General features: G+C 40.0%; 5 protein-coding genes across 5 annotated transcripts; 3 read left to right on the top strand and 2 right to left on the bottom strand.

The window, feature by feature from the left end:
* Nucleotides 1-16,874: 16,874 nt before the first annotated feature.
* On the top strand, nt 16,875-27,347 carry LOC131677131 (phytanoyl-CoA dioxygenase domain-containing protein 1). The gene is made up of 3 exons (XM_058956755.1): nt 16,875-17,159; nt 25,902-26,455; nt 26,518-27,347. Exons 1-3 carry the CDS (start codon nt 17,136-17,138, stop codon nt 26,798-26,800), a joined length of 861 nt encoding a protein of 286 aa, XP_058812738.1. The 5' UTR covers nt 16,875-17,135; the 3' UTR covers nt 26,801-27,347.
* Nucleotides 27,348-40,715: 13,368 nt separating this feature from the next.
* LOC131694489 (omega-amidase NIT2-like) lies at nt 40,716-41,552 on the bottom strand. The gene has a single exon (XM_058983024.1). It carries the CDS (start codon nt 41,550-41,552, stop codon nt 40,716-40,718), a length of 837 nt encoding a protein of 278 aa, XP_058839007.1.
* Nucleotides 41,553-43,896: 2,344 nt separating this feature from the next.
* LOC131677134 (omega-amidase NIT2-like) lies at nt 43,897-45,081 on the bottom strand. The gene is made up of 2 exons (XM_058956758.1): nt 44,567-45,081; nt 43,897-44,505 (listed from the first exon to the last, which is right to left on the bottom strand). The coding sequence occupies exons 1-2, from the start codon at nt 44,903-44,905 to the stop codon at nt 44,014-44,016; spliced, it is 831 nt and encodes a 276-aa protein (XP_058812741.1). The 5' UTR covers nt 44,906-45,081; the 3' UTR covers nt 43,897-44,013.
* A 210-nt stretch (nt 45,082-45,291) lies between these two features.
* On the top strand, nt 45,292-46,572 carry LOC131677133 (omega-amidase NIT2-like). The gene is made up of 2 exons (XM_058956757.1): nt 45,292-45,895; nt 45,954-46,572. The coding sequence occupies exons 1-2, from the start codon at nt 45,548-45,550 to the stop codon at nt 46,452-46,454; spliced, it is 849 nt and encodes a 282-aa protein (XP_058812740.1). The 5' UTR covers nt 45,292-45,547; the 3' UTR covers nt 46,455-46,572.
* Nucleotides 46,573-52,131: 5,559 nt separating this feature from the next.
* LOC131677132 (omega-amidase NIT2-like) lies at nt 52,132-53,355 on the top strand. The gene is made up of 2 exons (XM_058956756.1): nt 52,132-52,345; nt 52,405-53,355. Exons 1-2 carry the CDS (start codon nt 52,327-52,329, stop codon nt 53,235-53,237), a joined length of 852 nt encoding a protein of 283 aa, XP_058812739.1. The 5' UTR covers nt 52,132-52,326; the 3' UTR covers nt 53,238-53,355.
* The last annotated feature ends 47,685 nt before the right edge of the window (nt 53,356-101,040 follow it).

The following is a 101,040-nucleotide window of genomic DNA, read 5'->3' as shown; positions in this document are numbered from 1 at the left end:
CAGGATAAAAAAAACGGAAATAGACAACATGCAAACTCTGCATATTTCTGTTTCTCAGTGCGCACCAAGAAACCCTCTAAGAACGGTTGGTTTCAAAATCGGCCAATGAAGGACGTTCGTTGGACCAATTTGGATAACGTCCAAATAACCGTTCAACGAACGTCCATCGTTGGACCCGTGTTGAACGATTATGAAACAATTTTTTGGACCTCTCAGTGGGAACGAAAACATGCAGAGCCTGCACATACTAGGGCACTCAAGTTAGAGTGTGCCCACGAGGAAGAAGAAAACACATTACGTATCCCGTATAAATAAATACCATTCCAGAAATCTTCGGAACCATTTCCAAACTATTCGTATAATGCTCACCATATTGGGAATACTACTGATATATTTCACCATTATAATTGAACTGTTATACTACCATACCCATTTTAGTTACCATTTCCAATACCTTCCCTGTATCCTATGTTGGAGATTTGTATACTACATTGTCCTTTGGCGCCAGAGGTTAATATTGCTCTGGTGGGCTTTGTTATTCGTATATCTGTTTACCCTGCTCCAAAAATCCGTAGTTTAAGATGGTCAAAAATCCTCTTCTAACAATATTACGGAGATAGCTCAATTGGATAAAGTGTCAGTCCGCTTAGCCTCAACGAAGCATTCTTCAGAAGATGGCGAGAGCAAAATAGTATTTCATCAATCGATAGAATTGGAATGTGAAGTGGAAAATATTTTTTTCTCCAGTTAATATTTTATCCATCGCTAAACCTAAAATATGCATGCCACCATAATCTGTATGGTTCTTGAATGGTATGTTGTCAAAATGTATATGGAAAACAGCACATTTTGGAATGGTGACTGTTCTTAACAACCCGTTGTTTGTATGGTCGAGCATGGAAAAACGACACTGGTTATGTTCGATATTATACCAGGCAATGGTTAATCTATTGTTGAACGAACCATATTGAAAATGGTTTTAAAACGATTGATGCAATGGTTGGCATATGGTACACATTTATGCGGGATCCAAACGAGCATGAAATTTGACGTATTTCTATTGCGAATATGTCAAATTTCGTGCTCGTTTGGATACGTCATGTGTTTTCTTCTTCCTAACTAGAGTGCTCTAGCACATACCTGACTCCCAAGACGGATGCAGTTGCGCACATTTTTTTTTTTCTATGTGTGAGTGCGGTTATCATTTTTCTTCGATGAAGCCTAAAAAACAAGATATGAAGAAGAAAAGCATACAAAATAATAAAAGCATGGAATGTAGAAAAGCACAAATAAATGATGTAGTGGGCTTTTCTGTTGATATAAGTTTTGTTTCGGCCCGATCATATAATAATTTTTATCGATAGTTTCGAGATAAAAAGTGCCCCTAAGACTTCGAATCGGAAGATCCGAGGTGAAACTCGGGCTTTTCTCTCGTTTCATCGTGCGCTATGAATCAGGATGTTCGTCCGGATGTTTATGTTTACTTCCAGAGGCCCGAGCGGCCATGCTTAATTCTGTTTCCACCTTTCTTTCTCTTCATTTTGCCTGACTCCCGTCGCCCACACTCCGCCACGACTCCCATGCACCTCCTAGAATACACCGCTAGTAAGCACTCAATAAGTGAATAGTCCGATTACGCCTAAAGTTTGTGATATTATAGAGTCAGGGATGCCAACGGTACCGATAAACTACATTTTTTCGGTATATTTACATTTGCACAAGCCGTACAGCCCGCTACAGCGACGCATCAACACAGCTCTTGCCAGAATGGTAGCCAAACAGAGTACTTTTTCTCGTAGAGCAGTAGAATACATTTTTGTTTTGCTGCTGTACTCCGACTGCTCGGTGAGAGTGTGGCGTAGTAAAGTTTGTTCTCTCGCTTTGTACATTTTTCTCTGCATAGTCAAAGGGAGAGGCCCGCACACGAAAGCGTTGATGCCGGCTGTGGCGTAAATGAGCCGCATTCATTGTCGTCATTTTTGAATAAAAATATTAAAAAGATTGAAAATATTTAAAAATGTAGAATAAGGAAAGAGAAGCTGTACCGCTCGCGTCTGGTGGCTGTACTGGGGACAGTAGTTTTTTGTCATGTTACTGCTTTGCACACAGGCAGCCGTACAGCGCTGGGCGTTCTGCGCTAGCGAATGACAGCAGCATCGAGAGAGAAATGAGAATGTAGGCAGAAAAATTACAGCCGCAGAAAAGGTAGGCATTTTGCATCCTTGTATAGAGTACCTACAGAGGAATGAGCAACACTGCCTAAAATGATGCCATCTTCTTAGTTCCTCTTGTCGGCCGATCTCACGAACACTAATGGAGTTTCTTGGTTCGAATCGGTAGATCCGAGATGAAGCTCGGCCTTTTCTCACTTTTTATCGTGCGCCAAAGAATCAGGATGCTCGTTCGGATGTTTAAGTTTACTTCAAGGTCCCCGGACGCCATGCTAAATTTTGCAAATATAAAAACTAATACACCCAAAAGTGTCAAATGTTCCCACCTTTCTTTCTCTTCATCTTGAATCTCACTTGCTTTCGCCGTTTTTGTTTATTGTTTTCCACCAGATTGTGATGTAGTATTTGTGTCATGTGACGTATATGTACATGAACCGTAGAAAAGTTCATGCTTCTGCGGAGAAGAGAAACCACAATGCCCGACTGTCCGACGATTCTTTGGTACACTTTTCCAGCGAAAAACGCTTTAAAAAACTTATTCACGGTGGACGTTCACCAGAAATTATTTCAAAACATTAATTTGTAGACCATATGCTACCAAACTACACATACAACAATGCTTGTCAACGGTTTTGTGCGCATATTATTTCAATATGCAAACATAAAAAACACCTTTTATATTATGTACACCAATAAGTAAGCATGATACTTTGAATTACATGAATCAACGAATTAGCTAACATCTTTTTGATTCATGACATTAATCAAATAAACCGATACAGTAAATTTTATCCAATGATCAATCAATCGATCTAAGAAGATGTCAATTGGGTCATTAAGCTATATATAGTTTTCCGTTTTATTCGATAAATTTTAGGTCCAATATACATAAAATAAAATTATTCAAAAAAAATCGTTATAATACGTAAAAACGATTTTTTTCGTTTTTTAAAATAAATCTTATGTAAATTTGGCAACCATACATAGGAAAACTGCGGTTGTTTACATCTGGGCTATCAAGCCAACAGCCAAAATGAAAAAAAACTATATGCATTGAATAGTGTTTATGTCAAATAAAAATAACCCTGTGGGAAAACCGGGAAAACTTGTATTCATTTTTTTTCTGACAGGGCATCATTTGTCGTGAAATTCGATATGTCAAATGCTTCTGATAGTGTCAAATCCAGATTGTCAACATTTATTTTAAATTTAAATTTTGTTTTCACGTTTCCTGAGTTGGAAAAAAACAGTGCTGCGATCACGAAAATTAGCTTTATCGATGTATGTAATAAAAAAAGATATTTTTTTCTCATTTAATGACACAATTATTTGTTTGAATCTTGAGAGATGTAAGGTTAGAAATGTTTTTCGAACAGAGAGTTAAGGACATTATACATGCGAGCCACAACAAAGCTCCTACGCCACACAGGCCCCTCTCCCCTGCCTAGCCATGTATCTGACATGAGCAAATATAAAAATATGTTTTTCAACACACTAACCTTGCTGGTGTGCCACGAAACTACTACTTAAGGAAGCTAGAATATTTTCCTATGCAATCAATCCGAGTTTTTGACGGAATTCCATCTGTAGCTCCTGTTTTGTGCGAAAATATAACCCCTCTTCACTTGGGGTTCCTTTCGAAACACTCTTTTTCTCGTTTTCATTGCACTTTTTCAAATGCACTTTTTTCACACACCACTGCAAAAATACTCGCGAAAATTTAATCGTTTACTAACAAAACCTCAAATTTTCTGCCAATGTACAGATGACCAAAGGAAAATGTTCGGAAACTCTCATTTGTGCGTTTGAATTTTCACTTCAGATTTCAGTTTTTCCTAATGTAAACAAGCGAGTCGGTGCCTAGCAACGTGGCTTCCACATATCTTCACCTTAAAGCAAGCTCGCGAATGTTTATGCATTTTAGAAATTGTTTTAAGCTGAATATTGGATTCTGATAACGATTTTTGCCTTTCTCATATAGAAAGGTTATGCAATCACTCTGAAAAACGTCAACCTAATCCCGGCCCGGAGGGCCGAGTGTCATATCCCATTCGACTCAGTTCGTCGAGATCGGAAAAAGTCTGTATGTGTGTGTGTATGTATGTATGTGTGTGTGTGTATGTGTGTGTGTGTGTATGTATGTGCGTATGTGTCAAATAATGTCACTCATTTTTCTCAGAGATGGCTGGACCGATTTGCCCAAACTTAGTCTCAAATGAAAGGTGCAACCTTCCCATCGGCTGCTATTGAATTTTGGATCGATCGGAATTCTGGTTCCGGAATTACGGGTTTCAGAGTGCGGCCACACAGAAATTTCTCATATAAACTATAGGAAAAATTAAAAACTGAATTTTTATTTTTGATGCTAAATGTGTTCAAGGTGCATGAAACGTCGAGATTTGATGTAAACTCGAAAAAAAAATTTGACTACGATTCACTTTTTTGGATTTTGGCACATTTTTGCCTTTCTCATATAGAAAGGTTATGCAATCACTCTGAAAAACGTCAACCTAATCCCGGCCCGGAGGGCCGAGTGTCATATCCCATTCGACTCAGTTCGTCGAGATCGGAAAAAGTCTGTATGTGTGTGTGTATGTATGTATGTGTGTGTGTATGTGTGTGTGTGTGTATGTATGTGCGTATGTGTCAAATAATGTCACTCATTTTTCTCAGAGATGGCTGGACCGATTTGCCCAAACTTAGTCTCAAATGAAAGGTGCAACCTTCCCATCGGCTGCTATTGAATTTTGGATCGATCGGAATTCTGGTTCCGGAATTACGGGTTTCAGAGTGCGGCCACACAGAAATTTCTCATATAAACTATAGGAAAAATTAAAAACTGAATTTTTATTTTTGATGCTAAATGTGTTCAAGGTGCATGAAACGTCGAGATTTGATGTAAACTCGAAAAAAAAATTTGACTACGATTCACTTTTTTGGATTTTGGCACATTTTTGCCTTTCTCATATAGAAAGGTTATGCAATCACTCTGAAAAACGTCAACCTAATCCCGGCTGATGGTTTACGGAGAGGGGTTACACCCCCCTCTACTGTTCGCGCCCCTCCTTTAAAAATCTCCTTAAATCACCCCTCAGACCACCACCCCATCCAGCCCTCATACCCCTCCCTTTCAACCCCATCATCTTTAAACCACCACTATATCACAAAGCATACCAATTTAAGCTGGGAAGTCGTTCGTTCATGGGACTTTCGCCCTCCTCACATACCCACCCCCGCATGACAAAATGAGTTAGCAAGCAGATAACATTGATCTAATGCTGATTAGGCTAATGAAGTATGATATTTTTTGTTTCAAGTGTTTCACCGTCGACACGTAGCTCATCAAGTTCGTGGCTGGCATGCCATTGTGTAAAGGTGCAAAGTGTACTAAGAATGTAATGGACATTTCCACAATTATGTTGAACATAAAAAGCCTCCGTGCCATAGTTTAGAGAAATGAGAAAGGCACAATTGCACCTCTAGGTGGATTAAAACAGGTTTTTTATTGAGCTACTAGCTAGCCTACTATTTAAATGCGCGACAATCCATTACGTAGAGTGCATAACAAAAATTAAAGATTCCCAACCCTAAGACATATTGACTATTCACTAGTATACCCAACGCGGTCACTTGCAGCACGCTGTCTCATTTAAATGATGGAAGTACTGTGCTAGTCGCTGAATAACTCAGCTGTATAATTCAACCTTCCTGCACATTCTATCTCGCAAACCAGTTTTCGGGGCATTTCTTACTAAGCATTCGTAGTCATAAAAACGCTCGAATGTGGTAATATTTTGCACGAGCGCAACATCCTCGCAAAACTTCTTCCTCGTCTATAGACGCTTTTGCGCAACGTCATTCTGCACCACAAACCTCATGCAACGCAGAAGCTGAATGATGGCAACCGTCGAGTTCAGTGTGTGTTTGTGTGGATGTTTGCTCAGTGGAAGAAGGTTTTCGCTGCAATTTGTTTGTATGATTGAGCAACTCGTCGCTGAAGACCCTCGCTGAGTTGGCAAAATTAAGGAAGATAGTTGCTCGTAATGGGATTTCAAATTAATGAAAAATCATCCTTCAAGGATGCAACCCGGTTTCGTTAGATCTCGTGCTATAAAATTTTAAGATTTATGGAGCAAATGTGGTATCAAAAGTAGGGTACCCCAACACCGGTAGCTGTGCGCAATCGTTGCAGATTGCGAGTATGCTCGAACACATTTTTATAGGTAAACCCCAATAACTTCGTTCAGTAATATCAGTTTGTTATCAATTTGATTCCACAATCGGGACAACCCTACCCATCGTTCGAAACCTTGCGCAATCATCCAAGTCATCTGATTCTAAAAAAAAAAACTTCCATCGCCAAGCAGTTGAAGATGAAGAGGTCAATTGTTGAAGATAGAGCCTTTGCTATGTAGACTTGTGTCCTACATTTTTACTCGTTGTATGACTAAAATGGTACCCTGCAGATCGGGCGTAACTTCTGCTGCTGCTGCTGTTGCGGTCAATGGGTGGGTGAAGAGTACCACCGGATGAAGGCAATTTCAGCCAACGGTTTCCGCTGCCGTAGAATTATGGTCGGCAGACTTGGTGAAAAAATTGGCATCTTGCTCGCTTTGGATGGAAGAAAATGAAAATCAAAACAGAGAGTGCATAGTTGCTGCAAAAAAATAAGATCATTGTCTCATGCGAACGAATTCATTACGCTGCGAAGATTAGCAGTCTTTCCTGTAGTTATAGTTTCAAACTGATAAAATGTTTCATGGGAAGCGGAAAACTCGGGGCTTTTCTAGTTCAATTGCGTGACCATGATTTGTTTGCACAATTATCATATTATATGTATTGTCTCAAACGGATTTTTCTACTACCTAGCTCCAATTACGTCCAATTAGCAAGGTGAATTGAAACATCTCAGACAAAGCCAGTCATGCCATCCGACAATCGATGCAACGGTAGCTGGCAGAACTATCACAGGAACCACACTAGACGAGTCCAATTTGCATTGAATGGGCGCCCAGTTAAATCCCCCCTCCCCCATCATCTGCCGACCCAGAATTTCTCAAACATCAGAACACAAAACAGTTTATGCAATCGCTCTGCTCTCCCCCACAGGCCTATAATGCAACACATCTAATTTAAATATCATTAGGTATCGCATCATCTCACATCAGCAACCGAACCGAGCAGGGGCTGGCCAGCTTGTCTGAATCTTCTGCCCGTTGATCTTTAATAGGTGCGCGACAAGCCACCTATCACGATCTTCCCGCGAGGTGAGATAGGTACAACCCCCGTACCTACCTATATGATCCGATGGCGGTGACGACTAGGCTAGACAACATTCTATTTGCCCCATAGCCACGCCAGGTTTGCCTAGGCTTTGAAGCCTCGAATCGTGGAAGTAACTGCACCGTCACTGTTTCTGTCAGTTAAGTAAGCGGCGGAAGAGCTTTGAATGCCTGGCGGTCAGGTCATGACCATGATCTATAAGCAGCGGCATAGAAGGGAGCTGCCGGGCCGCAGTTTACCTACCAACACCAACAATGAGCGGTGCGATATTCGAGTTGGGCAAAATGGTCAAAGCAAATGCAGCGGTGGAGATGATTAGCTTCAGTTTAAGTGGTTTGAGGTTCGGCATGGTTGAGTTGCAACTTATTAATAAATTCGAAATGATCTTGCAATAAAATTGAAAGACTTCAGCACAGAACTCGATCTACTGCAGTGTTCTCAAAACTGAATTTTCAGGGCGTTATATCAGTATTGAATTGATGTGGATGAAGGAAAAACAGCGGGTCTAGTTATGTACAGTATGCACACTAGGCTCGATGGTGGATCCAAGACATGTTGTCTTGAATTAAATATATTTGGAACAACATGAGATATTGCTTAAAGCTGTTCTCAACTCCCATTCGACAGTTTTCGCGACTCCACCCGCGTTGCGGCTTGGTAAGGCCAAACTGTTGTCGATTGGGGTCAATTGTGGTTGTTTGACGCATTCTTGATCACTTCATCAGCCTTTCGGCTAAAAATCGGCACACAGCCTCAATGGATTATAAGAATTGCATATTCAGGTGCAATGAAAGTATTCTTTTCATTATCGTTTCAGATAGCAGGATATTGTCGCAGGTCGGGAACTAAATGGATGAAAGGTCGAACCAGTTCATGGATCAAGCGAGGCTCCGTGTTAGCTTCAGAAAACTCGTGAGCAGAAGGCTTCGTAATTGCCAAAATCAACGGCGTCGTACATGAAAGCTGTTACGCACCTACAAGGTGGATGAAGCAGTTTAGCCTAATGTTGGAACAGTTAACCGAGCAGTTTAGCGGCCGTAAACCGGTAGTCATTGGTGGTGACTTCAATACCTGGGCTGTGAAGTGGAACAAAAAAGTAACCAACACAGGAAGATATATTCTGCAGGATGCACTAGTGAATTTAGACGTATGATAGTGCAATGAAGGTTCCGTTAGCACATTTCGGAGAGACGGGAGGGAGACCATCATCGACGTCACATTCTGGAGTCCTTAACTGACGGCGTACATGGACTGGAGAAGTATGCGCACAGCATCCATCAGGCGATTCGCTACCACATCGGCCAAGGAACGCTGCTGCAGCACGGAGAAGGCGAGCGAAAGTGGAAGATATTTTCGTTGGGGCACTTCGGCTGGGCAGCAAAGCCGAGAACATTAATGCGGCTGACCTAGGGAGGGCTTGTGACGCCACAATGTAGTGGAAACTGGAGCCACGCAGTAGATGTCCAGTTTCCGGTCTGGATGGAATACCAAACATGGCGCTGAAAGATGTAATTTTGGAATATCAAAACATATTCAGGATGGTACTGCAGAAGTATTTAGATGGTGGCAACTTCCCCGACATGTAGAAGGTACAGAAGCTGTTGATGCTATTAATGCCAGGGAAGGCCGGGCGATCCCGCCTCGTGTAGGTCAATATCTCTGCTGGGTGTACTTAGGAAACTAGGAAAACTAATGAACGACCGGTTGAGCTTCAACAACCACGTCGAGGAGCAGGATCCAAGAAGCAACACGAGACATCTGCTACCTAGTGTATCGTAATCGAAACTGTGATATATGGTTCCGGCCTGTGGTGTAGCGCTGAAAACCAAGCGGAACCGCGAAAAGCCGTTCCGGCTGATAGTCCTGCGAGTCGCGAGCACATACAGAATAATATCGTTGGAGCTAGTATGCGTTATCGCCGGGATGATCCACATCTGCATCACCCTGGTGGATAATATCGAAGGCTACAATCGGAAAAGTACCAGAAACGTGAAGAAGTTGGTGATTATCGATTTGATGGCGAGGTGGCCGCAGGAATGGGACTATTTGGAAAAAGAAAGATAGAAGTGAACTTCCACCTGACACAGCTCCACGGTTACATCAGGAAGTATCTTTATCGGTTCAGGCACGCAACGCTATCGTTGTACCCGGCGTGTGAGAACATCGAGGATACACTGGATCACGTGGTCTTCGAATTCCAAGGTACGACGCGATACGCAGTGAGGTGATTGAACCGGGATGACCAGATAATGTTGCTCACAAAACGATAAGTGATGTAATCTCGTGGAACGCGGTCTCCATCAGCGTAAGCAAGATCCACTGTCGGAAACTAGACTGAGTAGATCGCGACAAGACACCTCCAGTCGCGGATTCATGATAACTTCTCTCGCCAGGGAATTCTCCGTCGGAGTAAGCTAGGTCCATTCTCGAAGACCAGAACGAGTAGCTCGCGATCAATTCAAGAGCATAACACAGAAAGTGGTTCTAAATGGTTCAGGAAGGGAACCAAAGGGCCTAAGAGAGTTTCTGTGTGATAGGGCACCGAATAGTGATCCAAAGAGTCCAATAAATTGCAGTGCTGAATGGCACAAGGGCACAGATGGCTTCTGGAGTTTGCCGCCCACACTCTCCTCGTAGGAGAAGAGCACTAATTCTCTAGCCACCGCTAGCTTTCTTTCAGTCATACAGAAATTGCCACATTGCGTGGATGGTCGAAAAAAGGTAGTGTTTCGAGGAGTGCTGTTACCCTACGGAAGCAATTAACTACTAAATAGATGGATTAGAGTGTGTTCGAAGCACATAAAAACCTCTCCCCGAAGTATTGCCGTAAGGTAGTACTGGGAAGGAATCAGGTTACGTGCAAGAGTAGTTGTTGTAATTGAGTAATTGAGAGACTGCCCAAACCCGTTCCACGTGTTGTTGGTTTTTTATACATTTTGATCCCATTCATTCATTCATTCAAGGTGTTTTTGTATATTTTTTCATCCTGATTACAGCATACTGGCCATGGTAAACGATAACGGAAGGACATGAACCACGAATTGAACGGGCGACTTTGGGCTGATAGTCGTACTGTTCTGCTTCCTGAGTAAGGAAGGGTACGTTCGAAGCTCGTCACCAGACTCGGTGGTTTTAGGTTCAGCTGTAACATTCCTGATTAACGCCGATCCTGCTCTGGACTCGGTCCCCATGAGGGATCGTGTTCAACCCTCGGTTAACCTCACTGCTTGCATAGATGACCAATGGACGTCATACAGCGAGTTGAGAATTGGTACCCACCAGCACGTAGACATCCAAAAAACAAATGTGATTGGAGAGGTACGCGGAGCCAAGGAAGACGCGATTGCGTTTGCAAGGAGTGGTAAGCTGCAAAGATCACCGGTAGCCACAGCGCGTACCAGCTTGGTACAGAGTGAGCTACGAGAAAACCAACTTAAGATGGGATTACTGAATCGAGTGTTCACCCCGAGACCAGGTGGTGACACCACCCTGAATCACTCACATCTTGGGAAGTCGTACTTGACGGAGGTAAGGAAAAGGATCGAAGAGCTCTATGAGTTCGCGAAGGACAAGCACAATGTACACACCAAGTTGAAGCAGTCTTAAATCGACCGTAACAGCTGTTGCACGCGAGCAGAAGGCGCTCTTGATGAGAGCTGTATCAGTCGAAAAAGCTCTGGTAGATAGCGGCAGAACACGCACCGGTAGAAACTGAGGTGACACCGAAGAGTCACCACAATCCTCGTTCGGAGAGAAGAGCAAGGGACACGCCGAGGGAGGACAAGAAAAAGCAAAAGAGCAGGTTGGAGGGCACCAGCGACCAGAGGAACGTGGGGAAAGACCGTGGCGGGAGCATCGTGGGAAGTCTGCAGGCGAAGCGAAAGGAACGGAAACAAAAGGAAGAAAAGAAGAAGGAACAAGAGAAGAATGAAAAACGCAGGGCTCTCGAGAGAGGTACAAGGGCAATGCACTGATCATCGAAGCGAACGATAAGAAGTCCTGCGCCGTTCTTCTCAAGAAAGTGTGAGAGGGCCCAGAGCTTAAGAAGTTGGGAGAAAATATTGTTAAAACAAGGCGCACTCAGAAAGAGGAGATGATCTTAGAGTTAAAGTGAGAGCCCTGTTGCAGGACGCCAAAGTCGAGTGTAAGGGTCTAGACGAGATAACGCGTAGAAGAACTGAACTGAACGAGCACTGCATCTTAGATGTACCAGCGACGATCCGGATTAGAAAATCGCATGGAGGCCCTCAAACGGCGGCGATTCGATTACCGGTGGTCGTTTCTAATAAACTGGCGGAGACAGGCAAGGAGGCAAGTCGGATAGTCGGTGTGCTCGCCGCTCCACGAGTTACCAAACACTTGGATCTCGGACATCAGGCGAGGAACTGCAAGGGCCCGGACAGGTCTGCACTGTGTATAAAAGGCAGAGGAAAGGGGCTAGTTGACTGCACGAAGCAACCGTGGTGCATGATCTGCCCTGCCTACAAAAAAGCGAAGGCAGGCCGACAATGATGCAGATAACCCAGCTAAATCTCAATTGTTGCGACCGTGCACAGCAACTGTTGTGGCAGTCGACAACAGACGAAGTGCGACGTTGCAATTATTACAGAGCCGTATCATGTTCCTTCCGATAACGGTAACTGGGTGGTGGATAGTGTAGGGATGGCAGCAATCTAAGTGATTGGCAGTTTTCCTGCCCAAGAGGTGGTGGATAGCACACGCGAACGGCTTCATGATCGCCAGAATTAACGACGTATTCACATGGCTATTATGCTCCCTCACGGTGAACACCAGAGCAGTACAAACGGTTGCTGGACGCACTAACCGACTTGTTAGTCGAACGAACGGTTGGTATAGGAGACTTTAACGCTTGGGCCTTGGAATGGGGTAGCAGGCTGACCAACGCAAGAGGTTACAGCTTGTTGGAAGTCCTGGCGAAGCTGGATGCAAGACTGTGTAACGAAAGTTCCGATAGCACATTCCGTAAAGACGAGAAATCCATCATCGACATAACATTCTGCAGTCCATCGCTGATGGATAACATGAATTGGTGAGTTCGTGTACACACCTAGCGGCCACCAAGCGATCCACTACACCATATCGGTTCGCGGTATTGTATTGTAACGCGGAGAGTGATGACTGACGAGCGGAAGTGGAACATAAAGGACTTTGAAATGAACCTTTTTGTGCTGTCAGCTTCACTCCAATTTCGAATGCCGATGAGTTATCGGAAGCAGTAGCGAGGGCACGCGAGATAGTGCTAAGCAAGTCCATCTGCTACAAGGAGTTGTGCAGAGAAGTAAAAGCTGGCCCCTGGGGTAGTGCTTACCGTTTCGTATTGGCCAGGATCAAGGGTCCAACGACGCCAGTCGAAATGTGCACTAACAAAATGAATATAACCTTAGAGGGTTTTCTCCCGAATCACGACCTAACCGCATGGCCACCTACGTCGTACGTCAATGTAGACGGTGTAAATGTTGTTGATAATCGAGTCTCCAATGACATCCTTATAGTGGCAAAAGGGCTGAAAACGAAATCTCCCGGACCGAATGGTAACCCCAACGTGGCACTGAAGACCACGATACTGGCGTGTCCGGACATGTTGGAGATGGTACTACAGAAATGCCTGGACGATGGCTACTTCCTGGATGGATAGAAGATCAAAAAGCTGGTGTTGCTGCCAAAACCATGGAAGCCACCAGGAGATATAGCATCGTATCAGTCTAAATGCTTGCTAGATACTCTTGGTAAACTTTTTAACAGGGTCATCCTCAACAGGCTGACGAACTACGCTGAAAGTGGTAACGTACTATCGCAGAGGCAGTTCGGGTTCCGGAAAGGGATCTCAACGGTGGACACCATCCGCACAGTCGTCGCGTTGAAGCGAAAGAGAAGGGAATCGACGTGAAGAACGCGTTCAACGGCGCCGACTGGGTGGCGATTGTACAGAATGCGGGTTGTCTGCACACAGAAAAAAAATGTTGGTAAAAATAAGAGTTTTTCACTCTTAGCAAAAAACAACCAACGCATACTCTTAGTTTAAAAATAAAACTTTTGTTTTGAGTACTATTCTTCATATGATCAAAAGGAAAACTTTTACTTTGATTATTATTCTTGATTAATTTAAAAGTTTTTCTTTCAACCTAATAGTTGGCGTTGGTTGTTTTTTGCTAAGAGCGGAATACTCTTACTTTTACCAATATTTTTTTTCTGTGTGTGTGAAAAGCTCAGAAAAGTTACTTTCAGAATCGAGTACTGTTCTACGAATCGAATATGGGGCAGAGGTCAATTAGGGTCACGACGGGAATACCTCAGGGCTCCATGCTTAGCTCAACGCTCTGTAATATAATGTACAATGGAGTGTTAACACTGGAACTGTCCAGGGAAGCTGAGATCGTCGGCTTTTCAGATGACGTTGTTCTAACGATAACCGGTGAAACTCTTGAGGAGGTAGAGATATTGACGGCAGAGTCAATAGGCATCGTGGAAACCTGCATGTCTGATGTCAAGTTGCAGTTGGTTCACCACAAGACGAAGGTAGTGCTGGTCGGCGTGCCATGATCAGCGTCTGGGGACAATCCGTCCCATCGATGCATGCGCTGAAACACCTTGGTGTGATGGTCGACGATCGGTTAAACTATAACGGCCATGTCGACTATGTATGTGAGAAGAAATTCCGCCACGGTGAAACTCTCTGCCGGTGTAGATTAGGTCTACCGCTGGGGATCAGTTGAGTAGTACGCGACGTAGCACTTGGTTCGGGTCGTCGAAGCGTCAGTGAACTGGACGTCATGCTTCACCGGAATCGCCAGACCGACCTCGACACCCTACCGGGTACCGCGAGGCAGGCTGGATCCACCGCTGGGGATTAGAGCGAGAAGATCGCGTCGAATAGCTATCAGTGGGTTGTTGTGGCGCTAGCTAACCGGAAGTTACGCTCCATTCGAAATCTCTGGACAGACATCAGCACCTACTGGCTGGCTCGTTGAGTAGGCTATGTCCACCGCCGAGGACTAAATTGATCAGATTGGGACGAAGCGGGGAGCTAAATGGCTCACTGAAACGAGCATCGGCATCGGGAGAAATCTACCACCGGGGAATTCTAAGTAGGGTAGGTTCACCGCGTGGACTATCCAACTATATTGCAACACAAATGGGGGCTAACTGACTCACTAAACAGATTTCGGTATCGAGAGAAATTCCGAGGCCGAAGAACTCTCCGTCGGAGTAGGTTGGTGCACCGCAGGATAATATTCAACTAGATCTCGATAAAGCTGCCATCTAATGACACAAGGAAGCGGCTATCGTTGTCAGGATAAATTCCTCCGCGGGGAGCTTGCAGCCGAGTAAATTCGCTTCCGAGTAGATCGTGATAAAGCTGGGAACTGAATGACTCATGAGAATATAAACTAAATGGCTCATGGAATCAGCATCTAAACGGCTCACTGGGACGAGAGCTAAATAACGACGTAATAAATGGAGACAAGAGAAGAGTCGAGAGTTGTTTGATCCGGATTATTATGGCATACTACTGCCTGGACATTTTTAGCACTTTTTAACATAACAAGTTCTTCATATCATCGTGATGCCTAAGTCAGTTTTGCATTAGGCGACGATACTTGTATTATTATTGTTTGGAGCGAAACTGAGTCAGGCTCTAAATCCAACTTCAATAAAAAGACTGACAACGGTGGGGGTAGCAACCTGACTGAATGTCGAAATCAAGCAAAAACGGTATCAGTCACATCTGATACCTGCTGTTATCTCTGGTTTAGCTGATGAGGTACCACATTTCTGCTTCAGCCGTCCGTTTCAGGTCACATGCTGTTTAGAGCCGCTCGTAACATAGTGGAAGTCGCGTCTTCTAGTTTCACTGTCAAAATAAGATCGATGATCTGTAATTCGATTTTTCCTAAAAGCTATTCATTCTCCAGCCGGTAATGCGGCGAGGAGGGATACGAATGGTATTATGAGGGGAAAATGACCGCAAGATATGCAATGTTTCCTACCGTGATATTATTTTACATACCACTTTATGGCCGTCAATCTACTGTGTCTTTGGAACCATCATTTTTTGGGAAGAAATGCGTTCATTAGCAGAAACACTGTTTCAGCGAATCAGAACTATTGATAAAAAAAATCTATTTTTGATTAGTATATTGATGGTGTAAGGAAGGCCCCCCAACATTTTTTTTAACTTGCAGAGGCATTATAAATTAATTTCAATTTTATATTAGTTTCTAACTCCAAATCATTCCAAACCAAATTTGTACACCAAAACTGAATTTCATTAAATAAGGTTATTACGTATAACGAACAGTACAATGTTCATTTCATAATCGAAATTTAAGGCCCAAGCCATTTTTTCTGGATCCACGCTTTGTGTACGGACAAGTTGAAAATATTAATTTTGTGGACTTGAGATTGACATATTGAAACTGTTTTGTCAATATTTTTGCTGGCAATATTCTTGTCTCGTTTACTAACTGCTCGATGATTCGGCGGTCACCCTATAAATGAGGGAACTCACGAGTGCAGTGCTGATTTACGCAGTCACTCCTAATCAGCGTTAACTTATTCAAACAGCCGTGTTTCGAATGACTGCTCATGTAACTTGCAATCTTTTCTCTATTACCATTAGTTTACATACAATTTTACCCCTCGATCAGCATACTAATACATTTTGCCGATTAATCACTGAAAAAGTTTAATTACATATTTGCAGATCATTGTGCGCACTGCGCAATACAGAACTCTCACCTTCGAAAACGTATTATTTTACAGTGATTACCACCGGCGCAACCAATTCACTTACGCATTAGCGGCAATGATTGACAAGATTTACGCCGTAGGCGCCAAAATCCAATCGAATTTAGTCGAACAAACTGTTAGACATCGAACGCTTTTCAGTATAGACAGACTACCATTAGACGAAGTGTAGATCGCCAGCGGCACTTTCCAAACAGCGTGATCTTGAACGTTGCAAACGTAAATAAACAGCCACTCATCGATCAGGCATGTGCGAGAGTGAGAAACGATCTTTCCTATCTCTTCGAGAGCGCCTCTTTCAATGCAACACAAATCAAAGAGAGCGAGTGACTCACGAAAATCAATGTGCGCGGTTCACTTATTTTGTTAACGTGTTGTATGGTGCTTTTGTTATTGATTTTTTTTAACGATACGACCTGTTAATCAAGTTTAAAGTTTTTGTATTTCCCATAATCCCGAATTTCCCGTAGTGAACCACCCAATTGTTTGGATGTTTACGCACTACTAAAACTGTTGGTAGCCGTTCAATGTAGGACCATCAACGGCACTATTGGCATCACTGGATCTTTTAGCCTCTCTCCGCTCTAGCGGAGCAACAGAACACGCAAGTTCCCCCAAGGTTGGCCATGGTATAATAACGATCGACTAAGCGTACATTGCGGTCAGTTTGCAAACAGAATTTCGAAGCGTTCGGTCGTAGCGCGTGGTTCCACGTATAGTATTATTTCGCTGGTGATTTACCGTGTTCCGTATTCTGCTGAAGATAAGAGGGAGAAAGTTCAAGTTCAGTTGATAAGTGGCTCATTATCGGTCTCTGCTGTTAAACTGAGATAATCGTTCGACTGGTCGGTTGTAAATTGAGACCGTTTTCATTTTCACAAGTCAACTTTCTGGATCGTTCCGTTCGCAGCGATGAGGAACCTTCTGATCGATCAGGTAAGCCAGGCGTCGAGCTCATCTGCATATTTTTAGCATGCTGCGATCATGGATGTGCAATTTTGACAGTGTCAGTTCTCGGGAAGAACGCTCAGCTGTTGCCTGCTGCGTATTTTGCGTTGTGAATTTTGCTTTCAGCGAGTTGTCCGAAATGCGACGGGGGCTTGTAAGTCGAGAGCAATACTTGCGGAAAATTTAGTGGGTGAGAAAACATTTCCTCATTTTCCACCGGACCGGTGTGATCTGCGTTGCGTTTGCTGTTTTTGTTGTTGCTGATGTTGTTGACGCCGTTTTTAGCTTGGCAATTTGTTTCTAATTATAGAAACGATCTTTTTGGCAGAACTCATTCGGATCTGTGTGAAGTTTTGCATACCTTGAATATTGACCGCGTACCTGTTGGGAATTGCGCTTCGTGTAGTTGCTTAACCGAGTAAAGGTTCTATGACGCTATCGTAATGGATACAAGGTCGTTCGTAGATCTAGCTTGAAAAAATGTACTTTTTTTTCTTTTTTTTTTCTAACATGAATCAGCCTTCCTATTTGCTTAACTGTTAGCGATGAATTGAAAGGCAATAGTCTCAGTAATTAGCCTTACTTGTTGTAAACAAATCTTGCCTAAATCAAAAGTTATAGCTATTCAAAACGTTGTTGTACATATTAACATGAGTGAGGATGAAAATATGTAGTTTAACTGCGTTATGAAGCTGAATTTCTTTTCGATATTTGGGCATTCGAGATTTTTGACATTGAAATGTCTGGGGATTCTACAATTTAAAAAAAAAATCTGTGTAACTGTAGCTTAGGCTTACGGAGGCCATCTATCTTGAGTCACAGACTAACAGACACAACACTTTAAAACCAAGATTCGCGCGCTTTAACGGTCATTTTAAATATATTTATAGTTGGGACTGTGGCCACATTTGAAAGTATGACGCCACTGTCATATGAACAAGCATATGGGGGATAGCCCACTAGTGAAAAATTGCTTCCAAACCTGAGGGGTAACCCACCAGTAAATGAGTGTTTGGGACCGTGAATAAAAGGTGGAGCTAGTGTTCTGTTAGTCTGTGCTTGAGTATCGTCGTTTTCGCAATGCAGTATTGATATTCAACGCGTTAGCCCAAGCTGAATTTTTCGTTTTGTAGAACAACTTAAATCACGTCATTGAAGGTGATAACGATAGAATGAAGTTTTCCGTGTATATAGAAAATGACTGTATAGAGGTAAGACTACATGACTTATCACTGCATACCCCTTCTAAGCTAATTCCAGGGTGCATGTCGTAATACGGAGAAGTAGAATCCGATGCAACTGATACTTGGGGCAATTTCTTCCCGGGCATTTCTAACGGTGTTCTTGTGATGAAGATGCGTGGCGAAAAATCTATTACCTCCTACTTGACTGTAAAACTCTCAACTCAGGGAGCTATAATTGAACACACTATGTACCCATGAGGGGCGAACTCCTACGTGCAAGAAACTGTAACCAGACAGCTCACCATGGACAACCTTGCGCGGAAGATGTAGAGAAGAATGCATGTTAACCGATTGGCAACGCATCTACGGCAAACCAACCTGAAATGTTTTCAGTACCTATCCCTGAATCACCATATTTGTGGTAGCTATTCAGACCTTAATGACAACCGCAAAAGGCGCATCCAGCACCCCAAAATCAACTGTAAGCAACTTCGATGAAGAAGTCAATAACAACGTCGATGGATTTACACTGGTAACTTGAAAGTGCAAGAAACAGGGAAGAACATCAGATCGCGAGCCTCAAGACAGCTTTAATGATGATGAACATGACAGGAGAGAATAGAATGAATTAAATCCCTCATGATGCAGTAGGCGAGTAAACAAATGTTTCCCCGCCGCGATAAAGGTCTCCGAGATCCAACGGATAACATTATTTTTTACACCTTGTCATCATATCAATGATCCACGGCTCCGTTGAGCTACTGCTATGAGCTGTGTCAAAAAAATTAATTAAAAAAAATATTATTTATACACCAGCCGATTCTGAGGGGCTTTTTTTAAAAATTGGTAATAATTTAAAATCTGTGCTGACGGTACAGGAAGAGATTTTCGGCAGTGTTGGCATAAACACGTATACATTTCAAACGAATACCAACGTTGCCATATATACCGATTTATCGTATTTATACCGATTTTTTCATTCTTCACCAATATACCGATGAAGAGACTAAAATACCTTTTTTTTTAATTTATTACGATAAATACCGATTTTCAATATAACATTTCAAATAGATCATGAGTTGTTGGTGTATCTTTTGAAAAGTGCCCTCTCCTACAGACTCTTCAGACACAGACTACCCGGAGGTGCTGCATGGTGTTCTGATAGTGTTTGAAATGGGTACAACCCATGAAAACACTATCACCATGGTCCAGCACATCCTAAACCATGTAAAACCCATATTCTGGCGTATTTATGGATTTTTGAAACCATTTTATGGGATTCTGATGGTTGTAAAATTTGCAGCCAGCCTGTCAACCAAATGAACATGAAGGCTGAAGTTGAGAGTTGTCCCCACAAGTAGCCGGACGCATCTACACACGACGCGAGGCATAAGCTCCTGCAGAGCAACTACTACGCGGTGCTGCTTTAGGATAATGGAAGTAGCTTGAAAAGTATAGTTATCGGCCGTATTTCAAACTCTGCCGAATCGGAACTCACTATTTGAGTTCCAGTTTACAGGAATATACAAAAATTGGAACATTCCTCAAGACAAGAGGTATGGATAAGGTGTGATATGCCACCGGCAAAGCCATTGAAGGTGGATTGCCACCATTCGACGCAGTAGCTAGGATGAGCTTGGAAACTTAAATCCGCTAGCGGTGAACTGACTGTAATGACTCTTCGAGCCACGGTAAATGACAGGGTAGATGTGAATGTTTCGACTGGACGTTGTGGAATCTAGGGTAGGTTTCGGCAATGCAGTCATAGCCCTGAAGAAGGCCCAAACCAAGGGTCGAAACGTCGACGAAGATAACAAACAATCGACACAATTCGTAAATGGCAGGAATTGCTGAAGCTGGTAAATCTATCCAAACCTGGAGAAAGTGGTGTAAAACCCGTAAGCCCGGAAATCGTCTCCAAAAACCAGAGTCTCTGCGTCAACCCTTTCGCATATCAAGTTTCGCGTTGCTGACTCCTGCTATTAAATAATACTATTGTTGGTCAGATTATTTTGTTAACCCTTTCATGCCCACTTTTTTCTAGTGCGTGTAGGGTTTCAAAACTATTTTTTCTTGAAAATGGTGGGATCAAGAAACTCGAAAAACCTTTTTTCATAAAGGTAGGTGCTTCCCTTGCAGTGCTAGAAGCTGCTCAATTTTTACCTTCCAATGCTCGCTACAATTCTCCTAGAATATTTACAATAGTCCAACTCCGTGGAAAACGTAGCCAAAAATAGTCTAAATTGATAAGTTTTATCAGTTTTCACTAATATTGCAACCTAACGAAGTTGTATGAAAAAATCATTTTCTGTCGTCAACGTAAACTGTCCCTGGCAGCACTGCTCCACCGGAGTTCAAATGGACTATTTGCAATAACTTCAGTTCTAGAGCTGATCCTTGTAACTGTTAATACTCAAATGAAAGCCAATAGTGACATTTATTAGGCTTACTTGGTTTTGTGAGCAAATCTTGCCTCAATCAGAAGTTATAGCTGTTTAAAATCGTTGTTGTCCACAAACAACATGGGCATGAATGGGTTAAATAAACGAATGAATTAATAAACTGAAACGTTGGATTTGAATGTTTCGTGTTCCAATTGTCAGTGAGTGATACTAACTTGCTGACTATATATCCAAACTAACACCAAATTGCAATTCAGGTAATAGGGATCTTTAGGGGTGTGCGGGTTAAGGCATATTCTGATGCAGATTAGTACCGTGAGTTAATATCTCAGTCCTTTTTCAATTTTTTGGCCCGAAACTATTGAAAAAAACATTTTTTAGTTTGTTTCCTTTTAGGACAATAACACATCCAAACCCATGCGACTTGCACGACCCTATAGGTTGCCTTATCAGATCTACCATAGTTTGCAGATGAAACTTGAGATGGCAGGTTGCTAGCGGATTGACAAAGTACCAGATCATGCTGTGTGGGGTGCTGTCCCGGTTAACAATGAGGCGAACGAGATATTTGCAGATACGTCATTTAGTAGGACAACTGTCAGTTTGCTGGTTGAGTTTAATTTGGTTTTTTTAAATTTAAAAATCATAAAAGAATAATTAAGGTTTAAGAATGATATGAGTGTACTCGTAAGGACACCCGCTACCAATACATATGAAAAACTGGCACAATTTTTCCAAATTAAAGATCCCTATTATAGAATGTGTCGCAACTTGCCTAAAAAGGAATTGCATACACAAATTTGTATCTTCTCAGATAGCCAAGCAATCCCTAATGCACTTAAATCCTTTACATGTACATCCAAACTGGTTTGGGAATGCATTCAATTACTTTAACAACTTGCCATGTAAAACAAAGTGAATCTGGGCGCCTGGGTTGAGGGAAATGAGAAAGCGGATCAACTCGCAAGGTTAGGCTCTTTGAAGCAATTCATTGGACCAGAAACATTCTGTAGTATATCTGGCTGTTCTCTGAAAGAATAACTAAAAATTGGCACAGAAATATGGTGCAATCCATAAACGATTCATAACACCAGATAATAAAGTAGCTCAAACACTTCTCAACTTATCTAAGAAAGATTTCAGTACTTATACTGGGTTAATTATTGGACATTGTGGTAGCAATAATCACATGAAGATAATTGGGATTTGTAAGTAGTGGTTTGCCACTACTCGGGTTCTTATTTGCCCGGCGGACCCTTCTTATCAGGGCGGCCTAGGTGCCTCTACAGAATTTCGGATTTTCGATACACAACAAAAAAGATAAACAAAAAAAAATCAATAAGTTAACCGACTTTATTTCTTCTCTACTACACTGTGCACTGCTGCATCTCGTTGATCTGCTGCTACCGTTGGCGGAAAGACGGGCGGTTTATACCGACCAACCGGAATTACAAAGGCCGAATTCTCCCGGAATGTCGTCGGCTGCTTTGTTGGAACCTACCTAGCGACGTTGGAGAATTATCGCCGGATCGACTTAGTCGCCGCAAGCGATCCCGGAAGTCACCGCAGTGCACCTCCCAAGAAGAATCTTTGTCCGCCGCCCTACTTCGTTCCCCTTGGCGATTAACTGTGAAGGAGAGCTAGGCTCGTTCGACTGATCCGCCACACTGAGAACGGTCGGTGTTTTGATTCCTTCTCGTTTAGCCGGAGAAGCGAGAGCACTCCTTAGCGATCCCCTTATGGCGAATCAACACTTTCGGCGGTATAACTTGCCGTCGCACGCGCGCACTCTACCTCACTGGCACTAGTGGCGGGAAACAGTCCCGAAAAAGGATCGATTATTCTGGGTGTCTGTTCACTGCCGTGGTTCGTCACTCTCTAGCCAAAACTCGATGGCCGCCTTCCGCACTCGACCATCACAAACACAATCCGTCTCACCGGATAGCTGTCAACTATAAGCAGCCTAACCAGCGCGCACGTATTTTTGCAAGAGGAGAGCAGTAACCTAGCTAAACCCTATGCTAATTATACACAGATGTCAAACAAAAATTACTACACCTACTACTATCTGCTCAAACAAAACCGTTCACAAACGTGAAAATGAGCAAAAATTTACAACTAAATGTGAACGGTATCGAACAGCGGTGAGCATAAAATTATGTAAACAAATACACTCTACAGCGAATGTACGCAAAAATAGGTATAAATGTGCTAAATTGATACCCTGGCGGGTTACAGATTGAAGCCCCCCACGTGTCGCTTTTGCAATAGATATCGACTATCTTTGGAACATTTATTGTGACATTATCCTGCACTATTCACAAAAAGGAACAAATTCTTCGGATTGGGACTAACTGTACCATCGAGAATCTGGTCAATCTCTCCTAAACAGGTAGTGAATTTCATACGATTTATAATATCTGATTGGGAAATGCTAAAAATCCAGTAACAGCGGTTACTCAAATAGTATCTAGCTGAGATGGTAAACAAATATTAAACAGGGGATATTCCACGATAGATAAAAACTGGTCGCAGTGGTTAATGTACCCAACAAAGGAAAAACACCAAATTGGTGTCAGTTAGACACTAAATCCGAACAGTTCACACAAAATATGTGAACGCCTAAAGCAACTGGCTGGTACCGAGTGATGTCTTGGTTACCCAAGCACAGAAGCTCTGTGGTGACATTTACTACGAGTGGAATACGAAACATTCAAATCCAACTTTTCTAAGTTAGGTCTTGTTCCCTCATAAACAATTTGGTTCCTTTGGGAAAAAATATATGTTGCATAAAAAACTGAAACGTTAGAGGATTTTCATAGGATAGAGTTTTCAGTACGTGTCATGCATTCATCTGACAAAAAGTGGTTTGTTAAAACAAAACGACGCCTCTAATTTATTTTATATAAAAGAAACATCAACATTTTCCTCGTGGCACGTACATTCGCGTCCCAATTTCGTCAAATATTTTCCGCCATAATTCAACATCGGAAACATTTTGCGTGTTATCCATTAAATTTACACCCACTCTCGGCTGTTAGTTTGCTCTAATATCAAAGTGCGGATCCCTCCTCGCGCGTGCTAATTCCACGGGCTGAGCATCAGTGAAATTTTACACACGACCCGAAAAACGGCCGACTTTCCCGCGCCGGCTGAAATGCCTACAACATACCCGTTGTTCCCATTTCGAGGCGAACTTGCCTTTTCCCTTCTCACCGCATAGCAATTCACACCCAGGTGCACCGGGTAGCAATACTAATTGATTGCGAAGCAATTATTATGCTATTTACGACTACAGCACGTTTCCTTATTTGTACAAAAATTACCACTGACCGAACCGTGACCAAACTGTAACGATGGCTGACAGACAATTGAACCTCTCACCGAGTGAGTTATACCTAGAGATCTTCCGTGTGCCGGTACCCCACGGGTAAGGTTGATAAAGCAGTCGGAATTTTATGGCGCCGCCCATCGGCCTGCTGTTTAAGCTGACTCAGTTTCAAAAACTGGTACTAATTTGAAATTACAATTAGGTGACTGACTAAGTGACTGATGGCGTCAAAGAATCGGTCGGCTGAACCTGAAGCCCGACGGCTGACCTCCCGCGCAGCAGCGGTTTCCTTTTAGGGAAACCTGTTTCAATTTGTATAGGTATATAGTCGGTATATAGTTGGTATAGGGAATCAAACTTGAAACGATGTGGATGTGATTGAAAGTTGATGGATGTACCAAAACACAGCAGGGTAGCGTTGTAGGCATCCCCGGGCAGACTAGAAGAATAGGAAGATACTAGAAGAACTTTGGTGCAAATAGGGAAAAAGTGGTCCTATTTTTTATAGCCGTATATAGGACCCCCCCCCCCGCGCACTATTAAATTAAATGATGTTTAGGTGCTCAAACTGGTATTGACCTTGTAAATTGTACATGTACATCCTGTGGTGATCTGGCTTTGAAATGTACATTCCGTCGTCTGAGCATGTACTTGAGTTTGTGCGGTCAGGTCAGAAGGGATTGGTTGGGGCTGCTGCATTCTCACCACAAAACACTGTTGAGAACATCGGAGAAAGAGTGCCGAACCAAATCCTGGGCACCACCGCGGCGTTTCAGTAGCATCTGGCGGCGTTTACGGGTTGCAGCTGCAGTATTAGTTGAAACCTGGAAAATCCAACCAGCGACAATCGTTTTCTCTCTTGTTTAGTGCTAATCCATAAAGTAATGCGCTGTATAGCGCATCTTTGTACGAATACAGCGCACTATTTCCGACGTAATTCCATTCTTTAGAACCAGAAAAATACGATTGTCGCTGGTTGGATTTTCCAGTTTTCAACTGCAACCAGAATAGAACAATTCCAAATGGCGTCCAGGATTGTCCAAATTTTTTCTAAACTATATTTCCCTCAGAGAATGCTATACCCACAATTTGCATTTTGATCTCGCACCATACACAAGTCTAGCAAAATTTTCTATAGTCAAAAAAGTCTCCATATTCCTTTAGTCTCACGCTATGCGCTTCTACCGGTCGCGACCCGTGCATTCGGTGTTTTGTGTGTGGGCAACGAATGATGCAACCGCCGGTGAAAATGCGCACCACAAACGCCGGTTTATTGCACAACAACGAGACATGCTCTAAAAATAGTCCCTTTGGACAAGGTGGCTCCTTTTAGAGGCAAAGATCATTGGCGAGCTGAGTGAGATCAGCCGCGGCGGCATACCGCTCGGAGAGAGATCTACCCCCCACCCCCCCCCCCCCCCAGTGAGATTTCTCCGTTGAAAAGTGAGCGGGACCGGAAAAGCGATGGGAAAGGAAAGTAAGATAATTTGTTGTGTCTGCTGGGGTGATGATTAAGACGGATAAGAATGGCTGTTGATTCATATGCGCTAAACAAAGCGTTTCATTCTGTTGTTTCGGGGGATATATGACAGACAGCGCTAATTTGGCAAATCAGAGAAAGAGAATCGGCATTTGCGGAATGCCGGAATGTGCACTTTGGTCATAACGTCAATGCCCGCTTTGAACTTGAAATATGCCCAACAGCTGTTCCGATTGATGAGTTTCTTTTAAATTTTATTGAACGCTCTGAACTATTTTTTTTTCATTTCGAGTTAGACTATAATTTCAACCACTCTATTTCCTATATTTATAGATCGTAGACGATGGCTATGCGGTGATAGACGACTTTCTAACCCCGGAGGAGGTCTCCGAGCTGTTGGAAGCGGGACAATCCCTTCACAAAGATGCCCCCAAAGAGGAGCGAAGAGTTTTCAGTACTATTAATTCCAAATCAGCCCAAAGCAAAGACCGGTATTTCATCGAAAGTGGTGACAAAATTCGATACTTTTTCGAAGAAGGTGCTGTCGACGAGAACGGCGACCTTCTGGTGGATCCCTCGGTCGCACTGAATAAAGTGGGTCACGCGCTGCACACAGATCATCCGGTATTTTCGGAGGTCACGTTCTCAAATCGGGTAAAGGAAGTATGCTGGCAGTTGGGCTTCAGGAAGCCAGCGGTAGCGCAAAGTATGTACATCTTCAAGAACCCTGGAGTTGGCAGTGAAGTTAAATCACACCAGGATGCCACTTATCTGTACTCGGAACCCAGCTCTACCATCGGTTTCTGGATACCGCTGGAGGATGCAACGCAGCAAAATGGCTGCCTGCAGTTCATAAAAGGTTCTCATCGGAGTGGCGTACACAGAAGGTAGCCTTACAATATTAATGTCCTCATTTTCAAATGGTTGAACTCTAATTCGCCACCAACAGGTACATTCGTAACCCGGACCAAACTTCGGAAGAGCTGCTAATCTACGATCGACCGGCTCCTCTCTACCCACAGTCCAATTTCGTTCCGGCACCGGTGAAGGCAGGCTCCCTAGTTCTAATCCACAGCCAAGCGGTGCACCGGAGCGATGCGAACAGATCGAACCATAGCCGGCATGCGTACACTTTCCACGTGATCGAAACGGAAAATTGCGACTACTCCAAAGATAACTGGCTGCAACCGGCCGCGGATCGACCGTTTCCGGTACTGTTCGAACGGGATTGAGAAGCTGCAGATACGCGTGATCCGCGCTCGTCTCACAGTGTGCCATAGATGATGATTTTTTTTTTTCTGTATGTTGTAAGCGAAAAATATATATTTTTACTTAAGCTTTAAACTATTGGCCATTCAGAAATTTTCGAAAGAATCGAGTAAAACTCTATGCTATCAAAATTGACATGCAACTGCTAGAGCAGAAAGTTCGTTGAATTATTGCACATGTAATTAGTCCGCGTTACTGTCTGTGGAATTTACAACTGCTTCCGTACATCATAATGTGAAATGACCACAATGTGCATCAGTTAGCAAGCAGCGTAGATGGTTCTGGAGGAGTGCTTATCTTTTCGCCACACAGTGTCTAGTCAGATCTAGCTTATTTTATGCATCACTGAGATGGAGAAATTATAATTACCAAGTGTTGTTTCTGAGCGATTTCTTTCTTTCAGTTGAACATTAAATAAAATTATGCGTCGAGGGGAGTCACTGGACCGAATTTATGATGTTGATCCCATCGGTGGTACAGATCCGCTCGAGTATAAAACAGGAATAACAACACTGCTGTTTTTTACTAGTTCATATGGTAATATTCCTATTACAGCAGTAGAGCCTATTGTGACTCTGTTCCGCACCTCTTGGTTTTGAACCAAGCATATGAGATAATGACTATCCATTTGGCTAAAAAAGGTGTACAAGAAGAAGTTCAAGTTTATTTTTAGTAGCGCTGCGAATGTTCCAGATTTATCTGGAATCTTCCAGATTTTTCCCAACTGAACAGCGAATGTCTGTTCAAGCCAGACATTTTACCAGATTTTTCAAATTTTGCCAGATTTTTCCAGATATTTTGAATTCTACGTTACAACCCAGCGGGGATTCCATTATGCCAATTTTTTTAAAGCTTCTAGCAAAAAGTCAAATTTTTATTCTATCAGATTTTTTAAACTATAGAAGTAGTATCACACAAATTTTGGAAATCTGGGTCTTATTCGATAAATTCACTTTCTATGAAGACCAAAATGTATGCCAAATTTCGAAGACTTTGAGGTCGCTGTCAAGTGACAGATTTTGCCAGACATTTTTAGTTGAACTGCCAGATTTTCTTCGAAAAATAGTGGCAACCCTGATTCTTAGTTAGTTATGCACATATTTTATCGGAAGTATCGGCTAAATCCAAGTTTTGATTAAAATCTTGAAATATCTGGGGCCCTATTCTCACAGTCACGTCACCTAGTGACTACACCGAGGAAAAAGTGCTTAAGAATTTCATAAGTCTCGACTTATGAACCTGTACAATTTTGATTCCATTACACACTTATGCATTACATAAGCATGTATATGAATTTCATAAGTTCGCCTTATAGGATTCATACACGTGTCTTAAGATTATTATAAAAATGTTATTGTGAAAATGCCATAAGGCCAGACAAGTGACAACATTGTTGGATTTAGTTTTAGGCCGATGACAAGCTGAAGCGGAAAGCGAAGCGTTTGCGGACGCGTCCATAGTGTTTTGCCGCGTTCGCCCCGCTTTTACTATGACAGTATTACGCGTTCTACATGCACACGCCAAAGAGATAGGTCAAACGCATTCGCTTCGCTTACCGCTACCGCATCGCAAATCGCGTAAGCATGTCATCGGCCTTAGTCTGGTGCTCTGCTTCCAATTAGTAGCAAATAAATGTAAGTTATTTTTTGTTTATTGATTATTGTTTCAATTATTTATGTTATTATTTTGCAGCATCTCAATGTAGTGAAATAGCAGAAGTTTCAACCGTAGGTGTTTAGCCAATTTCGAGGAAACATCTAGCATCATAACAGGTGATTTTTTTAACTGGAGCCTTCTAAATATAAGTGTGGTTATGTTTATTTTCATCTAATTTAAGAAAATACATGTGTAGAAATGAATAAAAAATGTTTTCTTATTTATTTTTCCTATCAGGTGCATATATCACATACACGAATCTCATAATAATTCTCTTTTAAATTTATATTTTAATGCGATAATTAATATAATCATATTCGTATAAAGGTCATAAGGGGCCGTACACAAATGACGTAGCTTTTTTTCGGCGTTTTTCGATCCCTCCCTCCCCCCTCGTAGCATTTTGTCACAAAACTCTAACCTCCCCCTTGTAAATAACGTAGCATTTCTGACAACCCCCCCCCCCCTTTCCAACGCGACCGGGGAATGAAGAAAAAATATGTTTTACAATTTTTTTAAATACGTGTGTTTACAAAATTTTTGACGGATTTTATCAACATTTTGATTATAACAGCAAATTGCGAACAAAATAAACCCATTTCATGACAAATATCGCGTTAATAATTTTGTTTTGAGTTTTATATGTCATGGAACATGAACAAAAGATCTCTCAGTTCACGATGCTGCAGCTGCCCATGATTCTAAGAAGCATACATTCGATAAAATTACTAAATTTTGTTTGGTTGAATCCGAAGAGAAAACTTAATTCAGCTAACAAACTAAGTCTACTAGTTAGCAAGATTAGCTAACTAATGTAGCAGGTTAAATCCGTATACACGTAAACTTACCACATTAAAAATTTCATGAAAAGTAACTTGTGTGAATTTAAATTTATTTCTCTTGGGTCCTCCATTCCCATCATCCATCAAATTGTTTTTTTTCTAATCAATGGGTTTTAATTCTCGTAAAAAAAAATCTTAATGCTACGTCGCGCAACTTCTGACCCTACCCTCCCCCTCGTCACACTTCGTCACAAATTTAGTATACCACCCCTACCCCCCAAAATGCTACGTCATTTATGCATGGCCCCTAAGAATGTCCAAGGGAATTTCATAAGTATTTCTTATGAAATCCGTAAGTGATTTGATGGCCATTTTCCTCGTTAAACCATAAGACAAACTTATAATTTTCATATGAGATACTTGCGGCGCAAAGTCATAAGCGATTCTTATAGATTTCAATAGTTATTTTTCCTCGGTGTTGAAGAAAATTTCCTTCTAGTCACTAATGTCGTTTTCGATTGAGAACCTAGACACTAACGCAGGTTAGTTGCTTCAAACCTGGGACGGGACCTGCGGATTCGTGTTTTCTTATTCTTTCTTTTTGTTTGTTATATCTTACCTTTTCGATTCACACACACTTATACTTGGTGTAGTTCAAGAAATGACATGACTTTTTTAAAGAACAAACAAGAATTGAACTTTCAATTATTTTTTGTGAATCCATTATCATGAAGTGCAAGGTCAAAAATTGCGGTCGTAGTAAAGCGAAAAATCCGGAGATGACTTTTCACCATTTTCCGGTGAATCCCGATTTGTGAGAACAGTGGGAGAAGTTCACAAGAATTAACGATCTCGAAATTAATGAAAGCACTATCATCTCCACTATCATTATTGATCTAATGATTAATTTATTGAAATATTTGAAAAAAAGTTAGCATTTACTTAATTTCAAATAGAATACTCCCCATATTAATCACTCTGAGGACAGCCGGTTCAATCTGACATTTGCGTGCTGGATCAATTTGACACGCGTTTTTTCCGCAGGTCCCGTCCCAGCTTCAAACAAACGTTTTTAATGGAACTGAGTTGGGTTCTCGCAAAACAGCGGTAGTGCGAGCGAACCCGAAATATATTTCAGGTTGGAACCCAACTCGGTTTTCAGTTCAGTGGAGCATAACCTAGGTTCGAAACTGGCTTCAAACAAACGGTGTGACAGCATATAGTTCCGAAACTGAGTTAGTTTCTGCCTCAAGCGAAAACGACATAAGTGACGTGACTGTGAGAATAGGGTAACCAACCAATTTTGGATCCCTAGAGGAAGTGAAATTACATGAACGTCAAAAAATGTTTGCTTGCCTATGTTTTTTAATGCAATACATGCATGAGTCTGCTCCATAATTACTGTTCTTGAAAGAAAACTGGATGTTTTATACATTGACATAAACTCGAAAATGACATTTCTTCACAGCATGAATTTTTCACATTTCGGACCCTTCCACACTAATTTAGACAGTGTTCCAAGCATATTTTGGACACACAGAACGTGACTGAATATATTTTGGAAACAGTGAAGTTTTTTCTACTAAACTGACCTACTGACTTGTTCTCTTTGCAGTATATTTAATGCATGAAAGAAGAACATAAGCAAATCAGTGACTGCCAATCAAAAATGGTACATTAATCTTTATATGGAAGGCTTCTAAACTAAATTAGTTCTATCATTTTGAGAAATAGAAAAACTTTCGGCACAGAGAACAGACATCCATGATCGAACAAAAATATTTAAAAAACGTGTGTAAACATTTCAATTAATATACGAAAAACACTAGCGCTGCCACACCAACCTATCCCAACTATCCGTCAAATCGATTCTGGAACCGGTTCGAAATCCTGGATGGATTCAGCATGGAATCTAGCTCAAAGAAAACAACCGATTCCGACTCTATCGGTTGACGCATTTGAGCTGGAATTCATGCTGGAAGTCCGAATCGGTTCCGGACTAGTTTGACTGGGTAGAGGAATAACCGCTGTCAATTTTGTCGCACTCAGCCACAAAAAAAAAACATGACGACAGTAGCGCACCTGGTTTAGATATCCAAACTACCTTCGAAACCGTTAGAGATTTTACACAAGTTGAATGCTGAAGATGGACGTCTGTTCTCTGTGCTTTCGGTACAATTGGGTTACTGCAGACTAAACAAAGCAGCATTAAATGTTATGCAATAGAGTTAACAATAATATATTTCGTGTAACAATTCATCTGGAGCAGTATTATGGAGTAACATCCTCAAGTGGATGATAAATCAAGGTTCAAAGTTCGTCAGGAATCTTCTTGTATTAAATATTAATTTTTTTGTTTACGAGGTTGCTTCTTGTTATTCTTTCTAAGCTCAGTTTTTCTTTATTTCTCTTCCTTTACTTTCCTTTTTACTTCAGTTTTCGCCTTGTGGTATTCAACTGTTCGGCGCAATGTTAAAACAGCAGGACTACGTCGCTTGAATCGTGATGTTCCTATTCGTGGGAGTGTTTCAGGCGATTCTAGGAATTCAGCAAGCACACTCTTATTATCATTATTTATCTGTGATATGTCTCTTAGATTTGTCAACATTTGGCTCGTCGAATTCAACAAATTCGAACTACAATTGTTCTTCAACATGGATTTCAGAAGTCTCCTCTTTGGTCATATTATGGTCTTCAATGAAATGTTCCTCAATCGTTTGATTTTCGACATTTATTGGTTTGAACATTTTTAAATAATTTAACCAAAAAGAGCAGGCGACGAAATTTTTCACTTTTTGATTATTCTAACTCGATAAAGAAATAGCTGTCAAGAAAGAAAATCGAGGGGTGTCCAAAATAGGTTGACATCAATTTTTTAAGACATATTGTGGACACCATTTATTTAAATTTTTTAGATAAAACATTGCGAAGAAACCTTTTCAAACACGTAACATGCATAATACCAAATCAGACAAACTAATTAAATCGATAAAAAAAATTATAATTGTACATTTAAATCCTATTTGAAAATGTATCATTTCCACCGGTTCCTCTTGGCTATTGTTGAATTATGAAACGTTTTCGGTGATATTTTTGAAAGCTGTGGATTCGGTTTAATTTTAAACAATTAGAGATGAAATAGTGATATTGAAGCTTAATAGACAACCCAATGAATGTAATTGCTGCATCAAACCAAACAAATGAAGAGAAACTTGGCAGTGTAGGAGGCTAATACATTACCAGGGTCCAAAATATGTAGGGGTCCAAATTAGGTTGGTTACCCTAGGGCCTCTGGTAATTTTCCTCATTCACATAGTGAACCGATACAGGATGTAGTGGCGCCTTATCCAACCCTCAAATATGAGAGATCAATGTGGCGAATGACTGTTTCAAACTGAAAAGGGCGTGTTTCGGAAGCATGTATTTGGTTTAGTTCAACAAATACTTCTGTTTACATTTTAAATAGAAACATTGTTGAATCAAAATAAAACTTGTTAGATCTAACTGATCCCTTTGTTAAAAACCAACAGAATCTTTGTTTAATTTCAACGAAATTTCAGTTGTTCTCTCCTTTGGTTGATACAAAAGATTTGTTTTTGTTTCTTTAAACTTGTTTGTTCGGTTAAACTTATCATGATTTTGTTGTTTCAAACGAAATATTTGTTGAAACTACTGAAAAGCCAACAAATGAATTAGTTGGTAATTTCAACCAACAGTATTGATTGAATCAAACCTGAATCTCGCTAAAACATGGTTTTATCTGGAACGGAATCTCGCAGCAGTAGAACCACATTAGAACAAGGAACAATTGCGATTTTTTCGATTGCAAACGGATCCCAAACAAAAAGGTGGCGTGATCGAAGTCTTGTACATATGTTCCTGTCTTGTAAGTTTGCTGGAAACAAAAGATTTGTTTTGTTTTGCTGATTCAGACCGATAACGGAGCGACTTTCCTTTTTTAATGTTTGCATCATTAGATATTCGCAACCCTCATGCTGATTTTCGTCCTCCCATCAAACCATGCCATTTTCTCGTTGGCGTTTCTAAACACGATGGTTTTGTAACAAATTTGATTTGAGGATATAACTTTTATCTTTAAAACATTTAGTAATTTTAGTGGATTGGATAACAATACTTTCTTAAAAGCAATGCCACATAATGCTGAACATTTACGATTGACAACTCTCTTGTTCGTTTGGAATGACATTGACAGTTAAATTCTCGACAAACATATGATTACGGCCTAAAAGCCAACTGTCAAAATCCACTTTGAATGGAAATTTCGGACGAACCGTTACACGCAAATCACAAATGTTGGTAGTAAACGAAAGAGAAAAGTTTTCTCTTTCATAAACTGTTGTGAACTGTGTTCGACTAGCAACGGTTTGTCCGGAATTTCCATTCTAAGTCGATTTTGACAGTTGGCTTTTAGGCCGTAATCATATGTTTGTCGAGAGTTGGAATTCCTAAGGAAACATGGTGTCACTTTGTTATTCTAGTCTCTTTAGTGGTACTCGTCTTCTTTCTTCTTCTTGTTCTAGTTATTCACTGTCGGCCAATTTCCGCCATGAGGCGAAACAGGTGACTCCCAGAGATGATGTTTAAAGAGATGCGCGAAGACTGGAGCCAAAAGTTCCAATCGAACCCAAAACACCGGCTCCAAACTAGAGCACTCTAGTTAGAGTGTGGCCAAGAGGCCATGACGTATCCAAACGAACATGGAATTTGACGTATACACAATAGAAATGTGAGATTTTATTATAAGCGCGACAATACGAAGAGTCGCAGATTTGACAGACACAAAGCAGATTCAAGATAATCTGCATAAGGTGTATGCATGTGTGTACAATAATATTATTGGTGGCAAACACCTTGAGAACCTCAAAAAGGCTAAAAGCACTAGTTTCTATTCTCAAAACTTGGGCTTTTACGTCACTTGCAGTTTGACAAGACTAAAATTGACAAGACCATAATTTGATGTTGGAACGGTCTATCCCGGCTGGATGTTGTTGGCTCGAATCAAAACTTGTCGAAAGTAAACAAAGTTCATTTCATATCGTCAACCCGGCGCCCAGGTGGTGAAATCGTTAGAATTCTACGGGGTGCTGGAGCGTTGCCAGAAAATTTTTATTTCCAGATTAAATTTTACTAAACTTCCCAGTTAAGCTCAGCCGAAATGCTGGCTGGTTCTAATTCGTATTCCGGCTCCGGTGACACAACCGATTCTAGTTAGAATATTTAAAGGGTACTATTTCGATGCGGCTTAGCCGCATAATCGACGCCTAGGCACTGAAGCGACGCAAAGCCGCTGAGGATCCGCCGGGCGAGGTGGCCACTGGACCGCCGTCGGAAGCAAGCGAACCTGTGATCAGTGATGTCCCTATCCTCTGTGCAGTAAAGAGAAATTGAAATTACTCCCCACACTCTGGCAAGCAAAACGAGAGCGCTTCTCTTTCGCTCATATACACCACCGTATTTGATATGTGTAAGCGCACGTTGATGGCAGAGGTAAATTTTCATACACCCAACACTGGAACGATCTAGAGTGTGGAGAAGAGCTCTTAAAATTCTCTGTGGCGCGCTCAGATAAATTCGCCACCGCGCGCGCCCCAGAGTCGCTGTGGTGTATTCACTGGCGTGGTTTCACTGGCGTGTATTCACTGGCGTGTGATCTTTGGTTTGTTTTCGTCTTAGAAGCGGCAGTGCGGGCGAGATTGATTTAATTTGCACAGTTTGTTGCGTTGTGTTGTGTGGATGGCGGTGGCTTATTTCAAGCTTATATATTTTCTACTGAAGATTTCATAGTTGCTTGGTAAAGCTTGCGAGTTTATAGAGTGTTGTTACACTACCGTGGGAAACCTGAAGTATTCGAGCCTAGGGGCAAACAAGGAAAACGTTTTACGAATCAATGTATCGGCTGGTATAAACAAAGTTTTATAATGATCTGTAGTATCAGATTAATCGTATAACAGATGTAAGACGGGATTTGTATATCCACATTAGGAACGGCCTATTTTTCGTTCGACTAAATAACTCAATGGTAATTTTACTTATTTTGATTGCGAATTTGGCGACGCCAAAAAGTAAAGTGATCCATTACAAGTAATGTCCTGGTATTACACACGTTCTCGATTATTATCATACGCAGGCATTGTAATTCTCTCTCACTCACGCGAGAAGAGGCTTATCCGATGTCCAACTTTTCCGAGATAAAGTCCACATAAAACAAGATAACGTTCACGAGAATTCACATTGTTACTTGTTTTTTTCTGTAGCGCGTTATTAAAAATAATGACGTGCCAATTTAGAAGCGCTTCTATTTGCCGGTACAGTGCTTTCAAGGGGTTACAACACTGTAGATTTTTTAAAACATTTAATTTTTATTTATTGGTTGAATTTTGTTTACTGGTGCTTTAGGATGCTGAAAATGATATTCCAAAAAATGAATCGCGAAAACAATAAATAAATATTCAAAATTTTTCGCAACACCTCTTATGTATACCTCGAGTATACTGAAAACGTTAACCGTGTTTTTGTCGAAATAATTTTTTTTTGATCTGGCCGGAAATGTAACTCGAACAAATGATTTTTGATGAGCCTAAAATTTTTACAGCATGTTCACGATTACTTTCTCCAGCGATGTACGTGGGATAATTTTTTCATTGCATAATTTTTTGATAAGCAAATTTTGTGTCGATTTTTAACACATTTTCAGCGTTTTTCGACTAAAAAATGTGCATTTTCGCGAAAAATCAAGACATAGAAAAAATCTTACGTATGCTGCTTGCTGTCGTTCTAAGAAGTTTAAAAAGCTTTGGTTTTTGGCTCTGAATCAAAAATTACGGGACATAGAGTTCCGGCCGTGGACCGCTTCCAAAAAAAAACTCCCCGACGGGAAAGTGCTGCACAGCCGCCATCTTGTGACGAAATTACTCGAATAAATCATTTTTTTTTGCAATAAAGTAATGTTATATATCTCATTAACCCTCTGGAAGTCGCGCTTATGGCCCACTGAACGAGCAGCCGCTGATGCTTTAAGACGGGTTTGCTAGATTTTCAGAGCAGCGTGCACTGCCGGAAAGTTAAACAAGATCTCGATTCATCTCATTATTGCGTCAAGAAAAATTCCCGAAATATGCCTATTTTTCGTGCTCTATAGTGGTGTAACCCCTCAATAATTAGTTCTGGAATCTTTTGACGGCATTTTTCTTCTGTGCCATCATTTACATAAATTAGCTGGTTTTCTCTCGAATTTCCATGCGATGGAATAATAAGAGAGAGAATTAAAATTAAAACCTAACATGTTCAGGTACGAGTATAGCAAAGAAGTTCAAAATGGCAAATCCACCGTCTTTGCAGTACATACTAAATTGTTCCAAAGAACGTTTATCTGTTTACCGTGTTTTTATAATTTGTAAAACTTATAATATTAAGTTTATGTATCAGAGGATGTTTATGACCTCACCGAATAAAAATCTTCTTGTGTAAACCTTGAACCTATAGTTGATTTCGTGACGCGAGGATGTGCTTTTGTTTTCATTTCGATCCGCAAAAGGAATACGATCTACGTTTATCCCAAAAATTAACGTAAACTTCGTATTCTAACATATATTAATCAATTCACCTGTAAGTATATTCATGCATACACTTCGAATCGAGTACATTTCCGTCATTTTTATTCTTAGTCCAATTAGGTGATTTAAATTTTCTGATAAACAGAAATATATGATTTGATTCCTGATGAAATAAGTTTTTAAGGATATTTAGTAATATTATATTAGACAATACTAATTATCCTCAACATATTCCATTTTCTTCTCAAAATTTATCAATTTCGAATGCTCTAGTAATGCTAACAAAGTAAATACATAATAGTTCAATAGTTCCGCACTTAAGGTGTGAGTCGCATTTTAGTCATGCTTGGGTCAGCAAAAGCTAAATATTTTACGCTTTTTGGCTATTCTCGAGCGACGTAGCGATACAAAAAAATATTTCGTTCTAGTTCTAATATAATTTTTTTGAAAATCTACACTTTTACTGCATTACAACGATAGCATTAATTAGACTAATAATATAGTGCAATAAAAGCAGAATGTTGAAAGTTGTTATACGTGTCTTATGAACTGCCCTAGAATTTTAATTGCAAATATGGGAAATCATTCAACGTATCTTTGGTATGTGTGCAAAGAACTAGAATATTTGAGTGAAAATTCTGCTAAAAAATCGATGAAAAGTTCTATGGGCGATGTCAATATATTAAACGAAAGCATTTAATCCCAAAAATGATAACAAATGTTAAGATTGTTTATTAATCAATTTATGTATGTGAAACTTCTTGTACCATTACACACAGAAAAAAATGTTGGTAAAAATAAGAGTTTTTCACACTTAGCAAAAAACAACCAACGCAGTTTAAAAATAAAACTTTGGTTTTGAGTACTATTCTTCATTTGCTTAAAAGGAAAACTTTTACTTTGATTATTATTCTTGATTAATTTAAAAGTTTTACTTTCAACCTAATAGTTGGCGTTGGTTGTTTTTTGCTAAGAGCGGAACACTCTTATTTTTACAAATATTTTTTTTCTGTGTTTATCACTACCATGTATCATTAATATAGCCATTGCTAATTACGGTTCCTATGGGACATGCAACTATAGATACATTAGCTCAACTATATATAACTTTCATATTCGGTCATACAAACAACGGATTGTTAAGAACCGGCCACCATACCAGAATTTGCTTTTATCCATATACGTGTCTTATATATATATATATATATATATATATATATATATATATATATATATATATATATATATATATATATATATATATATATATATATATATATATATATATATATATATATATATATATATATATATATATATATATATATATATATATATATATATATATATATATATATATATATATATATATATTTTGACAACATACCATTCAAGCACCATTTTAATTCTGTCGATTGATGATTTTTTTTACACGATGGCTTCTGAAGAAAGCTTCGTTGACACTGAAGTAGCCTGACGCTTTATCCTATTGATCTATCGCCGTAATATTATAGAACGTAGTTTTTTATATCATGTTAATCTACAGGTTTTTGGACTCTTTGAAAATCCCTCGGAAATCCCCTGTTCGAAGATCGTGCAAGATGTTTTCATAGGGCGAACTTTTTTCTATATTTTCGTTGATATAAAAGTTCGCAAGCGATCTTTTCTTCTTCCGATATTTGCTTGAACCGAATAATGTTCCCAAACATCGGCACTCTTGAAGTTCACTGACGATTTTTTCCGTAGCGATATTTTATATCAGTGAACTTTTTATTAGAAAATCGGCGAGGAAAACATTCTGTTGTGAACATTGATATTTTGAAATTATCCCAACACTACCTTTTTGATAAAACACCTCATTCAAGAAAGTTATAATGAGGAATAATTTATCACACAAAAATCGCTTGTTTAAACTTGACGAAACACCTTACTTGTTACTTGAAAATACGAAAATTTCACAGAGATTGACAGAGATTCCGACAGATACTACCAGATGCCTAATACTTTGTTTTGCTGTTGATATTACGTGCAATGAATCCGTGCATTATAATTACGGTCTAAAATACTAACTGACGCAAAAATCTAGAATACGTATAATAAACATTGTTGCTGCTGACCCATTTATAACATCCTTTTATGGAACACAAGATTCATTGTTCATTTAAAATAAGCGTGAACACTAGTGGCCTTTTTTCTTGACCCCGAAACTGAGCCAATTTATTTCGCTCATTGACGCGCAGACTCCCGGTCCTAGCTCCTATGCTCTTGAAACATTCGCTTTCGCCTGCTGTTTAAACGATTTCCACGCAAAATAATAGACAAATAAACAAATGAATAACGGGTGTACGCTCAATTGTGATGTTGTATGTAAATTAATTATCGTCACAAGCGTATACCTAATTTTACTGAATATGTCAAGCCTGTTGACGAAATCTAAGATTTCGTTTTAAACTTGTAGGATTAAGTTATAATAAAACTATCAATACTTATAACACGAGTTTGCATATCAGGTGCCTCTGGTCATTATAAAACTCTCTATACGATGATACGTAAAAAGTTTTCCCAATTTGCTCCGAGGACCGAGTACTTTTAGTTTTGCAGGTAGTGTAACAATACTTTATAAACTCGTTCGCTTTACCAAGCAACTTGTATGAAATGTTCAGTAGAAAATAATATAAGCTTGAAATAAGCTACCACCATCCACACAACAAATGCAAATCAAATCAATCTCACTCGCAATGCCGCTTGTAAGACGAAAACAAACCAAAGATCACACGCCAGTGAATACACGCCAGTGAAACCACGCCAGTGAAACCACGCCAGTGAATACACCACAGCGACTCTGGGGCGCGCGCGGTGGTGACTTTATCTGAGCGCGCCACAGAGAATTTAAAGAGCAAGAGAGCACGGTTATCTCGCACCCAACTACCTCAACACCAGCGCACACTTGAAATCGGTCTATACAGCTCCGAAAGAAAGAGCGTTCTGCTTTTTTCTGTGGTGTGTGATCATTGTATCCTCTGTGTAGGCATCACACTTACGCGCCAGTGCATCACTAGGGTGAAATGCCATCACTGCCTGTGATCCACTCGTTTGCCCGGCTTACTCAAACATAGGGGCTATCCCTAGTTTAAGTCCGACTGATCGGACAGCACGCGCAAAAGCGATGTGGCGTAGCCACATTGGGTGGTGGACACAAAATAAAATTAAAATGAACACTCCGGATGAACCTATCGTCTATTGACCTTTCGACGAGTTATGATTCGAGTCAATAATATGGGCCCCATGATGTGTTTGACAGCTCGCAGTTTTAAGATCACTCGCACTTTGAAAGTGCGGAGTCCAAGTTAGTGGGAAGTGCGCAATACTTTCATCATTATATGTTACAATTAATTTAAAAAAACGCTAAAAAAATTATTTCCGTAATTATTATTATATTTTAACAGCCCTTAATGCATTATTCCTCGCATTCTTTTGAAATTTAACTCAATGCCTCAAATTATTCTGAATCTGCTCTATTTGCAATAATTTCAGGACATACCAACAGATCGTTCCGTACCATCTGGATTTGGTTTCGTATGCCAACGACAATATTTTTTTTTTTAAATTGGACAATCCGTAAGACGTTTATGATCAACTGATTATTTCTTCTGAAGTTACTCGGGTGTGCGCGAAATTCGCCAAAAAACGTCGATTCGATCCAATATCAAACGAACCTGATCAATGATAGGTTCGTCGGAAGGGTTTTGTCTGTTCTCAGGAGCGGAGCAACCCGCCACTGAATTGTCAAACAAACGTCTTGTGGATTGCCTAATATGCACAACACGCTATTAATATGATATCCCTAACCAGTACGTCTCCAACGCTTACTCCAGCGTGTGCAGTTCGTACAAATCAGTTCGCTTCTGGTACACCACCGGTATCTGTTTTCGAATCTCGGTGCACACGTTGAAATCCAGCTCAGCGGACAGCATAGTCGGTCCTTCCTTGCCGTGGCACACCACCCGGCCCCAGGGATCGCAAATGGTCGAATAGCCATACACGACGTAATCCTTGCTAACATCCCGTGCCGGGGAGCAAAGCACCACAAACATACTGTTGTCCAGCGCCCGAGCCTGAGCGATCAATTCGAAATGCATCGGCCCAGTGAAGACGTCGAATGCAGACGGGAAAACCAACAGATCGCAACCCAACTGTTGATAAACAGCGGCAAATTCGGCGAACCGTTGATCGTAGCAAATGCCCAGGCCAACCTTCAGCTCACCGATGTTAAACGTGAAGAACTGATTACCCGCCGTTAGCACACTGGATTCCTTAAAGGTACACACTCCGGGAATGTCCATATCGAACAAATGCATCTTCCGATACTTTCCCATAAACTGACCCTTGGGTCCCCACACGGGACAGGTATTGTACAGCTTGTCGCCATCTTTTTCCGGGAACGTTCCTCCAATCAGGTAGATTCCCAGCTCCGAAGCCACGTTGGACAAAGCCACGGATGTTTCCCCTTTCGGTATAAACTCGGCCGTCCTCGCGAATTCCGCTGTGCTGTAAGTCGAATTCCAACACTCCGGCAGAACAACCAGCTGGGCCCGCTTATCCTTGACCACCGTTCGGATCAAATTGATCGCGTTTGCGATTGCTTCCTTCTTGGTCGGGAAGCCGTCCAGCTGGAGTAGAGCGATCCTCAAAGTCGGCGCCATTTGTGTAGCTTAGGCAGAACACCGGCGATGGATGAACTGAAACTGCCAAATGTTGATGCTACCGTTTATATAGGTCTTCAGGGGGAATACAGCTTATCGCTTCTCGATGATAGTGCAATCTTCGTGGGGCAGGGTGGTAAACCAGCGAAATATCAACAGTAGGTCATTGTTGATAGACCATGTTGTCATTGTTTTTTTTGTTTCACGAATCTACTGTTATTTACATTTACCAGATTGGACTATTCTGCTTGGTTAGTTAGGGACACTGTGAACTCGCTGGTTGGGCCACATAACCTCCGTATTTGGCAGGAGCACCACTTCTTGCTTCTGCGACTCACTTATCTCGTCGGATCACCACGGCAAGAATGAAAGTAACAGTTTCTTTTGTCCTCTTTCGACGAGTCACATAATTTGAAAAGCGCTGTTTTTGTCACACTCAGCATACTGAGTAGCTATCGTGGTTCAAAATAGCAATCTTCCTCAACATTAATTTGTTCAAACCAGACAAGGTACAAATTTGTTAAGAGTCACCGAAAACATGTAAATTGATTTGTGAAAAATTTCGGGTCGGTCTTTAACTTTAGAAAATAATTTTCTAATTTTTGCTAATATGTTGAATTTACGTTCGGATAAGCCACTCAAAATACAATGCTAGTTCAGCGTATTCCCACAGCGAGAGTAGTTGACACTAGATTTGGACGTTTTTCACCCAGTGCTTAAGAAGGGGCACCTGGTGTAAAGTGTTCGAACCGAAAGTTATTTTGCTTTACGATATTTGGGGAAAGGCAACAATGGAGCTTTTGTGTAATGTTAAGATCTATTTATACATTCATTGAGCAGGAAAAAATTATGTTCAGTCACGCAGATACGCACATACGAACGTTCCAAGAGTATACGTCCAACCATTTCCACGTCGAGGAGTGCCGCGATGAACACGATAACTCTTGATAGAATGGTCTGACACGATAAATCCAGTAAGAATTGTAAAGCTTAGATTTGTAGTTACTCGATGAGCCAAAAAAAGGTAGTTCGAGTTTCGGAAAATGACTTCATGAAAACTAAAAAAAAAAATACTTTACTGTAAAATTCGCAAACTTTCCTGCAAAATAGTAAAGAGAAAAAAAAAATTAATCAGTTTTCTGTGTTTCATCGACAGGCTACACATATTGTGCATTCTAAAAAAATCAAATCAATTCATTGATTAGTTTTAAATTAAAAGTTCGACAATTTGAAAAAAAACGCGCTTTCGAGATAACGCTATTAAAGGGTGTCCCGCATCAACCCAGTTAAACTCATTCCGGAACCGGTTCGGATTTCTGAATGGAGTCATTATGGATTCCAAATCAAATGCAACAACCGATTCCGACTCAGAATCGGTTGTTGCATTTGATTTGGAATCCATAATGACTCCATTCAGGATTCCGAATCAAATTCCGAATGGTTTGACCGGGAAATTGCATCACGGAAAAAAACGCTGTCGATAACCCATTGGGTATTTTTCTTGAAAATTTCATTAAAAGTAGTGTAGAGTGTATTGTTTACACAGTATTTTTATCGCTGTCAGTTTTTCGAAATAGCTGCCGTTAGATTGAAATCTGCGTGTTATAGTAAATACACGCGAGAAATGCAAGGCTGTTTAAAACAAAAGAAGGTCACCGAGATTGCAGGAGACTATTCTAGAGGCTCAATACTAACAAGTCAAAAAAAGAAGTCGATTTTTTGCCCTATATACCAGACGCCCCGCTTAACAAACAAATTGAACGTGTAAGGGCCGCTAAATACTACTTGACGTCAAATTTCGACATCCAGGTACTTTTAGGGTAGTCGTTAAAGTTGCCACCATCCGGATTTGACGCGAAGACTTCGGTATTAGGAAACGATATCCGATCCTTTGATTTTTACGTCAATTTATCCGGGCCTATGATATATGATTATACTTATAACTTTCCCCACATCTTTCAAGATAAAGTCCCAAGCACTATAACGTAGCCTAATATCTGCATTAGATCTAGATATAAAGCAGTCTTAAAGCGCCGCTGAACCATATATCCTGATATAATGCCAGTATTATGCCAGAAAAGGCGAAAATATAGTTCTATTACTGCGCAGAGACTTACAACCCGTTTGTGCGGTACTAATGCTTGTAATCGACGGGGGTAATTACAATTTCATTTTAGTTACAATGGAAATTTCTTTTTATAAGATAATCATCGCCATATATGTAACTTGTACTCAACTCCATGACAAAGAAAGGAAAGTTCGGTAAAGCACGGTGTCATCAACTGATTCGTAACGCTACATCAGACATTGAAACTTCCTAGCCACAATCATTGAAACTCTCCGCTATCAATAATCCCCGGTAGAACATAAATTATTTTTATTATCACAATTTATGAACCTATTACACTATGCACTTGGTAATAAAATTCCGTTGATGCAGCACAATAACTTCTCGGACAGTTCACTTCTTAACAACTAGCTCATACAAATCTTCCCGCTTCTGCTTCAGTACCGGGATCTGCTCGCGCACTTCCTTCAGCGTTTTAAGCACTAAATCGGCCACCACGATTTCCTGAAACTCGGTCCCCATTTGAATGATTTGACCCCATGGATCAACGACCAGCGAGTGTCCGTGGCAAATCAGTTCCGCGTGCGAATCCCTAGCAGGTGAACAGAACGCAACAAACACCTGATTATCTAAGGCACGACCTCTGGCCAACAGTTCCCAGTGCATCTCTCCGGTGTAGGCATCGCAAGCGGCTGGGTAAATCAGCAAATCGCAACCCATCTGTCGATAGGCAGCGGCAAATTCCGGAAAACGCATATCCCAGCAAACACCCAGTCCGATTTTGGTTTCCCCGACGAAGAACGTTGTGTAACAGTTGCCACGGGTGATCACCTGGGATTCATCAACGGCAAATTGTTCGGGGATGTTTGCGTTGCGTAGGTGGACCTGTATGACAAGAATAACATACAATAATGGTTACACCATTATTGTAGAACCGGATACTAACCTTACGATGTTTTGCCACCAGCTCACCATCGGGTCCCCAAACCGTGCAAGTATTGTACAGCTTTCCACAGAAAATCTCCGCAATAGAACCTCCAACAATGTAAACACCAAAATTACTAGCTGCCCGGCTCAGTGCTTGACAGGTGAGTCCGAGTGGTACTTCTTCAGCACTGGCTTCGAAACTATGCCCATTATAGGGACAGTTGAAACTTTCCGGTAGCACAACCACATTGGCGTCCTTTTCCTTCTTGGCGATCCGAATCAAATCTACAGCATTCTTTAAAATCTTCTCCTTCGGTCCAGCAATTCTCAGCTGAATCAGCGCTATTCTGATGACCATCTTTACGGTTCTGCGGCTGTCAAGAATCTACTGACCGAAAGAACTAACGATCGGAAGCTGCCTGTCTCAATTATATGTATACCACTGACCTCGCTAGAGGCCAACTGCACTCGATCGACACATTCGGTCCGCAAGTGATCCTCTCTTTGATAACGACACCGGCTGACACGAATACAGCAGCCGGAATCACTTGATAGCGATTGTGTGGCAGGGTAGGATGAATAATCGTTTGGCGTCATGCACTGTACAATGTATGTATATAGAGCTGTTTCTGACATAAGGAAAGGACGCTTTTGTTTTTCGCGTCGATCTCGTGGTCATCCCGATCGGCGATGGCGGGCGATGAGTGATGATCGGTTCGGTTTTGTTTTGATCGGTATGTCTCGGTAGCGGTAAACATCGGGGAATAAATAGATTGATCGGTGAGTCGCATCTTGTTCCAATTATAAAACATGAAAGAAAAACGAAAGTGAATTGAACTCAGCTTCGGTTGACATGATATAAAGCTAATTTGGCTGTTATGGAAGTATCAAATTCAATGAAACAACCACACATCTTGATAGCATATCTATTTTCTTTATTTAAATAAAACTGCGCTGATAACGAACCCGTATTCAGTACGGTTACAAGAGCGACACACGAATGATGTCCATTCGAATAGCACTAATCCAGCTTCGAGTTGTCGGATCAAAACGAGAAATTCTCCGCAAAGCCGTAGAAAGCATACAAACAGCGGTTAATGACAAATTAGCCACTGTAGTGGTACTACCCGAAAGCTTCAACTGTCCATATGACGAGGAAGCGCTTAAACAAAGTGCAGAGAGAATTCCATCCGGTGAGACCAGCGAAACATTATCCAAAGCAGCTAAAGATTTTGGAGTTTATGTTGTGGGCGGATCGATTGTTGAAACCAGTTCTGATGATGGACTACTTTACAATACTTGTGTAGTTTGGAATCCGTCCGGTCAAATGGTGGCTAAGTATAGAAAAGTATTTCTTTACATCTCAAAAACAAGAAAAGGAGATCTAACAATAAATATTTGCCTAGATACATTTAGGGGACGCCAACAGCTCTTCCAAACCAATCATTCAAGAATCGGCACTTTTCACCGCTGGGAACTCGTTCGCAACATTCCAAGTCGGATCGGTGAAATTCGGCCTAGGAATCTGTTGGGATATGCGTTTTCCGGAGATGGCCTCGATTTATCGACAGCTAGGCTGCGCAGCGCTCATCTATCCATCTCTGTGCGATGTGAAAACTGGTGAGCTACACTGGGAACTACTGGCCAGGAGTAGAGCTTTAGACTATCAAATGTTCGTAGCTTTCTGTTCGCCGGCAAAGAATTCAGCAGCAAAGCTGGTGGCATTCGGACATTCTTTAGTTGCCGATCCTTGGGGGAAAACGATTGCCATGGGGAGCGAAGGGGAAGAAATTGTCGTTGCTGATTTGAAGCTGGATCTGCTTGCAGCGGTTCGGTTGCAGATTCCGGTATCACAACAGCGACGGGATGACTTATACGAGGTGCGGAATAAAACAAGAATGGACTGAAATAGATTTCAGTTAATATTGTAAATGTTTTTGATCAAGACTGAAATCCGAGTTAGCTTATCTTTCGACTATGGGAACGTTCTTATTCAAATCAAACCGAAAAATTTTGACAAACATTAGTGTGATCAATAAAAGAAGAATAAAATTCTTATTTTTTAAATACATCGATAAAACTCAACTTTCTAAATGTAGCAATATATATGTCCTTTAAAGCTTCAGGTTGATTTATTATTTTTATACGAAAAAGTGAAACACGTCCTTATTTGATACTATCGGCACAGACTAACAGACATAACACTATGAGGGAATTCCCTAAAAACATCGATCCCACAATTTTCCCAGAACACTAGCTCCACCTTTTATTCACAGTCCCAAACACTCATTTACTGGTGGGTTAACCCTCAGGTTTGGGAACGATTTTTCACTAGTGGTCTATCCCCCATATGCTTGTTCATATGTCAGTGGCGCCATAATTTCAAATGTGGTCACAGTTTCAACTATAAATATATTTAAAATGACCGTTAAAGCGGGCGAAGCTTTGTTTTTGAGTGTTATGTCTTTTAGTCTGTGCTGATAATTCGAATGCTGCAGTCATGGAAGACGCATATTGCCCCGAAGGGTTTGATCTGTCATACAACGTTTACTTACTACGAGATCAGAAAGCAAACTGACAATTTTTTCATGTGTTCTGCTTTTATACGTGTGTCGCGTTTCATTGGATGACAAAGGGGCAGTCCTAGCGAAGCTCGCTCCTTGGTAGAATTGTACGGGCCAATACTCCATGATTGGCCCGTACAATCTATTTAAACGACATTAGCCGGAGTTGTATCAGCCACTTAAAATAGACATCTTCACCCTTATCCTTTTGTTGAGTTAACTGTCAAAGATGTGACAAAAATCAAAGTCAAGTAAGACCGATAGCACAGACTAACAGACATAACACTCAAAAACAAAGCTTCGCCCGCTTTAACGGTCATTTTAAATATATTTATAGTTGGGACTTTGACCACATTTGAAATTATGGCGCCACTGACATATGTGGGATAGACCACTAGTGAAAAATCGTTCCCAAACCTGAAGGGTAACCCACCAGTAAATGAGTGTTTGGGACTGTGAATAAAAGGTGGAGCTAGTGTTCTGGGAAAATTGTCGGATCGATGTTTTTTAGGGAATTCCCTCATAGTGTTATGTCTGTTAGTCTGTGTTAACAGTCTACGTGTATTCTACTTCACTTCAGTTATGTCCCAGACATTACCCAACCATCTTTTTTAACATGTTGGAAATTTTATTTCATTCCAAACCAAATGTGGTTACTAATACTGATTTCCATGAAATTAGGTTATTATGTATTACACAAGGAATTCCACGAAGATCCGCCCGAAAATCTCTAAGATCGTGACCGACCATCTTAGATTCCGATAAAACTATACAGGTTTAACCCACAGTTTAAAAAGAACAGTTGCGCAAAGACTGAAGCAAATCTACCTATTGAACACTCAAACGTCTACCTATCGGACACGAAGAACAATGCTAGAATGCGTGGGGAGTATCGTTATTATGTGATTATAATTATGAGAAAAAAATCAATGATGTAATATTAACATTATTTAAAACCAGGAATATTTCGCTTAATGACAATTATTAAAAAATATATGTTCACTGATATTCAAATTTGGCACTATTTCAAACACCGGAACAGCTCTGGGTAATGTTAATAATTTTCCACCGACAGTGGAAATATGAAGGTATTTCTCATAGTTAAAGTGCAGCTAAAATTTTGACAAATTTGTGTATGCATTCCACTTATACATATGTACTTATTCAAATTTATCTTACGCTGCAAATTCGATTGTTTTTTGTCACACCCCAATCAGACGACAAGCGGCAAAAATCAATGCATTTCGTTCTTAGTTGCGGATCAGTTGAGAACCGGAAAAAGCTTAAATTCTTTATACGATGTTATTTATCGTACTGATTTTTACAAAATAAAACTAAACACTTAATTTTAAATTTTTAAATGCGCAAAGTTAACTTCTAACTGAAGCGTTCGGGTGAAGTCATTTGAAATTTAACTAAAAATAAAAGGTTGCCAAAATTTAAAAAAGACCTATAATTGGTCCAATGTTGCCAATCCTCTTTACGCAACTCCTAAGACAAGACATGACAATAGAGGGGGTCGTTTTTGTTCCAATTTTACGTCAGAATGTTCCAGCTCCTGATTGGTTGATTCTGACTTTTTGCACCGTACGCAATGTTACTGCAGGGATAGCGAAATGATGTTTGGCAGTGTTGCTATATTTAGTGGAAAATAATGTAATTACTTTTGGCAAATAATATTATTATCGTTAAAAGAGTAAAAATGAATAAATGAAGCAGAAATTTTGCGACAAAGTAGAACAAGTATCTACCACACGTTTGCCATATACGTGGTTAATTATTTTAAACAAAGATAAGACAGCAACCAAACCGTAATCTAAAATTTGTCAGAGAATGGTTTCATCAAACCTTACTAAACACCCATGACATGGAAAAACGGTGCCCTTTATTAATATAATGGATTCAAGATACAAAATATTGCAGGCATAAAATAAATTAACAAGAATCCATTTTCATTTTAAAAAAATAGCAACACTGTTCGGAAGATTTCGGCAGGGTGGAAATCTGCGAAAAGAAGAATGTCGAATGAAAAATAAGAAGCCGATTGTCACGTCTTGTCTTAGCGCAACTCTACTATTATGGCGATTTCGCTTGAACCTGAAACTGAGTCAGGTTCTAACCCCAACCGCTGTCAGTTCATACATTTTGACAGCAGTTGGGGTTAGGAACTGACTCAGTTTCGCCTCAAACGAAAACCACATTAAAAACTCTGGTTTAACCGGCATGGAAGACTAAACATTTTCCACAGTCAATAAGATTATTTTGACTCAAGCGCAATTTTTTAAAAAGGGTGTAGACGTTTCTACGTGCAATAATTTCAATTTTTTTGTTCGATTGCACTATTTTATACAATAAAACTATCTGAGAACGAGTTACAGGAAATGAAAACTTCTGCACGAAAAAAATATACACTGAAACAAAATTTGTGTCATTTTTCACAAAAACAAAAATTCATGATAAAATTTCAATTTGCAAAAAAAAATTCTAATTTTTTATATTTTGTCAACAAAAACCTAAAGAGAAAAGAAACATTTTGAATGTGATTTCATGATGGAGAAATTATCACCAAAATTTTTTTTTCTAACAATAACTTTATACATGTTTTTAAATTTCATACTAATTGGCATAGAAAACTGTAATTTTATTACAGAATATAATTCTAAATATCATTTTAAATCAAAATGTATTTAACAAATATCTTGCAAAATGCGATAGTTTTCGAGATGTTAGGAATTTTGCTCCAACAAGAACAATTAATTCATGTAATTAAGTCCTTTTTAAAAGTTATTCGCGTTACCCCATCATAAAATGTCAAAAGTCTAATGTTTATCGTTTTACAGACATAAAAGAAGCTTTTTCAGTGTATTTGGATCATGGAAGCGGTCAGCGTGGCAAGCAGAAAGTTAGCAAAAGTTGAGCAAAGCGAAATTGATGCTGGCAGAGTTTCTGCGAGCATTTTGCGCGATTTGTGCGAGAATTCTGGCAACGAATTCGCTCAAATGCAACAACCGTTTCTGACAGAAGCGGTTAAACCAACCGATGCTGCTCATTTTTATCCAGAATCGAGCCAGAAATGTACGGCCAAGATCTCTGCACGCTTCCTGCCACATCTTTGTCAGATGTTTTGCTCGATTCGTGCTAAATTCTACCAGGTAGGAATTGCCAGGATCTTTGCACAGTTTATGTCCGAGTGATGCCAGGGTTTAGCTCGGTTCCTGTGAAAATTTGCCAGAAAACGCGAGCGAATCCGATTTCGCCCTAGCTCAACTAACCCGACAGGATACGCGCAGAAATCTGACAGGGCTGCCAAACCGAGACTTACAGAAATCTAGCAGAGCGGTCTCCAGAAAATTTGCTCACTGGGGAGAAGCTTTAAATAAAAAAAGTTTTCCTAACAACAACTTTGACAAATTTTCATAATTCATACTTTTTGCAGTCAAAAGTAGAATTTTATTTTTGAATATGATTCCAAACGCCATTTTTAATCAAAATTCTTAAAACAAAATTTTTCTGAAATGTAGTTCTCGAGATATTTTAAATTTTGTTTTAACAACCCAATTATTTTGTTTTATTACGACCTTTTCAGAAGTTATTCGCGTTTCTCCATCAACAGCAATTAGTTTTTCGTAAGGCCCATAACATTTCCTGTAACTTTCCCATTGACATCAAGGCGATATTGTAAACCATTTGAAAGCTATATGAAAACAATCAAAGTATTATTCAACCATAGGATCTGATGATTAAACCACAGACTAACAGACATAACACTATGAGGGAATTCCCTCAAAAAACATCAATTCGGCAGTTTTCCCAGAACACTAGCTCCACCTTTTATTCACAGTCCCAAACACTCATTTGCTGGTGGGTCACCCCTCAGGTTTAAGAACAATTTTTCACTAGTGGTCTATCCCTCATACGCTTGCTTATATGTCAATGGCACGATAATTGCAAATGTGGCCACAGTCCCAACTACAAATATATTTGAAGTGACCGTTAAAGCGAGCGAAGCATTGTTTTCGAGGGTTATGTCTGTTAGTCTGTGCCCTAAGTGTAACATTTGTCCTGGCCAGACGGATAGCATCGAGCACCACCTATTCAAATGCAGCGAAAACAAACTCATTTGGACTTACCAACGAAGCGTTTTTCTGGGCATGGATCGACGGCTTTTACAGCTGCAACATGAGGACTGGATATACCCGGTCTTCCAACAACAAAATAGACGCACCCGCCAGCAAATCCTCAAAGAAATTTCGTCAATGTTATGCTACATGACAAGCGTACCAGCAAATGAGAAGAATGTGAATAACTAAATTTTATTTGACATGTAATTAAAAATTAGAAACCAGGACAATAAGTTTTACAAAAAAATTAACAATGGTCTTTATCAGTCATAGAACAGCAGATATTTGGGATAATCCATAAATGACGTAGCATTATATGGGGGGGGGGGGAGTATTGTATTTTGTGATGATGTGTGACGACAGGGGGGTAGGGGGTCATGTCATGCTACGTAGATTTTTAAAAGGGAATAACTAATATCGTTTTTTATTTATTTTTTAATTTTTGCGGAGACAAGTGGGGGGTAGAATTACCGTCAAGCTACGTAATTACCAGGGGAGGTATTTAAAGGTTTGTGACGAAATGCTACGATGGGGGAAGGGGGTGTTGAAAATCACTCAAAAAATGCTACGTCATTTATGGATCGTCCCTTACGGTTATTACAGTTTCTACATTATTCGATGACAATGCGAGACATTTGTTCACTCATTTGGTATTTGTTCGACTGAGCCGATGTGAACTGCGCCACACTTTAGAACGCATACTAGTGACAATTGTTACTATAAACTGTCCGTGTCCGATAGTCAAAGTACTGTTTTAGGCAGGGTGTTTGTATTTGCTAAGGAAAGACCTATCTGATGCGCATGTACCATTCCACCGCACCCTCTGGAGGAACTATTACTAGAGTAGCAAAAATGGGAACTTGTTCGTAGAAAAGCTTTCTTGCGCTAATAAAGCTTTTCAATATGATAACGAATCTGAAGTGCAGACGATCAGTGTATATATTTTAAAAGACTGCCACCACTACCGCAAGTGATTGGTAAACAAATCCGTCGCAAGAAATTTAATTTACGTATTTCTTATCATAGGCACTAATATTTGTGTAGCGACCAAACAACTGATAAGAGTTTTGTTTCGTAACATTAACTTCGGTGCTATGCAAAACATGGCTAGAGGTAGGTATGATAAATCGACGCAAATTCAATGAGTTCACCTAACAAAAGATCCGTTCTAGCCGGTTTCCGCATCGCTCTACTCCAGCTGAAGGTCGGTGCAAACAAAGCTGAAAACGTAAAAAATGCCCTGCTGAAGATACGTAGCGCTGCGCAGGAACATGGAGCCCGGATCGTAGCACTACCGGAATGTTTCAACTCACCGTACGGAACGCAACATTTCGCCCAGTATGCGGAGGAGATCCCCGCCGGCGAAACCAGTCAAAGTTTGTCGGCTGTGGCGAAACAGTTGGGCATCTACCTGATAGGCGGTACCATCCCGGAGAAGATTGGAACGGAAAATAAGATCTACAACACTTGCACGGTTTGGTCCCCGGAAGGGTCTCTGATGGCGACGTACCGTAAAATTCATCTGTTCGACATCGATATACCCGGGGGAATCACGTTCCGTGAGTCGGATGTGCTCACCGGCGGTGAACAGTTGGCCGTTATTCCCGTCGATGGTGCTAAGATTGGCATAGGAATCTGTTACGATATTCGGTTCGACGAACTGGCACGTATTTACCGGAACCAGGGTTGTGATATGTTGATTTATCCGGGAGCTTTCAATATGAAAACGGGCCCGTTGCACTGGGAACTTCTGGCCAGGGCTAGAGCCACTGATACTCAGTCGTATGTGGCAACGATTTCTCCGGCAAGGGACAAATCAGCCGGCTACGTAGCATGGGGTCACTCGATGGTGGTTGACCCTTGGGCAAAGGTTGTGGCGTCGGCTAAGGAAGGCGAAGAGATGGTTCTGGCGGATGTGAATCTAAAGACGGTGGACGAAGTACGTGAGCAGATTCCGATTTTCCGTCAGAGAAGAACGGATTTGTACGAAACTAAACTGCTGTGAAATTGATCACTGGAATATGGACGGCTTCACTAATTTTAGTGATGATGATCCCAGGGTTTGGGTATATAACGCGAATGTTAATTATGTCGTTACGTGTAAATAAAACAATGATTAATTTTTGATTACTGTTTCTAGGTTGAAGCCCCAATTTTACGCTGAAGCTTTACTATTGCAATGAATCGGTATTCAAATTGTTTAAAAATTTATAGTACGGTGCCAATGCATGCATGAGAAAGCAGTGACTATCGATTTTTCCTAACTAAACATTTAGAACAAAGTATTTAATTTGCTGCTATGACAAACTGATGAAAATTTGCACAGCAATGACTCTAATCCTATTCAAATAATCACACTTATTCTTGTTTACGACGAATGCGAGATTCGTTCGAAAGCGATTCGAACGAATAGTAAGCCCATTTGATTTCGCTGTCGTAAACGGGAATACAAGCCACTTTCGAACGAATCCTGCATTCGTGGTAAACAAGAATAAGCGTGAATACTTAACATTACAGTTCTGGATCACCCAAGGACTACTTTTTTGCCACTTTTAATGCCTTAACAATCCCCGAAAAATTGGCCAAAATTTAGTATACATCAACCCTTATCAATAAGAGTAAACAAATTCTTGGAAATGCTATTCTAGATCATTAATAGACATGAAAAGCGTCTCTTACAAACCGTACAAATTTCGGAAGATAACGACCTTGTACAAACATAACTCACCTCACAGACCATTTTCGTATCAATATAAATAGGTTCGGAACAAACATGCAACCGAAAATAACTGAGTCAACTGCTCCGTCATTGTAAAGGAACCGTATTCCTCGAAACAGGACTGCTTGTTGACAAATCTAGCATCATCTCCGCTGCAGCTCTTCAGTCAGGAGTAGGTCATCCTCCAATCAGGTATGCTATAAATACTCATCGGGTTGAACTAGCAAAACTGGATCAAGCGGTAGAACGCCACGGTGCTGTTGCTTGAAATACATCTACATCATGCACAAAGCCCATATGTAACCGAGTAGGACGCTGGTACGCTGTGGCGACAAACGGAATCTGACCTAGTTGAGAGAATGCATTCTCAGTTCAGCATAACCAGCATAAATAATTCATAGAGCATCTTGCTGCGTCTGCTTCCGTCCGCTCTTCGTCTGTATTTTCGTCCGTTTAATTTGATCAGTTTGCTCGAAAGTCGCCTCCGGGTGGGTCAACCATACATTGTGGATTGAAAGAAAATCCGATTTTGCCGATTGGTTCGTTAATCTATTGTTACTGTTTGGGGCAATTCTCTGGATGGACAAGCAAACAATAACATATTTATATCTTTTTCGGATGAACTTTTCTGTGGCTCTAGGATGGGGATCTTAGTCGGTTTCTTTGGTAGTTGAATACATATTTGAAACAATACATACCCAAAAAAGGAACAGATTAAATCATTCGTGTCTGTAAACTAAGTCAAGGCTATAATAAACCAACATTTGGTAAAGCTGAACCGCTTGCAAAAAATATTTCGCAACTGTAAGGTGTCTGAAATGATCAATTTATGAATGTCTGCTTCAAAACGCCCGAGTCTGGAATTAGAAACGTGCGAACAAAGCATTGTTTTGAACGTGCTGTAATTATTGATGCATACACATGCCGGTGCAGTATGGAAACACCATTCAGGCGATAGCCGAACTAAATCCAGATGTAAATGCACGTATCCCTCTAGATTTTCACCTGCAATAATGTATAAAGTAGGGTGTTATAATGCCGAATAAATTACGTGCAACCCAAATTGTTTCATGAACCCGGTCTTTAGCTTGAAGCATCCTAATAATTATAATGCATACCACCCACTCAGTGTACATCGATTGCTGCAATTCTAATTCACAAGAGACTACACGTTTCGCGGTGTACGTGAAAGCTATTATAACAGTTAATTTAATGAAAGTTAAAACGCGAAATGTAATTAGAATGAATGTTAAATTATCATTATTAATTCAATAAGTAACCATCATTACCTGGTAAATTCTGCCGGGAAATTCCTATCCATTCAGCAGAACATATAAATGCGAACATAATATGGTTGTCGACTGAATATCCAAGGAACGGTCGAATGGCCAACATTATGCACAAATTCAAACAGCATAAATATGGAATCCATGGTGATCTATTTCCTAATTTCACAACTCAGGATGAGCTTTAGTGAACGAGTGATTTCATTCAGTTGCGAGAGATTGAAGCCAAAAAAGCTGCAAAATACCTATTTTGATACGCGGTAAAAAGCTCTACAGGACCTGTTCCGGCAATTATCCAGCTGAATTTTCAGATTGAATATCTGTATTTCGAAAAATACATCCGTTATTTCTGTGATCGTCGTTATTTGTCAAGGGATAGCGTTTATTTTTTTCTGGAATTTAATTCTCGATATCTCAAAGTTTTTTGGCATCACTGCAATAGTCATTTTTACAGCTCCGTTCGATAAATAAATTTGAGATGTTAAAAACAGTCAAAAGTGAATAGAAAAACTAATAAGTGACCAGTTTTGAAGAAGTTCTTCAATTGTGTAGTTAAATTTCGAGGATAGATGAATGGTTTAGGTGCACAGGAAGTGACTGGAAAATAGGTTTGTTCCAGTACACGAAAGTTACTCCGGAGCAAACATGAGCAAAAAATAGTTCTAGAGAAAATCTTCAATAGGACGTAAGTAAAAATGAGAGATTCTCGTTGAGGTCTTTCTCTTCTGTTCATTACTCGGCCATTTCAACATTTACTACTCTACTCTTTGCATAATATTGTAGTAAAAACCGTCGGCTTTCGATATGTACTGGAAAATTAGTAGAAAGTGTTGTAATGACGTCGTAATAAACGAAAGAGAAAGTAAGCAAAGAGAGGCTCTCAATGTTACTTACGTCCTATTGAAAATTTTCTCTAGAGTTGCTTCTTTTTACTCCGGTTTGCTACCAGAAAAAAAGGAAAGAAGAGAGTAAAGGAACCTCCGGAGCACGGCTCACAGAAAGGAGGCTTGCCAGGTAACTGGCATCCCTATCTCTACATACAGAGTTTGACAATAGGCATCATCGTTTTTCCACCGATCGATGGGGGTCAGTTTGACAACGTCAAAATCGCTTAAAATGTCATCAACAAACAATAGTAGCAGTAAACAATAGAAAACAATGAAAACTTTAACTGATTTGATGTAAACTAAAGTGCTTCTCGTTCGTATTTAGAATTAATTTCGTTCATTTTGTTACAAGCAAAGTTCTTATGTTGGCTACGAAAATATGACGTCACGTCACCCTCTTGAGGCTTGCTATTCCGCGAATTGACAGTTTTCGGTGACGTCAGAGAAATCGTTGAGATAAACAAACGGATTTCTCGAAAGTTGTTAATTGACAATATTTGAGCTCTTACGGTGGAAAAAATAATGTGCAATGGATTTTTGACGTAAATTACGCCATAATTACACTAGACACAGTGGATAATCAGTGCATCTATGTGATTATTAGCGTAAATCGGGAATTTGGATGCATGCCATAGAAAACATATCCCACCGTAATTTTCTGATCTTAGCAAAGGTTTTGGACATCCGCATAGCTTCCTTGTGATTTGCCAGGTGCCGATCATTCGTTAGCAGCAAACAATATATGAATTTCATGTAATTGTTTTCGCCGACGATTTCTATGACGCGCTCTCGTCAAATGTTTACACTCTAACGAGCTAGCCTAGTATATGTAAGCCGTGCTCCGGAGTGCTTCCACCCACTGAGACGTCCAAAAAATTGTTTCAAAATCGTTCAACACGAGTCCAACGATGGACGTTTGTTGAACGGTTATTTGGACGTTGTCCAAATTGGTCCAACGAACGTCCTTCATTGGACGATTTTGAAACCAACCGTTCTTAGAGGGCAGTTTCTCCCGCCCGGTCAAACCATTCGGAATTTGATTCGAAATCCTGAATGGAGTCATTATGGATTCCAAATCAAATGCAACAACCGATTCTGAGTCGGAATCGGTTGTTGCATTTCATTTGGAATCCATAACAGAGATGCCAGGTACTTTTTTCAAATGTCTGCAATAATAATTTTAAAAGTTTGGGAAGAACAAAAAATGTGAGGCAAGCTAGTGTAACCAAAAGCCTTTATATTCCAAAATTTGCAAATATCTGCAACCAAACTAAAAAATCTGCAAATATCTGCAACCAAACGGAAAAATCTGCAAATATCTGCGTCATCGAAAAAATCTGCAGCTTAAATTAAAAGTCTGCGAATTTGCAGACTTGTCTGCAAATCTGGCATCTCTGATCCATAATGACTCCATTCAGAAATCCGAACCGGTTCCGGAATGAGTTTACCCAGTAAAGTTCAGCCGGAAATGAACCGGAATTCTGGCTGGTTCCAGTTCGTACACGGGCTCCAATGACACAACCGATTCTAACTAGAATCGGTTGTGTCACTGGAGCCCGTGTACGAACTGGAACCAGCCAGAATTCCGGTTCATTTCCGGCTGAGCTTAACTGGGTAACTGGGTGGTACTGGAACCAGGGATGCCAGGTGATATTTTGAATAATCTGTGCGCGGCCCATTTAAAAATCTGTGTATCTGTGTCACGGAAAACGTACAAATTTGGCTGAAAACAAGATTTGGTGACATATTTTTTGGTTTTTGCGCGAATCAAAAATTAAGCGCAAGGTAAAAAAAATGAGAAATCTGTGCATTCTAGAAGAAAGCTGTGGAAATATGTGCGTCAAAACAGAAAACTGTGGAAATCTGTGCAGGTTTTGCAATCTGTGCAGCATATTGAAAATCTGTGAAACACAGATAAATCTGTGCACCTGGCATCCCTGACTGGAACAAACCTACCCTGTCAAAAAAAAATGCGGACGAACAATTGGTGTGTTCTCCCTTGTAGTTTGTTTGTCTAGTGCACTTCATTTAGCCAAAAAAATGTGGGAAATTGTGGAATCGTGTGTAAGTATAGTGGAACAAAATCTCTGACCTAAAGTCTTAATTAACGTCAGATTGTGTTAAGTTTTGGAGTGCAATAATAATTTCACCATTGATTCTTCCTATAATTTTGTGGTGATTACCTAGTTTACTGGTAAGTAGATGTGAGTAGATAATGAATCCGAAAATAAGTATTATTTTTAATTGTCATACTAGGCAATTAGGGGGATTAAATGGCGCGTTCCGTGGGCGATTTGGGGGCGATTTAAGGGCGGGTTGGGCGGCAAAAAAATGACGGCGGCAAATCGCCCAAATGTTGCATTTGAAATAGCCCCCTAATTGCCAGTCACAAAGGGCAAGTTGCTGGCTAACGGGGGGCTATTTGCTAACTCGGATGCACTAATTGCCCTTCAATTTGCCAGCAAATTGCTGGCAATTAGGGGGCTATTTCAAATGCAACATTTGGGCGATTTGCTGCCGTCATTTTTTTGCCGCCCAACCCGCCCTTAAATCGCCACCAAACGCGCCATTTCATCGCCCTTAATTGCCCAATATGAAAATCACAAATAATACTTATTTTCGGATTCATTATCTACTCACATAAAGATATCAGTACACTAGGTAATCACCACCAAACTACAGGAAGAATCAATGATGAAATTGGCATTGCACACCAAAACTTACCACAATCTGACTTTCATTAAGACTTTAAGTCAGAGATCTTATTCCACTATACTTACACACGATTCCACAATTTCCCACATTCGTTGGCTAAATGAAGTGCACTAGACAAACAAAATACAAGCGAGAACACACCAATTGTTGAAAAAACAATTTTAAGCTTAAGTCAAACATGAACCGCCATGTTTGAAAAACACAAAAAACAACCAAGTTCATTTCAGCCGCCAGAAAATTTGTCTAAGTGTTGAAATTGCCTTTAAATCGCATTCGCAAATTGCATTTGTTTCTATGGGCAATTAGCTCAGGCGAGTTGAGTCACACGTCAAACTGTTTAAATCGCCTGACCATGTTCGTCCACATTTTTTTGACCGGGATGATGGGAAACCTGCTAGACAAAAGAGAATGAAACAGTTAGCAGTTAAAACAGCGATGCGATTATTGAGTTGCGGTTCTCATTCTAATGAATTCTTGAGCGTTTTTTCAAAACGTCATATCTGCAATGAGTTACTCTCTGTTTATATTTTCTCTTTCGATTTTTACGGCGTCACTATAACACTTTTCACTTATTTTACAGTACAGATCGAAAGACGGTGGTTTTAGCTAGCATATTATGCAAAGAGCTGAGGGATAAATGTTAAAGTGACCGAATTATTAACAGAAGAGAAAGTAAACAAAGAGAGTAACTCATTGCATATATGACGTTTTGAAAAAACGCTCAAGAATTGACAACAGTCAGACGATTCTCTTCTGAATCTCTCACTCATTGGAATCATTATTGAGAGAAAGGGAAACTTGACCGTCATTTAATTAACAATATAAATGACGGTCATCTTATTACAAACAGCGAACTAGAATTACCAAACAGGCGGTTTCACATAAATAGCTATACATAAAAGAAATAGAAAGGTGTAGAAAAAATCTGACTTTTTGTTCCGGAGTTACAGGTTGGTTATTGCGGTCACATGAGAATTTCTCATTAAACCATTACAATCCTAATAACTCATAGGTTAAAAATCTATTGAAATTAACATCAAATTACTTCTCAAATGGAACGTATAATATGCAGATGGGGGTTGGAAATTAAGTTTCTTACACAAGCCATTGGCAACAAGCTTTCGTAACTAAGGTGGCCGAACGCCACCTTTCCAGCAAGCGCAAGTACACAACTAACTTCTCTCTGCGATGAGCAACAAATGCGGTTGCTAAGCATGGCGTTAATCCACCTCAATACACATAACGGGTTAAGCTACCTTGTGTCCATCTGATCAGAACTATTCGAATAAAGTCCCAACTTATTAAAGTCAGGTAATGTGGCAATTCAACTCTAATTAGAATCAGCTGAATATTTGATTAATTCCAGTTTGATCCCTAGCGAAAAACCATCAAACTACAAAAGGGGAATAGTAAAGGCAAAGGCAAAAACAAATGACGAGAAAAGATTGGTAAATAATTGAAAACACTTTCCAAATCCAATAACCTCATTCAACCACATCATCATGTCCATGACTTATGACAACCCAATAAAATCACGTAGCATTACGCTGAGCATTTACCACACGCCCGCACCCCGCTTGCTGGGCGACTGCAGCTCACCAATTACGTCCCACGTGGTCTCGCACTTTTCTGTGCGCCAAATCAGACAGTGACAGTGTGACTTTGCTTGATTTCAAGTTTTCCTCGTTCATAAATCATCGAAAACAAAACAGCCAGACGCAACTCACGGTGGACGCTTTTTCCTCATACACACACGGGTGCTTCTATATACACCAACAAAGGACAGGGAAAACTTCAATTCTTTACTTCTGGTACGAGGAAACGTCGACTGGCAGGCCAGCTAACTGAACTGCAAAACCGGGAACGGCGAAAAAATGAAATCGCTTATAATTCTCCCCATTCTGATCTGGGGCTGGTGGTTGCACGGGGCATGAAGCACCTCTCTGATAACTTATTGTGGCAAGTTAGGTGGTGTGAGTGCACTAAGAGCTCGTCTTCTTTTTGCCCTCTTGCAAAAAAAAATCTTTTGTGTTATTATTTTCCGAGGGCTTTCTGAAAAATTCTTTGGACTATTTTTTGTTCCTCCCCGGCGACCGTTTTCCCCAGTGTATGGGATGAAAAATGGAGAGCAAGTAAAACAATGCAGAGCTTTATATTCACTTTATTTACTGAGTGGCACTTTGTGCTATTTTTTTTATTCGTTTGGCAACTATCCTTCCGGCATACAGTGGGGTTGAAGATGCCCGACCGATGACGAGGAAGTCGGAACGTGGTGGGCACTAATGTAGAATACTAAGTGAGGCCATTTTCGAGTTCCGTGGAAGGTGGGAGTGAAGTGATGATCGAACCCAGCATGCTTCCTTGTGCGGCCTGAAATAAGGAACCGCAAACCTCTCCCGAACGATGTTAACCGACAGCAACTTTGTAAGATATTTTGTTACAGTATTTGCACCTCGGGAAGGACACTTGTGGAGACGGTTGGCCTACGAGGCAAGGTCCTGTGATGTAGCAAACACTGTAAAATAGTCTGTTAGCCCGCATGGCTTCGGGGGGGAAACTATACCGAGACGGGATAAAGGATGTCTACTCTTGAGAATGTTTCCTCTCGGTAGGTGCAGGTACATGAAGCCACACACACCATAAGTTCATCCAGGCGCAAGCTCCACTGCACGGTACAGTAGGGATGATGAGATATGAAATATAAATGAGCAAACTTTAGTGATGAATAGTCATATGATTACATCTTTCTTTCAGGAATAAGCGTGGAACGGTTCGCTTATTGTGCTGTCTCTGTTTGACCTTGTTTCTTTTTCTCTTTTATTGACTGTGCTGGGATTTCACTGTGTTCTCCGAAAAGGAGGTAGTGAAATAATGAATGTTGCTATCAGCTAGTTTATCACGCTAATTTGAGTTACTTTACTGTCATGTAAGTACACTGATATTTGATGTGAAACTGACAACATCCCATTGTCGATAATTATAATGGTATTGTACGATAGATCGGAGTAATGATAAATAACAGTCGCTTGGATTGTTACCTTTCAGGGTAACAATTTAGCACTGGGTGGAAATATACCTATTTTTGCATACTCTCTCCATAGAGTGCATTTGTTAATATAATGTTATGCTCACCGCTGTTCGATACCGTTCACATTTAGTTGTAAATTTTCGTTTATTTTCGCGTTTGTGATCAGTTTTGTTTGTGCAAATAGGTGTAGTAATTTTTGTTTGACATTTGTGAGTAAGGGTTAGATAGGCCACAATTCTCCCTTGAAGTCGAAAAGTGTGCTGAATTCGCGAAACGGTGGTTGTCAGCGACGGCGGTGGTGGTTTATTTACATCGTGCGAGAGGCGGCCATCGTAGTTGAGCCAGTTACACGGTTAAATAAAACAACCTGCAGAATAAGTTCTTTTAACTTACTTTTGAGTTGTGCGTCGCTTTCGCACTTATTAGTGTTGTCAAAAACAAAAAGAGAGATTCGACTCATTCGAGGTCTTCCGTGGAGGAAGGTACTTTTGAGTTGTTTGGGTTGAACTCAAAATTAGGTAAATTCAACTTAAATTTGAGTATAAAAAACCTATCAATGAGTTGTAATTTTTGCCGTGGTTAAATGGAAACTACCTTCAACACGGTTTACCTAATTTTAAGTTCCCCCACGATACCACGAGATTGAGTCAAAGGAACTCAATTTTAGGTAGTTTTTCGTTTCCGTGTAGTTTCGGACAGTTCGGTTTGTTTTCGGTAGTGACCGGTTTGTTGTTCAAACATCCAACCCGCCAAATAACGCGTGTATGCGGAAGCGAATTCCCGCAAAAGTACCGACTCGTAGTTCGAGAACTCTGGTCTGTAGTCGGGTCGCCGATTAGGGAAGCTAATCACAAAGGAGCCACTCGTTTCCCCGGCCAACCATAAAGGACCCAGAAGACGCCAAGTCGCTCTCGTAGTGGAGGATCAGCTGAACGAGCCTAGCTCTCCTCCACTGCTAATCGCCAAGGAGAGCGAAGCAGGTTGGACAGCCGAGGTAGGTCACTGTGGTGTCTGTGGTCTTTAGCTAGTCGCTAAAGCAGTAATTCAGGGAGAACTCGGCCTTTGTTGATCCGGCCGGTCGCACCATCCTCCATTCCGCCCGCAGCAGTGTGTCGACAGCAGCAGCAGTGAAGTGAAGAATTATAAGGAAAAAGTGGGTAAATTTGATTTATTTGTTTTATTCCTTTATGTTTACATACGAAATTCCGGAAGGAGCACCTAGGCCGCCTTGACAACAAAGGTCCGCCGGGCAAACAAAAACCCGAGTAGTGGCCAAACTGTTACACGATCTACTTTGCATTGCCTGAAGAACTATGAATTATCAAAATTCTTATTTTTTGTCACGGTTCATAGCGGTAGCTTAACGAAGCCGTGGAACTTTTATATGTTTAAAATATGTAAAACAAACAATTATTATTTATTATCTGTTAGATCTCGTGAGCGCAAGTTTTTATTGCAATCGGAGACCTTCTTTCACGGGAACGAAACATTTATCTGCTCGCGTTCTGCGTTTGGGGGGTCCTTTGATTCTCTCTTATTTTTCATGTCTAGGTCATCGTAATTTGGCCTGTGTTGGTGCCCGTGATAAAATGTTTTTCTCTGGTTCTTGTACATACGCCGATAATAAAGCAACAACAGCACTGTGGGCGTGAATTAAACTCTTCGGGAGAACTTGGGGTCCCAAACCGAGGTTGGCTTACTGGTCCTACATGACCATCGCTAGACCACGATTAACTTATTCCTCCATCGTGTGGAGTGGCCTAAAGTTAAGCAAAGCTAAACTAACTAAAGTTCAGAGGCTAGCCTACCTCTCTATCACAGGCGCTATAAAATCAACACCCACTACAGCTATGGAAGCCATGCTTCATCTACCAACATTGCACAAACATGTTATGGGGAAGGCGAGACTTGGCTCTCTGAGAGCGCTAAAGGGTAAACCACTATTTGATGGGGATTTAAATGATCACCTGAGTATAATAAAGGAACTCAAACTAAAGCCTGTCTTGACCTGGGAGGGAGAAACAGACACTACGCACGAAGTGTAAATAATAGCACTTGTCAAGAAGCAAGAAAACTTTCGACAGCCAAAATCAATCAAGGTGGGCGACGCATAAATGAGCAAATTTCTTTTTGCGTGTCATTGATGCAAGCGTGTTACCGGCACATGACTTCAATCGTGTGATGGAAAGGAGCTTGGGACAGTATAAAATCAGTGAAAGTTTTTTTTCCGGGTGCTTTACATTGATTTGAAGATAAAGTCAGACGACAGTTTGCTTCCAGTACTCGAGTGTAAAGGGACAAATTTCGGAACGATGTGTCTAATCTTCTATTTTTAAAATAGGATTTTTGTGCCGTTCTTCTCCTTCATTCTACCACGGTTTCCTAAAATATTTCTTACACTGATTATTAAAAACCGATACAATATTTAATTCAATCTGAAAAATAGAATTTAATTTTATAAAAATTTAACTAACAGAATCCTTGAATAAGGAAACTCGCCGGTAGAGGCATGTTTATCTGATTTGTGAAATGTTGACCAATGCATAGGTATTTGATAGGTAGATAGGTACGGCTGCAGCCTTGGAACGTAAATATCCACATAATGAAATAACCAAAAAACGATTGATATAACATGTTTCCGTTTTTATATTTCCACATTATTTACTACTGAAAAATATTGCCAACCTAAATAAAGTACAGAAAACTGTTTCCACCTTTCTTTTTACATCATCCAACAATTTTAACCGTCGAACTGTCAAATTTATCCAAGGTTATTTTGCAAATAACTTTCGAAGTGTAAGATTTTAACTAATAGATAGAAATGGATTTTTTTCATGATTCTGATCATCAGATTAAGCTGCATGAGCACCCGAACAATAAAAATATTATGTCGATGTCAAACTTCACATCGAAGTAACTTGCCAATTTTTTCGAAACTTTGTTTATATTTATTAGCATGCATCTAAGCCTACGTTGATGATTTTAATTTTTCAGTATACTCTCAAAAGAAACTTTAAACTGGAGAACCGTCAAATCTGACTAGCAAGGCTCATTCTAAAATTGTCAAATAAGTCACAAATTTTTAAAACTTTCTTCTCACGATTTACACCATTATTATTTGTCTTTACTATAGATATGAAAATAGTTTTTATCACATGTTTTAACTAGAAAGATGATATAAATTATTTTAAACCAAAAAGTATTTTTGAATTACCAAAAACTTGCAAGTCACAGCATGTTTTTTGATTCTATATTCCCATTTCTTGGAGTAGAGAACATTTACAGCTAGGGTTGCCACCTCTGGAGAGGCTTTGACCCGGAGATTTTCACTGATCTGGGGGGGGGGGAGGGGGGGGGGGGGTGGTGGATTTTGAGTGGAATGAGACAGAAATTGGAATCAAAGCGATTGCTAGGCATTTTAGAGCGCTTTAATCGCTTTTTATTACTACGTTAAAGTAAAGATGTAAATTTTTGACGTTTGAGAACGGTTTTATCGGTTTAATGTGGTGTAGTATTTCACTTCCCCGACTAAGTGCCAAGAATACAAAAGCACCAGAGCTACTCTCACTGTGGAGGTCGAACGAGCATTGTTCTCCTCCACAACTAACAGGAGAAGGAAAGCAAAGGAGGCAGAGCTGCGACATCACACTATGTGGTGTCGGTTATTCGTCACCAACAAATTTTAATTTCGCAACAAAGGGGCTAAACTCACCTCCCTAGCCCAGTTAAGGATCGCTGCTGGAGTAGCAACAACACCGCAAGAACTCGATTGATGTTGACCTAGTCAGTTGGATTAGAAAAAATCTGCCAGACCTTAGTAAAGCTGGGGATAAGCACCACTAAGAGTGAAATGATTTGGTAAAATTGCAGTAAAATAACTTTTTTACACCATTTTGAGCGACTTAGTGGAATGCAACATTTCAATTGTAGCACATAGCGAAATATTACTTTCCTTAACCCTCTGGAAGTCGCGCATATGGCTTGCCGAACGAGCAGCCACTGGTCCCCTAAGACGATTCCGCTAGATTTTCAGGTCAGCGTGCACTCAGTGCACTAGCGCGACTTCCGGAAGGTTAATTTGTAGTAAATTTTGTTTTTCATTTTCATTGCTTTGTGAAAGAAATTAGCAATATTTGGTGAACTCTTCGCCACCTTGAAACGAAGGGTTAGTCGGGAAAAATAAATCTGAACCAGAGTAATAGTTAATTTAGACTTTTTAAATATTTTGTAAAGAATCAATTAATTCCAAAAAAATTGAACCTATGCTTCTTCCCACCAAATCCGGAGAAATTGATAAAAAAACCCGGAGACCCGGAAATCGCTCATGAAAACCGGAGTCTCCGGGTCAAACCCGGAGGGGTGGCAACCCTATTTACAGCGTCGTCACATTTCCATAACTGGTTTCATAACAAGCATAAAATATATTTTAGGCGTAGTTCATTGAGCTTAAAATGTAAATATTATTTGAGATTTTCATATAAAATTAGCGTTTATTTTACATTATAGCAAGATCGCAATATTGTCTTAAAACGATGCTCGAAACTTTTGAACGCATCTAAATTCTTATTCATCATTGAATACATAGAAATACAATTTATTTGATAGTGGCAGCACGGATTACCGAAAAATTTATCTGGCTAATTTCAAAACGGCATTAAAATCACAGAAAAACTTTAATAATATTTACTGCTACACCCAATCTAGACAAAAAATCAAGGAAACTCATCGTTCGGAAACATTTTCAAGCAAGCATATGATAACAATACTCTCATTTCCTCGATGAACACTTTTTTGTGGCTCGGAGTGACAGTTTCGTTCTGGCTGGCTATGACATTCACATTTATTGAGTCTGTTTCTCCCTCCCAGGTCTTGACTAGAGTTCAAAATAAAATGGAGTCTAAGCCGAACTTCGATATCTCATATGAGGTCCACAAAGTGAATCGTCAGATATGGGATGCAGGGGGTCCCATACTACCTCAAGGTACAATATCATTCTATACGGATGATTCAAGAATGGGTGACCTGACTAGCTCGGGAGTCCACGGACCAAGAATTAAAGAAACGATATCAATGGATAAGTGGCCTACAGTTTTCCAGGCAGAGGTACATGCAGTATAAACCTGCTCGGAGGTCTGTAGGAAACGAAACTAAAGACATGCAAAAATCGCAATCTTTTCGGACAGCAAAGCAGCACTGTTGGCATTAAGATCGTCGAAATGTGAGTCCAAACTGGTTTGGGAGTGCATCAGATCTTTACAACAACTGGCAACACGGAATAAAGTAATGATATTCTGGGCACCTAGCCACCAAGGAATCAATGGCAACGAAGTGGCTGACATTAGCCAGGCGTGGTTCATCAAACATGTTTGCTGGACCAAAACCATTTGTAGGTATATCTATCTATGGCATCAAACTATAACTTTCGGCTTGGACAAGATACCAACTACTAAACGACTGGCGTAACGTAGAAGACGCTCGAGAAGCTAAGAAAGTAAAACATCCAGATATAACGAGAGCCAAAAACTAATCGATCTAAAACGAAAAGATTTGCGTATAATCACAGGTTTATTTATGGGAAATTTTCTTGCTAAGTATCATCTGAAAAAATTGACAAAAGTCAAGATGAGATTTGTCGATTCTGTAACTACGAGCCCGAGAGTTCGGAATTCGGATTCTCTGCCATTGTGGAGCACTATTTATTCGAAGGGAGCGGTGTACTAAGCGGTTGGGACGACACATGTGGGCAAACAAACAATTCGCTTCCAACTACATTGGATTCGGGCAATTTGTAACATGTAGAGTAAACAAGGGCTGCCACTAAAGATAACCTGAGTAGTGGTCGCAGTGGAAAAATTTCCCCTAACTGACCAGTGTAAACCCCTCGTCATTGTTACTGCTTTTCTTGCTGATGTTACTGACAGTTGATTTTGGGGTGCTGGATGCTTTTGCAGTCAGCTGTCACAAATTTGGCCACCGTTTTTGGTTCAGGCATTGGTATTGAACACTTTGTTTTGAGTACGTTTGTCATAGATGAGTTGGCAATCGGTTGAGATGCGTTCTCCTCTGCATCTTCCGCGCAAGGTTGTCCATGATGTGCTGCCTGCTTACAGTCCTTGCACGTAGGAGTTTGTCCCTTATAGGTACATAGCGTATATTGTTTAATTGCTATTCCGCGAGTATTGAGTTTTATTGTGAAATAGGAGGCTCTTTCGACCTGCATCATCAACACAAAACGCCGCTAGGAGTACCCGGGAAGAAGATTCTCCAAGTATCAGGTGTAACGGATTCTGCTTCCCCGTATTGCGACATGCATTTGGTATTTGGCTCAGGAGGGATGCGAGGTGATAGTTCATTTTCTATATACACTGGAATCTCAACGTTGTCACATTCAACCACGTGTTTTACGTTATTCTGCAAAACAAAACGCTCGGTTTGTGCTAACGTTTTGAATGATATTATTATTGCATTGCGAAAATGATGATTCTGGAGGTACGCGACTTCCGTAAGCCTAAGCTGCATTTTCACTTTCATAATATATTCCACTTCACAAAAACTCGGAACAAATTTTAAAGTCAACGATCATGGCGTTAGGTCCGAGTAGAGAAAAGAGTCTCACTTTTGCTCATAATGACAAGAATAATCCAATGATTTCTTTGTTCTCGAGACAATGCACACTACTCTGAGAGGCCCGTAATTAACCTGATTTGATTGTAGGTCAGACTGCGGCAGAGGTAAAAAGTAGACTGATGATCGTTTGTATCCAGCTTTTTACGTGCCATAATGGCGGTCCGAATTGTTTAGATCGTAATTCGTTTAATTGCCAATAATTTTGACAATAATCGTTTACGCCAGCTTGACAGCAACGCCCAGTTGAAGATATCGGGCATTTATTGAATAAACAACGCATTGGACTAACGTATGGTGACTTAATCTCACTGGGCGGTTGACGTAAACGATTATTGTCAAAAACCCAGTGAGCAAATTTTCTGACAGAAGCCGCTCTGCAAGATTTTTGTCAGTCTTGGTTTGGCAGCCCTGATATCTGCGCGTATCCTGTCGGGTTAGTTGAGCTAGGGCTCGGTTTCGCTCGCGTTTTCTGACAAACTTTGGCAGAAACCGAGCAAACCCCTGGCATAACTCAGACTTAAACTATGCAAAAATCCTGGCAATTCTACCCATTAGAATTTAGCACGAATCGAGCAAAACATCTGACAAAGATGTGGCAGGAAGCGTGCAGAGATCTTGGCCGTACATTTCTAGCTGGATTCTGGATAAAAGTGAGCAGCATCGGTTGGTTTAACCGCTTCTGTCAGAAACGGTTATTGCATTTGAGCGAATTCGTTGCCAGAATTCTCGCACAAATCGCGCAAAATGCTCGCAGAAACTGCCAGCATCAATTTCGCTTTGCTCAACTTTTGCTAACTTTCTGCTTGTCACGCTGACCGGGAAAGGGCCATTAAACGTATTACGAACTAGACAATTTAGACCGCCATTATGGCACGTGAAAAAACGCTCCCACTACGACCCAGCATTTTTGTATGGTTTATGTCAGACATGACATGCTTGAAAAAAAGAAAACATTTTCCTAGCTCAAACAGTAGTTTAGAACTGGTTTAGAATCCACAACTATTTAATTGTGGTATTGAAAACACGGGCATATATAAAGTTTAAATTCGCTACGGTCGGGTTTAGTTTTACTTCTAAGTACTCTTTTCCTGTCTAACCACGTCTAATAACATTTTCCTAACCTTAGTCAGAGCTAATCCCATCCAATTATCGTATAATTGCAATCAATTACGGGATGATCCTATTCTTGCACTCCGTGTAACAATAAGACATAATGTGCCGTGCTTCCGCAAGCCATGAAGGTAGATTTAATTTCTGGATTCCGTATCGTTTTACCAGCGGAAAGTGGCAACATTTTCCCGCCAGTTCATGGAATGCCATATGCTACTCCAGTCTTATAATTTATTCACTAAATATTGGAACGCTTCACCTTCGCCGACGAAGCGTTATCCCACAAATCTAATTTTCCACAAAACAAAACGACCCGGCTAACATTGACCTCCAGCAATTCGGCGTAAAATGTATATCCTACCGGAATGTCGGGGTGGAAAATCCCCCGAGTTTTTCAATCTCACTAATTCACCCACCGTACGGATGCACGAGTTTTCCTCAGATTGCCACACACACAACACAACACCCGAGGAGCTGTGGCTGCCGGCAGATAATAACAAGAACTATTTTACGGTTCATTTTCGCTCCGTTCGACCGTCCGTCCGTTGGCGTTAGCTTGGCAGACGGTACCAAGCAAGAAAGCAACAGGCGAGTGATAGAGACACGTTCAGAGACTGAAAAGGAATGCTGTTTTTCGGTAATCCTTCCAAAGGTTTTTCGGATCCCATTCGACCGACCGACCGAAAGAAGAGCTCCTGGGTTTTATGCGAATCGTTAGTTTTTATTACTGCGAATATTTCGAGCACTTTTTCTTGGTGAATGACTGTATCCGGGGGACGTATTTGTTACAACGTTATGTTTTCTCTTTACTTCGGAATGTAAATTATTTGTTTGGTATGCATGGGTTTTTTTTAACTTACTACTTTGCTTGGTTTCTGGAATTGAGATGTTTTGTTAAATCGACTGTCCAACTACATGCATAAACATCTAATATAAAACAAACGTCAATTGCCTAAATGACAGAAAAGCCCATTGGCTATGTAAATTTTTCTAAGGATGGTACCATCCCTAGTCAACTCTGCTAACATTACTGTTTTATAAGACTCGACAACATGCCAATCACAAAGCAAACCTCAAACACCGCCCACCAACCCCTTTTTGACAACTAAACCAAGCAATTGATTCCGCTTTCCAGCACCACCCACTCCTGTCGACCAAACCAGTACTTTTCCTTTCCATCCTACATTTAAGAGGGACAAATTGATAGCCGATCTCTTGACTGGAGCAGACCGCACCGCACTGACGTCTTCCATAATTAACCAGTTTCCAGACCTGGTCGTTGCCGAATGCAATGCACTCGACCAACCTGTCCGGGTAGATCCTATACCAGCTTGGGTGGTATATGTTGTCATTCATCACTTTCTCTAAACAGGGATCAAGCTCGTCTGTATAAGCACAGAAGTGAAACAATGATGCAGTTTCTGAATGTTGATTGCATTCGTTTTGAGAGCTGAAATTTGCATTCCTCTCGGTCCGTTCGGACGCAGGACAAATCGAATCGAATAAACTAGGACATTTAACTTCCCCAGTCCCGGCCTAGAGTTACACACCTTTGTTTCTTGGCATTTGTTTAGGGCCTATTCGTGTCCATCCGGAGTCAAACAAGGTCGTAAATTATCGCACCATGTAGGATCGATAAATCGCTGTTTTTGCTGGCTGCTTCCTAATAAAATATGGATGCCTTGATTCTGTGTTGTTGCGAGAACACGAGTGGGTTTCATTCTGTTTTTGGTACGGGTTTGTTTATTTTGTTTGTTTTGACAAGTGAACGGAGATTATAAAGCGGAGAGTGGCTGGAGCTTGGAGGAAAATACCGATGGGTCATATGGATGTATCCTGGCCATCTGGGACTTCTTAAAGCATTGGAAGTTGCTTTTACGAGCCAAATTAGTGATTCGTATGTTGAATTTATTCTTTAAAACCTATTTGTTGGTTGATTCGTAAAAAATTGCATTCTTTTTTGAAATTACTATCACAGAGAACAGACATCCATGATCAAACAAAATATTTAAAAAACGTGTGTAAACATTTGAATTAATACATGATAAACACTAGCGCCGCCACACCAACCTATCCCAACTATCCGACAAATCCATTCCGGAACCGGTTCGAAATCCTGAATGAATTCAGTATGGAATCTTGCTTAAAGAAAACAACCGATTCTGACTCTATCGGTTGATGCGTTTGAGCTGGAATTCATGCTGGAAGTCCGAACCGGTTCCGGACTAGTTTGACAGGGTAGACGAATAACCGCTGAACTCAGCAACAAAAAAACAAGACAATAGCGCACCTGGTTCGGATATCCCAGCTACCTTCGAAACCGTTAGAGATTTTACACAAGTTGAATGCTGAAGATGGACGTCTGTTCTCTGTGTTACTATTATAGGGCTGCAATTTTTGACACTTCGCTAGTCTGTGTTTAAAGTGTCTGTACCCCTATTAAAGGCTAGTTTGCAGTTCGGAAAATGGGTCACAGGATTTGGGCCAGAATTAGATCAGGGAAAATTTTCCGCTGAAATCTCTCCAAACTGTCAAAACAAAAGTTCTGTTGCTTTTAAAAATTCCAACAATATCAAAATAGCAACGAATTTTAAACCTAGAGAAAATACAATTTTCATCGTGAGAAACAATTTCTGTTGAATTATCGATAAACATATGATTACGGCTTAAAAGCCAACTGTCACAATCCTCTTCAAAGCGAAATACCGTTACTGCCCAAACACAGTTCACAGTACTAAATGTTATGGAAAATTTTTCTCTTTTGTTTACTACCAACATCTGTGACTGGCAAGTAACCGTTTGTCCGGAATTTTCATTCGAAGTGAATTTTGACAGTTGTCTTTTAAACCGTAATCATATGTTTGTCGAGAATTGTTTCCGGCCGGAATTTTGTGTGGAGACTTGTGTAGTCTCATTTCTCACCACGAGATTTGAATTCCCGAGATGCATTTAAAATAAACAGGGACCTAAATACCGTGTCACGTTTCCCGAACTGTAAACTAGCCTTAAGCATCTCTTCACGTTCCAGTTACGTGGAAAATCTTGTAGATCAATTTCTATCCAGCTTATAAATTTTTCAGTTCGTAATACGTGTAATGGTCCTTTTTTGACAATAATCGTTTACGTCAACTGCCCAGTGAGTTGAAGTCATCCTACGTTAGTCCAGTGCGTTGGATGTTTATTCAATGAACGCCCGACGTCTTCAACTGGGTGTTGCTGTCAAGTTGGCGTAAACGATTATTGTCAAAATAGGCAAACGTATTATGAACTAAACAATTTTGACCGCCATTATGGCACGTAAAAAGCTGGATAATACACGCTCATTTAAAACTACTCAAAATTTGAGTTCAGAGCACTGAATTTCAAAACTAGAAGCATTATGTCAAAATATGAGTTTCAATTTGAGTAGAATCAACTCAACTCGTGAGTAACTATTACGTTTTCGAAGTTTTGAATGAAAAAATACTTATTCTCAAGAAAAGTGTGTGGAGTCGGACATCGGCAAAATTTAAAACAGAAAATATCTTGCAGTTGAACAGTCGACACGAATAGTTTATAAATATAGAAATTATAAAACAAAACGCTCTGCTGGGGATGTGAATGTTTCAGATTCAATTCTACTTTAAAACTCCTATACAAAATAAAACGCTCCTGAACATGCCCTAAAGTGTTTGTTGTCCAAAGCATAAAATTTACAGCAGAAGAACAGAGGGGCAGATCGCAGATAGAAAAGTACCCGTATATATAAATACCATTCCAAAAATCTTTGGAATTATTTCCAAACTATTCATATAATACTCACCATATTGGGAATACTACACTCAAAAATTAATTCACTTTAATTTTACGTGATTATTCACTTAAATACATATTTTTCGCTTGTCAACATACATTATGTGATTCCTATAAATCATATTTGGCAGTCATCTAGAGGTTATGTGTATAGCACATAATCTTTAAATGACTTTTACTTTTTAATTCAGCTTACGTGAATTTCATGTGCGAAAAAATCAACCGTGAATATGGCCAACAACTTGCTGGTTGGTGTTCTATTTTCATAAAACTATGTTTTCAATGTAAGTTTTCTATTTATTTATTCTGATGATGGATAAACTCCATTTTCCTTTCCTATAATTTCAGGGATCGAAGGATGCATGGCCAAATTTTCATTCAACAAGCTCCTGGATCAAATTTGCAAGTAGGGGATGGTGCTTATGAAATACTTTTCAACCAGTTATGTGCTATACAAGATGTTAAAAGTGTAAGTTGTATTGTAAATGAATCGAAGAAATAAAAACAAGCAGTTTATGTTTTTTGAAACGTTAAAAATTAAAACTTGTTATTACTTAATACTATCCGAATACATTATCTAACTCATCAGATAAAAATTAAGTGTTTTTCACATAATGTGCAACACAAATTCACGTAATGATTACATGAACACAATCATGCTTTATATGTTTGACGCCAGGTAATTGTTATGTGAATTTCAGTTCCCAAGCATGTGAAAAACACGTAACTTTAACCAGATATTGATTTATTGGCCCATCCTATTAAATGTACGTGAAAAGTGCGGTGGATGAGATTCATATATATTTTCACGTGAAAGTAACGTGATTAATTTTTTGAGTGTACTGATATATTCCACCATTATAACACAGACTAACAGACATAACACTCAAAAACAAAGCTTAGCCCGCATTAACGGTCATTTTAAATATATTTGTAGTTGGGACTGCGGCCACATTTGAAATTATGGCGCCACTGACATATGAACCCAGTGAGCAAAATTTCTGGCAGAGACCGCTCTGCTAGATTTCTGTCAGTCTTGGTTTGGCAGCCCTGTTAGATTTCTGCGCGTATCCTATCGGGTTAGTTGAGCTAGGGCGAACTCGGTTTCGCTCGCGTTTTCTGGCAAATTTTGACAGGAACCGAGCTAAACCCTGGCATAACTCGGACATAAACAGTGCAAAGATTCTGGCAATTCCTGCCTGGTAGAATTAAGCACGAATCGAGCAAAACATCTGACAAAGATGTGGCAGTAAGCATGCACAGATCTTGACCGTACATTTCTGGCTCGACTCTGGGTAAAAGTGAGCAGCATCGATTGGTTTAACCGCTTCTGTCAGAAACGGTTGTTGCATTTGAGCGAATTCGTTGCCAGAATTCTCGCAAAACTCGCGTAAAATGCTCGCAGAAACTCTGCCAGCATCAATTTTGCTTTGCTCAACTTTTGCTAACTTTCTGCTTGCCACGCTGACCGGGAACAAGCATATGGGGGATAGACCAGTAGTGAAACATTGTTCCCAAACTTGAGGGGAAACCCACCAGTAATTGAGTGTTTGGGACCCTGAATAAAAGGTGAAGCTAGTGTTCTGCGAATATTGTCGGATCGATGTTTTTTGAGGGAATTCCCTCATAGTGTTCTGTCTGTTAGTCTGTGATTATAATTCAACTATTATCCTTCCATACTCATTTTAGGCTGTGAACCATTTGGCGATTTTTTTGTTAAAATTTGACAGGGCGAAAGTTATTTTCTCTTGAATAGAAAAATTTAACCGAGAGAGCGAACCATTTCAAAAGTTGACATATGGGTAGTTATTTAGAATTGACAGCTGCGATGACTACAAGTTGGAAGAGGTGTGAACATTTGTCGATATTTTAAAATTAGTTTTTTTTCTTATTACATTTAGTATGACAGTCATAGCCTCGAAAAGTAAACGTCCACATCATGAAATAACCCAAACAAAACTTAACACATTATCGTTTCCATCTTTATCCCTTAATTTTGCATTGAAAAATATTGACAACCTCAATTAGGTACAGAAAATGTGTCCACCTTTTTATTCTGCATCATGGGCAAAATTTTGACCATTGATCTGTCAAATTTATCTATCGCTTTGTCAATCATGCTCCAGAGTAGAATTATTTTTCAAATGACTTTCGAAGTGTTAGATTTTAACTAAAAGTTAAAAATTTCGCAAAATGGTTCACAGTACAGACACTTTATATAACAGACTAGCGGAGAGAAAAACAGTAAAACTAGCAACCATGAATGTAAACTGGCATCACGGCAGCTCCCATAAGCTTTGCATGGGCTTCCTCTTGCACTTCCCCTCTCAAAACCCTCATGCTCAGCCTCCTGGCAACCCTATACCATCATATGGAGTTTGACAGCGACCTACATATAGGGGGCGTTATAGCTATAAAGCCCCAAACAAAGAATTATGTTCGGCACTATGCTCGATATTCAAGCATTCCACACGACGTTTTGCATCTTGTGGGATGATTTAATATCATATCATTCAGAAAATCGACATTTTGTAACTAAATACAGCTTCTAATCATTCGGTTCAAAATCAATGTTTTGCCTTTCATGGCAGTGATGTTGGCTGTACAGAGACGTCGTCCTTGACAGGGGGCTGCTCATGCTCGTTTGGCTGCACTTTTTGACAGTCCATTTGGCTGCAATTTTTGACACTTCGCTAGTCTGTGTATAAAGTGTCTGTAGTTCACAGCCAAAATAAAGTTCTGCGTGTAATGGATACAGAGTAGATGTACACTCAGAAAAAACCTTACGTTCAAGTTAGTTCTAATGCCATTTTTAATACTTATATTACAACGGTAAGTATTATGTGCAAAGATGCTCGAAGACTGAAGCCGAAAGTTCCAATCGAACCCAAACGGTTCCAAACAAGCAATGTAAACAAATATGGCGGATTAGGGAAGTAACTCGCGTGAGGAGTATTGAGATTGAAATATAAAGAAATGCATGTAATTATGTTTACATACAAAGAGCGTAATCTTTATATACATACATTTTAAATAACTTTTATTATGCAAATAAAGCACGACTTGCTTTAAACGCATTTTAAACATTACAAAGCCATTGATCGATTGTCTAGTCCCTCATTTTATATAACTGGTAGACGTAAAGTCTGAACATTATAAACTTACCGACTAGTTTTCTCCTACTATTCGTTATAAATAATAATTTTGAATGGCATCAGCAAAGTGACAACTATGCGACAATATCGCTATTACTCATCAACTGTATTTTCGATATATCCTCTCTAGTGCAACGAAAAACATTTACAGAGGCTCAGTTACGTGAATCAATGCGTTTTCGCGTTGCATGATTGAGTATTTTGCGAAATAATTTTCAAAAGAAATTCGTCAAGCATTCATTAAAACAACAAGTCACTCGCTGTTTACATAAAACTACTGGTTACCAAAACTATCTTGGTAAACCGTGCAGCCAAATTCACTGTTTTTCTCTCCGCGTGTTCTTTCTTTTCTTTGATTATGTGAACCTGGGAAGGGACTTGCCGATAGATGTTTTCTTTTTCTTTTTTCTGTCCATTCTATCGTTCGTCTCACATAGCCTCTCTTTTTGCCTCACACAGTTTATGGGAGGCAATGGACTGATTGCATTTGACAGTACCCCCTGGCTGCTATTTGCATGTCTCCGAGTATGTCTCGTCTCAGTTTTGAACGGCCTCTTCAATCGATCATGTCGACACGTGTGATCTACGTGATTTTAGCAAACGTCAAATAATTTACGTGTTTTTCCGGCGCGAAACACTCATATTTCAAAATGGTAGAGAATTTAAATCGTAATAGCATGAGCATTTTTGAAAATTAAATAATCAAAATTTAAAGATTTTCAGATTATCAACGCTGCGAACAGGCGGTATTTGGGCATTCTTTTACACGATGGCATAGTGGAAAATAGGGCTTCATAAAAGTAGTTCTCGTAGTTCGACAAGAACACTAAACTCGAAAAAAAAATCCTCACGTTCAAGTTACATGAAAAATCCCGTTGGTTGAAATTTAATGCCATCTCTAATACTTCATATGACAACGGTGAGTATTATTCGAATATTCTGACTACGTGATTTTGGCAAACGCCAAATAATTTACGTGAATTTGATGTATTCAAAAATGGCAGACAATTCAATTCGTAAGAGCGTAAACATTTTTGGATGTCACTGTAAATTAGTTAATAATCAAAATTTAAAGATGTTCAGACCGTCAACGTTGCGAACAGACGGTATTTGAGCTATTTCTTTTTTTATAATCTAGTTATTTCGCTTAGTACAACGAAAGTTATTCCCATTCAGAAACTTGGGAAGCTTTTCCAGTGGAAGTTTTCGAAACGGGAGCTCTGTACTACATCGTTGGAAGTATTCTACTTCAAAGAACAAACCAGTGAAAAGGTTGAGGGCCGCTGCCCCAGTGGGCACCAGCCCCTTGTAGTTTCCCCCCGGTTTAAAAATGTTTTTTGAAAATTGTTAATATAACTTTAATCTCCACCTAAGCACTTGATTGCGTAGAATTATTCGCATTAAAGCAACTAGCACTCTCAAAACAGTATCGCCTACGCAGTACTTCAACAAAAGTGCCGAAGCATTACAAACTCAAGCTTCAACCGTGAATCAGCCGATGATTAATAGCCCCTTGGGCTTGTGCTATTGATTACCGAGCCAGGGAAATCCGAAGCCCGCGTTGCGTTCCCCCCAATCCGACAATCACTTTCAGCATTCTCTCCGAGGAGAACGATGGACTGGTTGAGGCAATGATTCAAAGGCCTACCCCTAACCAGGATGGCGCGGCGCTGATGGCGGTGCCGAATGGCGGTGGGAACGTCGGAGTGTGAAGAACGTCAGAAACACCCTGCAGAAGCTTGCAAAACTGATAGACACCAAACAATCTGGCCGGAACAAATGTCCGTGGGCAAAAGATTGCTTGCAAAACAAGATTGAAGCTGTCTGGAGGCTTTCACGCTACGGATAGCGCTGGCTCGGATGGATCGAATGTAGGTGAAAAAAACCCCAAGGTAGGCAAGTTGAGCAAATAAAACTATCGCAGATCGATTAGGCGGACGACACGGCGGTGGTGGGTGAAAGGATGAAGAGAGAATATCCTTCAACCCCTCCTCAATCATATGATGTTGTGTTTGTGTTGTTTATCATATTGGTTTTCGCTTGAGACCTCACTTGACAGAGCATGGACAGGAGACTGATGTCCTTTCTGACCACACTAATTTATTATCCTGATGACTATCATTTATTCCGACAGTCGCCATGGCTGGGAAGTGAATATGGAGCGCTTCCCGAGAATTCATTTTTTGTGGAAAATAAGGGCAAATTTTGTGCTTTGAAAGAATTAGCTTTAATGTAGGTAGCTTTGAATTAATAGTCAATGTGGAATTGTCCTATAATCCGAAACCAGAGAATTCAATATTTATTTGAATCTTGAAAACAACGTTCTCTAATTAGGCGTTTGATTATTTCGTGTAGAACACAAACTCCTTTATTGGTTTCGAATAGGTGGAGAGGGATAAGATAACGAATTGAGAATTATACTCTACCGTCGAGTAGGGAGTTGGAATATTTGATTGATGGCATTTCATGTATTGAATTAATAATTTCAATCGTGTATTGCGTTATCTCAATAATGACATTAGCAGTCGGTAGCGATAATAATCCGTGTCGTATACTATCCTAATAAGATTAACAAGTTTGTCTCCATTTAAACGGTGTCGGAAGCATAAGTAGCTCCCACCACCAATACATCAGATTGTTTCAGTTACTGGCTTTCTACAGAGAGGCAAGCCGTAAATCGTTATCAAAATGGTAAACGGTGGTGAATGTTGCACTTGTTATGTAATGATATCCTTTGCATGAGTTAATTATAAGTATGATCTGTGGAGATTCCAATTGAATTGTAATCATCGCATAAAACAACGGCCTTGAAGTGGTCATAAGACGACCAAGTCCTATTTCATCTAATGTAGTGTTTGTGTAAATCGAAATACAGAAAGGTCCGGGTTCTGCACTATGCCTTTTAGTCATTAACTTATCTGCTTGCGATAGCGACGGGATAATTGCCAGGGCAATTATTTTGGTAATATACCATTAAATAGTGGGAAATGGAAAGTAAAAAAAAAATCTGCGGTTGGCTGTGCCGCCCGATGAGATGTTGAAAAGAAAATAGTATTCAGTGTTACTCACCGACTTAACAATTGAAGTTTTTTAAGACCATCGTCCCTGTGCCTTTGCGGGAGCTAAATTGTGTACCTGACAGAAAGGCGTTTGCTTCGACCAAATTGTCGAGACCGGACAGGAGTATTTTCTCGAACAGCCACCGGATACATGAGAGAATTTTCTTCGGTCGATACGAGTTGTGGTCGGAGCTTGCTTTTCCCGGTTTTTGGGTGACGATGACATTCACTTGTTTTCAATCGTGTGGAACAAAGCTACCCTCAAGAAACTTTTTAGATTACATTTACTGAACAAGCGTCTCTGGGCAGGGTCTGGCAGATTGTTCAACAAGTTGAATTAGATTCTGTCAGGCCCTAGAGCTTCTTTGTTGCATGACAAGAGCGCCAGAGAGAACGTCACAATCGAAAAAGGTGTTGCATTCGCGATATCGCTTGCGTTTGCGTTATAGAGTTCTATGCAAATGATTTCACTCACACTACTAGAGGGTTTGTTTTCCTCCAGCTGTCATATATGAAACTGTCAGCCAATTTAAACATTTGAACGTAAAGTATTTATAATGGTGTTGAAATACTCTATGTCGCTGTAAAACTTATTCGGGAGACGTAGAATTCCGGTTAGTCATATTCCATCATGAAAATAATCCGACCGAAAAGTTATTTTCGATTTGTTTTCCTCCATCTATGACAGGTGGAGGAAAACAAACCGTTAAACACACTTATACAGTTACAGATTGTCGAGTACACTATATGTATTAACATCGATGCCAGATTGATTTTCGTCAAAGTATTGTGACGTGACCGACAAATCACAACTCTAATCGTAACCTCAATCCTACACCATGCATGCTTCCAAAAACCTCCACACATACACACGTATTTACAATCATGTAATTAGACGCCCTAGCATAATCGTTTCCGTACCGTCTGGTGCCCTTTCGGAGAAAGGTCCCTTTTGTTTCAATTCATTTACTGACTTCAAAGGAACGCTTCAAAGGCTATGCTTCATCGGGCATATTTCCTCCTCTGGACTGGTTGATTGCAGCTGAAGCACAGTAAAGAAGGCGAAGCAAACTGCATAGTTCAACGAGTGCATGTGAATTGACCTCACAGTGCGTACCACCTTTTCCTAATATGACATGTATGTTTAGAAAACAGTTTCTGTAAGGACCTCTTCAATGGCAGCGCACTCTACTTGTTACTTCTACCGCTTTTTGTAGTAGACGAACGAGTGCATTTCGCTTGGCAAGTAAAACACTTCGGAAAATGTTAAATCATTGTCGATTAGATCGATAAGTATGCTTGGAATTCTGACCGATACATAAATAGCTCTACACGGAGAACTTTATTTAGACATGGATAGCATATTTTTCGGTTTGTTTCCATTATGTTCAATGCATAATACGTAATCGGTTCTATCCACTTATTGAATTCAAGGACAAGCCGGAAAACGCATAAAAATCATAGCAGAATACACGAGGCGGCAATATAAAATAATGAAAACTGCATATTTCAGTTTCTCAGTATCCTGTTGATGTACTTTCAAAGCTGGCATTCGATTAGAGGTACACCGAGCAAAATTTACATTGAATTTCCATAAAAACGTCTTATGACTTTCTGACATAAGGATTTTAAATGGATTTTATAAATCTGTCTTATGATTTGGAGGGGATATTTTCCAAATCCATCTCTTATTATTTTCATAAGACAGTCTTATGAAATTTATGAAAATGTCCGAATGAACGCCATAGGTGCCCATTTATGAAAATTGCTGACATTTATAAGTAGAAAACATAGCAGAAATAACGATTTCCATAGAACAGTCATATGAAATTCATCACAATGTTCGAATGAATGCCATAAGTTTTTTATTTATGGATATTATTGTGCATTTATATAAAAAAAGAACATGGCTGACATTTCTCGAGCATTTTTAGTAGACAAAAAATCAACAGTAACAATCAACCTTGAGAGGATATTAGGTTTTACACCAACCGACATAACCCCACAAAATGAGCCGGATGAACTTCGTTTAACAATTCTCGGTGGTTTGTTTACATGGGAGTTACGTGATTTTGAATATAACAGATGGGCACTCGTTGCACTCCAACTCACGCAACTGACAAAGTAAACAAATCACTGAGAATTGTCAAATATGAACGTCATTCCTCATGAGTTCATTCGTGTGGTCATCTTGTAGAACTCAATTCGGGACAAATTAACCGCCAAGTGTAGATCCCTTCAGAAGATTGAAGAGAAAACTCTCACTAAATATTAAAATTTGTACATAATGAGCAACGCTTCGTCAATATTTCTTGGGAAACTGGGCTTAGACAACTGGGAAACTGGACTTGACAACTGAATGATAATGATTGTTACTTCTCAAATGATTTTGATAATTATAAAATACGCGTCAGACGCTAATTATATGCACAACTTATTTCATTTCAAATAATCGGATATCTTCTGTTAAAATCATAACCATGTAAACAGATTTAATGCTCACAGTAATTTATTCAATAACATAAAAACAATTTAAAATTTTGTTGCAATTTGACTGAAAGTCTCACTTCTTCTGTTTCGAACAGCGGTAATCAAAAAGTGCTGAAACTATTAACTCCTAGTTGGCCGTCCAGGCCAGTACTGAATTCATAAGAAACAATTATGAACTTTTCACAAAAGTGACGTTTATGAAAAACAAAATACAATTTTATAGAATCAATAACAGATCTCATATGGGTTTCATGAGAAAAACTTATGAAATTCTTAAAGGCATATATTGGAGCGAAGTCATAAGACTGTTTTATGAAATACATTATTTGTACGGCTATGGAGTGCATGAATAAAGACGAATGAATTCATAAGCCTGCCTATGACATTCTAAAAGCGTTCAATGACATCGTCAGAAGGTTAGTTCATATGCCGAGACTTATGAAATTCTCAGATGCTTTTTGCTCAGTGAAGAGCAACTGAACTAAGAGTAAAGCCTAGTTGGTGAACTGCGCGAACCTGTCAAATGCTACAAATCATCGAATTGATTTAGAAAGTGTAAGAGAAAGCATCTTATAATTTCACACCTCAATAGCGAAAAAAATCCAAAATAAATCCACCACAATCCGAAGACAACAAACCTCCAGAAATGCACTATTTCAAATTTGTATGAGCTTATTTCATTGTTAACACCGTACTCCTGAATGTAGCAATTAGAGTTGGGTTCAGAACTAGGGGCAGATCACTTGTGATGCATTTTTAAAAATCAGCGAAATTAAATTTCTTTTTATCAAAATAGAAATTCGTAATGCATTTTGCGTTGCGTGCAATGTATTTTGCGTTGCGTGTAAGACGTCAAAACCCTACAAAAACAGCCCTACATTCAACAAAACATCGAACAAAGTGGATCAGCGTAGGACGATTGTTAAGTAATCTTTTCTGCGAGGGAGTGCAAAGTTGATGCAAAAATGGAAACTAAATGCATTTTTTATAAGTTGATGCAAATTTGTTATACATTCCTAGAGTGATCTGCCCCTAGGTTCAGAAACAAAACCGGGAGTTGTATAAGGCTACTACATTATATGTGAAAATTATAATAACAAATCCAAAATCCCACAAGAACTGGAAATTGGCCACACACACACTGTTTAACAAAGTGCTGATAGAAACATATAATTACCTAGAGAAGGTACTTGGAGCTATCGTTTTCCTTCGCAGCCAATTAGTGCTTGGTTGAGAGCGCGGGAAAGTTGTATGTAGCGGTTTGGCCACTACTCGGGTTCTGATTGCCCGGCGGACCCTTCTTGTCAGGGCGACCTAGGGGCCTCTACAGAATTTCGGATTTTCTTAATAACAACAAAAAAAGTAAACAAACAAACTAAATTTACCGATTTTTATTTCCTTCACTTATCCACTTCACTGCTGCTACTAGGTGAGTCACTGCTGCGGGCGGAAAAGCGGGCGATTTTTTTTCGACCAGCCGGGACAACGGCCGAGTTCTCCCTGTTTACGTTGGATGCTCCGGAAACGGTCTTTTTCGATTAGCTAAGGAGATGAGCAAGGCTTTTTTGTTGGAACCTCCTTAGTGATAGGGCGACTAATCGCCTGGTCCACTCACTCCCCGTGATTGGCCCATCTAGATACCGCAGTAAACTATCTCAGGTGGATCCGTTGTCCTACCTGCTTCGTCCTCCTTTGCGATTTACTGTGGAGGAGAGCTATGCTCATTCGGCTAATCCTCCACAGTGCGGGCGGCGTGTTATCACTGGGTCCCTTATAGTTAGCCGGGGGGAGCGAGTGTTTCCTTTGCAATTAGCTTCCCTTCTCTGGCGACCCAGTACCACAAAGTTGCACACACGGACCGGCAATATCGACGGGAATCTACCGTCGCACACGCGCACTACACTGTTTGTTGCAGTGTCGGGAAACTGTTCCGAAAAAAGCAATAATCTTCTGGACGTCTGTGCACTACCGTGATTCGTCGCTATCTACCGTTTTCACGATGGCCGCCTTCCGCACTCGACCATAACAAACCGCTAACCGCCTTGTCGCAAAGCTGTCAATGATGAGCAGTATAACCAGCGCACACGTATTTTCGCAAGAGCAGAGCGGTAGCCTAACTAAACTCTATGCTAATTATACATTAATGTTCAACAAAAATTACTACACCTATCTGCACAAAAATAACCGTTCACAAACGTGAAAATGAACAAAAATTTATAACTAAACGTGAACGGTACAAAACAGCGGTAAGCATAATTTACGTAAACAAATACACTCTACGGAGTGTATAGCCAAAAATAGGTATACTTCCAGTCAGTGCGAAATTGTCACCCTGACGGGTTTCAAAGTTAGTGTTGATAGTAGATCAGGCTAAAACAGAGTTGAACAGTTTCATTGCATCCGCAAATCGCCTGCCAGATCAGCAAAGATAGGGTTTTAATACAAATTGTTGATATGTTTGCATGAGGAACATGGCCACTTTTTGTTTTATATTCTCTTGGCAATGGCAGGTACTAATTTCTGAAACCGGATGAAACTTGCCATTTAAATACAAAATAATAACATACGGTGCAAGTAGAAATGAGATATTAACGCAGTTAAAGAAATTAACCCTTATGCCTCGTTTCCTTTGAACAAGGTTGTTACAAAATATCCAAGGATAGATTTCTGAAACAATTATGTTCATATTTTCATGTAAGTCACGTCCATTTCCTCAGCACTAACCAGTTTCCCCTGCTACCATGTGTCACACTGAAGATTCCGAACAAGAGCTTCCTGCGTACGTAGCGCCTAATCGGTCCTAAACGAGATCCTTTTCATCACAATCCGTTCTTCGAGCCATCAAAACGCACTCATCGAACATAATCGCCGATAATAGTCATAAATTTACCTTCCTAGCACTGGATTGCTAAAGTGTATCCCCGAGGTCCGGTCTTCTAAAACTCCCTCCTCATTCACCTAGCAATCGGATGGAACAGCCAAAGGTGGGATTCAACCACGGAGTGGCTGCGTGAGGAAGCATCCCACGGATAAGCGTAAATATCCTGACGGAAACATCCTCCTTCGCACTTTGCACAACACGTGCAATGTTCGGTGTTTGCCATACTCCGCACGGTTTCGACCTCAACCCACAAAATTGCCAACCTACTATCATTATGTTCGATCAATATTTCTCCTCTTCCGATTGGCAAATAGACTAGTCGTCTTCCGGTTGAGCAAACTTCGAACGTACAGTACCTACTGTTTTCGCGTTTCCTATAAGCTTTCGTTTACTAGAACTTTCATTTACATTTTGCTCATTTTGTACCCCCGGAATCATTAGCTCTAATGGTTCCGAAAATCCTTATCATACCGTACCTCTACTATCCTGAGCTAAACACCTATACCGATTGAGACCGAGCGGTGAGGATGATGCAGGCGCTCACCTGTGATGATAAAAGTGATGATAATGATGATGATAACGTTTCTAGGGTTGCACGCAGCTTGAAATGAAGCACCATCCTGTCTCTATTAGTATTACGAGCCATCTTCTGCCCAAAATCCAAAGGATAGGGAAACGAATACGAGCGTGAGAAAGACCGCAATCTCATATTCCTTGATGATTGAGGTTGAGTTAAATTTCGATGCCGGTCGATGAGGTATGGGCGGAGGCTGTCCGTCCCGCGTGGATTTGGTAGGTCCCCGTTCGTAAGGAGTATACTCCTACTGAAACTAGAGTAGACGAGGGTACGACGAGTGCATGATTTATTGGTTAGGGAATTAAACGCAATATCCTGCCGACCCTTAGTGACCCGTTGGGTTGGAAGTTACCTAGTCGAGAGTGATTAATCGGATGATAAACGGAGGGATTGCGATATCATAGTGAAGCGGGTGATTAAAATATGATGTTAGCCTAATCAACCACACGAATATGCTGATTTAGTAGTCGGGCGGGTTTTTCGTTGCGAGAGAATCAAGTTGTTTCGAAATTAATTGAAGATTAAATGAATATATCTTCATGATTCCAGAAATCCGAGGAACCACGAGTTACATAATTCAGAAATGGAAGAATCCGTGTTGTTTCTTAAAATTTTACTGATATTTTCATTTTCTGTATATCGGATGCAAAATAAGTAGTTGAAACATCTCCCGATGCCTGTAATATGACATCTGCGACAGATACTCCCGATCAAGCTCACAGAGCAAGAGACCGTGGATTCTGTGGTTAAAATGAAAAAGCTAATTCAAAGTACAAAACGTGGAATTTATTTAATCAAACTGAACAAACTAGGTTCGGGTGTGTGGTGTAGTTTATTGAGTTATTGTGGGGTTCGATATGGTCAACGTTCTGTTACGGTACGTACCGATGCTACTTCGTTGCACGTGGTGTTCGATGCTGGCGAGCGCTCGCGGATGACTCCGGACGATCCTCGTTGTTCGCTGGGTTGGGTGTTGGTGCTGCTTAAGTTTTCTCAACAAGCCGTCAGGACAAGATTTCATAGAAGTGGTGACAGCACACCACCTTGAGGACATACGCAAACACATTGATGTCTCGATAGTAAAGCATAGAAGTTCCCCTTTGTGCAATTTGCATGATATCAGCTTGTGGATTTCAAGGCAGTGTACGATTCAGTGCAACGAACCGAAATGTGGTAGCCAATATTGCCTGAAAATATTCGTACGGCGCTGGATGAACCCAAGCGGCAGAACAGCCATCGAGACGTCCGACTCGTTTGTGACGTGTGAAGCTTTTTGGCTTCCGGACGACACCACTGGAGTCGCACAAAACATTCTCTACACATATCGTTGATACTTCCTGAGGCTCTCTATGGACATGAGGCGTGGTCGTTAAAGGAGACAAATTAGCGATTGTCCACTAGAGTGGGACATGGTTATATGAAAAAAATAAAATTTCGCTCCGAGTAACTTTTTGAGTCCCATTTAGCTCCCAGAAGAACTCTACAAATTTTCAGCTCGATCGGTGAAACTATATTTTTGCGCCCGCGGTTTAAAGTTTACATGGGATTTCGTATGGGGAAATTGTCTTCTGCAAATTAATTCTTCCAAGAGGTGCCCCTTACCTCCTAAAAATAAATAGATGTCTGATTTTTATAGGAAATTTGTCCAGGAAACAAAGTCTAGAAGACTGCAAAACGATTTGATGCTTGTGGAAAAAGTTATTAAACAAAAACCGATTGATGTTTTGAAGATTGATGAAAATTTCACTTTTCATAGCATCACTGCTTCTGACAGTCTAATTATATACAAAAAGTTTCAACTTTCTTTTCTTATGTACAAAAGAAGCCTCAATTTATCCCTTCAAACCTTGCGAAATGGCCAAATAGTGTAGATAAACGATTTAGACACATTAAGGAAGGATTAAAACAAAATTGCGTATAATTGGACAACCAACAGCAGTGGTGCTAGAAAAAATGAATATTTTATCAATCGTCAGAGCATCAATCAGTTTCTGCTTAATAACTTTTTTCTCAAGCGTCAGATCGTTTTGTGGTTTTCGAGACTTTATTTCTTTGTTAAATTTCCTTTTAAAGTCATTTAACGATTTATTTTTAGGAAGTAATGGGCGACTCCTGTAGGAATTATTTTGTAAAAGTTAATTTTCCCATACAAAATCCCATGTAAACTTTAAACAGTGGGCGCGAAAATATAGTTTCACCGATCGAGCTAAGAATTTGCACAGTTGTTCTAGGACCCAAATGGTACCTAAAAAGTTGCTCGGAGCTGGAATCTAATTTTTGTCCCACCCTATTGTCCACTGTTTTGCAACATATTCGAAATTTTTTGATACCTATGGATAGCCTCAAAGTTGTTTTCCTACGCAGAAAATCGGCCATGACGTGTCGCTAGGGAACTGCATAGTCGATTCACATTTATCGTTGAATTCTCGGGAATCAAATTTAAAGCCACGTAAATAAAAATAGCAAAGTAAGTAAGATGAATTCTCAGGTGCCCCAAAGTCGTGCAAAATCAATGATTTTGGGCCAGACTGAATCAAATTCAACTAGTTGAAGAGTCTGCCTGATCCAGTAATGAGACGATAATTAAATTTATTCCATAAGCTTCGACAGCAATAAGTTCTACACGAATGGAAACAACAGGTTCTCATGGCAAAGCGGGACAAGTGTTTGCCGTGAGACATGCTGGTAGACTTGAGCGGTTCGTAGTAACGTTGCCTAAGCTCGACTACTGCCAGTAGAAGGAAAAAGATTATAAGCCTGTTTCCAATGACCCTGCAACTTCTAGTTTTCCGATCTGTATATGTCACATCCTTGCTCTCTCTTGAGTACTATGGCTCTAAATTTTCATAGCTTTCCCTACTCAGTAATCTCCAGCTAATAAAATGTCATTTAAAATTTAAAAAATTAAAGGGTTGTGTACAGGACACGACCGCGGTGACATTAAAAATACAGCTTTTTTATCTATCACACATATCGACACACGTTCTTGTTCACTCGCCTGTTTTCATATGTTACAATTTGCTATATACCCTCCCCATTAAAACATAATTTATTGAAGGTCTTTTAACGGTAATCTATTAATTAATCAAGTATCTCACTAGGTGATTGGCATTATTTGGCTGATCCATCTAGTAAAAATAGGCTGGTCTGTCCAGAAAATATATTCAAAAGAAAAGTTCCATATTGAGAGCTGTGATGAGGAAACCCACGCCCGCCAACGGAAATATACAGATTCTCCATAAAATATGAAATTTCATTTTCCATTTAAATTTTCAATAATGTACTAATGAACTTAAGTAAACAATCTTAAGTGTAAGTATTTCTTGATCGATTAGTGGTGGAAAAATGAAATTATTTGATAAATTACATTGTTATGCAACGTTCGCACTACCAGTTAAAACGGGTTTTTATGCTATCTTGGTGACATTTTTCTTGTTGCTAATTATTAAAACGTGTTATAACTCTGTAGTGTAAACATTGTATTATTAAACCAATTCTGCAGCGTTTTATGTTATATAGGTGTTTTATGTGGTAATAGGACTGACATAATTATATCTTCAGTACAGCGGTTTGTTTCATAATTTAAAACAGATTTATTTTAAAATTTAAATTAGTATACCCAACCGTATTTGTTGTATACCTTAAAACGCAATTAGAACTGTATTTTAAATACATAGGGTAGGACAGATATTCTGACTGGTTAAACTGGGAAAACAATTTTAAGTCCAGTAACGCTTAAGACATGGCTTGAATTTGTATCGAAAAAGAACACCCGCTTCAACTGCTGCTGGGACGGTAAGTTCTGTTTTAAAATTTTCCGTTGTGTGCAGTACGAAACAAAAGTGTTTGAAATTAGAAAACAAAAAGTTCTGCTGGGAATGTGATTGTTTCCGATGCAATTACACTCAGATTTTTCACGCAGGGGATACAGGCCGTGTAAATGAAAACCGCGTAAATTTAAAAAAACGCGTTAATGAAAACCGCGTAAATTTCAAAATCCGCGTAAAAAACCTGAGTGTACTCTCCTATATAAAATATTACGCTGCTGAACAGTGCAATAACTACAGAAGCACGTTGTCAGATGCCTTACTGATAAAAAACATATAACCGAAATATGAAACATGAAAACCAATTGGCTCTTTACCCTACGCAGCTACAAAGCGCCGTAAACATGGATTAACAAGTTACAACGCACACGCATGCATAAAAATAAATATATTTTTTTCAAACGCAACACTCTTAAGCAGCACACACCGTATTGAATTAAATCCAAACCACCTCGCCCACCCACTTTGCAAATCATTCTGTGACACCATGCTGGTACCCGACAAATCCGCACACGGCCACCGCTGCCGAAAATGCATAGCGTCTACCGCTTATTGTAGTGCCCAGACGCTGCAGCCATGATCTTATCCGTTCGACATAAGAATAAAAACTGATTCAAACGGGTACGCGTCACCTCTATTTATAAACTAACCGTATATGGTTTAGTCACTTAGGTGCGAGTGTGTGCAAATGCCAACGTTACCGAAAATTGATAGCGCTTATTGCATCGCCCGGAGACGACGTTGCTCGTGTGGGATAAGAGCAACAACTGATTTAAACGGACATGCGTTGCTTCTATTTATGACTTTTCGTGTTTCATTGAGCAACTAAGCTGCCCTCTTTTGACGGCTGTGTCTGAGAAATCTGCCTCACGAATGGTATTTTTCCCGTTTTTCGTGAACTTTTTAATTTTACCAATTTCCAAAAGTCTACTTTTATTGGGGAGATATTAAATTATTACCAATATTTAAGTTAGGTGTTTCTGAATCGGTTGGTGTATGAATGATTAAAATCCATCTAGTAATATCGGAGTTATAAGCGTGCAAACCTTACATAGTTTCGTTACATGGGAGATAGTTTAGATTTTAGAATGACACCTAGCCCCAGATAGTGGAGTAAGACATTTTTAATGTCAAAAAAGAAAATGTGATGAATGAAATATTAGTAGAAATAAAAAAGGACAAAAGACAAACTTTTGGATGGACGAACTCCTGGATACATTGTGGGTGAAGTTACTGATCAGTTACTTCTCAGCGAGTTATGTGTTATGGTATATGCTTTCTTAATATGTAAGTTCTAGTGTAAATTCATGTCCTTCAATAGATTATTTGTAAACAAAATGAAGAAATAAATATGAGCAGCTTATGTTTTAAAATAAATACTTTTATTATTTTTATTGTCATGTAAGTTTATGTATCTGGATCATTAAGAAAAAAATATTTTGATTATCAGATAAAAATTACGTGTTTTTTGCATATTGCGTAACGAAAATTCACATAATAATTACATGAACACAATCATGCATTATTTGTTTGACACCAGGTTATTGTTGTGTGAATTTGCGTTCTTAAGCACGCGAAAACGCGTATCATTGACCTGATGATTTAGATTACTATTATCTGTTGACCCAGATACTGCAGTCATCGGTCCACCCTACACGCAACCATAAAATAACCTACAGAATAAGTTTTTTTAACTCAAATTTAGGTACTTTTGAGTTGTGCAGACCTTACGCACTTATTAGTGTTGTCAAAAACAAAACGAGAGATTCGACTCAGTCGAGGTCTTCCGTGCAGTAAGGTACTTTTAAGTTGTTTGGGATATACTCAAAATTAGGTAAATTCAACTTAAATTTAAGTAAATTAAACTCAAGGTTGAGTTATTTTTGCCGTAGTTAAATGGAAACTACCTTCAACACGGTTTACCTAATTTTACCCTCCTGCACGATACCACGAGATTGAGTCAAAAGTACTAAATTTTAGGTAGTTTTTCGGTGGCGTGTATAAAATGTAATCACGTAAAAGCCACGTAATTTCTTTTTTTTAAATGGTGGTGACGCCGTAAATACACGGTAAAAAACGTCAGGTTGATGTAAAGTGTTTTACTTAGCAAACATTACAATGCGATGTGTCAATCAATTAGAAGAGATATCATATACAAGAAGAATGAAATCAACAGCAAATCACTTCAATTTGGAATGGTTTGCACATTGCTGTTCAAAAATCGTATGCTGAATCCTGTACATTTCCCTCCTGATATATCTATATATTGCGTTGTCTGAAAATAAAAAATGGCATAAATAACATTGGCCACAACAAAAATCGTATAATACTCACACTCTAGAATACTCAGGGAATGCCGGCTTTCCACTTTTCGCTCCGACTTGTTAACATGTATTTGTTGTTTATTAAAGAGACATTATCGTGCTGGTACTTTTGACAACTTGAAGAAAGAAACATCTATTCAAAATGAATAGATTTGTACAATGGTGCGAATTCAACACAAATACATGTCCATCTAAAGGTGGTTTCCATTGAATAGTTTTCAAAGACTAGTCAATCCGATTGAAGTGCATAATCATTTGGATTTAACGTAACTATTTTTAGCGTGTAGAGTTCGGAAAATATTCATAATTTTCTGCAACGTCAATTAAATCAACAGCCATTACAAGCTTTACCATTCATAAAAAAGTGTTCTCATTTTGCTCTCTTGTGGGTATATTTGAATTAGACCTCTTAATTTTTAATCTTTACAATCTCGACGCCAAGATTAGACTTGTAGTAAAGTTACCACCCTACTGTTGGTATAGGAGTTAACCTGAGTCGGAATTAAATTACATCATAACCCATCTGGGCGATTCAAAGAATTAATCTAACTCTTCCAAGTCCGAGGCGATTCAAAGAATTAATCTAACTCTTTCAAGCTATCCATTATATGGTGACATTTGGTTAACCAAAACAGTACCGTGGTGGTGGCATTAGGGAGCAACAACTAATGCTAAAATTTATTTGACAAAAAATTAGAGCTCCCACGAGTCTCAAAAACTTTGTCAAAAACTGCCAGAAGCAACCGGTCGTTCGGTGTTGGCTCAAAGTTCAGTTAAACCCGGATCATTGACAACGGCCAAACTCGGCGAAGCAGTTGGAGAAAATTTATATAATTACAATATTAATAATTGATGGAAGCTGTGCTGTGTTACCTGGATGGCATCGCCGAACTTTCCAGGCCTTTTTATTTTAAAATTACAAACAAAAACGATTCAGTGTGGCCTGCAGGAGGTTGAGTCATTCCAGGATAATTTCATTTTTTCGGATAAACTGCTGGAAAGAGGAAAGATATCCATTGTCGTTTCAAGTTGATAATCAACCCACATTAATATTCAACCTGAACAAACACACCCGGTATCCGGTATCGCAATTACTGCAACGAAGTTCGACCGACCAAATGTCACGCTGTTACAATTTTATGATTGTAAATGGCATGTATGTCATCGATGCAATCCGCGCAAGGTTTTAATTTGTTTTCGAGGTACAATGGTGAAATCAGTTGCTGAGCGATCGTCGAACTGCAACAACAGGAATGGAAATTATAATTTCGATGAAATTCTTCGGTTTATTGTGGTTGGTGCTGACCTGCTGACTTGTTTGTGTATTGCTGAATTAATCATTTTGCACCGTATTGTCATAATAACTATGAAAACATGTATCGGAAAAGTTACGTCACTTCTCTTCCTTTCATTTGTTGTAAGCAAGGATGCAAAATGCCTACCTTTTCCACGGCTGTAATTTTTCTGCCTACATTCTCATTTCTCTCTCGATGCTGCTGTCATTCGCTAGTGCAGGACGCCCAGCGCTGTACGGCTGCCTGTGTGTAAAGCAGTAACATGACAGAAAACTACTGTCCCCAGTACAGCCACCAGACGCGAGCGGTACAGCTTCGCTTTCCTTATTTTACATTTTTTAATTTTTTCAATCTTTTTAATATTTTTATTCAAAAATGACTACAATGAATGCGGCTCATTTACGCCACGGCCGGCATCAACGCTTTCGTGTGCGGGACTCTCCCTTTGACTATGCAGAGAAAAATGTACAAAGCGAGAGAACAAACTTTACTACGCCACACTCTCACCGAGCAGTCGGAGTACAGCAGCAAAACAAAAATGTATTCTACTGCTGTACGGCAAAATGTACTCGGTTTGACTACTGTTCTGGCAAGAGCTGTAGTGATGCGTCGCTGTAGCGGGCTGTACGGCTTGTGCAAATGTAAATATATCGAAAAAAATGTAGTTTATCGGTGCCGTTGGCATCCCTGGTTGTAAGGTGTAAACGAACCGAAAGTATTATACAGTCGTGATTCGCTGGTTGGACACTTTTTAACTGGACTGCTTTTTAGTTGGACCTCCGCTACTTGGACCATTGTCCAACTAAAAAGCATCTGAGCGCCAAAATCTCATGTCAAATTTACTTTGACAATCAATCTTACAATATTTAGAGATGTGAACAGATGTATTTACACAGCCAACATCTCCTTTGGAGAGTTTTTGACATTTGTCAGTAGGTCCAACTAGCGAATCAAATTCGTTAGTTGGACAAGGCTGTGGCCCAACCAGCGAATCACGACTGTATAATATTCGAAATCTATGATATTGTCGGGAGGATTTTTTAGGAATATAACCGTGATATGTCGTGACTGCACTGTTCATTCAGTCTGAATCAAAAATTCACCAGCCAGTTCGCAGCTCCTAATCCTTGTCTTTTCAGTCTTGATGTATTTTCTTCTGAATATGCTGATGCTCCATCCATCCCCTTCTAACATCTAGTTACAAACGATAGACAACTTTTGGTTTTTTTTCGGTCGATGCTCTATAATAAGATGGACTAGAAATTTCATCTGGTGAAATTTTGTGCGGAAAAATGGCGTTTGTTTTGGGGACATTTAAATGTTCACAGAATTTCAAGATACATCCAACTTTACACGATACATTAACTTACGGGTATCGATTGTTGCTTCACTTATTTATAGATATAAATTACCCACGATTGGTGAAAAAATTATAGCAATTTGTGGAGCAAGGATGACTTTTGAAGCTACAGCGATAACGCGTATGTAGGACTACGTAAATCAAAAGGAATTGTAATGAAATCGATAGTTCAAATGAAAACGTGCATTTAAATCAGTTCACTTCCAGTATCATTCAAGAGTTGATTCAAACACGTACCTGCGTCCGATGCAAAATCGCCGCTCTGAAAGGCATCCCAACTTAGCAACTTCAAAGCAAACGCAATGACTGACGTTTCCCTGGAACTGACTGGAGAAACCGGAGATTCCCCATCACATGGTGCCCACCGGCAGTAGCAGCATATTTGCGAGAAATTCGTCGACTGGAACGACGATGTAGTTCGTATGCCCCGGAGTCTCAAAGGAACCGGTGAGTCATGATGCAACTGGAGCTGACAGATGTTTCCCATTAAAATTAAAACACACTGAGCGGTAACTAGACCTAGGTAGCAGATATAACTGCTCTGTATTGTATAGCAAAAAAAAAACTAAACGAAGAAGGCTGTTGTGAAAAAGATGACAGTTGAAGCTACCAACCATCCATCAATCACTTGTATCGGAAGGAAATGCTATGAAAGTCAATTTAAGTAAGAGAACCACTCGAAAGTTCAATTGAATACTACGCTTTTGAGTTGTATTTACTTCCTATTATCGATTGATGATTGATGGAATGGGGCACCGAAGTTTTTAAAATAATTGAAAGATGAATAGTAGTAAGAATGAGCCTTGTGATTCGAAGAAAGTATAAGAATAATGATTAAACGCTCGAATGAGATCAAGAGTAGGGTTACCAGATGGTCGTAAATAACACAATTCTCGCCAAACATATGATTACGGCTTAAAAGCCAACTGTCAAAATTCTCTTTGAAAGGAAATTCCGGACAAACCGTTACTGGCTAAACACAGTTCATAGCAGTTAATGAAAGAGAAAACTTCTGTTGGTTTACTACCAATATCTGTTCTTGGCGAGTAACGGTTTGTCCGGAATTTTCGTTCAAAGAGAATTTTGACAAACTACGTTTGAGAATTCTCGGTGGTTTGCTTGCATAGGAGTTACGTGAGTTCGAATGCAACAAATGACCTTTCTTTGCACTATAACTCACGCAACGGACGATGTAAACACACCAGCGAGAATTTTCAAACATGAACATTATTTATCATGAGTTTATTCATGAATATTACGTGAAAACCCGCTGAAAACTAAATAAATATCACCAAGACGGATACAGGTGGGCACAGTTTTGTCTCTGTACTAGTGAGGTTGTCATTTTTCTTCGTTGAAGCCGATAATGAGGGATATGAAAAAAAAGCATAAAAAATGACTTAGTGGACTTTTCTGATGCTATAAGCACAGATAAACTGTGATAAAAGTTTTGGTTCGGTTTGGTAATATTCCGTGTTCGAATCGACAGATCCCAGTTAAAACCGACCTTTTCTCTCTTTTCAACGTGCGTCAAATAATCGGGATGCTCGTCCGGATGTTTGTTCACTTCCAGGGGCCCAGCGACTATGCTTAATTTTACAAGTATGAAACTAATACACTCAAAAATGCCGAATGTTCTTTTCTTTTACTTCATGCAATAAGCACAATTTAAATAGTTACGTGAAATATAGAGTGGAAAATATTCACGTCACTTTTCACGTAACTTTGAAGTGAAATATTTTTTGAGTGCTACTCTAGTAAAAGTGCACGGTAAAAAATTGACACGTCAAATCCAAATGAATCGGATTGTCTTCTATAACTACCAAATGAAGTGATTTAGGAATCCTCCCACGGTCCGGTTTGTGAAGTTCGAATTGCTTTTGTTTAGGAAATAGGATGCTCTCGGTACCCAGAGTTAAAAAAGAACCAAGAAATAAACAAGATCTTTTCTTTTTCGAGTGATCGTGTATTCGAAGACTAGCTAAACAACTACCTCATAAACTATGATGTACAGGTCGCATCGCTTGCTTGTAGTGAATTCTAGACCTTATACCCACAGAGAACAGACGTCCATCTTCAGCATTCAACTTGTGTAAAATCTCTAACGGTTTCGAAGGTAGTTGGTATATCCAAACCAGGTGCGCTACTGTCGTCATGTTTTTTTTGTGGCTGAGTTCGACAGAATTGACAGTGGTTATTCGTCTACCCAGTCAACCTAGTCCGGAACCCGTTCGGAATTCCAGCATGAATTCTAGTTCAAATGCATCGACCGATAGAGTCGGAATCGGTTGTTTTCTTTGAGCAAGATTCCATACTGAATCCATTCAGGAATTCGAACCGCTTCCGGAATGGATTTGACGGATAGTTGGGATAGGTTTGTGTGGCGGCGCTAGTGTTTATCGTATATTAATTCAAATGTTTACACACGTTTTTTAAATATTTTTGTTCGATCATGTCTGTTCTCTGTGTTATACCCTTCTAAGCTTCCAACTCCGCGACACTGATGAATCCTCGTCTATCCGTTAAGTAGGTGGAGCATCAAACCCTTCCTGTCCACCTTATCCTTTATCCTTCCTTGGTGGATATGGGGGCGACTAGCAATGATGACTGCCATGTTGTTGAAGTTCTAATATTGGTCGGATTGGTATGTATTCCTACTTATCATTTCCTAAGCAACTCTTATTAAATAATCAGCAATCAAACTTGATGAAGTCAGCCCAGTGAGCAAATTTTCTGGCAGAGACCGCTCTGCTAGATTTCTGTAAGTTTTGGTTTGGCAGCCCTGTCAGATTTTTGCGCGTATCCTGTCGGGTTAGTTGAGCTAGGGCGAACTCGGTTTCGCTCGCGTTTCCTGGCAAATTTTGACAGGAACCGAGCAAAACCCTGGCATAACTCGGAAATAAATTGTGCAAAGATCCTGGCAATTCCTACCTGGTAGAATTTAGCACGAATCGAGCAAAACATCTGACAAAGATGTGGCAGGAAGCGTGCAGAGATCTTGGCCGTACATTTCTGACTGGATTCTGGATAAAAGTAAGCAGCATCGGTTGGTTTAACCGCTTCTGTCAGAAACGGTTATTGCATTTGAGCGAATTCTTTGCCAGAATTCTCGCACAAATCGCGCAAAATGCTCGCAGAAACTCTGCCAGCATCAATTTCGCTTTGCTCAACTTTTGCTAACTTTCTGCTTGCCACGCTGACCGGGAGCAATCCGCCAAAATCCTCGTCACAAAGCAAATGCATTTTGTTGACAACTATGATTCGGGTCTTTTTGAGGTTCCGTTTGATGCTTGTCTAATATTTTTATATTAGGAATTGGGCTTGGGTGTGTTGGGAGGGTTCTGTCCGTGGGCACCATCTGAATGTTCCTCGCGGTATACCAACCCATGGCCTTTTTCTGAAATTGCAACTGCGTTGTTTGAGGAAAGGCAGCAGACACAGGTTGTGATGTAAATGTCACTTTTTAATCCAGGGGTATAGATGGCCTGCCACACGAGATATTTCTTTGCGAACTTCGTCAGCTTAATGTAAAAATGTGAAAATCTGTGCCACCTTCCCTCTGCCAGTCAACGTATAGTATTACTGTCCAGGAAGCTGTTTAAAGTCTGCCATCCTGTACCAGGTAATCAAACTTCGCGTAAGAATAAGAGTAAGAGTAAGAGGTAAGAGGTAAGAGGTAAGAGGTAAGAGGTAAGAGGTAAAAGGTAAGAGGTAAGAGGTAAGAGTAAGAGTGAGAGTAAGAGTAAGAGTAAGAGTAAGAGTAAGAGTAAGAGTAAGAGTAAGAGTAAGAGTAAGAGTAAGAGTAAGAGTAAGAGTAAGAGTAAGAGTAAGAGTAAGAGTAAGATTTCCAGTCACATTTTCTTGATTCGAAAGGTGATGAAAGCGGTTAGTCTAGGTCCAGGTGTTGATAGGTTTAAATTTAGAGATCATATGATACAGTTGCTTTCTGGCGTTAAGAACGACGTTGAAGAAATAAAAAATAAAAGAAAAGGTGAAGGAGCAAGAGTAAAATTAATTACGCAGGTTGTATCTATTTGTGGTTTCTTGTTTCAAAGTACACTCAATACCATCGGAGTAAATCACTTCCTGAAAAAACAAACTCCCCCATTTCTCAGATTCTACAAATTGCCACCCATGAAGCAAGAACCGCTGTCGTATTACAATTTCACGAACCACTTCCACGAACTCATCGCTTTACTTTTCCAATTAACCCAGCAAATATAATAAGCTGAAAAAGAAGTCGGAGAAACCCCAACCGAAATTAAAACCCGTCCGTACGGTACGGGTACCCCCGGTACCAACCAAGCGGTCATGAATGGCATTTTTTACCTGGCTTCACACATCGCAGATTCTTTAATTTTCGCCTATATATGTCAATTGTTTTCCGCTTCGCACGCTTCAAACGGCACTCGGGAGAAAGGAGGAAAAAACCCTGCACACAGAAGTTAAACACGGCCACGTCCCGGTAAGACAAGGGTATGAACACCTTTCTATTTCTGAACCAGTCGGAGCATTGCCTGCCTGGCAGGAACGTATGTACGTAGATTAACTCTCTTGATTGTGTATCCTCGCTGAAAACAAACCTAACCTAACCCGAGTCACCCGTTCCATTCTTTTAATCGTTGCTCTGCCTTCCAAAAGAAAAAAAGGCTCCAATCTGCCACGAGCCAAGTGTTTCCGTTTGCTGCGCGTCTGCTCTTACGCGGGTATTTTCGGGACAGGGCTGCAAAAATCGTCCCACCTGTCCTGATGGAACTACCGCATTGGACTGAGTCTCTGATGTTGGTTCAACGAAAGTAGGTAACTCCGCTGCATTTGGTGAGTTCCTTCGTATAGATACAGCTGACTGGATTCGTCGAAAGTCGATGAATGGCCATTGCGCATGAGCGAAGCAGAGCCCGGTTGAAAGCATATTCGACCAACAGGCGATCAGTTTCGATCCGGATGTGGCAAGTAGTAATACGCTAAAATGTTGGAAATGTTAATTGCTTTCGGATGCACGTTTAGTTTTGAGTTTCGGTCGATTTATTATTCGATCGTTTGTAAATAAATTACTTTTCAGTACTATAGTTGGCATTATGTTATCGCAAATCAAAATTCATATAAAGTTTATAGAATTAAAACTTATCACTAACCTTATCTACGATGAATAGTTTCGGGATAATCCATGAAATTGATCATAAAATATCAAAGCGTCCCTTCCATTTTTACAGCATGACCCCCCTCATACAACTAATAACGTAACCAAGAACAGTAACGGAGCCTCCACAGCATCCAACTATTTTACATTGTGCTGGAAAATGATTCCACCCTCAGCCGGGTAAACCGGGTACAAACACTATCGCTCACTACACGTACAATTAATTATTCACAACTGAATTAGCAAGTTTTTCGGGCTCAGCAAGACTAGCAGCTAACGTGGCAAGAAACAATGCTCATAGTGACGGCACCGGCCCACCCAATGTGTGTTTCCGTGTATGTGTGTTCGAGTGTCGTGTCGCGTCGCTTCGGCTCTGTTGGGGGAACGGTAAAAGTTTTCCGGTGTTTTGTGATCACCGGCAACCGTCAGGCGGAGAAGGGGTGGGAAAATCGTGTCAAGGAAACTGGCTGTTAGCTTGGGTCTACATCGGAAGGCAGGAATTGATTATGCTCTCAGGGATATCATACTGCTTCTCGTTGCAGAATCCATCCCCCATACGGTCGAAGTGGGGTAGATTAGTTTTTCAACCTCCTGAGGTGGTGTAATATTACGGTCAATGCTATTCTGGTTGAGTTTCTAAGCATTGCACCTGAGTTGAAGTTAAAAGGCGGATGAGAATGGTCAGGAACAGAAGCGATGTAACGTTGGACTACACTGAGGGGCTATTGGTATGCAAGGGGTTGTTTCTAAAAATATATCCAGATTAAAAATAATGGGGGACTGAAATAAGCAAATTTTCTTGAGGCTCTATATACATTCAGTAATGAGGAATGTCCGATTCAGGCCCTGGATTAAGTTTGCCGCGTAAACGGAAGTGATCAACGTCGCAAAATATAAAATACAAAATTCAAACCACAAACTCCAAAATACAATACAAAATATAGAATACGAAATACAAAACAAATTACAGAAAACAAAAACAAACACAAAACACAAAACGCAAAGCACAAAACACAGAACACAAAACCCAAAACACAGAACACAAAACCCAAAACACAGAACACAAAACACAAAATGCAAAATACAACATGCAAAATACAAATACTAAGAGGTTAAATCTACAACCTAAAACCGAAAACCCAAAACCTAAAACCTAAAACCTGAAAACGAAAACTTAAAACCCAAAACCTAAAACCTAAAACCCACAACCTAAAACCTAAAATCTAAAACCTAAAACCTAAAACCTAAAACCTAAAACCTAAAACCTAAAACCTACAACCTAAAACCTAAAACCTAAAACATAAAACCTAAAACCTAAAACCTAAAACCTAAAACCTAAAACCTAAAACCTAAAACCTAAAACCTAAAACCTAAAACCTAAAACCTAAAACCTAAAACCTAAAACCTAAAACCTAAAACCTAAAACCTAAAACCTAAAACCTAAAACCTAAAACCTAAAACCTAAAACCTAAAACCTAAAACCTAAAACCTAAAACCTAAAACCTAAAACCTAAAACCTAAAACCTAAAACCTAAA

This window comes from Topomyia yanbarensis, chromosome 1 (assembly GCF_030247195.1).
Source record: "Topomyia yanbarensis strain Yona2022 chromosome 1, ASM3024719v1, whole genome shotgun sequence".
Classification (NCBI taxonomy): Eukaryota; Metazoa; Arthropoda; class Insecta; order Diptera; family Culicidae; genus Topomyia; species Topomyia yanbarensis.
This window is presented reverse-complemented; position numbering and strand designations above follow the sequence as displayed.

Excerpts from the sequence above, each read along its gene's own strand:
- LOC131677131 (XM_058956755.1), top strand. The coding sequence starts at position 17,136 with ATGAGGAACCTTCTGATCGATCAG. Across the intron at positions 17,160-25,901 it reads GGAACCTTCTGATCGATCAG|ATCGTAGACGATGGCTATGC; the intron begins GTAAGCCAGGCG and ends CTATATTTATAG. Across the intron at positions 26,456-26,517 it reads CGGAGTGGCGTACACAGAAG|GTACATTCGTAACCCGGACC; the intron begins GTAGCCTTACAA and ends CGCCACCAACAG.
- LOC131694489 (XM_058983024.1), bottom strand. The coding sequence starts at position 41,552 with ATGGCGCCGACTTTGAGGATCGCTCTACTCCAGCTGGACGGCTTCCCG.
- LOC131677134 (XM_058956758.1), bottom strand. The coding sequence starts at position 44,905 with ATGGTCATCAGAATAGCGCTGATTCAGCTGAGAATTGCTGGACCGAAG. Across the intron at positions 44,506-44,566 it reads TGGTGGCAAAACATCGTAAG|GTCCACCTACGCAACGCAAA; the intron begins GTTAGTATCCGG and ends CTTGTCATACAG.
- LOC131677133 (XM_058956757.1), top strand. The coding sequence starts at position 45,548 with ATGATGTCCATTCGAATAGCACTAATCCAGCTTCGAGTTGTCGGATCA. Across the intron at positions 45,896-45,953 it reads TGGTGGCTAAGTATAGAAAA|ATACATTTAGGGGACGCCAA; the intron begins GTATTTCTTTAC and ends ATATTTGCCTAG.